The sequence below is a fragment of the Oncorhynchus mykiss genome, chromosome 16 (genome assembly GCF_057628025.1).
Source record: "Oncorhynchus mykiss isolate SJ-2025 chromosome 16, ASM5762802v1, whole genome shotgun sequence".
NCBI classification, from domain to species: domain Eukaryota; kingdom Metazoa; phylum Chordata; class Actinopteri; order Salmoniformes; family Salmonidae; genus Oncorhynchus; species Oncorhynchus mykiss.
Window position 1 is genome coordinate 25,112,292 of NC_143037.1, and position 135,200 is coordinate 25,247,491.

At 42.0% G+C, this 135,200-nt stretch overlaps 3 protein-coding genes and 1 pseudogene across 3 annotated transcripts; 1 reads left to right on the forward strand and 3 right to left on the reverse strand.

The window, feature by feature from the left end:
• Positions 1-448: 448 nt before the first annotated feature.
• gucy2g (guanylate cyclase 2g) lies at positions 449-68,915 on the forward strand. Its single transcript, XM_090201685.1, has 22 exons — positions 449-747; positions 3,257-3,602; positions 24,533-24,881; positions 33,649-33,773; positions 39,434-39,616; positions 43,726-43,870; positions 44,555-44,690; positions 44,856-44,959; positions 46,734-46,900; positions 47,064-47,207; positions 47,546-47,629; positions 49,632-49,736; positions 50,836-50,907; positions 51,003-51,171; positions 51,557-51,712; positions 51,943-52,120; positions 58,349-58,489; positions 58,708-58,900; positions 61,743-61,917; positions 64,408-64,506; positions 65,220-65,311; positions 68,793-68,915. The coding sequence occupies exons 1-22, from the start codon at positions 449-451 to the stop codon at positions 68,913-68,915; spliced, it is 3,585 nt and encodes a 1,194-aa protein (XP_090057811.1).
• Positions 68,916-71,351: 2,436 nt separating this feature from the next.
• On the reverse strand, positions 71,352-88,602 carry tectb (tectorin beta). The gene is made up of 9 exons (XM_090202389.1): positions 87,588-88,602; positions 87,283-87,434; positions 87,102-87,174; positions 86,707-86,810; positions 78,178-78,261; positions 77,841-78,003; positions 73,968-74,046; positions 73,621-73,653; positions 71,352-73,319 (listed from the first exon to the last, which is right to left on the reverse strand). The coding sequence occupies exons 1-9, from the start codon at positions 88,071-88,073 to the stop codon at positions 73,246-73,248; spliced, it is 1,248 nt and encodes a 415-aa protein (XP_090058515.1). The 5' UTR covers positions 88,074-88,602; the 3' UTR covers positions 71,352-73,245.
• A 3,663-nt stretch (positions 88,603-92,265) lies between these two features.
• LOC149976617 (uncharacterized) lies at positions 92,266-94,406 on the reverse strand (annotated as a pseudogene).
• A 5,057-nt stretch (positions 94,407-99,463) lies between these two features.
• Positions 99,464-101,904, reverse strand: LOC110492860 (dickkopf-related protein 3-like). The gene is made up of 4 exons (XM_021567335.3): positions 101,629-101,904; positions 100,432-100,606; positions 99,895-100,096; positions 99,464-99,561 (listed from the first exon to the last, which is right to left on the reverse strand). Exons 1-4 carry the CDS (start codon positions 101,791-101,793, stop codon positions 99,501-99,503), a joined length of 603 nt encoding a protein of 200 aa, XP_021423010.3. The 5' UTR covers positions 101,794-101,904; the 3' UTR covers positions 99,464-99,500.
• Positions 101,905-135,200: the final 33,296 nt, after the last annotated feature.

Here is a 135,200-nt window from a genome sequence, read left to right on the forward strand (position 1 = left end):
GATCATTGGGGTGCCCTTTAAACGCATCACCATGGACATAGTACCACCTCTCTAGCTGGGTGGGAATCCCGAACTAGATCCTGAAAGACCAAGATACGGAGTTCATGTCCCGTCTAATGAAAGATTTGTGTGCTGTCCTGCAAATCAAACAGACCTGGACCTCCGTCTTTCACCCGCAGACAGATGGGCTCCTCGAGCGCTTAAATAAAATGCTCAAACAAATGCTGCAGTCATCGAGCAGGACGGGAAGAACTGGGACCAGCTACCCCACCAAATGTTCTTGATCCGAGAAGTACCCCAGTTCTCCACAAGTTTTTCCCCTTTTGAACTTGAACCCAGCCCAGAAGCAAACGCTCAGGGAGCTTGTCGATCGGAACACGGCGTTGTTCTCTGAGATACTAGGCCGCACGACCCTCATTGAACACAACGTCCGCATCTGGCACGGGAAATGGTACGAAAGTGGCCATATCTGATTCCCGAGGCCCGAAGGAAGGCTGTGAAGCAGGAAGTGGAGGCTATGCTGAGGATGGGGGTCGTCGAAGAGTCCCACAGCACATGGTGCAGGCCTATCATGTTGCGGCCCAAACCGGACGGTAACCTGCGCTTCTGTAATGATTACTGGCGTGTGAACGACATCAGCTTGTTCGACGCCTACCCAATGCCGAGGATGGACGAGCTCATTGACCGATTGGGAAAGGCCTGCTACATCAGTACCCTCGACCTGACAAAAGGAAATTGGCAGGTACCGTAGGCAGCCTCCTACCGGGAGAAGACTGTTTTTCACACTGGACGGATTAACCATAGAGTACTAGCAATACAAACTGATTGTCATAGCTTGTTAAAGTTATAACTAGCCATGCGAAATGGCATTCTGAGAAAACATCACTAACGTTACACACAGTTCATACACGCTGATCGCCGTTTCATCCCCATCACTGTCCTCAGAAGACTCTGCAATGTCTTCTTCAATAAACATATTTTTACCTAAATCAGGGATTTCCTCATCGTCTGATTCATTTTTCAGAGTCAGAGAGAGTCAGCATGGCATGATCGTCCTCCAGAAAGTAGTTCATCACAACTTTTTCCCACTGAAATTTGTCGATAGCGCCTGATAAATTCAGGGCAGAAATGTTATTGAGAGCAGCAGGAACATATTTGCTGTTCTCCATGATTAACGTTATATCTTTTTTTTTTAAATGCAGTAGAAAGGATTATGTATGAATAACGAGCAGCTAATTTTATAGACACAAGATGCTACACCGCAGACCAATCTGAAACTCATCTCTAAGCATGTCCAGCCCACTCATTATCTCAGTCAATCATGGCTAGCAGCACAGTTCCAGTCTTTTCCTTTGGCTAAACCAACTAGACTCATAAATTAACAACTTTATTCATATTTACAGATGGCATAAAAGTTTGTTATTATGGCACATGAAAATAGTAAAAATAAAGAAAAACCCTTGAATGAATAGGTGTGTCCAAACTTTTGACAAGTACTGTATGTACAGTATAAGTGTGTAAATATGTGTATCTATGTATGTGTATCTACTAAAACTGTTTCAAGTTTTGAGGGAGCGTGCAATTGGTATGCTGACTGGAGGAATATCCACCAGGGCTGCTGCCAGATAATTGTATGTTAATTTCTCTACCATAAGCTGCCTCCAAAGTCATTTTAGAGAATTTGGCAGTACATCCAACAGGCCTCACAACTGCAGACCATGTGTAACCGTGCGAGCCTAGGACCTCCACATCCAGCTTCTTCTGAGACCAACCGAAGTCAGAAAAGCTAATTTGCGTAAGCTACGGAAAACAAACACAATTGGATTTTATCGATGGCAATTTGAATTCACAGAGATACTGTGACAAGATCCTGAGGCCAATTGTTGTGCCCTTCATCCGCCGCCATCACCTCATTTTCAGCATGATATTGGATGGCCCCATGTTGCAAGGATCTGTACACAATTCCTGGAAGCTGAAAATGTCCCAGTTCTTCCATGGCCTGCACACTCACCAGACATGTCCCCCATTGAGTGTGTTTGGGATGCCATTGATCAACGTCTACGACAGCGTGTTTCAGTTCCTGCCAATATCCAGCAACTTCACACAGCCATTGAAGAGGAGTGGGACAACATTCCACAGGCCACAATTAACAGCCTGATCAACTCTATGCAAAGGGGATGTGTTGCGCTGCATGAGGCAAATGGAGGTCACACCAGATACTGACTGGTTTTCTGATCCACGCCCCTACCTTTTTTTTAAGGTACAGTATCTGTGACCAACAGATGCATATCTGTATTCCCAGTCATGTGAAATCCATAGATTAGGGCTTACACTCTTCGAGAAAAAGGTGCTATCTAGGAGAACTCTTTGTAACTCAGTAAAATCTTTTAAATTGTTGCATGTTGCGTTTATATTTCTGTTCAGTGTATATTACCAGGGCCTGTATTCATAAAGCGTCTCAGAGTGTGAGTATAGGCAATCAATGTGGGAAAGCAGTTTGTTTTTAAAAACGTTTGGTAACAACAATTCCTATGAATACCCTCCCCATAATGCATAGTAAAAGTATTTCTAAACCCTTATCTGCTTTCCATAATGCGTTATAATGCATAACATAGGCCCTAAACGGCTTATTAACGGCTTATTGATGTCTATAACTACATTATGTACACTATGCATGCTGCATACAGTTGTAAGAGTTACTATGTATTTAGCAATGTGGACTTACTGTAATTTCACCCTATACAGGTTTACACGACACATGCCTATGTAACTACCAGTTATTATAGGGATACTTATTGTAGTACAACCTGACATGACTGCAATGTTGTTTTGTGTGTAACCAACAATGGGAGAAAATTTTTAAAAATGTAACCTACTGTGCAACCTCAGTTTTCCATCATTCATTGAAAGGTCAGGAAGGAAAGGAAATGGGAGGAGAAAACAATTATGGCTAGAAGCATTTTGCACACTGAGATGTTTAATTTATATGAAATAAAAAGTAAAAAAAATGTGGCTGCTCATTAGGATATAAACAACATGTCAAAGTGTGTACATTGAATGCTAACCACTCCCTCTTCACAGGTACTCTGAGAGGGTTCAATCATTATTCCCCCTGTGAAGGTAGAGGAGCAATGACAGAGGAGCGTCAGGGGTATTTAAACCTCTCACCATACAAGAGAGCATACTCTGCTTGTCCTAGAAGGACTAGGAGGATGACAGGGAGAATGCACACCCTTTTGCCTTTACCTCTCTGCAGCATGAGCCATAGCTCCCTGTATTTGTCTCTGCTGCTACTGCTCATAGCTACTACCCCAGTTCTCTGCAATGGCATGAATGGGACCAACTCTTACCGGCTACTGATTGGCTTCCAGGCTCCCTGGAACGTGTCCTATCCCTTCAGTGCCCGCCGGTTAGGCTCCGCAATACAGATTGCTGTGGAAAAGGTCAATAGCAACCCATCATTTCTGGGGAACTACAGCCTGGATTTTGTTTATGTGGACTCGGAGTGCGACGCCAAGGTTTCCATAAGAGCCTTCATTCAGCAGGTGTGGAAAGAAAACGTGTCGGCGGTCTTTGGTCCGGCTTGTCCCGAGGAGGCGGAGGTACAATTCAAATCAATTCAGTGCAGTTTAATAAATGTTATTTCATTTCAATGTACATTTTTTTTTTTTATAATTTGACTATTTTATGAATTTGAATGCATATTTAGAGCTTACGTATGCAAATTGGTAACACTTTGCTATTTCAGATTAATTTACAATTTACTATTATATAATATTACTATGTAGCGGACCATAGATATAATAAGTGAAAACTTTTACATGCAGATATACAATAAGATAGATCCTTATGCTGGCCAAATAAAACAAAAAAATACTGTTTAAAGGGACATTTAAATCAAAGTTTGTTTAAAATGTTCCGACCTCAATTCTGGTTTTATATTGAGATAAGTCCACAGCCTAGGTCATTGTGTGTGTTGTGTATATCCAGTTACCCTAAATGACTGGAAAGGATAAGCACCACATCTCTTAGATCGTATTAGGTGCTTTCTTCCCGCAATCATTTAAGGTCGACTCATTTCAACGAATCGACACAATCGATGGTGTGAGACGTGGTTTAATCTTGGAATGTAGGCTATTTTTGAGGGGGAGGGGGAGGAATTGTGGAATTAATTTGAGATAATGATTACCACTATAGTAAATGTATTTTCACACCAAGCCTGATGCGTTTTCTCCCCACCTTTCAGAAATATTCACACATCAACAAACTAACCGTTGCTGCTGTGCTCATTCTCCTTCCTTTTAGAAGGCAGTGTCAATGTAATATGTTGTTCAACGTGGCTAGAGAGGACGCTGTAATGATAGATTACTTATCTATGTTACTGAGTATATTGCAAAATGGAAATCATGACAGGAGCATTTGCTTTAGTTGCGTCCCATTTAGGATGAGACGAAATGCAAAACTGACACCTGTCGTCATTCCTTGCACATAAACTGTTGTTTTTACAACAACTTATTGGCAGCCAGATACCTGTACGTTATCGTACAAAAATACGCAGTATATTACCATACAGTATTTTACAGTATCCAATACTGTTACTGTTATTAATTTACGGTACAACTAATTATACCTTAAGTCTTTTTACTACCAAATACTCCCACTGTAATCTATTGTATGGTACTAACACTGTTACTGTACTCTATTGTACATACTAATACAGTTACTGTAATATATTATATGGTACAAACAGTTACTGTTATCTCTTGTATGGTACTAACACAGTTACTGTCATCTATTGTACATTACGACTGTAGTCTATTTACAGTAACATATCAATTACTTTGAGGAAAAGATGCCTTGAGTCAATCACAGAAGACAAGAGTCCCGATCCTCTGTACAAAGAACAAGAAGGGCTCCAGAGTGCGATCATTTCGTCCGGTCAAACAGTAGCATTAATATCCTGATTCCTGCATGAAAGTGTCTGCCCTGCCCTGAGCCTGTTTCTCACTGAGCCCTACGAGAGGGAGAGAAGGAGAGGGAGAGAAGAATGCACAACATTTCAAAACGCAATCGCGGGAAAGACACATTTTTAGCCAATGTGATATTTGTACACAAAAATATGTATGCAAATGAATCTCTACTGAACAAAATAAATATTTTGAGAGTAAAATGTAGCACATAGCCTCATTATCAACCCAAATTCATGACAATCACTGATTTAGGTAGCACATCAAAATATCTTGATCATGCTTGGACATGTTGGATGAAACTTATTTCTTGAAGCATACCATCTCAGTAGCACTGTGAATAACGATTAGTTGTTTTTTTTAAACTGAAAATGTAAAGTGCACCCAGGGGAAAAGTTAGCCTGAACACGAGTCTGGACACTGACCCCTAAAAATAATAGTGAATGATAGCCATCAATCAATATACAGAAAGAGAGAGAAACAAGAGTGTGTATGAGGTGTGTGTGTGTGAGAGAAAGGGTATATTACTAGAAACATTTCAAGTTTACCAGCAAACTACTGGAAATTTGGTGTCTTTCAAGGATTTTATGTAATCTATAACAAGACAACTAGTGGCCCTTTGGGTACTTTAGATTATCACAGGTGTCTGTAATCATCTCTAGCCCTCTGTGTGGTCTTATCACAGGTAAAATACACGGAGTAAACCAAACATTAGGAACACTATATTAGGAACACCAAACATTAGGAACACAACTCAGTATTGAGTTGCAAGGCAGACCCCCATTTTGCTCTCAGAACAGCCTCAATTTGCCGGCGCATAGACTCCACATGGATGCTGGCCCATGTTGACTCCAATGCTTCCCACAGTTGTGTCAAGTTGACTGTCCTTTGGGTGGTGGACCAATCTTGATACACACGGGAAATTGATGAGTGTGAATAACCCAGCAGCATTGCAGTTCTTGACTCAAACCATTATCCCTAGTACATACAGTGGGGCAAAAAAGTATTTAGTCAGCCACCAATTGTGCAAGTTCTCCCACTTAAAAAGATGAGAGAGGCCTGTAATTTTCATCATAGGTACACTTCAACTATGACAGACAAAATGAGAAAAAAAATCCAGAAAATCACATTGTAGGATTCTTTACTAATTTATTTGCAAATTACGGTGGAAAATAAGTATTTATGTAGGTCTACATAGCCTTGGTCTCCGGACCTAACAGAGAGTACAGTCGTCCCCGTGGCGGAGTGGTGCCTTGGAGAAGGTCAATCCCGCAGTCATAGGGTCAGTGCGGTGGAAGCGAAGTGGCCCGGGCCTTACTGAACACCTCCCGGAGGTCCTGGTGTTCCGCTTTGATAGCAGAGAGGTCCGGAGCAACTTCCGAGCCCCCAGAAAGACGTCCCGGGGCAGGCTGCGTCCCGGGCTCCATCCCATGATGGCACCAGCAGTCCAGTCTATGATGGGATTGTGTCGCTGGAGCCAAGACAATCTCCATACCATGGGAACCTGAGGAGACTTAATGAGCGGCAATTGGACCGTCTGTGTTTCTCTGACACACAAAGGTTGATGGGATGGTATTGTGGGTGACCCGGCCTATAGAGCGCCCGTCCAGTGCTCTAACGTCCATGGGAATGGAGAGGAGCCGAGTGGGGATGCCCAGCTCGGACACCAGGATAGTGTCCATAAAGCTCTCATTGACCCCAGAGTCGATGAGTGCCCAGAGAGATTTTGATTGGTTCCCCCACAGCAAAATTACATGAAAAGGGGTGTGAATAAGGGGAGAGGAAAAGTTCTCCATATGGCCCACCAGAGTACTCGCTCCTACCGGTGAGCCTGGTCTTTTAGTGGACAGGTGGAGACGAAATGACTAGTAGTCCTGCAATACAGGCAACTGTGAAGCCTGTATAACCGTTCGGCTGGAGACAGCCAAGCTCTGCCTAGTTGCATTGGCTCGGGAAGAGGTGAATCGGCAGACTTCATAGACTCTCGGGGGAGCTTGGGTAGCCTCGGGTTCTCTCAGCAACAGAGCCGTCTGGGACTTCCGGCATGCCTCGGAGGCGAGGTGGAAACCTTGGGCGGGAAATCTCCTCTCCTTCCTTCGTTCCTGTAGTCGCCCATCAATCCGAATGGTAAAGTCGATGAGCGAGTCGAGATCCATTGGTAGTTCCTGGGCTGCGTCCTTTACTTCCTCCAAAACTCTGTGCAGGAACATGTGAAATAGCGCTTCCGGGTTCTAAGCACTCTCAGCTGCCGACGTGCGGCAATCCACGGCATAGTCTGCCACACTGAGCGAGTCTTGCCGAAGCTAGAGTAACTTCCGGGCAGCCTCTCTTCCGGACAATGGAGCATCAAAACTTTATTTGTCACCGCCACAAACTCCTCCAGACTGATGCATACTGTTGTTCCCATACTGCCGTGGCCAGGCGAGAGCCCTCCCCGACATTAGTGTGATGAGGTACGCTATCTTAGAGCGGTTCGAGGGGAAGGAGGAGGGCAACCGCTCGATGATGAGGGAACACAGAGAGAAACGCCCAACAGGTGCCCGACTCTCCATCGAAGCGTTCCGGGGAGGTAAGCGGGGTGGCCGGGGAGGCGGTAATGCTGCCTAACAGACAACCACGGAATTGCTGTTCAATGCTCGGTCATGGAGTATGGTCAAGGTCTGGAACCCTTCCATAATACCACGAAGCAACTCCTCGTGCCTTCCAATGGTGGCTCCTTAGGAGGAGATGGCGTTGCGGAGCTTGTCCGAGTCTGCTGGGTCAGTCATGGCAAGTTCATACTATCACGTTTTAGGGAAGTCCAAGATACAGACGGTATCGAAGTAACAAACATTTGTTACTAGAACAGGGGGCAGGCAAAACGACAGGTCAAGGGCAGGCAGAGGTCGGTAATCCAGTGTGATGTGACAAGGTACAGAATGTCAGGCAGGCTCAGGGTCAGGGCAGGCAGAATGGTTAAAACTGGGAAAACTAGAAAACAGGAACTAGAAACAGACAAGTGCAAGGGGAAAATGCTGGTAGGCTTGACGAACAAAATGAAATGGCAACAGAAAAACAGAGAACACAGGAATAAATACTCTGGGGGATAATGGGGAAGATGGGCGACTCAAGTAAAAGTGAGTCACAGTAAAATACTACTTGAGTAAAAGTCTAAAAGTATTTGTTTTTAAATATACTTAAGTATCAAAAGTGAACGCAAAAGTACAAATAATTCCATATTCCTTACGTATATTAAGCAAACCAGATGGCACCATCCAACACATAGATATAATTTACAAACAAAGCGTGTGTATTTAGTGAGTCCGTCAGATCAGCGGCAGTAGGGATGACCAGGGATGTTCTTTTGATAAGCGCGTGAATTGGACCCTTTTCCTGTCCTGCTAAGCATTAAAAATGTAACAAGTACTTTTGTTTGTCAGGGAAAATGTATGGAGTAAAAAGTACATTATTTTCATTAGGTATGTAGTGAAGTAAAAGTTGCCATGATAACAAAGCAATTTTAATAAAAAACAAAAAACATGATACCTTATTTACATAAGTATTCAGACCCTTTGCTATGAGACTCGAAATTGAGCTCAGGTACAACCTCTTTCCATTGATCATTCTTGAGATGTTTTTACAACTTCATTGGAGTCCATCTGTGGTAAAATGAATTGATTGGACATGATTTGGAAAGGCACACACCTGTCTATATAAGGTCCCACAGTTGACAGTGCATATCAGAGCAAAAACCAAGCCATGAGGTTGAAGGTATTGTCCCTGGAGCTACAAGACAGGATTGTGTCGTAGGCACAGATCTGGGGAAGGGTACCAAAAATGTTCCGCAGCATTGAAGGTCCCCAAGAACACAGTGTCCTCCAGGATCGAGGCAAAGATAAACGGATCAAAGTACAGAGAGTTCCTTGATGAAAACCTGCTCCAAAGCACTCAGGACCTCAGACGGGGGCGAAGGTTCACCTTCCAACAGTACAACGACCCTAAGCACAGCCAAGACCATGCAGGAGTGGCTTTGGGACAAGTCTCTGAATGTCTTTGAGTGGCCCAGCCAGAGCCCGGACTTGAACCCGATCGAACATCTCTGGAGAAACCTGAAAATAGCTATGATGCGATGCTCCCCATCCAACCTGATAGAGCTTGAGAGGATCTGCAGAGAAGAATGGGAGAAACTCCCCAAATACCGGTGTGCCAAGCTTGTAGCGTCATACCCAAGAAAGGCCATAGCTTTTTGAGTTCTTCTAAGCTCGGTGAAGGGCTTCCTGTTATTGCGCAGTGCTGCTGTGCATACCTGCTGCTCAGACCACTGCACCATCGCAGTTCACTCTGCTGTGCACACGTGATCTTCATGAGCTCCTCCACTCTTTGGTCCGCACCTTTGGGGCGCCTCTCGTGAAAAGATATTGCCCATCTCCATCCTCTTCCATGGTGTCAGACGTCTCGTCATCTGGCAAATCTTCAGGCTGCCAGTTAATGCAGCCATACTGTAGCTGTCCTTTTAGGCACAATTTGAAGGTTTGGGCTAGATTTCTTTAGTGTTAGTGCGCTTTTTTCTTTGGAGACGGGCAACCATATTAGTTCTGTTTTTCTTCTCTACTCATTTATTTCTTTGCATAAACAAAACCAATTCCCCCTCTTCTGTTTTGTCCTGAAAGCTGTCAGGGTGCTTTTGTATAATTGCCTTGGTAACTACTGCACACTGGTTGCGTGTAGGGTTCAAGCAAACCTTTTGGATTCCATTTACAGTAACTCTAATCATGTGTAGTCTATCTTGCTTCTCTGGTCTTTACCCATTGTTATCCTGTCCCACGGGACATTGAAACTGTCCACCAACCAGACAGCAGCCTTGGGGAATAGATTGTGCCTAAGGCTGTCTGAGACAGCAGGGGATTACACACGGGGAGTTGGCTGCTGGCTTTCTTGAGCACCATTATCTAGAAAATAAGGGAAGTAGTAACAGGTCATAAAATATGAGGGAGCAACTTCACAGGCTGTTTGTACCCCTCTGGTCTGGGCACAGACTTCCAAAGTATTAAGTCCCAGACTATCAGGTTCCAGAGTTCAGCCTATTCACACATATAGTAGTGCACACAAATATTTGTGTACAACGGCAGTATTTGCTACTCTGACTTATTTATTTTACTTCTATCGCAAGCCTTTCCCTTGAAGGCATGGATCATTTAACTACAGTGAATTGGTGAGCTAATGTTTTTGATGTCCTCCTCTTAACCAAATACAGACCTTGTGGCTCTTCCACACAAACTTTAGTTAGTTAATTTAATAAAGTCTGCAGTGACTACTCCAGTTTTGGCAGCACTCTCTGTATGGCCTTTTCAACAGTCTCCATTTCACCATGATATTTGTGCGTCTAACTTTCTCACTCATCATTATTCACTCATCATTCAGGACTATCTGTAATCATGGTAGCTTCCACATTAATATAGAAATGTTCAGAAACATATTCTATTCTTAGTTACAATAAAAGTGACTCCAAAATGACACAATGCATTATTTGCTATTCATTTCTATTGTGCACAAAATGATCTAAAACACATCCAAAACAAACAGCAAATGTGCAACAAGTTTGTAGAGTCACAAGCTTGATGTAATCATTGGGTGCTAGGAATATGGGACCAAATACTACACTTTTGACTACTTTAATACACATTTTGTACCAATACTTTTGGTCCCCTAAAATGGGGAGACCATGTACAAAAAGTGCTGTAATTTAAAAAATACAAATATTGATATTGTTATTCTGTTTCAGTAGATTCTCTTTTGATAAGTCATTCATGATTTGTCTGATATCATTGTCTGAAGTGTTCGGTTTAGTCACTTTTTATAGTGCATGCCATACCATCATTATTTATTGGAACTCCTATATTATTGTTTGAATGGTGGTGGCCGATAACAGCATTTTTAGCTAAGATTGAAATGATTATTCAAATATTCCTCATTGTCAAAGGAAACAAATGTGTCTTTTATCTCTACACCTGCACCCTCACAACTGTGCTTAGGCATGGTCTCAGTGTGATGCGGATTACTGCTACCTGTGGGCCTACCTCTATCCCCATAGTCAGGGTGCTCCACCAATTATTTATGTTTTCTGCACAAATGTGATGTGAAAGATGACTTCGGACAACTGTTTAATAGACATTGTATTTTTTGTCAGATCCCTGATATGCCATTTCAGTGCTGGCAAAACATTGAAGAAGTTGGGAGATATGAAAGTACACCCATCAAGTTGACATGTCAGATTCACATCCTCCATTTTTTCTCTATTTTGTGTTGTCATTGTTAGCTTGTGGTATTAAAACTTCAGTTTTAAGTTCCTCGGTGTACACGTCACAGACAAACTGAATTGGTCCTCCCACACAGACAGCATCGTGAAGAAGGCGCAGCAGCGCCTCTTCAACCTCAGGAGGCTGAAGAAATTCGGCTTGTCACCAAAAGCACTCACAAACTTCTACAGATGCACAATCGAGAGCATCCTGTCGGGCTGTATCACCGCCTGGTACGGCAACTGCTCCGCCCACAACCGTAAGGCTCTCCAGAGGGTAGTGAGGTCTGCACAACGCATCACCGGGGGCAAACTACCTGCCCTCCAGGACACCTACACCACCCGATGTCACAGGAAGGCCATAAAGATCATCAAGGACAACAACCACCCGAGCCACTGCCTGTTCACCCCGCTATCATCCAGAAGGCGAGGTCAGTACAGGTGCATCAAAGCAGGGACCGAGAGACTGAAAAACAGCTTCTCTCTCAAGGCCATCAGACTGTTAAACAGCCACCACTAACATTGAGTGGCTGCTGCCAACACACTGACTCAACTCCAGCCACTTTAATAATGGGAATTGATGGGAAATGATGTAAAATATATCACTAGCCACTTTAAACAATGCTACCTAATATAATGTTTACATACCATACATTATTCATCTCATATGTATATGTATATACTGTACTCTATATCATCTACTGCATCTTTATGTAATACATGTATCACTAGCCACTTTAACTATGCCACTTTGTTTACATACTCATCTCATATGTATATACTGCACTCAATACCATCTACTGTATCTTGCCTATGCCGCTCTGTACCATCACTCATTCATATATCTTTATGTACATATTCTTTATCCCCTTACACTTGTGTGTCTATAAGGTAGTAGTTTTGGAAATGTTAGCTAGATTACTTGTTGGTTATTACTGCATTGTCGGAACTAGAAGCACAAGCATTTCGCTACACTCGCATTAACATCTGCTAACCATGTGTATGTGACAAATACAATTTGATTTGATTTGATTTGACACACATGGGTTTTAAAGAGGCAACGTTTTTAAAAGTGCAGAGGCTCTCAGACACCCCACAGACAAATATTTGTGTTTCTTCACATGCTTTATAAATGCCGGGGTAGAGTCTGTGGGGAAACCACACTGTTTGCACATCTGCAAAATTGTGGCGAGGCAAGGAGGCTGAAGACGTACGTATTTTCCAGACGTTGAAATCAGGCACATTTTTGGTTCTGAATGAAAGTTTGAAAGTAGACGTCTATGTTTGGGCCAAATCAAGGCTGGTCCAGACTGGACAAAATCTGAACCAAACATAGACAACTATGATTTGTTCAGATTTGGTCCGGATCAAACCAAAATAACACATATAGAATCATGTAGTAACCAAAAAAGTGTTAAACAAATCAAAATATATTTTATATTTGAGATTCTTCAATGTAGCCACCCTTTGCCCTGACTCTTGGCATTCTCTCAACCAGCTTCATGCTTCATGAGGTAGTCACCTGGAATGCATTTCAATTAACAGGTGTGCCTTGTTAAAATTTAATTTGTGGAATTTCATTCCTTTTTAATGTGTTTGAGCCAATCAGTTGTGTTGTGACAAGGTAGGGATGGTAAACAGAAAATAGCCGTATTTGGTAAAAGACCAAGTCCATATTATGGCAAAAACAGCTCAAATAAGCAAAGAGAGACAACAGTAGACCGGTGGAAATCTGTCCTTTGGTCTGATGAGTCCTAATTGGAGATTTCTTGTTCCAACCACCGTGTTTTTGTGAGACTCAGAGTAGGTGAACGGATGATCTCTGCATGTGTGGGGGTGCTTTGCTGTGAGACTGTCAGTGATTTATTTCGAATTCAAGGCACACCAGTATGGCTACCACAGCATTTTGCAGCGATACACCATCACATCTGGTTTATGCTTAATGGGAGTATCATTTGTTTTTCAACATGACAATGACCCAAAACATACCTCCAGGCTGTGTAAGGGTTATTTGACCAAGAAGGAGAGTGATGGAGTGCTGCATCAGATTACCTGGCCTCCACAAACACCTGACCTAAACCCAATTGAGAAGTTTTGGGATGAGTTGGACCACAGAGTGAAGGAAAAGCAACCAACAAGTGCTCAGCATATGTGGGAACTCCTTCAAGACTGTTGGAAACGCATTCCAGGTGAAGCTGAATGAGAGAATGCCAAGAGTGTGCAAAACTGTCATCAACGCAAAGGGTGGCTACTTTGACAAATCTAAAATGTATTTTGATTTGTTTAATACTTTTTTGGATACTTCATGATTCCATATGTGTTATTTCATAGTTTTGATGTCTTCACTATTATTCTACAATGTATAAAATAGTCAAAATAAATACAAACTTTTCTCTTTTCTGCATTCTTGAGTAAGGCAGCTCCAAAATGCAGGTGTTTCAGCCTAGCTCAGTGCTTTCTGTGGTGGTGGGACAGCCAGCAGAAAATACAGAGCTTAGGGGTTGATAATGTTCTCTAGTTGCGTCGTGATTGACTCAATGTTCTGTCACTCATGAGGACCCTAGATTACCACAAAATCTATGGGGAGAGCTAGAAAATTAAAGCCCCTTGGGTGCTGCCATAGATTTACATTCGATTTACATGTCTACTGTAGCTTTGATTGGACTGATCATATCAACATTATACTTTCAAAATCTTAGCTAGCAAGCTAGACATGCAGTCATCATCATGAATCAAGTCGACAATTTACTGGTAAATCCTTTTCAAATCTTGTCATATGAAGAGAAATTAAACTTAAAACATATCGGTGCTCAAAGGGCATTGGACAGAAACATTAAAATCGCAAATTCAACAATCAGCGGCTAACTGAAAGCTTTGCAAAGCAATCACTAGCTTACTATTCAGTGGAGAGGGTGTGTGGTTCAGATCTGGGTTTAAGGCTCTCATTTCCAAGGTTAAAAGGATAAACATTCACATGCAACACACCATGGGCCAGAAAAGGTTGAATACATTGGCCATGCTGTCAATCCAGCATGACTTCTGCCGTGTTAAAAACAACTGGAAACTCGGAACTGGGAAATCTCAGACTTGAGTGAATTCAAGAAAACTGGAAACTCTGGGGGGAAAAAAACAAGATCCAACTGGGAAAATACATTTTGAACGATCATCCAACTTGGAACTCCAAGTCGGGAACTCGGGCCTCTTTCTAGAGCTCCGACCTGAAGATCACATGATTATACTTCATTTTTTTTAAAGTTCCCAGTTATCTTGAAAGCACCATAAATCCGGAGAATGTCAGACTTTGATGACAAAGTTTGATGACAAAATTTGCCCCCAAGAAAGACTGCCACACCACCTTCCTGTTCAAGTGAGCACAGCAAAACAAGGTGAGTCCAAAAATGTATTGTATGTTCCTGCATAAATGATGTAATATGCCAGGGAGATATACGTTCAAAAGTTTGGGGTCACATAGAAATTTCCTTGTTGTTGAAAGAAAAGCTATTTTTGTTTGTCCATTAAAATAACATCAAATTGATCAGAAATACAGTGTAGACATTGTTAATCTTGTAAATGACTATTGTACCTGGAAATGGCAGATTTTTTATGAAATATCTATATAGGCGTACAGAGGGCCGTCCCCAGGTGGTGAGGGTAGGCAACAACACATCCGCCATGTTGACCCTCAACATGAGGACCCCTCCAGAGGTGTATGCTTAGTCCCCTCCTGTACTCCCTGTTCACCCACAACTGCGTGGCCGCACATGACTGCAACACCATCATTAAGTTTGCTGATGATACAATGGTGATAGCCCTGATCACCGACGAAGATGATACAGCATATAGGGAGGAGATCAGAGATCTGGCAGTTTGGTGCCAGGAGAACAACGTCTCCCTCAACGTCAGCAAAACATAGGAGCTGATCATGGACTGCAGGAAAAGGCGGGCCGAACAGGCCCCCATTAACATCGATAGGGCTGTAGTTGGTCGAGCGTTTCAAGTTTCAAGATCACCAACGATCTATAATGGTCCAAACTCACCAAGACAGTCGTGAAGAGGGCACGACAACACCTTTTCCCACTCAGGAGACTGAAAAGATTTGGCATGGGTCCCCAGATCCTCAAAGTTCTACAGCTGCACCATCGAGAGCATCCTGACCGGATGCCACCTTTTATAACCACCTTTCAGCTGGACTTGCACTCGTGTTTGGATTTGTTTACCAAACGCCCTAACAAAAGGAGCTATTTGGACATAAATTATTAACTTTATCGAACAAATCAAACAGTTATTGTGGAACTGGGATTCCTGGGAGTGCATTCTGATGAAGATCATCAAAGGTAAGTGAATATTCATAATGTTATTTCTGACTTCTGTTGACTGCACAATATGGCGGATATCTTTTTGGCTTGTTTGGTCTCTGAGCGCCGTACTCAGATTATTGCATGGTATGCTTTTTCCGTAAAGTTTTTTTAAAATCTGACAAAGCGGTTGCATTCATAAGGAGAAGTTTATCTAAAGTTCCATGTATAATAGTTGTATCTTTTATCAATGTTTATTATGAGTATTTCTGTAAATTGATGTGGCTCTCTGCAGAATCACCGCATGTTTTGGAACTACTGAACATAACACGCCAATGTAAAATTAGATTTTTGGATATAATATGCACTTTATCGAAAAAACATGTATTGTGTAACATGAAGTCCTATGAGTGTCATCTGATGAAGATCATCAAAGGTTAGTGATGAATTTGATCTATATTTCTGTTTTTTGTGACTCCTCTCTTTGGTTGGAAAAATGGCTGTGTTTTTCTGTGACTTGGTGGGGACCTAACATAATCGTTTGAGGTGCTTTCGCTGTAAAGCCTTTTTGAAATCAGACACTGTGGCTGGATTAACGAGAATTTTATCTTTAAAATGGTGTAAAATACTTGTATGCTTGAGTAATTTTGATTATGTGATTTTTGTTGTTTTGAATTTGGCGCCCTGCACTTTCATTGGCTGTTGGCGGGGTGGGACGCTACCTTCCCGAATATCCCAGAGAGGTTAAATAGGTCAACATTCACAATGCCGCAGGGCCAGATGGATTACCAGGACATGTACTCAAAGTATGAGTACAAGCATGTTTCAAGCAGACCACCATAGTCCCTGTGCCCAAGTATGTGAAGGTAACCTGCTTCAGTGATTATCGCCCCGTAGCACTCACATCAGTAGCCTGAAGTGCTTTGAAAGGCTGGTCATAGCTCACATCAACAGCATCCTCCCTGATACCCTAGACCCACTCCAAATCACATACTGCCCCAACAGATCCACAGATGACACAATCTCAATCGCACTCCACACTGCCCTTTCCCACCTGGACAAAAGTAACACCTATGTGAGAATGCTGTTCATTGACTACAGCTCAGCATTCAATACCATAGTGCCAACGAAGCTCATCACTAAGCTAAGGACCCTGGGACTAAACACCTCCTTCTGCAACTGGATACTGACGGGCCGCCCTCAGGTGGTAAGGGTTGCCACGCTGATCCTCAACACTGGAGCCCCTTATGAATGTGTACTTAGTCCCCTACTGTACTCCCTGTTCACCCACGACTGCGTGGTCAAACACAACTTCAACACCATCATTAAGTTTGCTGACGACACAACAGTGGTAGGCCTGACCACCAACAATGATGAGACAGCCTATAGGGAGGAGATCAGAGACCTGGCAGTGTGGTTCCAGGACAACAACCTCTCCCTCAATGTGAGCAAGACAAAGGAACTGATCATGGACTGCAGGAAAAGGCGGGCCGAACAGGCCCCCATTAACATCGATAGGGCTGTAGTTGGTCGAGCGTTTTAAGTTTCAAGATCACCAACAAACTATAATGGTCCAAACACACCAAGACAGTCATGAAGAGGGCACGACAACACCTTTTCCCGCTCAGGAGACTGAAAAGATTTGGCATGGGTCCCCAGATCCTCAAAGTTCTACAGCTGCACCATCGAGGGCATCCTGACCGGTTGTGTCACCGCAACCCCCTTTGTATAGCCTCGTAATTGTTATTTTATTGTTTTACTTTTTATTATTTTTTACTTTAGTTTGTTTGGTAAATATTTTCTTAACTCTTCTTGAACTACACTGTTGGTTAAGGGCTTGTAAGTAAGCATTTCACGGTAAGGTGTATACACTTGTTGTATTCAGTGCATGTGACAAATAAAGTTGGATTTGATTTGATTCAAGAAACCAACAAAAAAAAACGCAGACTTAGTCCGGCTTCGACCCTTGGTATCACATGAACACAAATAAGACATGACAAAATGTGTAGAATTGCAGGAAATGACCTTTAATCTGCAACATTTTCTCTCTGCCCCATGGCAAAAAGTGTAGAATTGCAGGAAATGAGCATTAAAAACGGTAAAATGTTCACCCTTCCAAAAACAGGGGTGTATAGTTTGGGATCACATGGGTTGCGTGGTGATGGTTTGTTACTATGCCAATAAACAACATTATCCATTCGAACCTTTGCCACCTAGGAAATTTGTGTGACTGGACCTTCTCAAATATTACTTGAGTACCCCTCGCCTTTATGTACGGTGTTTATTTATGTGAATTTCACACTATTTTGTGGAAACAGCTAAATATATCCAGATAGGATTTTATTAACCTGAATGCCTCCTAGAGCAGGACTTTGTATCTGTTACAAATCTAAATCAAATCAAACTTTATTCACAAATGTGACCCTTTCCTGGCGGGCCATGGCGTTTCCCGTCAGCTCTGGGCATGTAGAACGGAGATGGCCAAGACCTCCGCCATAGAGGAAGCTACCTTCGCACATTTGGCTGTCACTTTCCAATGGACTCAAACGTATGTGACCTCGCTGCATGGAATCCTCCATGCTGGGCTCGGTGGACTTGCGGTGCTCAGGAAACTGGAATGCTGGAGTGGTGTCAAAAGAGAGCTGTCTCACCCGTTCCCAGATGAGGTTGCCATCCTGATTTCCAGCGTTTTCAGGGACTCGAGGTCTTCTCACAGTTCCCAAGTGGCCAGTTCATCTTTGATGGAGTTAGACAGACCCTAGTGGAAAGCGGTAACCAGTTCTTCCGTATTCCACCCACTTTCGGCGGCAAGGGTGCAGAACTCAATGGTGAAGTCAGCTACTGGTCTAGCTTCTCGTACGCCGACTGTGTGGTCGAAGACGCATCGCAGCTCGGCAGTGACGGCTACTATGGATCTGCAAGATGGTGGCTGCTGTTCCCACACCGCTGTTGCCCACACTAGGACCTTACCCGAGAGTAGAGAGATTATGTAGGCGATCATGGCCCGATCGGTGTTGAACGAGAAGGACTGTAGCTCGAACACCAGAGAACACTGAGTGATGAACCACTTGCTTCCTCCCGGTTGGCCGTCATACCGCTTGGGGGCTGGTATCTTGGGTTCCCGCACTGGATGATGAGACCTGGGCATTGGCTCCTCCTGGGTTGGGGGCGTGCCGTGGTCGGAGGGACTCGGCAAGTTCCCGAAGAGTCCTGGGGATTTGGGAGTGCTTTTCTTGCTGCCGTCCTAACAGTGGGCTACCACATTCTGGACCTGGGTGATCTCTTCTGGGTCCATGTTGTGGCAGAAGCTTGCTGTGACATGGTAAGGTTGGACCCAGGTACAGAGAAGAGACCAGACGAGGAATCAGCGGGGAAGGATAAACATAATACTTTACTGAGATACGGTAGCCGCAGGATCACAGTATACTTGAAAAAACAGCAAAGACTAAGTCTAGAAAACTAATTCAGGAAACGAATGCACACAGCTAAAAATTCAAGCTTCTGCAAAGGACCAGAGAAAACACACCTCTTTAACAGGGACACAATCATGAAATAAGACACACCTGAGGTCTCTGCTGCCCTCTGGTGCCAGGAGGAACCATGACAAAAGTTAATGAGTAAAAATGTGGTTATCAAGTCACATAATAAGTTCCATTGACTTACTCTGTGTGAAATAATCATGTTTAACATGACTTTTTAATGACTACCTCATCTCTGTATCCCCCACATACAATTATCTGTAAATTCCCTCAGTCGAGCAGTACATTTAAAACACAGATTCAACCACAAAGACAAGGGACGTTTTCCAATGCCTCCCAAAGAAAGGCACCCAGTGGTAGATTGGCAAAAATAATCAAAGCAGACATTGAATATCCGTTTGAGCATGGTGAAGTTATTAATTACACGTTGGCTGGTGTATTTATACACCCAGTCTCTACAAAGATACAGCCGTCTTTCATAACTGAGTTGCTAGAGCGGAAGGATACTGCTCAGGGATTTCACTATGAGGCGAATGGTGACTTTAAAACTGTTACAGAGTTTAATGGCTGTGATTGGTTATTATTGGGGAGTAATTGTAATCCTAAGTGACAGAGTGAAAAGAAGGAAGCCGGTACAGAATACAAATATTCGAAAACATGCATCCTGCTCACAACAAGGCACTAAAGTAATACTGCAAAAAATATGGCAAAGCAAATATGTTTTTGTCCTGAAAACAAAATGTTATGTTTGGGGCAAATCCAATACAACACATTACTGAGTACCACTCTCCATATTTTCAAGCATAGTGGTGGCTGTATCATATTATGGGTATGCTTTAATGGAATAATTAAGGAGTTTTTCAGAATAAAAAAGAAAATGAATGGAGCTAAGCACAGGCAAAATCCTAGAGGAAACCATGGCTCAGTCTGATTTCCCACAGACCACTGGGAGATAAATTCACCTTGCAGCAGAACAATAACCTACAACTTAAGGCCAAGTCTACACTGGAGTTGCTTACCAAGAAGACAGTGATGTTCCTGAGTGGCAGAGTTACAGTTTTGACTTAAAATCTACTTGAAAATATATGTCAAGACCTGAAAATGATTGTTTAGCTATGATCAACAACAAATTTAACAGAGTTTGAAGAATTTTGAAAATAATAAAAGGTCAAATGTTGAACAATCCAGGTGTGGAACGCTCTTAGAGACTTACCCAGAAATACTCAGCTGTAATCGCTGCCAAAGTTGCTTCTACAAAGTGTTAACTCAGGGGTGAATACTTATGTAAATTAGATATTTTTGTCTAAAAACATGTTTTCACTTTGTCATTATAGGGTATTGTGCGTAATATATTTAATCAATGTTGTATTCAGGCTGTAACACAACACAATGTGGAATAAGTCAGAGGGTATGAATAGTTTCGGAAGGCACTGTAGTTAGAATCTATCTACAGTCTGGAATAGGGAACCTTTGCTATGTAGTTGGCCAGTTATTTACTTAAGCTTGCTAGCTAGCTAGCGCATAATCTCTTTGGAGAGTAGAATTTGGCTGGCTAACGTTAGCTAGAGCTAGCTATTGTCCGAGAAATCAAGACGGATGGACACCATCATATCAAGCTGCTTCAACTTGTGATATGAAGGTGAGAGCTTTCCCATTTCCGCCCTAGCTGTTGTTAGCTAGCCAGGACAATAACAGCAACAATTGCAGTAGCTTTTCTTTTTTGCTCGAAAATAATAGCTTGTCTTCTTTGCTTGCACATTTTTCTTTACCCCTTTCTGCAAATGGTAGCTAATGGCTAGCTATTGTTCATCTTATTCAATGTCTACAAAGTCAATGATTTGCACTGCAGTTAGTCACTACAGTTTGTCACTACAGTAACTAGCTAGACAATGATGTAGCTATATCTAATGTAGCTATAATTGAACATCACGCCTCACGGTACAGATATAGGAGATAGCCAAGTCCCCCTTTATGTCACCCTATCCAACAGCATGCCACTCACGGGTAGGTTTACACACGAAGAGGGGAATACAGTGAAATATGGAAAGGTTTATGGAAACAAGGTGTACCTCAAATATTTCAAGAAGTAGTGGAAGAGGTGGTTTAGCTTAACAGCACCTACATGTATGCAAAAATGCCCTCTGTGTCAGCCCTGACACCCACCATCCATCAGCAGCTGAAGCCACTGCAGGTGCCCGTGGCAATGCCTGCCGACTGGCATCATGGTCTCTCTCTCTCTCTCATATACTGCAGGAGGCAGAGAAGATAAATAAGGTGGCATATCTTCCAGAACGGTGCTGTGAATGACGACAGACAACAAAAGATCTCAGTGACCCAAGTCAGCTGGCCACCACTCACACACAACGCTGCACTTAAATGGTTCTAGATCCCCAGGGTGAGACAAATATAGGCCAGTCAGCACCGGATGTCTGTGGACATTGAAATGAAGGCCGGCTGGGCTCAGGTCAAATCTTAACCAAACATAGACGTCTATGTTTGGACAAATCAAGCCCTGTACTGACCAGACCAAATCTGAAACAATTATACACGTCTTTGTTCGGCCCAAATAATCTGGTCCGGACCGGACGTCTGTGGACGTTGAAATCAAGACCGGACCAAGTCTGATCCAAATATAGGCATCTATGATTGAATCAGATTTGGTCCGGTCCGGAGTGGCCTTGATGTGGCTAAAACAAAGACATCTATGATTGGTTCAGATTTGATCAGGTCCGAACCGTCCAGAATCTGTTTTTTGGACCTAACTTGCTTGCCACTTTTTCCATGTGGTTTCTTCCTTCACAGAGCAGAACAAAAATCAACCCAAAAATATCGCCGGTCTGGACAGGACAAAAAAAATACAAAAATAATCTGTCGGACTGCCAGATGGTGAAGCGTGATTCATCACTCCAGCGAACAAGTTTCCACTGCTTCAGAGTCCAATGGCAGCGAGCTTTACACCACTCCAGCCTACGCTTGGCATTGTTCATTGTAATCCTAGGCTTGTGTGCGGCTGCTTGGCCATGGAACTCTTTTCATAAACAGTTATTGGAACTCGGGTACTGTTTGGAACTCGGTACTGAGTGATGCAACCGAGGACATTCCCAAAGGCACTTCAATCTTTTGTCTTGCCCATTCACCCTCGGAATGGTACACATACACAATCCATGTCACAATCGTCTCAAGGCTTTAAAATCCTTCTTTAACCTGTCTCCTACCTTCCTCTACACGGAGTGAAGTAGATTTAACAAGTGACATCAATAAGTAATCATAGCTCTCACCTGGATTCGCCTATGTCATGGAAAGAGCAGTTATTCTTAATGTTTTGTATACTCAGTGTATACGTAGATATCTTTGTTAGAAATAATAATATATTTCCCTTGATGGAGGGATGCTGAATGTAAAAAAAATCTCAATTTACCCCACTCTCTCCTACAGTTTCTAATAAGGAAGTGAATTTCAAAATGTCAGATCAAATCTGAAAACTGTCCCATACATATCTAAATTTAACCCAACCCAGCATTTAACCCAACCCCTCTGAATCAGAGAGGTGCTGCCTTAATCGTCATTCACGTCTTCAGGCGCCCAGGGAACAGTGGGTTAACTGCCTTGCTCAGGAGCAGAACAACAGATTTTTACCTTGTCAGCTTGGGGATTCGATCCAGCAACCTTTCAGTTCCTGGCCCAATGCTCTAACTGCTAGGCTACCTGCAAAACAGACACCTTTAGTCTACCACATTCCATAGTTGCTTCATGCACCATTACTATCCTGTAAAATCAAACGAATTTGCTGCATAGGATATGCTGCAAAGGATACCCATAGTATAATGGATTAAATATATGTATCAATCATAATGTTATCAACATTTTCTTCAGTCGTGCCAAGATATTGCATCGGGAGGGGATGGGGGGGGGGGTTAATTCAGGCTAAGTGTCCTGCGTTTTACATGTAGCTCCTATGTGCTTGGTTTACTTTTAACAATGGAAACTATTCATTTGTATGATGTACCTGTCAGAGCCATTTTGTTATTGTACGGAAAATGTATAGAAGAAATGTTGGTTGATATATGAATGTTTATAGAATGTATAGAAACTGTTTAGAAAACGCTTATTGTGTACAGAACTGCAGACGGATATATCGGTCCACTAATACAGGACTATTAAAGGCTCGGTGTACTACTTATGTGAACAACCATTTTGATTGTCATTTTTTCATTCAGATTTTTCAGGGGGTGCTGCAACAACCCTTCCCGTGGCTATGCTCATAGATAGAACCTAACCATTCCATACAGTATATGCATAATATAATACTACAGTTCACAGTCAAAAATGATTCCTGGAGTGTGTTTATTTTTGCAGCAGACTAAATATTTACCAAAGACATTCTAAATCTATGGCCTTTTATATTTTTCTTTGTAATATGTATAACGGCACAATCATGTTTTATCATTCTGGCATGGACACATCAAATATTTTTCATGTAGGAAGAACTCCGGTAGGTTCAGGCTTGAATTTTGGGTTTATGTGTGTTTTGTAGTAATATTTAAAAATCTTTGAATTAAAATGCACATTAGAGATTGCTGTCCATTACAGTAAGTCTACCATAGATAGTAGCCTAATGTGATTTGTCTGCTGAACATTGTGTTGGTAACTTTTTTTCTCATGCATTCCGGTACCTCTGAACCCCCAGGTCAACCCCTCTAGTGCTCACTTTGTGTTCCTGCACCTCCAAATCCACTCCCCACTCAGACCACTCCCAAAAAGTCCACGCAAAATTCTTACTTGAGAAATTGTTCTTTGCTAAGAAGCTACTTTTGTTTCTTTTTGACCATTTGATTTTGCGATAAAATGGTTGCATTGGACTTGAATAGCACTGAATAGGCCTATAGTTTGGTCACTTATTTTGAGGAATTTTTAAAACTAATGTTTGAGGACAAGACGTACCCTTGTTTGTTGAGTCTTTGGCAATGAACTGGCTGGGAAGTTTGAATGGCCAGAGTGTGTAGCTCTGGTGTAGGACAAATGTGATCATATAGGCTGGTGGTGATGCATTGGTACAGTACATTGCAGTACTGATGCATTATAAATGTAGCCTACATGAGAAACAGAGAAATTCATGAATTCAACAATGGACCTGTTGGTGACAGAACACTTGTCCCAGAAAACACTTTCTAATGGTCAAACCAAGGTATGCAAGTATATGGGTAAACTTGGCTAGGTTGGAATAAATTATATAGGAAAACCTGCAAAACTGTGAATTTTAAACCGGGGGAAAAATGCACATCCCTCCCCTGTGCCGAAAAGAAAAACACGCAACCCTCCACAAAGTAAAAAAACATGTTGCACCCCCCTACACTATTTTGGACCCCCCCTTCCCCCCAGTAATTATCGAACAGTCCCTAATGACTATGTATTCACTTTTGGAGGCACTGTAGTATCCTTTAAAATGTATACATTTTGCACGGGCAACCATGAACAATGTTTATGAATATAATAATAATTTTACTCTTTGTTTTACAGGTCACCGGTCTTATTGCATCTACTTGGAACATCCCGATGTTTGGCTTTGTCGGACAATCCTCCAAGATGGACAACACTGCCATTTACGATACCTACATCAAAGTTGTGCCCCCCCTTAAAAGAAGTGGAGAGGTCTTAGTTAGGACACTGCAATATTTTGGGTGGGACCATGTGGCTCTGATTGGAGGGGGGCTAGATTCAAACACTTGGGACAAAGTTGATGCTTTATGGAAGTCTGTCGAGGATCAGCTCAGAGCTCAACTCACCGTAACAGCAAGTGTTAAGTTTGACACCAGCAACATGGAACTTGTCCACAGGAATGTCAAGTACATCTCGACAGTGGCAAGAGGTAAGCAAACAAATGTTCCTCCCCTATTACTTCAGTTACTTCAGTTAATCAGTTATATAGTGCTGTAGTGTCTTTTAATGTGGTAAGTGGGTTTGTATTGCAGATGGCCTGATGAACTATGCTTGCATGATGAGTAACCTTGCTATAGACCTGAAGACTTGCATTATCTCCCTATTCTATTACATAGGCATCGATTGAAGCTCAATGTTAAATTCAGATCTCCCTGCCATCATATTTAAGCCAACATGACGCCAATCTCAATCAAAATTAGCAAATCAACTTGATTGGAGGTACACAATACACTCTCACCTCTCGTCATGAGCCATCCATCCATTACCAAGAACCGTATACTGGATTTTTAACAGGGCCGTTAAGCATTCCATGCTGACCACACTGCGCGCATCGCGTGAGCGAGCTTTGCAAAATAAATGTACACATACATGTTATTCAATTATTGCACCTACACTTCTCGCGTGCGTCAGCAAGCGTCTGCGTAGCCGGGTGCTAAAATAGATCTTGGTTCTATTTGTGATGCTCAATGCGCTGCAAGTCTTGCCTCTCAAATCTTCTCATTGGTTTTTAGGAGCATATACCCCACATGGGTGATTGAAATATGAACTGCGGTCCACTCTCCAGTCGGTTGTGGTAATGCACCGTAAAGTTGGTTGCCAACCACCATATAAAGTCCAAAGAAGAAAAAGAAGCCTGAAGGAAGGAGGAGAGAAACAAATTCGGTTTACCATTTTATCTGTGGATTAATTGTTGGGTAAAATAACAAACCAATATTTATATCCCAAGACAAATGAGCTAGCAACAGCAAGCTAGCTAGCTAAATTGCCATAAATGCTTTTCGGCCTGTCCTCAAATTAATATAATTGGTTCAGAGTTAATTTTGATATTTTAACCCGTCATGATCACGTCAGGTGTGGGGGGACAGAATCAACATACGCGCGAGCGGTGTGGTCAGCATGTTAGGGTTCTCAGACAACTTTGTGCCCAGAATTAATTCAATGTTTAGGCATTGGATGAGAACGAGACTACAGCGTCCATAAAGTGACCATTAGACTTGCGGACCTTTTGGACCGAATACGTTTGTAGGGGCAACAGATTTGATTAAATGTATAATTTATTGCTCTTACTTGCTCATTTCTGTTCATTAAGAACCAACGATGTGCTACCTTTTGTAGCATTTCTGACAATGCTAACATATTTTTTAGCCGAAGCCGAGAGTTCTAACACCGGGTCGGTTGCTCAGCAACAACACAGCTGCTTTCACCAGGCTGCCAGTCATAAGAAGTGTATGCGAACAAACCTAGGCTACTGTAGATAGCTAGCTATATGGTTGTATTCAAGCTGAGGTAAATCAATAAATGCAAACAGATATTTTGATTAGCTAGGAAGCTAGTTAACGTTAGCTAATGTTAGCAAAGACTTGTATAGCTAAACCAGCCTGTCATTTCCAATGGCAACAAAGTAGTCATAGTGGGCAGAACAAGCAAGGAGGTGGGCAGAGCCAAGCACGATTAAAAAAAATAAAAACTTTTGCAAAGGGTAAAGTCTACAAAACTTTGTCCACTCTGTTCATAAAAAAAATCCTCATCAATCTACACACAATACCCCATAATGACGTTGCAAAAACAGGTTTTTAGACATTTTTGCAAAAAAAATTACAAACAAAAAATGAAATATCACATCTACATAAGTATTCAGACCCTTTACTCAGTACATCGTTAAAGCACCTTTGGCAGCGATTACAGCCTGGAGTGTTCTTGGGTAAAACACTATAAGCTTGGCACACCTGTATTTGGGGAGTCTCAAGCTCTGTCAGTTTGGATGGGAGTGTTGCTGCACAGCTATTTTCAGGTCTCTCCAGAGATGTTAGATCGGGTTCAAGTCTGGGCTCTGGCTGGGCCACTCAAGGACATTCAGAGACTTGAAGCCACTCCTGAGTTGTCTTGCCTGTGTGTGTAGGTTCGTTGTCCTGTTGGAAGGTGAATCTTCACCCCATTCTGAAGTTCTGATTGCTCTGGAGCAGGTTTTCATCGAGGATCCCTCTGTACTTTACTCCGTTCATCTTTCCCTCGATCCTGACTAGTCTCCCAGTCGCTGCCTCTGAAAGACATCCCCACAGGATGATGTTGCTTCCACCATGCTTCACTTTAGGGATGGTGCCAGGTTTCCTCCAGATGCTTGGCATTTAGGCAAAAGAGTTCAATCTTGGGTTCATCAGACCAGAGAATCTTCTTTCTCATCGTCAGAGTCATTTAGGTGCCTCTTGGCAAACTCCAAGCGGGCTGTCATGTGCATTTTACTGAGGAGTGGCTTCCGTCTGGCCACTCTACCGTAAAGGTCTGATTTGTGAAGTGCTGCCGAGATGGTTGTCCTTCTGAAAGTTTCTCCCATTTCCACAGGGGAACTCTGGAGCCATCCCTGACCAAGGCCCTTCTCCCCCGATTGCTCAGTTTGGCCGCAAGGCCAGCTATAGGAAGCGTCTTTGTGGTTCCAAACTTCTTCCACTTAAGAATGATGGAGGCCACTGTGTTATTGGGGACCTTCAATGCTATCTATATTTTTTGCTGGTTACAATCCTGTCTCGGAGCTCGAACAAATCCTTCAACCTCATGGCTTGGTTTTTGCTCTGACATGCACTGACAACTGTGGGACCTTATATAGACAGGAGTGTGTCTTTCCAGATCATGTCCAAACAATTTCAATTACCACAGGTGGACTCCAATAAAGAAACATCTCAGGATAATCAATGGAAACAGGATGCACCTGAGTATTACTTATGTAATAAGGTATTTCTGTTTTGTTTTAAAAACATTTACAAACATTTCTAAAAACCTGTTTTCGCTTAGTTATTAAAGGGTATTGTGTGTAAATTGACAAGGAAAACATTTTATTCAATCAATTTTAGAATAAGGCTGTAACATAACAAAATATGGAAAAGTCAAGGGGTCTGAATACTCTCTGAATGCACTGTACATGTACTTATCTGGAGTGCCTGAGGGTGGCGCTGTTACCCTGCCTCAGTGTGCTAATATATTACGTGGTGTCATGTTAAAAAGTAATACAAAGGAAAGCTCAACATTACAAAACATGGAACAAATGAGACCACCATCTACTCTGAACCTAGAGGGAAATTGGAGTGTGGATGCAGAAATTCAACCTTTATATCATCGCCAGTGGCATCACAGAGAAATCCGAAAAAGTGAAATGTGCCACATTCCTGCACGTAGCCGGAGAAGATGCAATCAATCTATTCAATTTTGACAGTGATGTAGATGACTTGGATGTATTAAAAGAGCGTTTCCGAATGTGCTGTGAGCCCCAAAATTTTTTTGACATACCTGAGGCATATCTTTTTTTACGAGAGTACAAGGACAGAGTCAATTGATGCTTGTGTCACTGATCTAAAAAAATTAAGCAAAATACTATGTTTTAACAACATACCGAGTCACTGATACAGGACAGAATTGTGTGTGGAATCACAAATGACCAAGTGCGAGGCAGATTACTCAGAGAACCAGATCTCCTGCCAGCTAGAGCAATAGACATTTGCCGTGCTAGTGAAGTGAGCCAGAGACATTTGAGAATGCTTCATGAGTAAGTCGAGCTTCACAAGTTGCATTAGCGAAAGAAAACACAGAAATGGCGAAGACAAAGACTGTGCACAGCTAGTAAAAGAGAGATCACAGGGAGAATGCTCACGTTGTGGATACAAACATGAACCAAAAAAGTGTCCAGCATATGGTCAGATATGCGAAGTATGTTACAGGAAAAAATCCTTGTGCCAAAAAGTGCTCCTCAAGCACACACACGGGCAGAAAACCAGAGGATTCACAGCATAGACAGGGGGATAACAGCAGGAAATGAGGACATGTTCATTGGGACAATTAAAGTGAAACAGAGTGAAGTGCAATGTGTAGCTCAGCTAGTGAATGTCAATGAGAAAAATACTGAGAAAGAGCAGTGGACAGAAACACTGAGAAAAAACAACCAGAATCGTACTGTTAAGCTATGTACGGGAGCTGACTGTAACATCTTATCTCATCTGTGAGAGACTTGAAAACGCTGAAAGTGAAATTCTGTGTCGATTCCATGCAAAAATCCAACTGTAAGCGTGTGACGTATTCTGGCCACCAGAGGCTCTGATACCATAGGATCAGACTGCCAGGGAGAAGCTGTGGCCACTTATACAAAAGGCACGACAAGAGGGAAAAAAGGCTGGGTTCAAGGGCCCACACACGTTCATCAAAAGAAGAAAGATTACTGGTTAACGCTGATGACATGAACCACACTTGAACTGTGAGTACTGCCAAGAGTACATTTACTGTGGTGCCACGAGTAAATTTACCGCCCGAACTACAATTAAGGAACACTTGCCAACCAAAAAAAGGAAAAAAAGAGATTTGTTATACTGTTAACCACCGCTACCTCAACTGAGCGTAGTTTTCCGTCGAAGTAGCGCTCTCAAGGTTTACTGTTTTTCTTTATTGTTCACATTACTACATCTGTTGTCTAGTTTGTGTCTCTTTCTTTTTTTAATGCAGGAGTTTGTTTTCGACTCACTCAATATCGTTAGCCTGAATGCTTGGGGTTGGAGAGGTCCTGCAAAAAGGAAAGCCTTATTTTGATATTGTAAACGCAGTAACACAGATTTGATCCTTCTTCAGGAAACCCATTCATGTGAAAGTGACTTGACATTTTGGAAGTCACAATGGGGAGACATGGCCTATTTCAGTCATGGATCAAACCATTCTCCTGGTGTTTTGATGCTTATCCACAAGTTTAAAGGCGACATTCTAAAATCCACATCTTCAAAGGATGGGAGATGGGTCACAGTAATTGTTAAACTTGACAATTCTACTTTCATCATCTGTAATGTGTATAGACATAAGTCACATGCTCCAAATAAGACCCTTTTTGCCAAATTTACCAGAAAATTACAGGATTGATGCAACAAATACTCAAAGGTTTCTATCAGGGAATTTTAACGAAACACCTGATGACTCTACTGATCGTTTTCCACCTAGAATGAGTCAAAGCTCTCCGAATCATCACAACATTATGCAAGGATCTCTCTGTTGATGATGCCTGGCGTTATTTCAATCCACATGCAAAGGGTTACAGTTGAAGTCAGAAGTTTAAATACACCTTAGCCAAATACATTTAAACTCAGTTTTTCACAATTCTTGACATTTAATCCAAGTAAAAATTCCCTGTCTGAGGTCACTTATGATCACCACTTTATTTTAAGAATGTGAAATGTCAGAATAATAGTATAGAGAATGATTTATTTAAGCTTTTATTGCTTTCATCACATTCCCATTGGGACAGAAGTTTACATACACTCAACTTGTATTTGGTAGCATTGCCTTTAAATTGTTTAACTTGGGTCAAACGTTTCAGGTAGCCTTCCACAAGCTTCCCACAATAAGTTGGGTGCATTTTGACCCATTCCTCCTGACAGAGCTGGTGTAACTGAGTCAGGTTTGTAGGCCTCCTTGCTTGCACACACTTTTTCAGTTCTGTCCACAAACGTTCTATAGGATTGAGGTTGGGCTTTGTGATACCTTGACTTTGTGATACCTTGACTTTTCAATACCTTGACTTTGTTGTCCTTAAGTCATTTTGCCACAACTTTGGGAGTATGCTTGGGGTCCTTGTCCATTTGGAAGACCCATTTGCAACCAAGCTTTAACTTCCTGACTGATGTCTTGAGATGTTGCTTCAATATATCCACATAATTTTCCTCCTCATGATGCCATCTATTTTGTGAAGTGCACCAGTCACTCCTGCATCAAAGCATCCCCACAACATGATGCTGCCACCCCCGTGCTTCACGGTTGGGATGGTGTTCTTCGGCTTGCAAGCATCTCTCTTTTTCCTCCAAACATAATGATGGTCATAATGGCCAAACAGTTCTATTTTTGTTTTCATCAGACCAGAGGACATTTCTCCAAAAAGTTTGATCTTTGTCCCCGTGTGCAATTGCAAACCGTAGTCTGGCTTTTCTATGGTGGTTTTGGAGCAGTTGCTTCTTCCTTGCTGAGCGGCCTTTCAGGTTATGTCGATATATAACTTGTTTTTACTGTGGAAATAGATACTTTTGTACCTGTTTCCTCCAGGATCTTCACAAGGTCCTATGCTGTTGTTCTGGGATTGATTTGTACTTTCCGCACCAAAGTACGTTCATCTCTAGGAGACAGAACGCGTCTCCTTCATGAGCGGTATGACGGCCGCGTGGTCCCATGGTGTTTATATTTGCGTACTATTGTTTGTACAGATGAACATGGTACTTTCAGGCGTTTGGAAATTTCTCCCAAGGATGAACCAGACTTGTGGAGTTCCACAATTTTTTTTCTGAGGTCTTGGCTAATTTGTTTTGATTTTCCCATGATGTTAAGCAAAGAGGCACTGAGTTTGAAGGTAGGCCTTGAAATACATGCACAGGTACACCTCCAATTGACTCAAATGACGTCATTTAGCCTATCAGAAGCTTCTAAAGACATGACATAATTTTCTGGATTTTTCCAAGCTGTTAAAAGCCACAGTCAACTTAGTTAATGTAAACTTCTGACCCACTGGAATTGTGATACAGTGAATTATAAGCAGAGGTCGAACAAAGTCATTGTTTTACAATTCACAAGTAAGTCACAAGTCTTAGCACTCATGTCCCAAGACTCGGACTTGCCTGTCTTGACAAGTTTCAAGTCAAGACCGTCAAGTATCAAGTCAAGTCTCAAGTCCTAAACTTTGAGTTTCAAGTCCTAAACAAGTCATAATGTGCTTTTCACCAAATGTAATACCATTTCATATTTTTAACAACAGTAATTGTTAATATATTACATTTACGCAAATCATTACTGCTTTTAAATTATATCTATATATTTAGTACTTTCCAAATAAATGTTATATTTCCATGGAAATACATAGGTAGCCATGAGAAAGACCACCCCTCTCCCAACAGTGATCAACTATCAAGGATGGCTATGGGGCGTAATCAGGCGATGTAGGCTTGTACACATTCGCCCAACCTTAACACACACACACACACACACACTTTCTCTCTGTGTGGTTACAGTAGGCTAACCAGTTGTTGCTCAATCTTGGGTGCAATGATCACGTTCCCTCACTGACTGACTGTGTGGAGGCTCATTGATTTAACGTTACGTTAGCCTACATGATACACTAGTAAAGTAATAAAATGTATCTGTCGGCTATATTAGCCACGACTTACTGTTCTTTGCGCAGCTTCAAATGTCGAACAAAGTTGGAAATTGTTGCGCCTCCGTCTGTAATTTTCTTCCCGCATGTTTTGCAAGTTGCAATCCGTTTTTTGTTGATACAGCGTCGTCTTTATATCCGAAAATAATAATTGTGGATATCATCTTTCCAAGGGCTCCATCTGAATTCACCCGCCGACATTCCTCTGCACTGCCACGCACAACTTTTTCTCAGCTGGCACAATTTGATTGGCTGCTGTCCAATTTGATTGGCTGCTGTCAAACTGTCATCCGTTAAATGAAGAGGATGTGCTGCACACTTTTTAAAATTGCATAATCTTTTATATTTGGGAAGGGAAAGGTATCAAGTCAGGTCGAGTCATAAGGCTCAAGTCCAAGTCAAGTCACAAGTCATTGGTGGTAAAGTCAAAGTCGAGTCTGACTCGAGTCCACACCTCTGATTATAAGTGAAATAATCTATCTGTAATCAATTGTTGGAAAAATTACTTGTGTCACACACAGTAGATGTCCTAACCAACTTGCCAAAACTATAGTTTGCCAAAACTATAGTAACAAGAAATTTGTGGTGGTTGAAAAACGAGTTTTAATGACTCCAACCTGAGTGTATGTAAACTTCCAACTTCAACTGTATACCCGGACCAACAAAACTATGTAACAAAAATCTAGAATAGATTTATTTCTACCTTTTTGTTGCAATTTGGTATACTGTATGTTAATGATATATTTCAATACATTTGTAAAAATCTCTAAAAACATGTTTTCAATTTGTAATGGGGTATTGTGTGTAAATGGGTGAGGAAAAAATCTGTTTATTCCATTTTGAATTCATGCTATAACACAACAAACTTAAATAATTCAAGGGGTATGAATACTTTCTGAATACACTGTAAATAGTTCATGTTGATTTTTTGTGTATATTCCAGGAGCTTGCTTAATTGTCTTTACTCCATGTTGGTTGAAATTGGTTTCTGGTTTTTCGCTTCCCTCTGGAAAAACAGCTGTTAATATCAAGAAGATTTGAATCCCAAGCAACCTGCCTACACATCATTTGAAAGACAGTACCAACATAGATACTTTAGTAGCCAAAAGCTGTGTGCTGGAAAACCTTGGTAGATCATGGGTGGAATAGGCGTTGCGTGAGTTTGCTTTCTTTTTCGGCTTCAGACCAATGCCTACTTCACACAAAACTTTGTTTTTTGTTTTTAATTCGCTCTATGCACTGAAAATAATCAAGCACAGCTAAAGCAATTGAAAGTATTGACCTGACATAATTTTACTCAGGTCTATTCATTTTGCGAGACGAAGCTCCTACACCAACCAGTTGTGGGCCGGTTTCCCAGAAACAGATTAATATTAGTCCTGAACTAAAAAGCATTCTGAATGCATTCTGAATTCTGAATGAATTTCATTAAAAGCACCATTGAGTCCAGGACTAGGTTTTATCTGTCAAGGAAACTGGCCAAAAATGCTTACTGAAACCTAAGTTACCGAAACCATAATTCCCCATCTTCTCCTAGTGATTGTGGTGATGACCAACGCTGAGGATGCAATTAACCTTTTAATGGAGGCGGAGAGGCAAGACCTAATGGCTGGAGAGTATGTTTTTTTCCTTCTGCAGCATTTTGAGGTCAGTGGCAATTTGGTGAGTAAGCCTTTCTTAATTCAAGTTTCAAGTTGTTAATGTCACGTCCACAAATATAGTGCAATGCCTTTCTTGCAAGCTCCAAACCCAACAGTGCATTAATCAAAATCAATGTAGCATTAAAAATAACGTAAGGTAGAACAAAAACACACAACAAATAAAAAAGAAGAAGAACACGAGAAAGTAAGAAGCTATATACAGGGTCAGTTCCAACACCATATTTGCAATGTGCATGGAGTGATTGAACTAGATACATGTATGTATAAGGGTAAGGTGACTAGGCATCGGGATATATGATAAACAGAGAAGCAGCAGCATAAATTATGATTGTATGCGAGTGTGTGTACGTGTGTGTAGAGTTGGTATAAATGTGTGTGCATGTTATTATGTGTGTGTGTTGGAGTGTCATTGTGCGTGAGTGTGTAGCTTGATGCCACAGTTAGGGTTAGCTAAAGTTAGGGTTAATTAAAATATTCTAAGTTGTAGTGTGTCTACAGTGTACCTATAAAAGGTTAGTTTTGGCTGCTCCAGATCATGTCATCAGAAGAAAAACTCCTGGACCTTGAGGCTGAGGATTTTCTGAAACGTGCTCTGTATTATTGTCAATGTTTACACCCTATGTATAGATTTAGGATCAGCAATCAGAATCTCCTCCCCCAATCCTAACCTTAAAAACTTCTTAGGGCTTAGGCCTCTTTTTTTCTCCACCTCCCGTGCCCTAAGTAAACTGCCTGTTCGTCAGGCCCTGAAGCCAGGAAATGCACATACAGTGCCTTGCGAAAGTATTCGGCCCCCTTAAACTTTGCGACCTTTTGCCACATTTCAGGCTTCAAACATAAAGATATAAAACTGTATTTTTTTGTGAAGAATCAACAACAAGTGGGACACAATCATGAAGTGGAACGACATTTATTGGATATTTTTTAACAAATCAAAAACTGAAAAATTGGGCATGCAAAATTATTCAGCCCCTTTACTTTCAGTGCAGCAAACTCTCTCCAGAAGTTCAGTGAGGATCTCTGAATGATCCAATGTTGACCTAAATGACTAATGATGATAAATACAATCCACCTGTGTGTAATCAAGTCTCCGTGTAAATGCACCTGCACTGTGATAGTCTCAGAGGTCCGTTAAAAGCGCAGAGAGCATCATGAAGAACAAGGAACACACCAGGCAGGTCCGAGATACTGTTGTGAAGAAGTTTAAAGCCGGATTTGGATACAAAAAGATTTCCCAAGCTTTAAACATCCCAAGGAGCACTGTGCAAGCGATAATATTGAAATGGAAGGAGTATCAGACCACTGCAAATCTACCAAGACCTGGTCGTCCCTCTAACCTTTCAGCTCATACAAGGAGAAGACTGATCAGAGATGCAGCCAAGAGGCCCATGGTCACTCTGGATGAACTGCAGAGATCTACAGCTGAGGTGGGAGACTCTGTCCATAGGACAACAATCAGTCGTATATTGCACAAATCTGGCCTTTATGGAAGAGTGGCAAGAAGAAAGCCATTTCTTAAAGATATCCATAAAAAGTGTTGTTTAAAGTTTGCCACAAGCCACCTGGGAGACACACCAAACATGTGGAAGAAGGTGCTCTGGTCAGATGAAACCAAAATGTAACTTTTTGGCAACAATTCAAAACGTTATGTTTGGCGTAAAAGCAACACAGCTGAACACACCATCCCCACTGTCAAACATGGTGGTGGCAGCATCATGGTTTGGGCCTGCTTTTCTTCAGCAGGGACAGGGAAGATGGTTAAAATTGATGGGAAGATGGATGGAGCCAAATACAGGACCATTCTGGAAGAAAACCTGATGGAGTCTGCAAAAGACCTGAGACTGGGACGGAGATTTGTCTTCCAACAAGACAATCATCCAAAACATAAAGCAAAATCTACAATGGAATGGTTCAAAAATAAACATATCCAGGTGTTAGAATGGCCAAGTCAAAGTCCAGACCTGAATCCAATCGAGAATCTGTGGAAAGAACTGAAAACTGCTGTTCACAAATGCTCTCCATCCAACCTCACTGAGCTCGAGCTGTTTTGCAAGGAGGAATGGGAAAACATTTCAGTCTCTCGATGTGCAAAACTGATAGAGACATACCCCAAGCGACTTACAGCTGTAATCGCAGCAAAAGGTGGCGCTACAAAGTATTAACTTAAGGGGGCTGAATAATTTTGCACGCCCAATTGTTCAGTTTTTGATTTGTTAAAAAAGTTTGAAATATCCAATAAATGTCGTTCCACTTCATGATTGTGTCCCACTTGTTGTTGATTCTTCACAAAAAAAATATGACAAAAGACAGTTCACAGAATTGTAAATTTAAACTAATGTAGCCTATTGATTAATTGCTCAATTTAGCTAACGTTAGATAGCTAATCCAGAGATTCGTACCTCTCGTCCAGATCATCAAGGCCCTGGTGAGTGATGTGAAGCTTGAGACAGGCATGTGTAGTTCTGTATGATAGCCACATTAGCAGCTAATTAGTAATTTGTTTTGGGGGCTAAATATATTGATAAAAGTCAACTTGTCTGAAAGAGATTTACACAGTTATCAAAATGTCACACCAGGGTGAGTCTACACAAAACACAGCCCTTATTTGAAGTGTTTGAATGAATGGTGGAAAAACGATTGGAATAATTTCCGTCAAAACAGAAGTTTGTCCTTGTAACTGTCACGCCCTGACCTTAGTTATCTTTGTTTTCTTTGTTATTTTGGTTTGGTCAGGGTGTGACAATGGGTGGTCTGTTGTGTTTTACCCTGTCTAGGGTTTTTGTTTGTTTATGGGGTTGTTTTCTAGTCTAGGTGTTTTGTATGTCTATGGTTGCCTAGATTGGTTCTCAATTAGAGGCAGCTGTTTATTGTTGTCTCTGATTGGGAACCATATTTAGGCAGCCATATTCCTTGGGTAATTCGTGGGTGATTGTCGATGTTTAGTTACCTGTGTAGGCACTATTATTATAGCTTCACGTTCGTTTTGTTGTTTTTGTAAGTTTGTTTAAGTTTCTTCGTTTCATTAAAGAAGATGTATTGTCATCACGCTGTGCCTTTGTCTCATCGCTATAACGAACGTGACAGTAACCAGCTAGAAAAACCTAGCACTTCATATAATAGGGGAAGTGCATTCTAAATGCAATCAGTGTTTTAAATATTAAACAGGGTTAAATATCGGGGTTATGATCGATGATAGCACTATAAACTGAACAAAAATATGGAAGCAACATGCAGCGATTTCAAAGATTTTACTGAGTTACAGTTCATAGAAGGAAATCATTCAATTTTAATACATTCATTAGGCCCTAATCTATGGATTTCACATGACTGGGAAGGGGCGAAGCCAGGTGGGCCTAGGAGGGCATAGGCCAATCCAGAATGAGTTTTTCCCCACAAAAGGGCTTTATTACAGACAGAAATACTCCTCAGCCCCCCCCCTCCCCCCCCCCCCCCCTGGAAATGGAGGTCCTGGGCTGGCGTGGTTGCACCTGGTCAGTGGTTGTGAGGCCGGTCCAATGTACTGCCAATTCTCTAAAACAATGTTGGACGTGGCTTATAGTAGAGAAAGGAATTAAATTCTCTAGCAACAGCTCTGTTGGTAATTCCTGCAGTCAGCATGCCAATTGCCTGCTCTCTCAAAACTTGAGAAATCTGTGGCATTGTGTTGTGTGACAAAACTGCTAATTTTAGAGTGGCCTTTTATTGTCGCCAACACAAGGTGCACCTGTGTAATGACCATGCTGTTTAATCAGCTTCTTGATATGCCACACCTGTCAGGTGGATGGATTGTCTTGGCAAATGAGAAATGCTCACTAACAGGGATGTAAACACATTTGTGCAAAAACATATAGAAAAAAATATGTATATATATACAGTTGAAGTCGGAAATTTAGATACACATAGGTTGGAGTAATTAAAACTTGTTTTTCAACCACTCCACACATTTCTTGTTAACAAACTATAGTTTTGGCAAGTCGGTTAGGACATATACTTTGTGCAAGACACAAGTAATTTTCCCAACAATTGTTGACAGAACGATTATTTCACTTATAATTCACTGTATCACAATTCCAGTGGGCCAGAAGTTCACATACACTAAGTTGACTGTGCCTTTAAACAGCATGGAAAATTCCAGAAAATGATGTCATGGCTTTAGAAGCTTCTGATTGGCTATTTGATGTCATTTGAGTCAATTGGAGGTGTACCTGTGGATGTATTTCAAGACCAACCTTCAAACTCAGTGACTCTTTGCTTGACATCATGGGAAAATCAAAAGAAATCAGCCAAGACCTCAGAAAAAAAATGTAGACATCCACAAGTCTGGTTCATCCTTGGGAGCAATTTCCAAACGCCTGAAAGTACCACGTTCATCTGTACAAACAATAGTACGCAAGTATAAACACCATGGGACCATGCTGCCGTCATACCTCTCAGGATGGAGACGCGTTCTCTCCTGGAGATGAAAGTACTTTGGTGCAAAAAGTGCAAATCAATGCCAGAACAACAGCGAAAGACCTTGTGAAGATGCTGGAGGAAACAAGTACAAAAGTATCTATATCCACAGTAAAAATGAGTCCTATATCGACATATCCTGAAAGGCCGCTCAGCAAGGAAGAAGCCACTGCTCCAAATCCGCCATAAAAAAGCCATTCTACGATTTGCAACTGCACATGGGGACAAAGATCGTACTTTTTGGAGAAATGTCCTCTGGTCTGATGACTCAAAAATAGAACTGTTTAGCCTTAATGACCATTGTTATGTTTGGAGGAAAAAGGGGAGACTTGCAAGCCGAAGAACACCATCCCAACCGTGAAGCACGGGGTGGCAGCATCATGGTGTTGGGGTGCTTTGCTGCAGGAGTGACTGGTGCACTTCACAAAATAGATGGCATCATGAGGCGGGAAAATGGTGTGGATATATAGAAGAAACATCTCAAGACATCAGTCAGGAAGTTAAAGCTTGGTTGCAAATGGGTCTTCCAAATGGACAATGACCCCAAGCATATTTCCAAAGATGTGGCAAAATGGCTTAAGGACAACAAAGTCAATGTATTGGAGTGGCCATCACAATACCCTGATCTCAGTCCTATAGAACATTTGTGGACAGAACTGAAAAAGTGTGTGTGAGCAAGAAGGCCTACAAACCTGACTCAGTTACACCAGCTCTGTCAGGAGGAATGGAACCAAATTCACCCAAATTATTGTGGGAAGCTTGTGGAAGGCTACGTGAAACGTTTCACCCGAGTTAAAACAATATAAAGGCAATACTTCCAAATACTAATTTAGTGTATGTAAACTTCTGACCCACTGGGAATGTGATGAAAGCAAAAAAAGCTGAAATAAATAATTCTCTCTACTTTTATTCTGACATTTCACATTCTTAAAATAAAGTGGTGATCGTAACTTTTTGCTAGGATTAAATGTCAGGAATTGTGAAAAACTGAGTTGAAATGTATTTGGCTAAGGTGTATGTAAACTTCCCGACTTCAACTGTATGTGTCGTTTGGTGTACGTCTCATACCGATAACCAGCTAAGTACTGGCTTTACTTTACTCAAATTTGAGAGGTACGATAAACAAGAGCAGAGGACAGGGGAACAACGTTTTACACTGGAATGCAGCCATAAAAACTAATCTTTGTCCACCACTTTTGGTTTGAACAGGACAACCTGTGGAAATATGCCATGAACAACAGGAAAGACCTGGCGACCATGAGGGCCTTCGACATGGCCTTTGTCATTGGTCAGAAGTCCAACGAGGGTTACGACTACTACGACTTCTTTGAGCAAGTCTATGAGAGGCTGAAGACGCACCCTTTTCACAGCAAACTTACATCAGAAAAAGAGGTGAGAGAAAAGAGGTTCTCAATGTTACCAGTTTTTTTGCATAATCCATCATAATGGGTGCATTAGAGCGAATCACTTTTGTCAAATCGCCTTTCAACGTGTATTGCATTATGAAGCGTTGGTGTCAGTTGGGTATGGCAGTCTTAATACCCTAGCTTAAGGCCAATAATGTTAAAGTAGGCTACAAAAAAGTAGACTAAAATCATTCCAATCCTGAATCAAATGTAAAGGCTGTTTAGAGTTTTATTGGGCTGGCTTTAGGACCATGCGAAACATCGCTCGGAGAGAAACCTCCTTTCTCTCAAGTTAAGAAGGCAGAGAGCAGAGACAGTGACAGACAGTTTGCTTTGCCATTCAGCCATTTAGCTAATGCACCGATTGCTTTGAATTTGATGTCGGCATTTGAAACATTCACGGCCAGTTGTATAAAAATAGTTGAAAAGATAATAACACGAGGAATAAATACACAATGAGTAACGATAACTTGGCTATATACACGGGGTACCAGTACAGAGTCGATGCAGCAGGATGAGGTAATTGAGGTAGGTATGGACATATAGGTGGGGGTAAAGTGACTAGGCAACAGGATAGATAATGAGCAGTAACAGCAGTGTATGTGATGAGTCAAATGGGGTCAATGCAGATTGTCCGGATAGCTATTAGGTTAACTATTTAGCAGTTATTTATTTATTCAGAAGTTATTTAACAGTTATTAACTATTTACAGTGCATTCGAAAACTATTCAGACCCCTTTTAACTTTATCCACACTTTTATTACATTACAGCCTTATTCTAAAATGTATAGCATTTTTTCCCCCCTCATCAATCTACATACAATACCCCATAATGACAAAGCAAAAACAGGTTTGTAGAAATTTTTGCAAATTGATTAAAAAAAATACAAAACTGAAATATCACATTTACATAGGTATTCAGACCCATTACTCAGTACTTTGTTGAAGCACCTTTGGAAGTGATTACAGCCTCAAGTCTTCTTGGGTATGATGCTACAAGCTTGGCACAACTGTATTTGGAGAGTTTCTCCCATTCCTCTCTGCAGATCCTCTCAAGCTTTGTCAGGTTCGATGGGGAGTGTCGCAGCATAGCTATTTTCAGGTTTCTCCAGAATTGTTCAATCGGGTTCAAGTCCGGGCTCTGGCTGGGTCACTCAAGGATATTCAGAGATTTGTCCCGAAGCCACTTCTGCATTGTCTTGGCTTAGTGCTTATGGTCGTTGTCCTGTTGGAAGGTGAACCTTCGTCCTAGTCTGATGTCCTGAGTGCTCTCGAGCAGGTTTTCATCAAGGATCTCTCTATACTTTGTTCCGGTCATCTTTCCCTCAATCCTGACTAGTCTCCCAGTCCCTGCTGCTGAAAAAACATCCCCACAACATGATGCTGCCACCACCATGCTTCACTTTAGGAATGTTTCCAGGTTTCCTCCAGACGTGGCGCTTGGCATTCAGGCCAAAGAGTCCAATCTTGGTTTCATCAGACCAAAGAATCTTGTTTCCCATGGTCTGAGAGTCCTTTAGGTGCCTTTTGGCAAACTCCAAGCAGGCTGTCATGTGCCTTTTAGTGAGCAGTGACTTCTCTCTGGCCACTCTACCATAAAGGCCTGATTGGTGGAGTCTTACAGATACGGTTATAATTCTGGAAGGTTCTCTCATCTCCACAGAGGAGCTCTTGAACTCTGTCAGAGTGACCATCGGGTTCTTAGTCACCTCCCTGACCAAGGCCCTTCTCCCCCGATTTCTCAGTTTGGCCTGGGGGCCAGCTCTAGGAAGAGTCTTGACGGTTCCAAACTTCTTCCATTAAGAATGATGGAGGCCACTGTGTTCTTGGGGCTTTCAATGCTGTAGAAATGTTTTGGTACCCTTCCCCTGATCTGTGCCTCAACACAATCCTTACTCAGAGCTCTACTTACAATTCCTTTGTTCTCATGGCTTGGTTTTTACTCCGACATGCACTGTCAACTGTGGAACCTTATATAGACAGGTGTGTGCCTTTCCAAATCATGTCCAATCAATTGAATGTACCACAGGTGGTACATTCAAGTTCTAGAAACATCTCAAGAAAGATCAACGGAAACAGGATGCGCCTGAGCTAAATTTCAAGTCTCATAGCAAATGTTATGAATATTTATGTAAATAAGGTATTTCTGTTTTATTTTTAATACATTTGCAAAAATGTCTATAAACCTGTTTTTGCTTTGTCATTATGGAGTATTGTGTGTAAATTGATGAGGATATATTTTTTAATCCCTTTTAGAATAAGGCTGTAACATAAGAAATTGTGGAAGAAGTAAAGGGGTCTGCATACTTTCCGAATGCACTGTATCATTGGATCAGTTCCACTGGAAAGGTTTTTGGGGGCACTAATTTCCTGCTCCAGGCTAGATGGACGTCATATTGTACAATTTGTTTCTCTCCCTTTCGTAGGTCTAGATTAGATGGTTGCCTTCAAGATGAGGTAGCTTCCAGTCATATAAAATATATCCAGTTTCCAGTCATATAAAATGTAGTAGAATTGCATGAAATGTATTTATAAAAGGCCTGCTCTATGTCATTAAGTGCTCAGGCATGCATTGTTCAGAACAGTGTTTTGCTAACAATGATTTGAGTTATATTATTAGCCTAAATTATGACTATGCAATCTACTCATCACATTAGGAATAGTAGCTTATATTACATTAGTTTGAAAGTGCGATGATAGATGCATGCAATCCTTTATTATAAAGGTGAAATTTCATGGTGAAAAACAGCTTTAAACTGACGCACCGGTTATGGATGTCAGCATTTGAAGTCGCCCTTGTTGTGACTTGCATGTATTAGGCATCTATTTCACATTGCACTGCATGCACCGTTCAAAAGTAAATTAGTCAATTTATGATGAGGTTCAGTAGTTGTTAACATTGTATGTGCCGTTCCACATATATTTAAACCTTTTGTTTTTGGGTGATAATTAAAGGCTGGGGTCAATTTTTTCATTTTTTTCCTGTTTTCCAAATAGCACTTTTGAGTTTTTATATTGTGTAAAAATGCAGTAAATGAGCTTCAACTTTCAACCCCCACGCACCCCACTTTGCCATAGTTGAGCTGAACTGACGCCACTGTTATGGGGATAAAAATGGTCCCCAAAAAATGTCAAACTTTACAAAATGTGATCAAAGGTTATGAAGATTTGACTACAGTCGACTGCAACTTTCTGCAGTTGCTCTTCACAAACTTCATCCCGCAGCCATCACCTGCATTGTGGCAGGCTCTATTGTAAACCAATCATTAGAGAGTTTTTGTTTGACTCACAGGAACATGACAGAAGACATGACTGGAACAGGAACCAACTTTGCCAAGATTTATAGCATGCTACAGTGGATATTCAAATGAAAGTGATATTTTTGTCTCTCTCTCACTAACTGATTGTACAATGTACACACACACATATTTCAGTTTGTGAGTGTGTGATATGGGGTTAAAAACATTTTATTTAAACATTATAAAGAACAACTTTGATAAACAATGGAAACACTGCCATGTTGATCTGAGCCTTGCTGTTGGAAAACCACATTAGTGTCTGACTTCACTCCTCGACTTTCTTCGACAGTCAGTTGCATTAGTGTTACCACTCAAAAGCACCTAGTATCTTTAAGGTAACACTTTACTTGATGAGTACCTACATAAGGACTTCCTAACACATGCATACCTCATACATATCACATACATGAGCATTTTAACAATATTCATTAGCAGTTTTTCAACTTAAGTTGATTTTTCGTTTTGTCTTGCAGATGTTGACAATAAGCATTGCATCACATCTCTCAACTAGTAAATTAGGACAGTTGAAGACAGGGTTTTTTACTAAAAACCTTTCAGATCAACATTACATTCACGTGTGGTAAGATCACTTTAGAACAGTCTCAACTTTGACGCCCAAAACCATGCCCCCATTAACCCCTTGTAGCTTGGCAGAAAGTAACTCTGTATTGTATTGTATGTATTGCTTATGAATGGGCTGTGAATGCTTTATGAAGTCCCTTCAAGCAAGTCTTACCCTTTCCATTGAGATCTAGTAAAAGCATGAGATTCTGCTGTGGGTGATGTTGTGTTCCAGGTTAGCCCTTACTCTGCCTACTTGCACGATGCAGTCCTGCTTTACGCCATGGGACTGAAGGAAGTCCTCAAAGATGGCAAAGACCCCCATGACGGCAGTGAACTGCTCCAGAGACTGAAGAACAAGAACAACATCCACTTCTATGGTAGCTTCAATTCAGCTTCAATTCATTCACGGCTAGACAGAAAAAACTCCAGCACATTTATGTCTAGACTCTGGAATGTTCATTGTCCCTGTCAAATAAATTAAACCTATTACAATGCAGTGACATTCAGAAATCCAAGCCCTGAGCAGCTGTCTACACTCAAGTCTATGGGAAAGCATGATAATGGTGGCCAGGTAGCTTAGCAGTTAAGCTTGTTGGGCCAGTAACCGAAAGGTTGCTGGTTTGAATCCCTAAGCTGACAAGGGAATACATCTTTCAATGTGCCCCTGAGCAATGCACTTAAGCCTAATTGCTCCTGTAAGTCACTCTGGAGAAGAGCATATGCTAAATTGTATTATTTCATCCATTCATTTAAATGAATTTACCTGTTCACAGATTTTTTTCTGTTGAGAAGCAGCTGCCATTGTCAATAATAAAACTAGCTGAAACGAGCCACCTACAATTCCCCACGTGGCAGCTGCTTGTCATTATTCCAAGCTGGCCATCCAGAATCAAAGCAACACACTGCCTTCTGCCCCATTGAAGCGTGTGCATTGTTTTTCGTGACGTTGTCAGCTAACCCATTTACAGAGTATTAATAATTGGTGTTGCACTGCTATGGAGGATTTATAAAAGAGTGTAATGTAAGCATAATCGTTGTATGTGGGGACCTGTGTATTACAGGAGCCTCTGGACTGGTCCACTTTGATGAGGAGGGTGAGAGGAACTTGGACTACTCCATTTTTGATCTGCAGCATACTGATGACAGCACCACATTTGTGCCCATCCTTCATTTTGACAGCCACACCAAATCTATCAGGTGACACAATGTAGAAGTTCATTTCAAATATATTGCCATTTTACTGTGTAATTTTTTTGTAAATACCTGGCCATTTCTGTATCGTACAAATAATTGGGCCCGCCATGAATATCGGATAGTAGGTTTATAGAATACATGTTGTGTTGTCATGTTGTTCCTTTGCAGACCAACCCCAAAGTTTGTATCTGTGATCTGGCCAAAGGGAAAGCCTCCGACTGATAACCCTGACTGTGGCTTTGACAACAAGCTTTGTCAATGGCTCTCCAATGGTAATTCCCAATATCACCATGCAACAATAATCTACACTAGTGGCATCCCACCCTACAGGCGGTAAATCATTGGATCTGATTATTAAAATTCAATGCAGTTCACTCTGAGGACTGCATCCATAGAAATACTATTTATACACTGTCAATTTGCTGTCTATGGTTATTTTGCTCATTGCTCACTGTCAGTTGCTCACTTTTCACATTATGTATACAGAAAAATAATTTGTTTGCAAATGCAACTTGGGACATGTAAATAATTATTAAGCTACTCATTTTGAATCTACCAGTGGCAAGTTTTGTTTACAAAAATGACTGACCCTTTACTAAAGAAATAGGATGACTATTGTGATGCACAGTAAAATCAGTTACTGGCCTGCCCTACATCATAGAAGGCCCTTCACCATATAAATATAATTACAATAGTGATACAAAATTGCCATCGTAATTTGGAATGTTCAGTCACTGAGCATTGTGGGTAATGTAGTCATTCTACAATTTCCTAATTGGCCTACAAATGCATACATCATATGCACGGTTACCCATGGCAAAAACTGGGAAAATAAACAAAAATCCAAAAGACAGCAGAATATAGAGTGGCCAGTGACACACTTTTTTTTTGCCTAAAATTAAGAATATCTGTGCCAAAAAAATTGTCGTAGAAGATCATATAGATCGTATTAAAAAATGTAATGTCATAAACCTTCAAAGTTCCAGAATGGGGTGCAAATGGCAGACATATTGGTCAGGGGGAAATCCAAATCAGTCTAATTGGAATGAATGGCAGTAAGACACATCAGAAATTGTGTAATATAATTATTATCAAGCTATAATATTATCATATAATTATAAATACAGTTTATACAGGTTTTATAAAAAAAATCTGTATAAATAGCCTCAAAAATAAATGTAAACAGACCATATTATTTATTTATTATCCTCTAAAATGTAAATATTATAATTACCAACATAGAAACTAATTGTACACAGTTTCTTACCTTAATGTTGTCATCCTGATCTCAAAAGCAGAGCTGTCAAAGTTGTGAGAAACCTTTCAGGTCCAGTGGAGGCGAGGCACTTCCTCCTGGTGGCGGCATTCACTTTCAGTCACGGTGCTAAACCTCACAATTTGGTCAAGCCTACCAATGACACATTGGCAACAGTCGTTACTATGTAAATTCAAGATGGTGCTACCCATACCTCTAATAAACCATTGTTCAAGCTCAAAATGTTAAAAATAGAGATGTTTCTATGTAAAAATGCACGTTTAATATTAGTGGATTGAATACATATATTTTCTTAGCGATACCTCCTAAAGTGTTTCCATTTCACTATAACAGTATTATAATATACATATGCTCATTTTAATGTATATATACATAGCTGTACATTGTGGTCTTGCTGTTAAAGGGACATTACACTCCATAATCAAAGATGATCAAATGTTTTTAAATCTACAAAAATATTCTAACATCAAAATGAATCCACGTCCCATCCCTTTGATTCTGTGTATCAATCCAGCTATATGCCTCAATCTGAAATGAATGGAAAAGATCTGCGCAGAATAAAATCAGGACATTTTATGGTGCTTATGTGGTGCTTATGTTTTACATGTATTTAAGATAGAAACATAAGTGTGTCTACACACCAGATGACCTGGGACGTGGTAGTATCTCAACATTAGTCTACAATTGATGTCTGAAAATATCTGGAAACTTTTATGTTGAATTGTCCCTTAAATGGTCACTTTAAAGCTAACCCTGGACATTTTAAACAGATATATCCCTGGTGATCTTGCTGGTGGTGTCCCCTCTCATCGGTGTGTCAGCCCTGGTCTTCATTGGCCTCCTTATGCTGCAGAAGTTCCGGCTGCAGACCAGGCTGGACGGCTCCTGCTGGTGTATCATCAACTACAATGAGATCACTATTATCAAAGAGCCTAAAGTATGAGCCAATTCAAAAATGGACATGTCTGAGATTCCTCTCATCTAAAACATTGCGTATCAATGGAAACCAAAGGGAAAGGGAAAGGGGATACCTAGTCACTTGTCTAACTGAATGTATTCAAAGTATGTATGTAACTAACAAAAATATGGTTAACGTCTAGGGAGTGCCGGCCCTATCTATGAGCACGACAGCCAGTAAGACTGGAAGTAGAGGCTCCTATCAGACCATCCTCTCCTCCACTAGCTACGGACTGAGAGACAATGCGGGGAAAGAGCACATCTACTCCACTATAGGTCTTTTTCAGGTATACATAGACAGAATACAATCAATATACTCTACAGCAGGATGACTCTGCTGGTTAAATTAACATACTGTTCCACAGCCATGTCATAAATGACATAGATGTTAGCATGAAAGCCGTTAGGAATGTTGAAGCACAACTCATGTTTTGAACTGTTTATCATGTCAGGTGTTATGAATGCATAATGTATGCCCCTTTCAAAGAAAGTGTTACCCATAAAGGCCCCTACCTGCAACTGATACAATCTAATAGATTAGAATAGAATGGATGTTTTAACTGCCTCTGTGTGCCTGCCAATGTGTTACTGACACTGTGTTACTACCTACCTCTATTTTGTTCAGGGAAATCAAGTGGCCATCAAATACATGCAGAATCAATCTGTCAGCGATATCAGGAAGCCGTCCATCATCGCAGAGTTCAACATGGTAAAGTTGGGTTTCACTAGGCTGAAGCCCTTTTGTGGCATTTTCAAACGACACAACATTACATTTTTAGTACAATGCCTTTTTAACTTCTAACCATTTCTAAAGTATAAATCCAACAAACACATGGTTAGTACATTTAGAAAGGTAAGAACTGAGCTTTTGAATGGTCAGCTTATGTAAAAAAAAAAAATATATATATATATATATATATTGTGTGTGTATATATATATATATATATATATATATATATATATATATATATATATATATATATATACTGTATATTTTGGGGCAGACCAGGGGGTTTGATCAAGACTTTTACACAGATCAGACACGGACAGAGTTGGATTAGCTCGGTTTCAAGGGTGTTTATTTAAAAAACAAACACAAACAAAATAATTATCTGTGATACCGTCTTCTGGGCTCTGGACTTTCCTCTCCTGGGGCTTGACGTTCCCCCATCGAACCCTAGTTTGCATTTCTTTGAGTTCGCTGTCAACCCGGCTTGCCTGAGCGCATCCAGCACTGCCTGTGGATGATGATATCATCCAAATAGGCCGCTGCGTACTGTTGGTGGGGTCGAAGTACTTTGTCCATCAGGTGCTGGAATGTGGGTGGGGCTCCGTGGAGACGAATGGGAGCACCCGGTACCAATATGGCCTCTTTTATACCGTTTCCCCGGGACGGCTGATATGGCCTCTTGTACCATTTCCCTGGGCCAGATACGGATGTGGTGTTCAATGAGGGTTGTGCAGCCTTGCTTCTCAAAGAACACCGCCATGTTCGGATCGATGAGCTCCCTGAGCACTTGCTTTTGGGTCCTCATTGTTCGGGACCACCACTGCTATCGTTGGCGTCTTGGGTCCCGACCATAACACAGCCAAGGCTGTCCTATGGTGCCACTTCTTCAACAGGTTCACATGGTGAATCTGTTGGGGTTTCTGTCTCCCTGGCTGCCGTGCGCGGTAATTGACGGGTCCCACTTTCTCTATCACCTCGTACGGCCCGCTCCATGTTGCCAGGAACTTGCTTTCGGCCGTCGGGATTAAGCCCAACACCTTGACTCCCACCTGGAATTCTCGGGGCTGGGTTCCCCGATTGTAGACCTGGGTTTGGGCGTGTTGGGCCTTCTCCATATGTTCCCTTACCACTGGCCATAGGGCTGTCATCCGCTCCTTCATCGTATCCACGTGTTCTACCATGCTGCGTAAGGGGGTCGGTTGGGCTTCCCACATCTCCTTGGTGAGGTCCAGTAGGCCGCATGGCCTCCTCCCGTAGATGAGTTTGAAAGGGGAAAATCGGTGGAGGACTGGGATATTTCTCAGATACAGAACATTAGGTGAGATTGTAGCTGGTCCTAGTTCTTCTCGTCCTCCTCGATGACCTTCCACAGGACATTGACCCAACTCACCTCCAGGCTGTGTAAGGGCTATTTGACCAAGGAGAGTGATGGAGTGCTGCATGAAATGACCTATATTTTGATTTGTTTAACACTTTTTTGATTACTATTTGATTCCATGTGTGTTATTTCATAGTTTTGATGTCTTCACTATTATTCTACAATGTAGAAATTTGTAAAAATAAGGAAAAGCCCTTGAATGAGTAGGTGTATCCAAACTTTTGACTGGTACTGTATGTATATATATATATATATATATATATATATATATATATATATATATATATATATATATATATATATATATATATATATATATATATATATATATATATATATATATATATATATATATATATATATATATAATATTTACATAATTTATTTATTATTTACATAATTGATTTACAATATTGAGTCCAAAACAATTGCTGGGAGTTGAAGTTTGTATGCTTATGATTATTCCGTTTTTTTTTTTTAATTGCACAATGAATTCAATAAAAAAAAGGTAATCTTAATATTTATTAATAACTCATTATTATTGAAAAGCCCATTTGTAAGTAGTTTTGTAAATAATGCTCTGTACTCCCTTTTATAAAACAGTTGAGAGAGATGAAGCATGAAAACTTGGTGCAGTTCTTTGGGGTTTGCATTGACCCTCCAAAGGTCTGTATGGTCATGCAGTACTGCAAGAAAGGCAGCCTGAAGGTAACAGCAAAGGACAGTGATGGTCCGGATTGAAATGACAACAACTTGAATTAATGAGGCCACCATAAACTATTTATAAGTCCTTCGTAGATGCTTTACAACTGAGTTATAAACAAATTCACACTATATAAACTCTGTTACAACAATGTATATAGAATGCTATTTGTCAAACATCTGTGAATGCCATATAAACAGTTCATGAAGGCTTCATAAAGTTTTTAACCCATCCCTTATGTTCGGGGTCAATTTGACTCATTCTTTACAGTTTTTATCACTGACATACTTAATCTACTCTCCTAGGTATGAGTCTCAAACTTGTAAAACGCGTAATGTACACACAATAAAACCCTACCCGGTACAAGAAAAGTGACATCCATGATGTTCTGTGTCAATTTGACCCGGAATTTGACCGTGAGCTTGGTCTATATATCTCTTGAACGTTATGTCCTAGAAACAAGCTGCTATCTGCACAGGAATGATGCAACCATGCTGATCACAGTATTTTTCCCCTATGACGCTCAATTGCTGAGCAACAAAGATCTGAAGTCAATTTGACCCGCAATTTGACCATTTTCTAACTCTTGAGGCTGAGCAACACTGATCTGAGCAACAAAACTGAGTTTTGACAAATCATGATTATACGATCTTACGGATTTATGACTATTTACATGCATCAAACATTTGGGTCTAAATTTAGAAAGGTTGGAGCTATCAACCCATGGGAAAAAAATCTGAAAGGTGACATTCTCAGCAACATTTAGATAAGGGGAACTGTACTTACCGTACCTTTTTGGGTTCACTGTACCGAATCAAACTGACCCAGAACATAACTTGTGTATAGCCGAATCGAACCTAAGAGAAGGGTTCAAGTTGATGTTCATTTAAAGTGGTACCACTGCTGCTTTTCTTGTATCACTCTGTATGAGGTATCATATTATGTGGTGCGTTGTGTTTAGTAAAAAATGAAAGTTCAGGTAGTACTTTCTCATTTATCTCTGTTTCCCAAAAAACTCTCCCTAATGGACACGACTCAGATGTCAATCATGGGGTTGTAAAGGATTGCTACAAAATGTACCATTTTTGTTGTTTGTGACTGCAGGATGTTCTGAAATGCACTGACATTGAGCTGGATTGGATGTTTAAACTGTCCTTTGCATACGATATTGTTAATGTGAGTAGCAAAATCCCTTTAAACTGGTACGTCCTTTATGTGAACAGGGCTAGACTTTTTCCCGGTTTAGTTTGACACTGTTGATTTACTTGCAGGGGATGGAGTACATCCACAAGAGTAGCCTGAAGTCCCATGGCAACTTGAAACCCAGCACGTGTCTGGTGGACAGCAGACTTCAGGTCAAACTCTCTGGCTTTGGACTGTGGGAGTTCAAATACGGCACTAAACACAAAGTCATCCCTCTGGAAAATCCCAGATTTGAAGGTTAATAGTTCAATTGATCATGGGAGTAGAACTGAGTAGTTTGATGTAATCACTATTCAGGCCAGTGTTTGGAGATGTTTATGAGGCCTTCCTTTATAAGACCTTTATAGATGCTTCAGAAATAGTATTACTTTGCTTAAAATAATTTGTGAAGCATCTATGTAGGGATTATGAAGACTAATGAACGCCCTATGATGCCTTTATATCAATTGTTGTTTGTGGGACCTTAAATGGACATAAATTATATCAATGTTATATTAAACGTCATGAAATCCATTATGAATGTTGAGACAGAGCTCATGAATGTGTTTATCAATGTATGCCCCTCTCAAGTAAAGTCTTACCACAAGTCGAATTAACCACAGTTTGATGCCACTTTGTCCAGAGATGTACTGGACGGCTCCAGAACTTCTGAGGCAAGACCAGCTCACGTTCAATGGCACACCCAAGGGGGACATCTACAGCTTTGCAATGATTATGCGTGAGCTGATCTATAGCTCAGAGGTGGGTCCATACAACGATATCCAGCTGGAGCCAAAAGGTGCGTTGTTAATTCATTCTAGAAGGTCCTCGAAAACACCACAAATAATCCATCCTTTGTGAGGAAAATAATTATTTAAAGTGGTAAAACGTTGGATTTGAGCTACCTGAAGTAGATCTAAGAATGTGTGAAATCTACATCAAGTCCATTAGATACTGGGAAATGGTAGTTTTGTTGTACTTGGTATCACGTTGTGTAGAAAGTGTTTGTGTCTCATTGGTTTTCTCCAGAGATTATCAAGCAATTGCGGGTCCCTCTCTTAGGGGAGCCCCTCAGGCCGACTGTGTGCCCCCAGATGTGCAACGAGGGGCTGGTCGACCTTCTCAAGGCCTGCTGGAGTGAGAACCCTGACTACAGACCCCCTTTTGGCTCCATCAGAATAAAGCTGAAGGAGATCAGCCCAGAAAGGTCTGTCGTGGAGAGACCAGCCCAGACTGGGACAGACTTGCCCAGACAGGAAGATACCAACATGTTGAATGCACCGAGCTGCCTGTCTAAACTACTGGCACACAGCTCGGACACCCATACATACCCCACAAGACATGCCACGAGGTCTCTTCACAGTCCCGAAGTCCAGAACAGACTATGGGAGGCACACAGTACTACATAGAGCCATGACTACATGGAACTATACTCCACATCAAGTAACTGATGCAAGCAGTAAAATTTGATTTAAAAAAACAGATAAAAAAAATACCTTATGGAACAGTGGGGACTGTGAAGCAACACAAACATTGGCACAGACACACGCACACACACACACACACACACACACACGCACACACACACACACACACACACACACACACACACACACACACACACACACACACACACACACACACACACACACACACACACACTATAGATACACACAGCTTTAGTACTGTAGATATGTGGTCGTGGTGGAGTAGGGGCCTGAAGGCACACAGTGTGTTGTGAAATCTGTGAATGTATTGTAAAGTTTTTGCCTTAATTTCGCTGGACTCCAGGAAGAGTAGCTGCTGCTTTGGCAGCAGCTAATGGGGATCCATAATAAATACAAACCTAGACAGGAGACCTGCCAGCCCAGACAGGTAGAGACCAACCTAGACAGGAACGAACCAGCCCAGGCAACCCAGACATTTCTTATATGGTGGGCTGGTATGTACAAAACAATCTTCTTGAGTTCCAGAAGGTTCCATGTTGTAGCTGAAAGGTTTGTCTGCCTGGTTGAGTGATTATCCTCTAAGGGCCAGACAAATTGGTATTCAGCTTATGTCCTCTCAGTGATCTCTTTACCCAGACACAATCTCCAACTTGAAGTGAGGGATCCTCCTTGACATTGTTACTTTTGTTGTAGTTCTTATTTTGAGCATCCTGATATTTATGTACCTCTGTCATTAGCTTTGGAATTGCGGGCCATTATCAGTCACTTGAACTTGAGGCATTTTTGTGTGAACAGATCTTAAAGTCAATTGATCACAGTTGCTGTGGTCACATTGCTTGTGGCTATGACTTCAGGCCTTTTACTGTACAGGTCTGTCACAACAATCAGGTATTTCTGGTGAGCTAGAGCTGCTTGTAGTTCTCCGAAGATATCTACTTGAATATTTTCCCAAGGTTCCTCAGGTCATGGTATTGGTTGTAGTGGTGGTTTCTCTGGTCTGAGCAATTCTTCACTCAGTGCGCATGGCACACAGTTTTTCAAAAAGTTGGTGACGTCGTCCATCTTTGACCAATATACTTTTCTGCAAAGGAACTGCTTTGTCTTTCTTGTTGCTGGGTGTCCTTCATGTGCTCCGGTGAGCACATTCTCTAGGTGGACCTTTCCATCCTTTTTGCATCTAGGGTAGCACTTAACTTAGTACAGGATCTTGTAGCGCCTCTTGAGTGCCTTTCAAGTGTGATGGCTGCTTGTAACTTCTCAATGAAGGTATGTTGACAGTAACCCCCCCCCCCCCCCCCCCCACCCCCACCCCCTGGGTGAGCCTGACAAGCCGGCCGAGGCATAGAAGCCCGACGAGCTGGCTGAGGCGTGGGAGCCTGACGATCCGGCTGAAGCATGAAACCTGACGATTCCTCTGAGGCGTGGGAGCCTGATGAGCCGGCTGAGGCATGATGGGGCATGGGAGCCTGCCGAGCAAACCGAGGCAAGGAAACCTCACGAGCCAGCTAAGGCGTGGAAGCCTGACTAGTCAGCTGAGGCACCCCCGGTTCCATCGGCGGCGGCATCCGGACCCAACGTCACCACCAAAAACAAAAACACGAACTCCCTGATGCTTCAAATAGGGGTGTCAGTATTCTGTAACGACAGACGCTGGAGACGAGAAGCAAGTACAGGGAGTGAACATTTAATAAAACAAGAACAGCATCTGGACAGCGTGAACAAAACGACATTATGACAATAATGCTGACACGGGGAACCAACCGAGGAACAGACAGATATAGCGGGGCAATCAACAAAGTGAAGGAGTCCATGTGAGTCCAATGAGCGCTGATGCGCATAATGATGGTGACAGGTGTGCGTAATGAAAGGCACGCTGGCCTCCTCGAGCGCCAGAGAGGGCGAGCGGGAGCAGGCGTGACACATGGGCTACTGAAGCATTGCAGGTAATGAACCTAATTCGACCTGGGTGGAAGTAAGCCAGAACAGGCGGTTCTGCTATTATAGGCACCTTGTCTCACTTTCTTTCTTTCTCTCGGAGGACCTGAGCCCTAGGACCATGCCTCAGGACTACCTGGCATGATGTCTCCTTGCTGTCCCCAGTCCACCTGGCAGTGCTGCTGCTCCAGTTTCAACTGTTCTGCCTGCGGCTATGGAACCCTGACCTGTTCACCGGACGTGCTACCTGTCCCAGACCTGCTGTTTTCAACTCTCTAGAGACAGCAGGAGCGGTATAGATACTCTTAATGATTGGCTATGAAAAGCCAACTGACATTTACTCCTGAAGTGCTGACTTGCTGCACCCTCGACAACTACTGTGATTATTATTATTTGACCATGCTGGTCATTTATGAACATTTGAACATCTTGGCAATGTTCTGTTATAATCTCCACCCGGCACAGCCAGAAGAGGACTGGCCAGCCCTCATAGCCTGGTTCCTCTCTAGGTTTCTTCCTAGGTTTTGACCTTTCTAGGGAGTTTTTCCTAGCCACCGTGCTTCTACACTTGCATTGCTTGCTGTTTTGGGTTTTAGGCTGGGTTTCTGTACAGCACTTTGAGATATCAGCTGATGAAAGAAGGGCTATATAAATACATTTGATTTGATTTGTCATACGCCCCTCCCCTTAAATCTCAGCTTCTTTAGTAGCTGAGCACAGGACTTGGGTACCAAGGCTCAGACAGCCTGTGAACCAGGGCCCAGCATTGATTGCCAATGGGGTTGGAGATGATTTGTTCAGGGGAAATGGGCACAATGTTTGTAGAGTAGATGGGGACCAAGAGGCAATCCATGATCAGAGAAGGGCTTTACCCTCTGCCTAACAGCAGGAACCAGGTTAGGCGAACCAGAGCTCACCTGTGACGACGTGGGGATTTTAGCACAAGACTCCACCAGGGCACAGAGAGAGGAACTTGGGGAATCATTAGTCAGCACTGGCGACTCAGGGGAGATGGAAACCTCCACCTCTAAGACAGGACGGCCTTCTTTAAGACCCAGCAGTACAGTAGGACCCTCCAGTGGGCCCTGGGCATCGAAAAGTAGGCACTCCTCTTTTGGGACAGGAACAGTCACAGGAGTAGGGCTGTTACGGTGACCGTATTACCGCCACACTGGCGGTCGCGAGTCATGACGGCAGTCAAATTCTACATTACCTTTTAGTCATGGTAGCTAGGCTTCCCCAAGCGCTGATGTTGCTGATGGTCATTAGTAGCCTACCAATCTTGCTAACTTCCTTGTACTGCCTGGGACTCAGCACTCTATTGTCCCTCTAATCACTCTGACATAAATGCAAATGTAATGAAAAATCTAATAAAACAGGAGGATCCCATCAGCTTTCTACAGGCTAGGACTACTATAATTATTTCTCAACTTTCCTAATATTAAGCACATTGCTTTTCTTTACCACAGGAGTATAAACCCATCTGGCTGGCATGAAAATGGACCACTGGGAAAAGTGTCCTCCATTCGCTATTTAAGTGCATACTGTAGATTACTTTTTTTCCCCCACTGCCTTGTTTCGAGACAGGTGCATGATATTGGTCCCTTCTAAATCAAAACAAATGTCACACATCTATTATTTAGTATGTCTGAAGACGAGATTAAATCAAGAACCGTCTGATGGGTGAAAATATTAGCTAATCACTAATTGTGAATTATGCCAAGCTTGTGTGTAATAAGGCAAGAAACAGCACGCCTTTTTTGGCGACATTTTCTAATCATAGTCTCACCTCATGTGAAGGCCTATAAGGTTTGTATCAATAACGTCTTAAAATTAAGCACATGAATCCAGTTTACAACGGGTGTAGAGCCTAATTGGCATACATATGCAGCGCTTGAGTTTCAACTTTGTGGAAGATCATTTTCATCCTAAACATGGTCGATCGATATTTAGCCTGACGAAAAGTAAATGTGGACGGAATTGAGCTATCCGAGAGAGCCATGTGAGTGAGAGGTGCTTCGGAGAAATCAGCCTGGAGAAGGAATTATAATTATTTAATTCAGCCCGAGGGTACAACGGCCACTGGCCGCAAAAGGGATGGATTTTTTTAAGGGGCATTGCGGCCACACAAGGGGGATGCTGTCGGGATATTCAAGGCATTAGCAAGTGCGTGTCAAATTATGAATGAGAGATGAAAGGATGTGCAGCCTGTGCAAATAACAATGCAGAGCTCATGCCTTTCATAGGACTACATTTTCAAATCATTATTGGAGTCGCATCATGCACACTTAAATTGTATTAAAGATACAAACGTTGGGCTATATGTTTTGATCACAACTAAAGTTGCATAAATAACTCTATATCAAGCATATAGGAAGACCTGTTTCTTTGTTAACAGCTCAACACAGAATAGCCGCATGTGCGCACTCACTCAGAAATCTTTTGGAGAAAACATCCTTTCTACAGTATTTTATTCAGCTACGTTCAATTGTAATCTTCATACTACAAAATGATATCAAATAATGCCGCGGAATTCTAAGCAAATCTTGTCTGCTAAATGAACTAGTGTAGCCCACAGACATATGGCATAGCCAGACCAGGGCCTAACATCAGGACAAAGAGTATGCTATTCTGTTCTTCTGAAATAGACTACATTTTCTTCATGTCATGTTTCCTCAGACCTATCTAAAATACATAATGGATTGATTGTGATGGTGTAGGCTATGGATTTATTATACTTTAAAAACAAATGTAGATGTTCCAAAAGTCTGCATCAGGGGCTTGTAGGCTATGTATGGAAGCCAGGAGACGCTAAAGGTGTTTATGTTAAGTAAAGATCAATTACCGTGAGAAGGCAGTTATTTGCTTGACAATCACCAGGCTGACTACATTTAATGACTGCCACAGCCCTAGACAAGAGAAAGCGTTTGAAGCTCCCTCTCAGCTGGAAGAGTAGGGGACACCAAACCCTCAGAAGAAGGTGTCTCCTCGATGGTGTTAGGTTCTTATTATCAGAGTAAGAACTCAACGGACACTATGAAAGCTTAAACCAAGTTTATTCGCCCATTTGGTCAAAACAGCTGCATCAGACTAAAGACATATTCACACAAGCGCTGACCTGTAAACCCTTTCTCCTATGCTGAGTCTCCTCCTACACATCTCAACAGCCAATGCATCTCTGTTGCTAGACAGAACCTTAGTGATAGCAGCACTTCCTCACTTCATCTGACCTGACCTCTGCCCCAAAGTGCTCGCTCCTCCCCAACTCGCGGCTGTCATGTTGACTCGTACCAGACGGTGTCTTTCCTTCTCCCAGAGGATCCCTGATGGCTAACAATAACATATCCTGACATAATGTAAATGTTATAAATCATCCTCTCTCCCTCAGTGAAAGGAATAAGTATATTTCATGATTTCATAAGTCAAGAAATCAGAACTCAGCCGCCGGTCTGAAACGCCAGGAACTGGGGTGGCCCACTTACAATCCGATGTGCAAGCAGGTGGCGCCACCTCCTAAAAATTCCAGGAGAAACAACTGCACTTGGTGGTACTCCTCACATGGCAAATCAGTAGGGTAGGACTTACACCAACCCGGCCGTGATGAATGGCAGGACTGAGTAACTCAATGATGACAGCTGTAGCGTCGATGGTGTCTTCCTCCCCTAGCAGCCACTCCCACCAGGCCTCAGCCAATTCACATTACAATGGCCATACTTAACTCATTAATGCAAACAAAGGTTGTAATTAGCATAAACATTAACATTCAGATAGTCACTCCTTAACTCAGGCAAATGTCAGAAGGGCTGGTCCATTTTTTGCTTAGTGGGCCTGTCTGACTTGTTGTTTTTGTTGCACAAAATTATAATTATCTGGCTAATAATGGGGCCTCAATGAATAAAATGGGCTGGTGTGTTAGCAATGCAAGAGGCGGTTTTTGGTCCCAGGCATCCCTTGCCTAAGCTAATGATGTTTTCACTATGATTATTGTTTTCCTCACCTCACGCAATATCAGTCTATACCGTGTATCGACTCATCTATTTTATACTTCTCAGTCATGCGAATATCCTGGACAACATGGTGAACAAGTTGGAGAGCTATGCCAACCACCTGGAGGAGGTGGTTGAAGAGAGAACCAAACAGCTTACAGTAGAGAAGACCCGGTCGGACAAGCTTCTCTCCAGTATGTTACCAAGGTAACACAGACCTTGTACCAACAAGCATTTGGATTATGTCAAAATAAACGTTCCAAGATAATTACGCTACAAATATTGAGATTTACAAGATATTATTTTTGCAAAATTCTGTGCTGTTTTGTGGACAGAAACTTTTGTGGACAGAACATTGGTGTAACATACCCTGTATGTACTGTATATTTAACCCACTCCATTGACTTCCCTGGCTTGACTAACAGGTACATAGCGGACCATCTGATGGCTGGGAAGTCGGTGGAGCCTCAGGGTTATGACATGGTGACAATCTTTTTCTCGGACATCGTTGGCTTCACCACCATGTGCTCCATTAGCTCCGCCCTGGAGGTGGTCACCGTCCTCAATGACCTCTACAGTCTCTTTGATGAGATCATCAAGCTCTACGATGTCTACAAGGTACATTATACCTGTACCATCATTTTAAAGTGTTAGACAGACCCCACTTCACCTTAAGTGACACCATTAACTCACGTAGTTATTAGGGCATGGTCAAACTTTATTGAAGGTTACCTACATAATGCATAAGCAGGAAATACGCATTTTAATAAGTAACTTATGAAATGCTGATGTAGGCTATTGTTTATGAATACATTATGGGTTCTGCATGTGCCTACTGTATGTGACTTTCCCCCCAAAAATTGTGTTACCGCCTGAATTTAAAATTGATTCAATTTAGAATTCTGTCACTGGTCTACACACAATACAACATAGTGTCAAAGTGGAATAATGTCTTGAGTCAAAAAGTATTCAACCCCATTGTTATGGGAAGCCTAAATGAGTTCAGTAGTAAAAATGTGCTAAACAAGTTGCATAATACGTTGCCTGGACTCACTCTGTGTGCAAAAATAGTGTTTAACATGATTTTTCAATGACTACCTCGTCTCTTTACCCCACACATACAATTATCTGCAATTTAACCTTTATTTAACTAGGCAAGTCAGTTAAGAACAAATTCTTATTTACAATGACGGCCTACCCCACCAAACCCTAACGACTCTGGGCCAATTGTGCTCCACCCCATGGTTCTCCCAATCATGGCCTGTTGTGATGCAGCCTGGTATCGAACCAGTGTCTGTAGTGACGCCTCTAGCACTGAGATGCAGTGCCTCAAACCGCTGCACCACTCAAGAGCACCCAGTAAGGTGTGGTGGTAATTCTAACCAAGTGAGAGAGACTTTGTTATTTATTCAAACAATCAATCTTTATTTTATTATCAATTAAGAATTGCAATAATGAAGCTGGTCAACGACCACCCATCGGTAATTGTTGAGAGCCCAACAAGAATATTTGAGTTACAGCTCTTTATAGAAAAGTATATATTTCTGAATGTTCATGACAAACAACAGATGTGTATAATTATACAAAGGTACATTATGCTATCAAGCAACAGACAGCGAGATTTACATTGTGCCAGGTTTCTGTCTCTAGGTCATTTACTGCTCGTTTACACAGGGTTATATTCTCCTTAACACACAGATACAAATCATTCAATGGAATGCAGGCTGTAGGTTCTATCACCAAGCCACCATAAATCAATTGCTAGCGCCAAGCCCCAGAGGCCTAACGAAGTCCCACAGACAAAGATGAGAGAGTACTGAGAAACCTTATTTGATGCATCAACAGAATTAAACATAATCTTGTAATTTTGGATGGTGTATCAATACAGCTAATCACATCAAAGATACAGGCGTCCTTTCTAACTCTGTTGCCGGAGAGAAAGGTAACCGCTCAGGGATTATGAGGCCAATGATTATGAGGCCAATGGTGACTTTAAAACAGTTACAGAGTTTATTGGCTGTGATAGGAGAAAACTGAGGATGGACCAACAACATTGCAGTTACTCCACAATAGTAACCTAATTGACATAGTGAAAAGAAGGAAGCATCCTGTGTGCAAAAACATGCATCCGTGCATCCTCTGTGCAACAAGGCACAAAAGTAATACTGCAAAAAATGTTGCAAAGCAATTTATTTTTTGTCCTGAATACAAAGTGTTATGTTTTGGCCAAATCCAATACAACACATTACATATTACCACTCATCACATTTTCAAGCATAGTGGTGGCAGCATCATGTTAATGAAAATCTATGGTAAGACTTGAAAATGGTTGTCTAGCAATGATCAACAACCAATTTGAAAGAGCTTAAAGAATTTTGAAAATTATAATTGGCAAATGTTGCACAATCCAGGTGTGGAATTGTAATCGGGTCAACTGTTATCGGGTCAATCTCATAATATATATATTTTTTAAAGTCAATAACAAAAAAAATGGTCTCATAATTTCATAATTATGTTTTTGGATCAAATATTAAGCATTTTACAAACTTTTTTACAAAATGTAAAGTTCAACAAATTAATAAACAAATCAATATTTCCAATACATGTTTTTTACATTGCTCCCCTAATAAAAATGTCTGAGTTAAACATAACACTGAAAATGTGAATATATCATAAAATGATCAGACTTTTTCCCAATTTGAGCTCTTTCGCTGTTTCAGTAATGAGAAGGCCAAGTGAGGTAAAGGGGGTGTTTGAGAATTAAAACCTCATTCTGAAGACATATAAGTGAATAAATTGACTTAATTTGTGCTCATCTAAGTAATACTCCTGTAGATAATTGGCTGGGGTAGGCCATCAATGTAAAATAAGAATTTTCTCTTAATTGACTTGCCTAGTTAAATAAAGGTTAAATAAATAATAATAATGCATAATACTGTGTTTTATTCAAATATGTTTGTTTTTTCTAATGATTTTTTTAAATAAAATGACCCAAGAATTTAATCCAGATGCATTTCGGTAATGAGAATTTGTGTTAAAAATGTTTAAAATTCTGGTGAAATTTTTAAATGGATTTAAAATAAGACGTTTTCCCAAAAACTAAAGATCTTAGTCCTCAGAATTATAGTTGATTTTTGCAGACGCATCAGGGTTTTATTACACAATTTGCTACAGACATTTTAAAACTAGTTTCATGAGAATCACCCAATATCTGCCAAAAGTGATTCTAACATGTATTTCTTCCACTTTGACATTACAAAATATTTATTGGAGATCATTGACAGAAACGGACAATTAAATACATTATAATCCCACTTTGAACACAACGAAATGTGTAAAAAGTCAAGGGGTGTGAATACTTTCTGAAGGCACTGTACAGTAGGTAGCCTTGTAAGATTTACAGTGTATATTGTAAAATGTACGGTGTATATTGTGGCCATTTATGTGTATGGTGTATCAGGTGGAGACTATAGGGGATGCGTACATGGTAGCTAGTGGGCTACCCATCAGTAATGGCATGAACCACGCATCTGAGATTTCTACAATGGCTCTTCACTTCCTGTGTGCCATCAAGCTCTTCAAGATTCGTCACTTGCCCAATCAGAGCTTGTCTCTCCGCATCGGGATCAACTCAGGTCAGTACGTACAAACAATCTGTCAAATCGATTATCCAGACAGCGGCTGTCAGCCATGAAGTAACGAATCCTAACTCGAGATCTGTGTGTATAATTTAAAGGGTGACTGCATTTCCTGATTTGGCACAAAAACAGTGTCTACCTATGTGAAAACAGCACGTTTCTATGATCTGTGGTTAAAAAGATAAGGTCAAAGGAATTGGTCAAATGGTCAAGGTCAAATGGTCATAAGGTCAAATTACATTAAAAATGTATGAGTTTCTAGCCCAAGGAAAGGTATTTTATTGCTCCCCACATCACCTTGAATCTCATAGTGTTTAAAAATCACAGTTAACTCAAAGATTTTTCTACGAAACATAGAAATGCGCCATTTTCACAGATTTTTACACTGGTTTGTGCTGGAGATAATGGAAATGATGTTGAAATGTAATGGAGTTGCCCATGAAGAAATGCTAGCAGCCATGACGGTTGGCAAACGAGAGTTGTCTTGGGGGTGTGGAATAATGTGGAAGTTTCTTGGGTGTTTTTTTGCCATTCAATCACAAAACAAGAAAGCCAGTAGTGAGTACGGCGAGGTAAACTAAGCTAGCTTCGCTATGGAGAGAACAAAGTTTTGAAGTTGAGGACTTCTCTCCCCCTGATTGACTTACCATCTCAAAATGGTCAGCTAATTCCGTTCTATGTGTAGGCTAAAGCCTGCACTGACCTTGTGTTTAGCCAAGCTGACAACAGCTAGCTAGCATAGCTTCGTTATAGCTGCAGCTGTCCATCCTATCTAGCTGATATTTCATTGCTAAATCAGTTATAGCAAGATAACAAGAGCCTGTGTCGAATGTGTTTTATAAGACACTCGTTCTATAACACCTTGCTAGTTTCAACATTTCATCATATCATGTAAATAAATACATGTTACTGTGGAAACTGTATCAACTGTGAGTTGTATGCCTGGTCTTGAGTCATATCAGTTGTCCTACAACACAATATGCTATAACTGGCTAGTTTTGTCTATTGTCATCTCTCCTTATGTCTGCTGTAAGGTCTTTCCCAGGGGACATATCTCAGAACTACTGATATCCCTACAACAGGTGTAGGCTACATGTGGACATTGCTCAAACGTCGCCCAGCTTGAGTGTAGATACATTTATCAACAACAACAAAAATCGATGTGTGTTCATGTTACAAAGACAAAACATGTTATGCTGTAAATATCATATTGATGTGCATATAAAGATAGTACGCCTACACCTATCTAGCAAATAAAAATAAGTTGTGTGTAGAGTACAACTTCAGCTGTCTATCCAGAACTAGAATTTGGCAGTCTAACCACACACTGACATGCACCCCACTGGGCACAGACTTTAGTTCAACGTCTAGATTTGATTTACATTTGGATGAGTTGTCAACTAGCGTGAATTCAACGTGAAATCAACCAAAAATGTCACAATGTAGTTATTTAATCCAGCAGGCAGAATTCAATAACTACAGGCAGATGTGAGATGCAGGAGGAAGGCACTTATGAAGAAATTCTAAACTAAGGTCTCCATTCAATCCGTATCGCGGAAATTCACCGTTACAACGTGATTGAAATTTAAAGGCAACGTTCCCGTATTAGCAGAGTCTGCATTCACGGTAAATGCTGCATATGTCGCCTCAATCGGAAACCATCTATACTTTGTAGCGCGCAATCTGTAATGCTTCAGCGATACAGATTGACTAGAGTGTGTTCATAACTTTCAAGTGTAACAGTTCCATGTAGAATAACCCATACATCACATTATACTGTAGAAGCGTGTCTTCTGCTAATATAACAAAGTGAAAGTATCATACCTTCATGTATGGTGTCCCGTATAAGACTTGATTTCCCTGACATGTTTGACAATAGTGGTTAGGTGAATTCCAGGACAGATAGTATTTTGACCATGGACCAGATCAAATGCCAATGGGCTACAGTTAGCAGTTGTTAGCAAGGTAGCTAACTAACGTGAGCTATGCACATCTTCCTCTGACCTGCTACATCACATTACATGTTAGCTTGATGTATTTAGCTAGCTACAGTATCATTCCCCTTTCATCTGTGGTATCATAGCTAGCTAGCATGGCTCGCTAGCATTGTCAAATAATGTTGCACAATCAAAAGTAGCTACTAGCAATCGCGTATCATTTGCAAAAGTGGGCATGCAAATAATCCATACCCAACCCGCCAGTAAGTCGTGACAAACTCACTTACAAAAATCAGTTTTGGACGAGAATTACTTTATGACCAAAATCATCCTATTTACACTTTGTAGTCCATTTTGACACTATAATTAATGTTTCGGATTCATATCTATGCCACATAGGCCGTTTAAAACCAGAGAAGTTGGTTCTAAGGGGCAGTTAACTTTTAACTTGGACTGTTGCAGGAATCACACATTGATGTCAATGGGACATTTGTGCCAAAAATCTGCAAGTTACTGATGTGTGTGTGTGTGTGCCTGTGCACGTGTGCAGGTCCAGTGGTTGCTGGAGTGGTGGGCACAACCATGCCTCGCTACTGTCTGTTTGGTGACACAGTGAACACTGCTTCCAGGATGGAGAGCAACAGCCTGCGTGAGTTCCATACACCTGCTCCTGAAACCTAATGGAAAGCTATTGATGTCAATTCAAGTGATACTATATAATTTTAAAAATATGTATTTATTTATTTCACCTTTATTTAACCAGGTAGGCTAGTTGAGAACAAGTTCTCATTTGCAACTGAGATACCAAGATAAAGCAAAGCAGTTTGACACATACAATCAATAATACAGCAGGAAAATCTATATAAAGCATGTGCAAATGACGTAGGATAAGAGAGGTAAGGCAATAAATACGCCATGGTGGCAAAGTATAGCAAATAAACACTGGAATAGTAGGATGTGCAGAGGATGAATGTGCAAGTTGAGATACTGGGGTGCAAAGGAGCAAGATAAATAAATAAATACAGTATGGGGATGAGGTAGATTGGATGGGATATTTACAGATGAGCTATGTACAGGTGCAGTGATCATCTTAACCACATTATATTGTGTTTCATTTTGGTGTCTCTGGACTATGTTCAAATTCATAGTTGCCTAACAGGGATCAAATTGAATTGAATGTAATTGAATTTCCTCAAACATAGTTTGTGTGTGTGAATAGTGTTGTTTCATCCCAACTCCACTTAGCTGTAGCTCCAGTTTATACTATTGTGCATTCTCCATACATTGGTAGTGATCTTGTTGTATTAGCTACATTACAATAGTTTTTCCCTCCTATTGATTTGATCTGTATATATTCCACAGCCCTGAAAATCCACATATCCCAGAGCACAGCTGAGATCCTCACTCAGATAGGCTCCTTTGAGCTGGAGGAGAGAGGAGACATTGAGATAAAGGTGAACATTTGACCGTTCTGTTTTGTCTCGTGGGTTTCATAACCACGCTTTATAACAATGAAATAATGATGACGGGAATTAGTTCAACCATTTATCTGAACGTGCTCATCTCAACACATATTACTCATGATGCTCTGCTTATACAACTATGGTAAGTGCAAATGGTACAACCTTAATACACAACAACTACATGAACTGTAGGGAGAATCTGTTCTAAAAGTCCAAGCTTCTAGGTTCACGCCACTTGTAGGGTAACAGTGGTCAAACTGACTCCCAACAACAATGTCACACATTTGTGTGGGTGCGGTTGAGTCAGTGTCCTGAGGTCGTAACTGTGAACTCCTAGGTATTCAACCAATGATTGGAAGAATGCACATTTGTCCTTACAAACTCCCAGTCCATAGTCATTCAATCTCTGTGAGGTCACATCCAAGTTCTGGAGATGGTCATTTTCATTCTTTCCAGTCACGAGGATGTCATCCAGGTAGCATTGCACTCCTGACAATCCACTCAAGAGCTCGTCCATCGCCCTTTGGAACAACGTTGCACACTTGTGATTCCAAACGGTAAACAGCAGTACCTGAAGAGCCTCTTGTGTGTTATGACGGTCAGCAGCTCCTTTGACTTTGTCATCCATGTGCACCTTCAAGTAGGCTTGGCTGAGGTGGACTTTGCTGAACTTTTGACCCCCAGCTAAACCCACAAAAGGGTTGTTGATGTGTTATAGCAGATGCTGATCTGTGGACAACACAAGGTTAACTGTGACTTTAAAGTCTCCACATATCCTGATTCTACCATCCTTCTTAATTAAGGACTGGTATTATGGGTGTCGCCAATTCACTCACGCTGACTGACTGGCATCGACTTTTGCTCTGATAGCGTACGGTATGCTTTCAGAAACTTTGGTTTGCTGTCTGGCTTAATGCTAAGTTTCACTGTAATATATTTAATGTTGCGCAGCACTCCATTAAAGACTTATCCATGTTTCTATAAGATGGAGGGTAGGCTTGTGTCTCCGCGTGTCATTGTACGCCAGTCCAGTGGGATTTTCTCCAGCCACGAACATCCCGGTAGTGACGGATAGTCTCTTTTCACGACGTAGTGGCAGCTTTTCAGTATGTCCGTTTAACTGAAGTGTGACGCCAGTGATGCTTATCACGGCGACAGCTTCACCTGTGTAAGTCTTTAACACGATGTGTGCTGGCTGAAGTGAAACGTATTTCAGTGTCTTTTTTGTAGACTGTGCCTGACACGAGCTACAGCTGCCCCTGTGTCAATCTCCATACGCACCGGCTGCCCCTCTAGCAAGGGAGAGACATAGTAGCCGTGCGGCCCCCCCCAGCAACGGTCAGTATATTCAGTGGGACTTCCTTGTCTGATGAGTCACTCACCTCAGTGTTCTCCAGATCAATAGTGTGAACTTGTCTCTTTCTTTTGTTGGAATGTCTCTTTCTTGTATTCCGTCTTTGATGTTTTCTCTGAGTTCTTTTTGTTGCCCTTTTTACCACAAGCTAGGCAATCCATGTCCTTACACCAGCATGTAGACACCTGATTTCCCCGAAGCATGTACCTTGATTTCCCTGTCTCTGCTTTTTTTAGTTGAAACTCTGTGCACTTTTCCCAATGAACTCAACTGCTGAGCCTCTTTAGCAGCTAGTTCCCTGGACACTCTGACTTCAATAGCCTTTGCCAAGGTCAGGTTACTTTCAATCAATAGTCTCTTTTGTGTAGCTTCACTGCGTATCCCACATACTAGTCTGTCTCTAATGGTGTAATTTAGAACATAATTAAACTCACAGTGCTCTGATAGGTTTAGGCTCCACAGAAGAAATCAGGAAGAGGGAGAATCGGGGAGAATGTTTGCTGCTGCATTAAATACACTTTCAGCAATAACGAGTGGTTTTGGCGAAAAGTGGCCTTTCAGTATTTCCACAACATCCCAATATGTCTTATTACCTGGCCTGTCTGGCTGTAGCAGGCTGCGTATTAAATGAAATTGGCCCCATTACACCAAACAATGTAGGTACAATTTTTGTCCTCATCAGTAGCTAGGTTCCCATCCAATTGGCGACAGATTTTTATGCGAATATTCTAGAATATGCATAAAGAAAATATATACATTTTCCCACCAGTGGTACTGTATGTTTCCGCCAAATGGACTTGTTGCAGATATACATTTGTGAGTGATGACGTTTTCATGTAAAGTTTTGTGCTAAATAGCAAATGTGCCTACTCTGGTCTTGCCACCTGCGCTCTAGCCAACAGCTGGCAGATACAGTGTGGGTAAGCTGTGCGGGTTGTGTAGTCTACACGACGAGATTATTATTGACATTTTGTATTTGTCAAATGGCAGTCAAGCATCGATCATCATGTCACCAGAACAAGACCCTCAACATTTATTGGAAAGCAGCATCAAGCTCATCACCTTGCACTTTCACCACCAATGAAGTTCATCATAACTTATTTCATCTGTAGCCTAATAAACTGTATGGTTTCCTGAGTCATAGTGGGAGGACCACACACCATATCATCGCGAGATTCCACATTGACTTCGATATGATGGTTATTATATTAATATTTGAAGAAAGGCATTTCCACCGACATTTCCCGCATGATTCATTTTACAGACACAAAAAATCCCACCATGTCAAACAAACAAATGATCTGCCGGCATTTATAAAATTACACCGAAACATCACAGCTGTCATGATTTGTTTTCATATGATTTGACTTTACTCACATAAAAACTGTGGATGGAAACGTGGTTAGTGTCATTTGCAAGAACAAAATATTTAAACCGTTCTGCATACGAGTTCCACTGCTCAATAGTTTCATCAAACTGTCCAATGTAACAACCAATTCCAGCCATTTTTCTTTTCTCATTAGCCACTTGATTGTCACTCACGTCAATATTGTCCTCAACCACAGCAATGTTTCCCTCACTCACATGATCTTCATTCACTTCACTCACTGACGTTATATCATCAAGTTCCTTCCGTTTAGCAGTTTTTATTTCCAAAGTTCGTCTTCACAGTTTAATAAAAGTCCTTTCCTTTACTAACTGTATATTTATTCCTCCTTTTTTAAATCACGTTTTCTGCTGGCCACGACGATGCTAACTCTTTTTCTAGGTAGCTAGCAATACACTGTGCTAACATTAGCCTAGACTTTACCACAGAAAATAACAGTTTTAAACTTGTAAACCCAACTTCTTCTAGACAGAATAGTAAACGTAGGTTCAAACTTACTCTTCGCAAATCTTTTGTTATGTCTCGTTTTATAACCAGGTCTTTGTAACAATTCAATAATGATAAGCAGGAGACGGGAATAAGTTGGCATAAGTATAATTAATGCTTATTTGACTTATGAATTGATTATAAATGTGTTATGTCCTTATGTAGGTACCCTTCAAATACAGTGTTACCTCAATGTAATGTGTGTGAGTGACACAAACTCTGTGTATATCCATCCATGCCATAAGGGAAAGGGCTGTCAGAAGACCTTCTGGCTGTTGGGTAAAGAAGGCTTCAACCCTCCTCTACCAGTCCACACCTCTCCCCCAGCTTCATGTCTCAAACCACCAACTGAGGTACTTGCAAGTTGATTCCTCTGCTTGCTTTTCAACAGAATACACGCCTCTGCAGGTCTCTAAAGTGGACCAATTTATTTTGCACCTGGTTTTAATTTGGGAAATTTGGTGAAAATCCAATATTTAGTTTTTGTTGATAATTGTTGTAACGATTAGGCTTCGCTGTACTATTGTTACCCAAGCACAGATTTGTTTGCGTCATACTTGCACCATTAATACAATGAAAACCGCTTGTTGCTAACCCAAACAGTTCAAAAGATCTGACGCATATTAGCGGCACAATTCTTTTTTAAAGAATTCTGTCACTGATTGGAGGGGGGCACATTTTATAAATCATGTTCTAAAACTACTTGCAGTCCTCATTTGTTTCACACCTTGTTCAGTCATATTTGTCACCTCACTAGCTAGCTAGTTAACAACCTGGTAACTTTACCAGTATATCCAGAATGAAAGGAAAAGGGATAGCTTCTTCAGGAGATCAATGATCAAAGCAATGAATGAATGACCGATAACTTGTGTAGTCGTCACAAACTTGACACTCTTAAAGATGCAGTGTACAATTTTCAATGTAATGCATTGCAATTGGAAAATAGTTCATTTACACAATCGACAACCAATGACAGGTACTGCACCCCCCCCCCCGAGTTCTTTAATAATTTGTTATTCTTATCTGCTACTTCTTGTTTCCTTTTTGGGGGGGTATTTTCTTAAAACTGTATTGTTTGTTAAGGGCTTGTAAGTAAGCATTTCACTGTAAGGTGTTACCCCCCCTGTTGTATTTGGCGCATGTGACAAATAACATTTGATTTGATTTACATAGTAGTTTCTAGGGCACAACATGTGCTTCAGAAGTAGCTATAATTCATAGAGCCTAAATCTCAATCAATTTAAGATATCGTATTTTCTGGTGCTCATAAATGTTATTTTGTGCTCCTAACTTTTTACATTTGGGAGCACTAGTGCTTTTAGGTTAATAACCTAAAACACATGGCCAAATATACACTGGAGTTGCTTACCAAGATGACATTGAATTTTCCTGGCCTACTTAGTTTTGACTTAAATCAACTTGAAAATCTATTTCAAGACTTGAAAATGGCTGTCTAGCAATGATCAACAACCAACTTGACAGAGCTTGAAGAATTTTTAAAAGAATAATGTGCAAATGTTCTACAATTATAGACTTACCCAGAAAGACACACAGCTGTAATCGATGCCAAAGGTGATTCTAACATGTATTCAGGGTGTTGAATACTTATGTAATTAAGAGATTATTGTTTTATTTTCCATGATTTGTGTTCCAAATTTTTTCACCCATTTTGACATCCGAGTATTTTGTGTAGATCATTGACAAGAAAATGACAATTAAATACATTTTGTCTGACCTTGTAACTAAACTAAATGTGGAAAAAGTCCAGGGGTGTGAATCCTTTCTGAAGGCAGTGTAGCTGTTATTGGCAGAGAGGTTTGGAACTCTCGTTGTTATTTACCACATGGTGATGTCACCATGGGAAGCCAAAACTCCCGTCCTGCAAACCTGCTGATTAGAAGGTCCTGTGTAGATTGTATTTTCAACCAGCAACTATCAGGAAATAACACGGATCAAATTTCCTCACCCTTTTTCAGTATTAGTTTCATCAGCTGTTGTACAATATGATACAAAACACAGAAAAAATATCATTTTTACTGCACTGTGCCTTTAAGTCCATGTTTATGGCAACTTATCTCCGGTCTGAAAAGGTCCCTAGTGACGACACATGATGATTATAGGAAATGTTATGGTAACACCTTTCTTGAGTAAATGTAGATGTTTGATGTGAGCCAAATTAAATAAGCATATGGTGATAATCCTGGGGTGTGTTCAATGATGTGAATTTGAAATGTAATGAATAGAGCTAACATGATTTCCGATAAAGATGTTCTACACAATACAGTTGATATCTAAATGCTCTGTAACATTACATCCTTCTAAACAGAGCCCTGGTCATTTCTTTGTTAGGTCAAACCAGCAACATCCAAAGACCAAGAGAGCAAAGCCAGGGGAAGAGGACAGAGAACTCTGACCACTTTCACATGACCAAGGCACGCACACTGACTGCAGGGAGAGGATGACCTACAGGCGAACTCAGGCCACACTGAAAGTCTTTCTTTTTTTTGCCAACATGGTTGTTAATGGCAGCTATTTTTCTAGTAATGATCTTGTTTAGTACATTAATACAAAGATGAATTAGTCATCACATTACTGGTTTCTGGATTTGTTCACATGAAAACGGGTCATTTCTTAGCAGAATAATTTATTTGCAGAAAGGGCATTTTACATGTTTTGTTGTCACATGCCTTTGTTATACGAGGTTTGAATGGAATGTAGTTACACGTAAATGAATGTATGTGGAGATGTGTACTTTTTGTCAACAAGGTTAGAATTAATTTAATATATAAAATAGACTAATGGGGAACAATTATTGTACTTTTTATTATTTTGAAACAGGATACTTGTACTGCAGGTTACATTAAACATTTATATTGTTAGAATTGTAAAAGTATGTACTGATAACTAGAAGCGATGAGAACATGGGTGGATGTTCTGTAATGTCACTGTGAATGTACTGCACAGTTTGTAAAGCTTAATACAGTATGGAATGTGTACGTACACTCCCTGAGACCTGATGAGCATGTGTGCATGTATGTTTCTTTGTTTCCACGTGTGATAGCACTTAAATACACTACCGGTCAAAAGTTTTAGAACACCTACTCATTCAAGGGTATTTCTTTATTTTTACTATTTTCAACATTGTAGAATGATAGTGAAGGCATCAACACCATGGAATAACACATATGGAATCAAGTAGTAACCAAATTAGTGTGAAACAAATCAAAAATCTATTTCATATTTGAGATTCTTCAAAAAGACACCACTCTTGGCATTCTCTCAAGCAGATTCATGAGGTAGTCACCTGGAATGCATTTCAGTTAACAGGTGTGCATTCTTAAAAGTTAATTTGTGTAATTTCTTTCCTTAATGCATTTGAGCCAATCAGTTGTGTTGTGACAAGGTAGGGGGGTATACAGTAGTATACAGCCCTATTTGGTAAAAGACCAAATACACATTATGGCAAGAACTGCTCAAAAAAGCAAAGAGAAGTGACAGTCCATCATTACTTTAAGTTATGAAGGTCAGTCATTTCAAGAATTTTGAAAGTTTCTTCAAGTGCAGTCGCAAAAACCATCAAGCGCTATGATGAAACTGGCTCTCATGAGGATTGGCACAGTTAAGGTAAGACTCAGAGTTACCTCTACTGCAGAGGGTAAGTTAATTAGAGTTACCAGCCTCAGAAATTGAAGCCCAAATAAATGCTTCACACAGTTCAAGTCACAGACACATCTCAAAATCGTGAATCGGGCCTTCATAGTCGAATTACTGCAAAGAAACCACTACTAAAGAACACCAATGAGAAGAGACTTGTCTGGGCCAAGAAATACGAGAAATTTACATTAGACCAGTGGAAATTTGTTGTTTGGTCTGGAGTCCAAATTGGCGATTTTTGGTTCAACCGCCGTGTCTTTGTGAGTCGCGGTGTGGGTGAACAAATGATCTCCGCCTGTGTATTTCCCACCATAAGGAATGGGGGAGTTATCATGGTGTAAGGGTGCTTTGCTGGTGACACTGATTTATTTAGAATTCAAGGCACACTTAACCAGCATGGCTACCACAGCATTCTGCAGTGATACGCCATCCCATCTGGTTTGGGCTTAGGGGGACTATCATTTGTTTTTCAACAGGACAATGACCCATCACACCTCCAGGCTGTGTAAGGGCTATTTTACCAAGAAGGAGAGTGATGGATTGCTACATCAGATGACCTGGCCTCCACAATCCCCCGACCTCAACCAAATTGAGATTGTTTGGGATGAGTCGGACCGCAGACTGAAGGAAAAGCAGCCAACAAGTGCTCTGCATATGTGGGAACGCCTTCAAGACTGTTGGGAAAGCATTCCAGGTGAAGCTGGTTGATAGAATGCCAAGAGCGTGCAAAGCTGTTATCAAGGCAAAGGGTGGCTATTGGAGAATCTCATATATAAAATATATTTTGATTTGTTTAACACTTGTTTGGTTACTACATGATTCCATATGTGTTATTACATAGTTTTGATGTCTTTTCTATTATTCTACAATGTAGAAAATAGTACAAATAAAGAAAACCCTTGAATGAGTAGGTGTTTCCAAACTTTAGACCGGTTGTGTATATTCTTGTCAGTATATGTGTCCAGCATGCCTATATAGTTTCACATCCTCTCCAAAAGTGTAGTAGTTTGTCCACACATACAGATTCTAATGCATTTATATATTCTACATTTTGGGTAGATTCACACAACCCAACAGTGTGTTTACCAGAACTATACACAGGATACATAGAGACGTGCCTGGGAGAAACAGGAAAGAGACAGGGTATAAACAGGAAATAGATAAGAGAAACACAAATTGGAGGACATCATTAATGGACTTACAATACAGTACAATAGTACTAATTGGTGATATAATAAAAAAGGGTACGGAGCCATTTTTCAAGCATAAATGTACTGTATCAGCATACTTCCTATTTCGGAGTCAGCAGCAGCATTAAAAACACAACATTAACTCAGTGGTTACATGTCAACTGATTAAAAATAGGCCATATAGATTTGTATTGTAATTATGCCATGTGATCAGCTCTTAGATAATTACCTGTGATGTGTTCATTATTGGAAGATTCATTAGCTGTGGGTAACAGTGAGACATAATAGAAAGGCAGACAGCAAATTATGATGGAAGTCAAACGTTACACCATACATCACAAGCAAGACCTTGGCACCTTGCTGGTGTTAAAAACATTGAAAAAATTGTATTAATTTATTAACTGATTTTCAATTATTAAAAAATAAAAAGGTGAAACAAAGACAAAAAGGAGCCTCTAATGCTATGTTACATTATATTGCATGTTTTGACTATACCACCCCTTAGTTGTTACATAGGCAAAAGGGAACCACAGGTGATTGGTCAGGAAATGTTACATCAAGATGAAAAAGACATACCTTTAAGGTGGAACTCTGTGGTGAGGATACCGCCACTTGGCTCTGCTTCAGAAGGGAGGCTTCTGGCAGTGCACGGGCCCTTAAAAAGATTAGAAGATAGTGTTTAATGACCTCTTTGCTGATCAGAGCTGTATACAACCAACTCCTGATAAATGTGTGTTGTGAATGCACTAAACTGGAATATGCAGATAAGTAAAAAGTATGCATTTTAATAGGACAGTGAGTAGAAAGCATTGCACTTAAGCAGTTTTTAGGTGCAATGACAGAGTTTGCATTTATGGGTCATTCTATAAATTAAGGGGCCAACGTCAGCGTCAACATTTCAAAATTGTTGGATATTCATTTAAATATGATTTTCTTGCAGCTTCACATGTGTAGTTACAGGAATAATAGTCTAGATAAGCACAATGATGCCATAACTGGGGACATTGTTAGTACCCATGAGGTCAAAGGCTATTTATCGGGGGTTTGGGGTTAAGGTTAGAATTAGTGTTAGGGTTAGAATTACATTAAGGGTTGGGTTAGTTTTAGGGTTCATGTTAGGCTTTTGGGTTAGGGTAAGTGTACTGGTTAGGGTTAGGTTTAGCGGTTAGGGAAAATAGGATTTTGAATGGGACTGAATTGTGTGTCCCCACAAGGTTAGCTGTACAAGCCTGTCTGTGTGTGTGTAGTGTGAGTGAGTCTGTATCTGAAAACTAACCATCAAATTCTTGCTTCCTCTGTCTTTTTCCAATACTCCTTGCCTCTCCTTGAAAGTGCATTGGAGCCCGAGGGGAGGAACCTTTAGTTCACAATGTACTTTGAGAGGGAGGTGAGGAATGGAGGGAACAAGGGAAGAATCTCAATTGCATTTCCTTGATTCCTCACATACTCTCTCCTCGCCTCCTTCTCAAAACCCATTAGATAAGAAGTTGAGGGGAGGGGCCTCTGACCTTCTCATCCAATGGATTTTGAGAAGGAGATGAGGAGCGAGGATGCAATGAATCATGCAATTGAGATTCTCAAGGACAAAGGATGCAAGTAGTTGACAGCTGTTCATATTTTTAGGCCGTGTTAGACTGACTGAGAGACTGAGCTACCCCTAGCCCCTCAACATCTGCTTTGTACAACTGTCTGGAAGAGGTTAAGTCTTGGCTGCAGAACAACTCCAATTCATCAGCAGCAAGACAGAGGCAATGATTGTAGGCACACCCAGCAGATCACCAACTCATCTGCCCTGCTATCAATGGCCACATCATTCCCCTCTCCTCAGTCATCACCAACCTTGGCGTTAAATTCGACCCTGCACTCTCCTTCAATGCCCACGTTAGTCACTTCTGTAAAACAATCTTCACCTGAAGTACATCTCCCGCCTAAGACCCTCTCTCAGCGCTTCTGATGCAGAAAAGTTTATCCATGCATTCGTCTTCTCCAGAATTGATTATGGGAATGCAGTACTTGGGGGGAAACTACCTGCAAACTCAATTAATACATTATAGCTCATTAAAAAAACAGTGCTGCAAGGATTCTGTCAAACAAAAAAGTCTGCCAACATCACCCCTATCCTTGTTGACCTCCATTGGAAACCTGTCCCTCAAATAATTGTCTAAATAGCATTGGACCTGCGTCCCAGTCAGATCTACTCTCCTCCTATGAACCTCCATGCACCCTTTTTTAAATATATATATTTTTTAGTTCACCTTTATTTGACCAGGTAAGCTAGTTGAGAACAAGTTCTCATTTACATCTGCGAACTGGCCAAGATAAAGCAAAGCAGTGCGACACAAACAACACAGAGTTACACATGGAATAAACAAGTGTACAGTCAATAACACAATAGTTGAGGGTGAAGCCACGCCAAACGGCTTCATGCACCTAGGACCCATCTCCAAACTATGGGTGGTCTTTTCTCCCCATGCACCATGGCTTTGGAACTCCCTTCCTGACAATCTCAGGGCTCAGACTATTTGTTTTAATGCACTTTTAGTTTATTCATGTACAGTATCATGAAAGGCGCTTTACAAATGTAATACATTATTATTAATACTGCACAGATTCTCGACACTTGTGGAGATCTGAGAGGGCTTGATGGGTGGTGACATGGTCAGCTCTCCATCTAACTCTGATAGGCTTGGCGGAATTTTTGCGGTATTGCTTACACCTGTCCGATCCTCTCAGTGTTTAGGGGTAGGGGCTCAGGGTTGTTTCTGGACAGGACCCCACAACCCTTTGGGTGTGTGGTGGATCAACAGTACAACACTTGTGGCATTGTTTGGATGTTTCATTCCATTGCTATACAGATTTGCACCGGTGTAAGCTGGACACACCTATGTCACTATTATGTGTGTATTTCAGGAAATGACTTCCTGAAGTCCTAAGCAGCTGATTGGTCCGCCCCATTGATGATTGGAGCTCTGCCATGCCCTCTTGTCAGAATATACAGCTGTTTTCAACTACCGACTCCTTATGCAGCTTTAAAAGCCAGTGTTCCGTTATTAGGAGGAGAGAGCTTCTTGGTATGTCCTGTGTTTTGTTGTTGGGCTTTCTGAATTTTTGTGAAGTATTTTGTAACCGGTCCTGCTGATGTTTGTGTATGCAGTAGGACTGTGTTTTTGATTTGTGAAATTGTTCACTTTAACTTTAAGTTTGTATTATTCTGTTTCATTTGTTCCTGGAGGGGAAGGGCAAGGCACATTGGGAGTGCTTAGACAAGAGGCCTGCGGGCACACATACTCGTAGTATGTACTATGTCTATGCACACTAGGTAAGACCTGGGTGGACCATCCCCTGTTTTTGGTTAGTGCACCCGTTGGTGCTAGTTAGGTAAGTTGTGGGTGGGTAAGTAAGGTAGGAGAGGGGGCTCTTTAACTAACTTTTTTTTTGCTTCCGTCCAGCCCATTTTCCCCAAATGACCGTGTGAAGGAAATAAATTCCCTGTAAACGGTAATATATTCTGCCTCGTCATCCTTACCGGCATCTGCAGTCACCTACCGCTTTCACTCCACGGGGAGTTGAGTGTAGCAGGGTGTTGCGTTCCCTCAAAGAGCCGTGTGTAACTTTTATATGCAGAAAATTGAAAAATAAGACATCTTACCTCAGGAATCTTGACCTAATTTTGCCTATGATATAGACCGCCTAACATAGACACAAATGTTCTGTCAATCCTCGAGATCCACATTAATTCTCTCACTTCGGCTGTTGTTCAAAACATGTGCAGTATCACACAAGCTCTTTATCACTTGACTGTCATTCATAAAATCCTTTCCTGAATCAACTGGTATTGTGCAATAATGTCCCCACACAACTAAACAGCTAGACAACTACTATGTGTGATTATTGAAGAACCCCCTTAATGACAGTATAGATTTTTTTTTTTTATTAGTCATGTTAAAGGTACTCGTTCTGTTAAAAGCATTACATTTTGAAATTGCGTAATTATTTGGAATATGTGTGCCCATGAAAACTGAGTCCAACAGCAATATCCAGGAATTTTACATTATCAAGTTCAATGTGTAATTTAATTCTTAAATGATTAGTATATGATATAACAACAAACAGTATCATAAATGCAAGGAAAGAAAGTTCATGTTTTGTCAAATGATATTTGCCAAATCTGTGAAGACGCCAAGCAGGAGAAAGGTTTTGATTCAACTCATGAATTAAATTTAATGTATCCATGTTCCCCCTTTACATCTTAATGCATTCAAATGAATTTGTTTAGCTAATTATTATTGACTTTGTAACAGCTCTAAACAGTTGTCCACAACAAGAAATGCTTACTGGTACCCTAGTTTATAGAAAGACCCTTACCCAGTATCGACTTCCTGGCGACTACGCTTATTTATCACAAATGTCCCATGTCACATATGTAGGATGGTAAAATGTCATACTTACTGGCTGACATGATAGTTTTTCTCCGTCACAAACCCCAACCTCGCAGTGAAGCCAAACAGTGGACACCTTCTCCTGGCGCTGGAAGCGGAATGAGTTGAACTTGAACATGGAGCGGCTGTCTTTGGCGTTCTCGAAAATGGTCACAGTTTTGTCATACGAGCAGCTGTGAATGAGAGACCTCAATTGATTGAATGTTTGATCAAATGTTTGGAAAATATAGGAACAACTGTATCAACTGTACGAAAGTTCAATGCAATTCAGTATGAATTTGTTTATTCCACAAAGTTGGGTTTTGATCGGCAAGCAGTGCGAATTAGGTTGGTTACCACTGAAATACCTGTTGATGATGAGATTCCACCTCTTCTTGTCTATTGAGTAAGGAGTGGGTGTCGCCCAGCAGTTGCTTATCACCACTTTGAATCTGGGGGAGCAAAGAATGTTGGACAATTATATTCAAGAAAGGGGGATCCGGGGGCACCTCCCCTAGTTTTGTGTTTTGAATTATCATCCCCTTATTTCTATCCAGAGAAGTGATCTCTTTAAGGGTGAATGGATGTTGCATGATACAAATACAGTGCTTTCAGACGTTATTCACACTCCTTGACTTTTTCCACATTTTGTTGTGTTACAGACTGAATTTAAAATGGATTACATCATTGGCCTACACACAATACCCCATAATGTCAACGTGGAATTATGTTTAGAACTTTTTACAAATCAATTAAAATGTGAAAAGCGAAGATGAAGGAAACCGCTCAGAGATATCACCATGAGGCCAATTGTCACGTTGTATAAAGGAATGGAGGCAGGCGCAGGAATACCTAATAGGGGGTTTTAATACTCCACCCAAAAATACAACATGCCATGAAAGCCACGGGGACAAAGCCCAAAACAAACACGTATACAAAACACGTATGTAACCCAAACAAAAGAGCGAGGTTAAACCGCAAATACACGGGACAAATACACAGGACGAGACCTGGAATAACGAGTACACAACACATGCAGCTTGGAAGCCGCTACAACAGCACAGGACCAACGGGCGTGGTTACAATAACCGACAAAACAATGGTGAACAGAGGGCACATATACAACTACTAATCAGGGGGAATGGGAAGCAGGTGTGCATAATGAAACAAGTTCAGCGATGCCTAGAGGCCCGTGAGGTAGACCTCCGGAGCTGGTTCACGGAATGAGCAGCAGTAGCGGGGGAATCCTTGACACCAGTGGTGACTTTAATACAGTTACAGAGTTTACTGAGTGTGATAGGATAAAACAACTACATTGTAGTTACTCCACAATACTAACATAATTGACGGAGTATAAAGGAGGAATTCTGTACAGAATAAAAATATTCATTAACAAGCATCCTGTTTGCAACAAGCCACTAAAGTAATACTGCAAAACATGTGTCCAAGAAATTTACTTTTTTGTCCTGAATACAAAGTGTTGTTTGTGGAAAAATACAATACTATAAGGGCACAGGGCGAGACCCAGATGCAGACACAGGAGGCAGATGGTTTGAGTCTCTGATATTTATTAGTATCCAAGGGTAATGGTCGTGGACAGGCAAAATATCATAACAAGGTCAGAGTCCAGGAGGTACATAGTGACAGGAAGGCGCTAGGGCAGGCATTATGGTCAGGCAGGTGGGTTCAGAGTCAAGGCAGGCTTGGGTCAATACCAGGAGGACTAGCAAAAAACAGAGAAAAGGAAAAAGCAGGAGCACGGAGTAACACACTGGTTGACTTGACAAAACAAGACCAACTGGCACAGACAGAATACACAAGTATAAAAACCCAGGGGACAATGGGGAAGATGGGTGACACCTGGAGGGGGTAGAGAGAAGCACAAGGATAGGTGAAACAGATCAGGGTGTGACAGCAGTGGAACGATGGACTCTAGAGATGGGGAAAGGGCCGATGAAACAGGGGGAAAGTTTGCGGGATTCCACCCGAAGGGGCAGGTCCCGTGTGGATAGCCATACCCTCTGCCCAATGCGATAGCGAGGGGCTGGAGTCCGGCAGCGGACCGCTTGTCGACGATACCTGGAGTTGGTCTTGAGAAGCGCCACCCAGGCTCTTCTCCAGGTACGCCGACAGCGGTGGATGAACATCTGGGCCAAGGGTATGTTGACTTCTTGCTCTTATTCTGGGAAGAGCGAAGGCTGATACCCCATGGAGCACTCAAAAGGTGAAAGTCCCGTGGTCGAACAGGGAAGAGTGTTCCGGGTATACTCCACCCAGACCATTTGTCGGCTCCAGGTAGTGGGGTTGGTTGAGATGAGGCATCTTGATGTTGTTTCCAGGTCTTGGTTTGCTCGCTCCGACTGGCCATTGGATTGGGAATGGAATCCGGAGGACAGGCTGGCCGACAACCCAATAAGGGTGCAGGGTTCCATAACTGAGATGAGAAATGAGGACCCCGGTTGGAGACCATGTCTACTGGGAGTCCGTGGAACCTGATGACGTGCTGCACCATGAGCTGGGCCGTCTCTTTGGCAGAGAGTGGTTCGGGGAGAGGGATGAAATGGGCGGCATTGGAAAACAGATCCACTACCATCAGATGGGTCTTATTCTGAGCACAAACGGTGCACGCAACGACGAAGGCAAAAGCGTCAGGAACCATTGTGAGCCACCAGAGATGTTGTCGGAGAGAGGCCAGGGTTCGACGGGAACCCAGATGACAGGTAAGCCTGGAGGAATGAGCCCATTCCAGGACTGAACTGGGGATGAACAACCGGTTAGCCGGGCCCCCTCCAGGGGCAGGCTGGGAATGTTGTGCCTTGCAGTCCAGGGTCTCAATGCCCCAGCACACAGCAGCTGCAAGCACATGAGGTAGGGAGGATGGTCTCTGAGCCAGAGGATGTGGCAGCGGGACTGTACCGGTGAGAGAGGGTGTCAGGTTTAATATTCTTGGACCCTGGACGATAGGAAATGGTGAAGTTGAACCTGGTGAATAACAGAGCCCACCGGGCCTGCCTGGAGTTAAGGCACTTGGCTGTGCGGAGATATTAGAAACTCTTGTGGTTGGTCCAAACCAAAAACGGATGTTCTGCTCCCTCCAGCCAGTGTCTCCACTCCTCCAGTGCCATCTTGACCGGCAGGAGTTCTCGGTTACCCACGTCGTAGTTTCTTTCTGCAGAGTTGAGACGATGGGACATGAAGGCACAGGGATGGTCCTGGACGGATCTCTGGGATAGGATAGCCCCCACTCCAACATCAGAAGCATCGACCTCAACCACAAACTGACAGGACAGGCCCGGATGGACGAGGATGGGGCTGTAGTGAACCGATGCTTCAGGTCCACAAAGGCTCTGTCAACCGCTGGGGACCATGTGAACATTACCTTTGAAGAGGTGAGTGCCCGATAGGGGGCCACAAGGGTGCTGTAGCCTCGAATGAATCTCTGGTAGGAATTGGCAAACCCCAGGAAACGTTGTAGCTGCACCCTGGACGTAGGTTGGGGCCATTCCACTACTGCTTTCACCTTTTCCGGGTCCATCTGGACATTTCCTTCTGCGATGACCGAGGAGAGGAGTGGTAGGGGGTAACGATTATTGATCATTATGTCATTAAGGCCCCGGTAGTTGTCCTTCTTTTCCACAAAGAAAAACCCTGCGCCGGCAGGGGATGCAGAAGGACGGATGCCTCCAGCAGCCAGAGAGTCCTCAATATACTCCTCCATGGCCTGGGTTTCCAGGCCTGATAGGGAATATAGCCGACCACGAGGCGGTGTGGTTCCTGGGAGAAGGTCAATGGCAGAATCATAGGGACGATGCAGTAGTTTGTACCTTTCCGAAGACCTCCAGGAGGTCATGGTGCTCTGCGGGGACAGAAGAGAAATCCGTGGCTTGACTTAAGCCCTGAGGAGGCCGTCTCGGGGAAGGCTGCGCTGCTTTGAGGCAATCGCAGAACGGCTCCAACCCAGGATTGAACTTGTGGTCCAGTCAATAACAGGGTTGTGTTTTTGGAGCCAAGAAAATTCCAACACAGCAGGAACATGGGGGGACTCAATGAGGAGAACACGGTACAGACAACTGTTGGAACTTAGCCTATGTGAAGGTTCCCTAGGCGATAATCAAGCTCTGCCCAGTTGCATAGGTTCCAGTGTATCTGACTCACCCGTTGCCGATGATTCTCGAGGGAATTCAGGTGGCTTCAGGTCTTCTCGGAAATACAGCCTTTGTGGACTTCCGGATTCCTTCGGATATGTACGAGCAGCAGCGGATGAACAAGTGTGTCCAAGACCAGCACTGATTGTAGGCAAGTTACTGGGTGGTTGGGAGGTCTCAGAGGCGGCAGGCTGCCTATGAGCTAACTCACTGATTTGCTCCGTAATAGCCTTGAACCCTTGGTCGTGGGGTTCTGTCAGGGAACGAAAACCTTCCAAAAGCTCCAGCAGTAGCTCCTCATGCCTCGCAATGGTGGCTACCTGCAGGGAGACAGCGTGGCGGAGCTGGTCCAAGTCTGCTGGGTCTGTCATGGCCAGTTCGTACTATAAGGGCACAGGGCGAGACACAGATGCAGACATGGGAGGCAGATGGTTCGAGTCTCTGATATTTATTAGTATCCAAGGGGCAGGCAATATAATGTTCATGGACAGGCAAAATATCATAACAAGGTCCGAGTCCAGGAGGTAAATAGTGACAGGCAGGCTCTAGGTCAGGGCAGGCAGTATGGTCAGGCAGGCAGTTTCAGAGTCAAGGTGGGCTAGGGTCAAAACCGGGAGTACTAGAAAAAAACAGAGAAAAGGAAAAAAGCAGGAGCACGGAGTAACACGAAGGTTGACTTGACAAAACAAGACGAACTGGCACAGACAGACAGAAAACACAGGTATAAATACCCAGGGGATAACGGGGAAGATAGGTGGAGACAAGCACAAGGACAGGTGAAACAGATCAGGGTGTGACACAATACAACACATTACCTCACTCCATATTTTCAAGCATAGTGGTGGCTGCATCATGTTATGGGTATGCTTGTAATTGATACAAACTGGGGAGTTTTTCAGGATAAAAAAGAAACAGAATGGATCTAAGCACAGGCAAAATCATAGAGGAAAACCTGATTCAGTCTGCTTTCCACCAGACACTGGAAGAAGAATTCACCTTTCAGCAGGACAATAACCTAAATCACAAGGCCAAATATACAGTATACTGGAGTTGCTTACCAAGACAACATTGAATGTTCCTGAGTGGCCTGGTTACAGTTTTGACTTAAATCGACTTGAAAATCTATGGCAGGACTTGAAAATGTCTGTCTAACAATTTTCAAAACAAGCAATTTGACAAAGCTTGGAGAATTTTTTAAATAATAATTTGCAATTATTGTACAGTCCAGGTGTGCAAAGCTCTTAGAGACTTACCCATAAAGACTCACAGCTGTAATCACTGCCAAAGATGATTATAGCATGTATTGACTCAGTGGTGTGAATCCCTATGTAAATCAGATACTATATTTCTGTATTTAATTTTCAATAAATTTTCCAACATTTCTAAAAACATATTTTAATGTTGTCATTATGGGGAATTGTGTGTAAGTGTGTGTAAATGGGTGAGAGAAAATTTATAAATTTAATAAATTTTGCATTCTGGCTGTAACACAACAAAATGTGGAATCAGTTAAGGGGTGTGAAAACTTTCTAAAGGCACTGTTTGTCTCCAACATCTACAGTTGAAGTCAGACGTTTACATACACTTACGTTGGAGTCATTAAAACTTGTTTTATAACCACTCCACAAATGTCTTGTTAACAAACTATAGTTTTGGCAGGTCAGTTAGGACATCTACTTTATGCATGACACGAGTCATTTTTCCAAAAATTGTTTACAGACAGATTATTTAACTCATAATTCACTGTATCACAATTCCAGTGGGTCAGAAGTTTACATACACTAAGTTGACGGTGCCTTTAAACGGCTTGGAAAATTCCAGAAAATGACGTCATTGCTTTAGAAGTTTCTGATATGCTAATTTACATAATTTGAGTCAATTGGAGGTGTACCTGTGGATGTATTTCAAGGCCTACCTTGAAACTCAGTGCCTCCTTGCTTGACATCATGGGAAAATCAAAAGAAATCAGTCAATACCTCAGATTTTTTTTTTGTAGAACTCCACAAGTCTGATTCATCCTTGGGAGCAATTTCCAAATGCCTGAAGGTACCACGTTCATCTGTACAAACAATAGCACTCAAGTATTAACACCATGGGACCACACATCTGTCATACCGCTCAGGAAGGAGACGAGCTCTGTCACCTAGAGATGAAAGTACTTCGGTGGGAAAAGTGCAAATCAATCCCAGAACAACAGCAAAGGACCTTGTGAAGATGCTGGTGGAAACAGGTACAAAAGTAACTATATCCACAGTAAAATTAGTCCTATATCGACATAACCTGAAAGGCCGCAATGCAAGGAAGAAGCCACTGCTCCATACTTTTTGAAAAAATGTCCTCTGGTCTGATGAAACAAAAATAGAACTGTTTGGCCATTATGACCATCGTTATGTTTGGAGGAAATAAGGGGAGGCTTGCAAGCCGAAGAACACCATCCCAACCGTGAAGCACGGGGGTGGCAGTATTATGTTGTGGGGGTGCTTTGCTGCAGGAGGGACTGGTGCACTTCACAAAATAGATGGCAACATCTCAAGACATCAGTCAGGAAGTTAAAGCTTGGTTGCAAATGGGTCTTCCAAATGGACAATGACCCCAAGCATACTTCCAAAGTTGTGGCAAAATGGCTTAAGGACAACAAAGTCAAGGTATTGGAGTGGCCATCACAAAGCCCTGACCTCAATCCAATAGAAAATTTGTTGGCAGAACTGAAAAAGCGTGTGCGAGCAAGGAGGCCTACAAACCTGACTCAGTTACACCAGTTCTGTCAGGAGGAATGGGCCAAAATTCACCCAACTTATTATGGGAAGCTTGTGGAAGGCTCCCCGATACGTTTGACCCAAGTTAAACAATTTAAAGGCAATGCTACCAAATACTAATTGAGTGTATGTAAACGTCTGACCCACTGGGAATGTGATAAAGGAAATAATAATCTGAAATAAATCATTCTCTCTACTATTATTCTGACATTTCACATTCTTAAAATAAAGTGGTGATCCTAACTGACCTAAAACAGGGAATTTGGTACTAGGATTAAATGTCAGGAATTGTGAAAAACTGAGTTTAAATGTATTTGGCTAAGGTGTATGTAAACCTCCGACTTCAACTGTATTCCCCCCCCCCCCCCCCCACTTTCACATATTGTCGTATTTGGTCACGTGTTTTTGCTTTATGCAGGGCGAGGAATATCTATACTGAACAAATATATAAACGCAACATGCATAGTGTTGGTCCCGTGAGCTGAAATAAAAGATCCCAGAATTGTTCCATATGCAAAAAAAGCTTATTTCTCTCCAATTTTGTGCACACATTTGATTACATCCTTGTTAGTGAGCATTTCTCTTTTTCCAAGATAATCCATCCACCTGACAGGTGTGGCATATCAAGAAGCTGATGAAACAGCATGATCATTACAGAGGTGCACCTTGTGCTGGGGACAATAAAAGGCCACTCTAAAATGTACTGTTTTGTGCACTAGAGCTGTTGCCAGAGAATTTCATGTTAATTTCTATACCATAAGTCGCCTCCAACATTGTTGTAGAGAATTTGGCAGTACCTCCAACCGGCCTCACAACTGCGCACCACATGTAACCACTCCAGCTCAGGACCTCTGTATCTGGCTTCTTCACCTGTGGGATCATCTGAGACCAGCCATCCCAGACAGGTAATGGAACTGAGGAGTATTTCTCTCTGTAATAAAGCCCTTCTGTGCAGAAAAACTCAATCTGATTGGCTGGGCCTGGCTCCCGCATTGGGTGGGCCTATTCCTTCCCAGGCCCCCCATGGCTGCCCAGTCATTTGAAATCCATAGATTAGGGCCTAATTAATTTATTTAAATTGACTCATTTCCTTATATGAACTGTAAATTGTTGCATAATGCTTTCATATTTTTGTTCAGTATAAATAAACATTTGCTAAATATATATACAGTCGGAAGTTTATATACAACTCAGCAAAATACATTTAAAGTCAGTTTTTCCACAATTCCTGACATTTAATCCAAGTAAAAATTAGTTAGGATCACTTTATTTTCAGGTTATGTCGATATAGGACTCGTTTTACTGGGAATATAGATACTTCTGTACCTGTTTCCTCCAGCATCTTCACAAGGTCCTTTGGTGTTTTCGCACCAAACTTTGTTCATCTCTAGGAGACAGAACGTGTCTCCTTCCTGAGCGGTATGACGGCTGCGTGGTCTCATGGTGTTAATACTTGAGTGCTATTGTTTATACAGATGAACGTGGTACATTCAGGCATTTGGAAATTTCTCACAAGGATGAACCAGACTTGTGGAGGTAAACCATTTTTTTTCTGAGGTCTTGGCTGATTTCTTCTGATTTCCCATAATGTCAAGCAAAGAGGCACTGAGTTTCAAGGTAGGCCTTGAAATACATCCAAAGGTACACCTCCAAATGACTCAAATTGTGTCAATTAGCATATCAGAAGCTTCTAAAGCCATGACATCATTTTCTGGAATATTCCAAGCTGTTTAAAGGCACAGTCAACTTAGTGTATGTAAACTTCTGACCCACTGGAATTGTGATACAGTGAATTCTAAGTGAAATAATCTGTCTTTAAACATTTTTTTTTTAATTACCTGTGTCATGCACAAAGTAGATGTCCTAACCGACTTGCCAAAACTATAGTTTGTTAACAAGAAATTTGTGGAGTGGTTGAAAAGCGAGTTTTAATGACTCCAACCTAAGTTTATGTAAACTTCCGACTTCAACTGTATATACTGTATATTTTGAGTACCTGTTGCTGAGTCCTTTGGCTTCCATCCCAATGAACACTTCAGAGCCAATCTCTGATGTGTCAATCACATAGGGGGCGTCTTTGGCATACAGGAACTTGGAATTCTAAAGACATGAACACAGGTCAGTCAGTTATATTTATATTCACATTAAGTTGACTTTTACGACTTGAGTGATCCTTACAAGTAATGGACAAATTATTATCTCCGTAATATTACAAAACTAATGTTAGCATTACGTTTTACACTCAGCAGCTAAGAACCTGTTTCGCGGGGCCAGACTAAGCCTATTCCTGGACTAAAAAGCATGCTTTATGGATAATCTCCATTTAATGTCCAAGACTAGGCTTAATCTGTGTCCGGGAAGTTGATGAGAACCTAAACCTGAGGTACTCACCGTGAACACGTTCATAGACAACTGTGAACTAAAAGTGCCTAAACTCCCGTTGTTGACAAAAACTGTAGCCACTCTGGAAGAAGCAAAGGGTTTAGTAAAAACGCTGAAAGTCATTGGGTTAGAATGCAAACGCTTTCCAGAAGGTACCGGCGGTGACCTAAATGCCAGGATCGGTGCTTACCTTTGGCTGAAGACGGCGTTGTTGACCAAGTAGGCGGCCCGGTACGTGCAGCTGAATGTGTAGTTGACCGGCTGGTTTCTGACTGTTAGTGAAGTGTCATTGGACACAATAGAGTTGTAGAAGACATACTTGGGGTCTTTACCACCAATATACTGGGAAAAAATAGCAGACACGCCAAAGAATGAGGATGGGTTGTTGATTCTTTAGGCCTATCGCTTTTGCATTTAGCTGGAATACCTTGCTCAGACCTGCAACTCTTCATGTCTCAGGCAAGCTTACCCCCTCCATTAAAAGTACTTTCTCACCTCGGCGTGAGTGCCACAGTACGAGTTGTTTTTGGGCGTCAGGTCAGGGATGGTGAAGCGAAAGTACCCTGGGCTGTTGACACCGCTGTAACACAGCCCCCCTAGGGACAGCTGGCCGATCTCCCAGCCGTAGGGACACTCCGGGACGTTAGCAATGATGGCATTGGGGAAACACGACACCATCACATAGTCTGATAAACAACAAGCACAAAGAAAAGACGATCTCAGAGGATGCTGATAGAACCTGTCCCATAGTGTCATAGGGATAGCGATTCCACTCTCTTTAAGGGAAATATACTCACCTGCTTTCTGGGGGGCACAAGTCCACACTACCGGCAGTAGAAGTAGTAGAGCGCTTACAGCAGCCATTGTCAAAGGCTGAAAATAAATATCAGAGATAAATTGTAACACATTGATATGATAATTAAAAATGTAAATCGTATGATCTCCCCATATATAATGAGGTTTATTTGAGCTTGTACACATGCATGCACAGCTAAAAGCTGAATTTCAGTGTTCAAACAGAAAGGAAAGAAAAATAAGAAGAGGGACTGCAGATGAAGCATCGTTGGTCTCTGAGCGGAAGGGGGAGGATCACAATAGCAGCCAGGGGAGTCAGATCCCAAGCCATAGTTTTGTTTAATCATGGTTTAATAACCAGCCACTCCTTCACAAACACTGCACAGTCACAGACAGACATGACCAGTACATAGTTCTAGTATTAATTGGCATGAGCTGATAACGTCCGTTCCCGTCAGGATTTCTACATGGTCTAAAAATGCTCTCAGGGAGATGTCGAATGTTTAAAAAAAAAAAAAAAAACTATTTAAGAGACTTAAAAATGGAATGAAATGACAACACGTTAGGTAAGGCCTAAATAAGGTTAAACCTAAGTGAACCATCTCTTTAACCTTACCATAGAAGATTCATGAAGGGTAGGCGGCTAGTTCTAGTCTGGCTAGGTTTCCGTCAGAGGGTCTTCGTGGTCTGTATAGACTGACTGGGAACTATAGCCACCACTGACAGCTAGACAGCCAAGAGGATGGATTTTATACTTTTACCGGTAAGAGGAACCCCCCCCACACACCCCCCACCGCTCACCTCTCCTCTATCTCAAGTCCCCTACTTGGCAGCGCCAAATTGGTAGCCCTATTGTGGAGCTACTCACAAAAGCTCTCTGTGAAGTAAACGACATTGACTTTCAAATGACTAACTTCTCAGGGGATCACTGCAGCACACTCAACATTGCGTCTTTAACATTCCTTTCATGTCTTACTCTACTCTGATACTTCTAAGTTGTATTCGATAATCAAGGGTTGAGCATGACTATGTTGCGTCCCGAGACATATTTGAATCAGTATTGTGTTGATTCTAAGCATGCTCTCAGCTTAAAGATTCTATGCAAGTTAGATGCTCTGAAAGGGAGAGGTTCCCTCACTCGCTCGCGCGCGCACGCACGCACGCACGCACACACACACACACACACACACACACACACACACACACACACACACAGTCTTCCTAGCTCTTTGTAGATCACCTAGCATGTTTTTCGCGACTGGAAGTGTGGGATGCCAACCTTACATAACATGATGGAATCTGGGGGCTTCTCATTGTTAGCATGGCTAAAGAGCTGTAACTCTACCTGTCCCCTGACCCTTCCTCTGATTTGTATCTTCCATCAATCCCCCTCCAAGAATTCCCCAATGCTCTATTCTGATGCTAATGCTAACGCTATGCAGCCAGCTATGCCTCTTCAATAGCACTGTAATGTTTCCCAAACTGGTATATGAATGACAGGAGTGTCTCGATCTGCTCCTATCATTTTACACTTGATTGGTGGAAATGGCCTATTCTGTCAGACCAGACGATAGTTGTTCAGAATAGGATTTTTAATTGATGTAGCGTTTCATTACCATGGGTAAAAGGGACATTAATCTATCACGTAGTCATCTCATTTCAAGTCCACAATGCAAGCCATCGGTTGTGTGGATCTAGCTATGTCTTGATCCCACATTATATATAACATATGCCATTTTAGCAGACCCTTTTATCCAAAGCATACATTTTTTTTTTACAAATGAGTGACCCAGGAATTGAACCCACCATGCTGGTGTTGTAAGCACTGTGCTCTATCAACTGAGCCATACAGGACCTTTACCAATTAGTCATTAGACTGCTTTTGAAGTATTACAACATTTGACAAACTTAGTGTTATGACCAGGGTTGGGATAATTCTACGAATTCCATTTGAATTAAATTCCCTCTCACTCTAAATTCCATTCAATTCAATTCAAATTGCAGGTCAGTCATGTTAGGTCAATTCCAATAATTCAATTCCCAATTCAATATTATCCTCAACAATTTCACAAATTCAAATTCAATTACCTCCACCTTTCAGGCTGATCGTGTCACTGTTCAGACAGCCTAGCTGGAAATATAGAAATTCAAGTTGAAATTATTTCAAACAAATCATGTTTTATACAAAATGCATTAATTCCATTAACTGGGAAATGCATAAATATTGAATTCCAATATCATTCAATTTCAAATATTAAATGTTTTTACAAATCCAATGCAATTCCAATTCTAACAGTCTAATGTCAATAAAAATGTCATAACTTGAAGATTGTGGTAATAAAAAATGTATTCAACGTCAAGAATTGAATTGGAAAGTCAAACCCTGTAAGGAGCATGATATGGGCTGCATGGTATGGGCTGCATGGTATGGGCTGCATGGTATGGACTGCATGGTATGGGCTGCATGGTATGGGCTGCATGGTATGGGCCATCATAATAGCTGACTAAATATGAATGGAGAGAGGGGTCAATTAGGACACTTTCCCCCAGTCCCTCTGTCCTCATACATACAAGAAAGGGACACCAGACCAGGGACAAAAGCTGCCTCTATCTCATTGTATCCCACTGGGCTCTGTGAAACCCTATATCTCTGAATGATGTGAAATGTCTGTGAAACAAAGTCTCCCATCTCATCTCCACTTTGGAACACTCATTGGTAGTGTGTCTTGTCTTATCAGAGCCTCCATCACAGTTCAGGGACATCCATACATGCCTGTTTGCAGTGTTGTGCCGCTTAGATGGTGTTCTGTTCCCGATACCTTTTAAAGATTCCTCAAATAATGACGATGTCATTATCGTGTGGCGGTCCCTGCTTTTCTCGTGTTTGGTTCAATGAAAGGTAGCGATCACTATCAGTCTGTTCGAGTCGGTGACTTGACAGGAATGCTGAAAGGTCTGTACTTTGACATTCTCATGTATACAGTGTGTACAGTATGTTCCATTAAATCTATGTTCACCTAAAATGAACATTATTTGCATGGTCTAAGATAAATGGGTCCATTCCAGAGTCAAAGGTAATTCAGGTCTGTATGGGGAACACACATTGTGAAGAGGCAATTTTCAAACATTTAATTTTAGGACATGGTTGTCTTCCTGAAACATTCCAGTCAAGTTCAGAACACCCGTGGTTTGTTCGTTCTGCAGCCTTTGCTTTGCTTTCACGTTTGTCAATTACTCTATCGCCATTCGGCTTTTACTTTAAAAACCGCGCTAGTTAAAATCACAAACATACTGTACAAAACACACAGAAAACAAAAAAGGGACACAGGAAGTGTGTGTCTTGCAGGCATGTGGACATTTTGTTTCATTCTTCTACTAAGCACAAACTGTAATGTGCTCTCACCAAACAAGCTGCTATGTTAGCTCTGCACTAAGGATCCGCTTGGAACATTAGGGCCGTGCTCCACTGCTCAGGCATTGGATTGCATCAACCAATGGGTGAACTTCTGCCAGTTCATGCTGGGTTCATAGACGAAAAAAGTGTCCCAGCTGTCTCAGTGTCACTGCTCGCGTCGCTGAAATGGCCGCACCCTGCAAAGCGCTGTCGTAGCTCTCCACTGCCTGGCTCAAGCAGCAACACTGCTCTACAAACTCCAGCTCAGAGTGTTATGCTTGTTAATGCCCTCTACACGGGAGGTGTGAATTGTAGGAAATTACCACGTGCCATGTGCTAAGGTAGCAGTCATTAGCCATAGCCATTAGCCCAACAAAGAGAGCATGTTTCAAAGTTCAGGTATACTAGTTTTCAGGTATACTTATTTAACATTTTTACATTTGAGTTATTTAGCAGATGCTCTTATCCAGAGTGACTTACAGTTAGTTCATTCATCTTAAGATAACTAGTTGGGACAACCATATATCACAGTCAGAGTAATTGTCCTCATTAAAGTAGCTATCAGAAAAGCTATAAGCAAAGTCAGAGCTAGTAAGGGCTAAAATAGTCAAGTGCGAGTGTTTTTCTTTGCGGGGGGATTATTTAAGATACTCTTAGGGTTTCAGATGTTTTTCGGAAGATGGCAGGAAAGCTGGTTCCACCACTAGGGTACCAGGAAAGAGAAGAGCTTGGACTGGGCTGAGTGGGAGCTGCCCTCCCATAAGGGGTGGGAGGACTAAGTGACCAGAGGCGGCAGAACCGAGTACTCGGGTTGGGGTATAGAGTTTGAGCAGAGCTTGAAGTTAGGGAGGGGCAGTTCCTCTTGCTGCTCCGTAGGCAAGTACCATGGTCTTGCAGTGGATGCGATCTTCAACTTGAAGCCAGTGGAGTGTGTGGGGAGAACGACAAGGTGTTGTATAGAGAATGACAGGCTGTTGTCCAGGGTCACACCAAGGTTCTTTGAACTCTGGAAGGGGGACACCGTGGAGTTGTCAACTGTGATGGAGAGGTCTTGGAGTGGGCAGGCCTTCCCCGGGAGGAAGAGCAGCTCTGTCTTGTTGAGGTTGGGCTTGAGGCGGTGTGCCGACATCCAAGCTGAGATATCTGCTGGTGACGCAGAAATTCGTGGAGAAAGAGAAAGTAGTGTCATCCGCATAGCAATGAAAGGAGAGACAACGTGAGGATGTGATGGAGCCGAGTGACTTGGTGTATAGAGAGAAGAGGGGACAGATAGAACTGAGCCCTGGGGAACACTAGTAGTGAGAGTACGTGACACAAAGAAGAGCAGTCTTGGTTGAGTGACCAGTCTTGAAGCCTGACTGGTTAGGGTCAAGAAGATCGTTCTGAGAGAGATAGCCAGAGAGTTGGTCAGAGAAAAAATTTAATAAAGAAGTGATACCGTTCTTTGACACATATTTCATCAGCACCCGTCATGAATCTTCTTTTCTTCCTGAGTCCAACCTCATCCAACCCTCTGATATATTGCTGGAAATACCAGAAATGTTGAATCTCTGCTTGATTTTGTGGGGATGCCTGCAGTAACTTCAAAACTGTTCTAGCCGTCAGATTTTGCTCTGCATAAATATTCTCAATAGCCTCTTTCCTCTGGAAAGTTTGTGACAGCACTTCTCTTGCAGCATCCAACATATTATCAAGAGCATACTTTGGCTTCTGAATTAGTTATTTATGTGCTACCTGTAAAGCACAGCTCTTGGGTTAGGTACTGTACACCCCCCCCCCCCCCCCCATGCTGTGCAGGAGATCGATCAACTTGTCTTGATCTTCGATCTTTAGATCCTCTTTAAGGGCTTTAACAACAAGATCTCTCTCAGAATGACTTAAATATTGTAGGAAGGAATCAAACAAGTGCTCAGTAGACACTAAATGCTCTCCAAAAATGAGTGCCTCAGTAAAGGCAGATGCAAGTCGGTTAGCGAAATAGCCATTACCTTTCAATCCCTTTGCCAGTACTCTGCCGATAGATTGCCATTTATCTTCTTGCCATCTCAGGATGAGGGACGGGACTCATATCCTCGCCATCAGCCACAACGTCAAAAAATTCAGACCCAAAAATTCAGACTCCCCAAAAAATCCAGAGTTAACATCCCTTGAAACACCTTGTGCATGATCTCCTTTCTCATCAACCAAGTGGAACTTTACAAGGAGATCGACAATTTCGGGATTTTTTAATAGCGAAATGATCTCTATAAGTAGATTGACTCGTATGTATTTTTATTGTGGCATAATCTCTGTTGCCTGGAGGGGTTGTGGCGTGACCTCTGACATCTGGAGGGGTTGTCGAGTGACTTCTGACATCTGGGGGGCTTGTAGCATGACCTCTGTTTTCTGGAAAAGTTGTGGCGTGACCTATGACGTCCGGAGGGGTTTTGGCATGCCTTCTTAAGTCTGGAGAGGTTGTGGCGTGACTTCTGTCTTCTGCAGGGCATGTGACGTGACATCTGTTGTCTGGAGAAGGATCAAGTGTAAAAGCAATCAGGTGGCAAGGTGTAAATACCAGTGTGTTATCCACAGGTGTGGTGCAAACTGTATCTCTGATATGTCTGATAGGTCTGAGAGACAGCTAACATCAATCCCTTCAGTGTTGGTTAAAGTGACAGCAACTGTAACTCATTTTACATTATGAACAATTTCCTGTTTCAGCTCCTTGGTGATAAGGTAACATCTCAACACCTTACATTTCTTATATTCCCACTGTGGGAAAAACTGTTATTTTGCTTGACACAAAAGTTCCTTTTTCCTGAAAGTTTTTGGTACATTGATAACTCTGGTAACCCCAAAACACAGTTTCCCAACTTTGTTTCCCCTCGTGTATCCACCTTAATTCAATTGTTCTTGGGTTTCCTTCAGTAAGCTAGTTGCTTCTCAAGTAAGCTAGTTGCTCCTCAAGCCCTTGAACTTTTGGAATGCGGCTCTACAGTGTCCTCTGATGCTGTGGGTTCTTTAGCCCCTTTAGATCAAAAAGGACAGTTCTTTGCATCTCTCACTGTGGACTCAATCCAAAAACGTCTTGTGGCAATCCTGTCCCCATAGTTCGACAGATGAACTGACAAAGCACTGTCCTCCATCTCCTCAAGTTTGTTGTGTCTATCTGCAGAGACAGAAAGGTAGGGAAATACTGTCGTTTGCTGGTTGAATAATTATAATCATGATTTCTATCTGATGATACGTCTGAGTCACGAGACCTATTCTGATACGCACTCTAGCTACACTCCTAACTCCAAACTTAACCCCAACATCCTTATGGTTTGTCTTACAATGCTGTCAGATAAAGCAAGATTGATAATGATTCCAATAAACACTACAACATGGGCTGCAAACGTGAGCTCTGATAACTGAAAGTACTGTGTTCATTTGGGAACAGGAGAAGGGACAGGAGGGAAAATACCTCATAGTCAGGGCTTTTCTTTTGAAAAACCTTTTCTGTACTCTATTCTTGCATGACTTTGGACCTTTGACGTTTGGATGGGTTGTGGCGTGAAGGTTGTTCCTTGCCAGTGTCTGCTTTCCCACTTTGTGAAAATGACACTATGAAAATGGCTAGTCTTAAAATATACAGTAGCCTAACTTTAAGGAATAAGATTCAACAATGTTTGACAGAGCTCCAGAGTTCCTCTCTGGAGATAAGAGAACTTTCCAGAAGGACAAACATTTCTGCAGCACTCTACCAATCAGGCTTTTATGGAAGATTGGCCAGACGGAAGCCACTCCTCAGTAAAAGGCACATGACAGCCCTCTTGTGGTTTGCAAAGAGGCACCTAAATAACTCAGATCATGAGAAACAAGATGGCCTGGTCTAATGAAACTAAGATTGAACTCTTTGGCTTGAATGCCAAGCGTCACATCTGGAGGAAACCTGGCACCATCCCAACGGTGAAGCATGGTGGTGGCAGCATCATGCTGTGGGGATGTTTTTCAGCAGCATGGACTGGGAGACTAGTCAGGATCGAGGGAAATATGAATGTAGAAAAGTACAGAGAGATCCTTGATGAAAATGTGCTTCAGAGCACTCAGGACCTCAGACTGGGGTGAAGGTTCACCTTCCAACAGGACAATGACCCTAAGCACACAGCCAAGACAACGCAGGAGTGAGTGGCTTCGGTATAAGTGTCTGAATGTCCTTGAGTGGCCCAGCCACAGCCCGGATTTGAACCCCATTGAAAAATACAGCATTTGTGCTCCATTAGTTGCAATCAGCGGTAGACACAATAATTGCTGCTACAGTGCCTTGCAAAAGTATTCATCCCCCTTGGCGTTTTTCCTATTTTGTTGCATTACAACCTATAATTTAAACAGATTTTTATTTGGATTTCATGTAATGGACATACACAAAATAGTCCAAATTGGTGAAATGAAATGATAAAAATAACTTAAAAAAATTTTAAGTTTAAAAAATAAAAAATAATAATTGAAAAGCATGCATATGTATTCACCCCCTTGCTATGAAGCACCTAAAGAAGATATGGTGCAACTAATAACCAGAAGTCACATAATTAGTTAAATAAAGTCCACCTGCGTGCAATCTAAGTGTCACATATACACCTGTTCTGAAAGGCCCCTGAGTCTGCAACACCACTAAGCAAGGGGCACCAACAAGCAAGAGGCACCATGAAGACCAAGGAGCTCTCCAAACAGGTCAGGGACAAAGTTGTGGAGAAGTACAGATCAGGGTTGGGTTATAAAAAAATATCAGAAACTTTGAACATTCCACGGAGCACCATTAAATCCATTATTAAAACATTGGAAGAATATGGCACCACAACAAACCTGCCAAGAGAGGGCCACCCACCAAAACTCACTGACCAGGCAAGAAGGGCATTAATCAGAGAGGCAACAAAGAGACCAAAGATAACCCTGAAGGAGCTGCAAAGGTCCACAGTGGATATTGGAGTATCTGTCCATAGGACCACTTTAAGCCATACACTCCACAGAGCTTGGCTTTATGGAAGAGTGGCCAGAAATAAGATATTGCGTAAAGAAAAAAATAAGCAAACACATTTGGTGTTCGCCAAAAGCCATGTGGGAGTCTCCCCAAACATATGGAAGAAGGTACTCTGGTTCATGGAGACTAAAATGTTTTGGCCATCATAGAAAATGCCTGGCGCAAACCCAACACGTCTCATCAACCTCTCATCAAAGAACACCATCCCCACAGTGAAACATTTAAATGTCTTGGAATGGCCTAATCAAAGCCCAGACCTCAATCCAATTGAGAATCTGTGGTATGACTTAAAGATTGTGGTACACCAGCGGAACCCATCCAACTTGAAGGAGCTGGAGCAGTTTGCCTTGAAGAATGGACAAAAATCCCAGTGGCTAGATGTGCCAAGCTTATAGAGACATACTACAAGAGACTTGCAGCTGTAATTGCTGCAAAAGGTGACTATTTTGGGGGTGAGTAGTTATGCACGCTCAAGTTTGCAGTTTTTTTGTCTTGTTTCTTGTTTGTTTCACAATAACAAAATATGTTGCATCTTCAAAGTGGTAGGCATGTTGTATAAATCAAATGATACAACCCCCCCCCAAAAAATATATTTTAATTCCAGGTTGAAAGGCAACAAAATAGGAAAAATGCCAAGGGGGGTGAATACTTTCGCAAGCCACTGTATAATCTACATTCAAATGCCTTGGCTAAAGTGCGTGCATTGAATAAAATAAGAATATGTTTAATAGGGAGACCATAGAGAAGTATGATTCATACATCTAACCCTGTCTAGAACGTTAAAGGGTTCTTCGGCTGTCCCCATAGGAGAACACTTTGAATAACCCTTTTGGTTCCAGGTAGACATAAACCATTGAAAAACACTACATCCAGATGACAGTTATGCTACATTGTGTCTTTCTTGAGGTTGCACGGTCACAACACACTTTCTGTTCAGAGGCTGCCAACGAACAGCAAGCAGTACGTCAGTCTACAACTTCGACAATTAACAAGCTCAAACAAATTTGGCAAAACAAATACTGTAGATCACAAACCCGGGACCGGCAATGAGCGCACTTTTCTCCCTCACTGACTGTTGCAATAATCCAAGATTAAGTGCATTTCCCCCTTTCGGGTGGCTAATGAACACACCCTGGCTTTACTGACTTTTCCCCCTGGATTTATGGCCTGCCTTTATACATGAATGACTAACGGTACCGTGAAGAAGAGGCATGCAAAATCTCCCAAATTCACATGTCTGAATTTGCATGATTGCATCATGGCCATGCAGGTCTTGTTCAGTTATGATATGTTGTTTGGCTACTTAATAGTTTGTTATAGGCCCTATTGGCATTGGGCTTTAGCCTATTGAAATGTTTGGCTATAGCCTAATATAGTGTTCTTTATCGTAATAATGATATATTTCTCTTAAGAACAATATGTTTTATTTGTAATGATGATATATTTATTGCAATAATGATATTTTATTGTATTATAGAGATCATGGATTATTTCATTATAATTATATATTTTATTATTTCATAATAATGTGATCTTATCTTATAATAATTATATACAAATATATATATATATATATATATATATATATATATATATATATATATATATATATCTATATATATTATGAGTGGCAGCAATACTCCACTATAATTTTGTTATCAAAGCTTGAGTTGGCAGGCCAGGCAATATTGGCAGGCCAGGCATAAATCCATTATCCTGTGATAATGTATTAGTCCTACTGCCCATTCCTAGAGAACTGTTTTTATTAGGTTAATGCTACATTTTTTAAGAGATGTTTTTAACTTTTTTTTATCTGAGTGGTAGAGCTCAGCTTGCTTTTTAATCACTTTGAAAGTGATCTTGACTCAGAAAAGGTTGGTGACCATTGCTGTCGACCAAGGGTCTCCAACAGGCCGATCGCAAACTCCCAGGAGCTCGCAGCCCACCTATGAGTGGCTCGCCAAACACGCAAACTGTCATAAACAAATCTCACAAGTCTCCGACACTGTGTGCTCCCAGCTTCTATCCAATCAAAATAACATTGACATTATCGCACCCCTGTTAAGTGACAATTGGCTTAAAAAGCCAAACGTAACACAATATCTGCCATTACATTTCCAGCAATATCGCCCCTGTCTGTGTGGCGTGCCATCTATCATTTTGTGTAGCCAGTTGGATGGCAGACAGAAAGACTACCTGGCAGAATTATAGTGTGATTATTTGTGTCAATCAGTATGCCTCAGGAAGTAGGGGTGCTGCAGCATCCTCTGAAAAATCTGAATAAAACCATAAAAAAAAAAATGAAAATGGAAACAAAGTGTGCACTGGGCCTTTACTAGTCCTGTATTAGCAGACTGATATATAAACACATCAATGACCTGGGGAAGAGTTGCAGGGGAGATGAGAAGAAAAGAGTATGCCTATTTGAAAGCTAGAAGAAAAATAGTAGGTCGGGACATGTTCTTTTTTTTTTTAAAGTAGAAAAGGCTGGAGAACCCTGCTCTAGACCATTACTTTACTTACATTTGCTCTCCACTAGAAAGCGGCAAAGTCTCTCTTTGACTCTGTCTGTCCTTATCTGTTGTCAGACCCGTGTTGATGACCCTCAGTCATCCATTTAACTGTACCACTAACAACATACACATATCTCAATGCTAGACGCAGTGAACTTTACAAAGGACACAATAGAAATATAAACCTCCCAAATGAGCCCATTGTGATGTGAGTATTAAAAGCAGCCAACGATCATCATAGGCTGCTTATGACCTCTACATAATGGCATCGTAGCAGGTTGTGAAAGATTATGTCTTGTCAACTTTAATGGATATGTGTAGTCTGATGGTGTCCTAATATGGATAGTGTAAATGTAAGAGCTGTGTAGTGTGACAATCAGAGAAAAAGAAAACAAATCACCCATACAAAATAACAGCTTTTATTTTAGCGCTTATTTCGCCAGATGACGTTGTCTGACATGACCAGATGGCGCGAATTTGATTTTAATAACGATTTACTTTGTCAAGAAAACCGTGATGGTAATTGGCCTCGCTAAACAGTGCATTTGTTAAAATATACAAAATGGCAACAAATGTAAAAAAAAAAATTTTTAAACGTTTTTAAAAAGACAGCCTATTTGTTGATATTTACATTATAGTACATACAGTCATATCGGTATACACACGATACTGACATAATAAATAACTGGTTAATTGATCAGTGTTCATCAAGGCTTTGGGGCTTGACAGGTCCAACTTGTAGTGTCAGGGTGGTAGAAAAACTCCTTCCTGGAGAAACAAGGAAAAATGTGGTCAGAATCTGTCTAACATCATGCCATAAACGACACAGATCATGGGTTGTAATTATTACTGTATGACCATCGATGTTGCAATGATTTAGATAGTCCTCTGCTGCACAGGAGGCTACTGAGGGGCGAACAGTTCATACTAATGGCTGGAACGAAGCAAATGGAATGGCATCAAACACCTGGGAATCATGTGTTTGATGTATTTGATATCATTCCACAGCAGTCATTTACCACAAGCCCATTCTCCCCAATGAAGGTACCAGCAACCTCCTGTGCTCTGCTGCCATTCTTAAGTCTTTTATTGTGTACTCACTCTCTCCATTTGGGCTCAACAGCGCCACGACACAGCAGGCCTTCATCACATGGGCAGATCTGGTTGATGCTGAACGCTAGGCCGCCTTCGGGAACGAAGCAGCTCTCATCTCGCAGCAGACGCCGCTTGCACAACTGCTCACCGTGATGACGGGCACAGCACATAGACTCGCCGCAGTCCCTGTCTACTTTACACCTAGCACCTAGACAAGACAGAGCCAAACAGTGAATCATTTCATGAAAGTGAATAATAATTAAATGAATGAATTAGTTAATGAAGGCATGAATCATACAAATCACTACTTGATCAATTAGTCCGTAAGCATCCTGTCACCCTGTGGTCATCATGAAACATTTCTCTCTTGTATTATTATTTGAAATGTGGACAGGTGCCAGCACTCAGTATAGCAAAAAAAAAAAAGTAGCACAACAGTTTTTTTTTATTTTTATCACCATGAGGTACATTTACTTAAATAAACTGTACTGTGTCCACCACAAATGTTCAAGTGAGTCGCAATGCCCTTGTCACTTAGCCTACCCTCTTGTCCCTCAGAAATGCGCCGGTGGCACTTCCCAAACATGCAGCTGAGTCCTCGGACACACTGGGCATCTCTCCTGCAGTACTGGCCCTCCCCACGGAGAGGAAAACACAGGCCAAAGTGACGGTCACAGGAGAAGCTTCGACCACAGGCGCGGTCATGGTCACACACACCCTGAAAAACAAAGCAAGAGCTTAGAAACTGTGATAATGATGACACACACCCATAAGCAAATCATTGCATTCACATCTGGTATAACATATACTCTCTTGAAGCAAATATTAAAGTAATGGTAGTTGTCATGTTTTATGGGAAATAAAGTGAAAATAAGTTGTGTTATTAAAGACTGAGCGAGATGTCGTTGCAATGGGCCCAATACAAGATCGCTCTCACAGAGTAACTGCATGTGCGCTTCCCGCGGATAAAAAAAAAAGTGTTAGTATTGGGAGCAAAACAGCGGAGAAGTTTAGCCTAAGGCTTCAATGCTCTTAGATGTTACGGAAATTGACCCGATTATCGTGTTCACTTCATGCACGCAACTTCATTGTGCTGAGTCTACATTTAGGTTTGCTTAACTGGATTTGAGCTAGTTGAAACCAATGAATGAAAACCAAGAAAGGAAACCAAGGAAGATCAATGGTGATACACTGAGAACCATCTAAGTAAATAAAACCATTCAGAGTGTTGCTGCCCATTTACTGCTGCTGTGATTGAGAGCCATTATCAGTCGAAGATTGGTGCTCTAAGGTCCTAATTTTTTCGAACCACTTCCAACACAATACAAACAGAGAAAGCTACTGGAATAGAGTAGCGCCGTCACTAACATGCTAATGTGCCATTTACAACTCTGGAGTATTGACAATGGTTCAGCTATTACTGAATACATCCAGCCTTTATGCTTGACTAAGCTACTTCCCGAATCTTGAAATGTGTGTGGTTTTTATCTGGACAAACAGATAGAGACAATGTGTCGTTGACTTTTAGCAAATTGCATTCTTCGACCAGATTGACCATGTGAAAATGCTACAAAAGCAGATACACATGTGTGTCAATTCAAGCTCAGGTAAAATAGCAAGAGATTACCACTTCATTAATTAGGAAATTCAAAAACATTTCAGAACTCCTTCAGTAGGACAAAACCTGTTTAAGCAAACAAGATGCTTTCAAACACAATAAAATGATGATCTGAGTCTTACCGAGGATCCTTTGGTGTTGACTGGAGGGGTGTTCTCCATGAGAGCCATGGGTCCTTTCTTGGGGGGACTGTGGGGCATGTTGAGCATCCAGGCCCAGATACGGCCCTGGGCCAAGGGCATACACAGCCAGAGAGACAGGAGCAACAGAATCTTGGTTGACATCATCTCCACAAAACGTGCAATTAGGTAGGAAAAGAGAGAACGAGAGAGGAAGAGAGAAAAAAAATGAGCTTGTCCGAATGGAGTTGAAGAGGTATTGAGACGGAGAGAGAAGAGAGTTTCCAAAACGGAGGGTATCAGCCTATATAGATGTCCTGTGTGTACAGTCTAGGCAGGAGGGTTTGATATCAAGCTTCTCTTGTGCCCCATGGCTTATAAAGGCTCTGGAGGCCCCTCTCTCTCCCCCCTGCTATGCTGTTTGTTCAAGCCACAATGTGGGAGGAGACAATTAGTGGTTAATGGCTTAACTAAATTGACTGAGACACCCCATACAACCAGAAAAGGATGGCAGAATTATCAGCTGCGGAGGCAGAAAGGGGGAGAGTAGGGGTGTTGGTCCAGGGGTGGGGTAATGGGCTTGATGGATTGACAACATTGACAACAGGGGCCACACAATGGAGCAAGACAGGCACCTTCAAGGCTTATCTCACTCAGACAAACAAGGTGGGGAGTGTGAAGACAAAAGCAGACAGAAACGACATGTCACAGATTCATGGCCTGGGTCATTGAGTGGCAGCCCCACAGGGCCAACGCAGTTGACCCTAACTAGTGGCCCTCTGTGCTGGACAAGGGCCCCACACTGGGAGTAATTTGCTTCAGTGCACACTGCAGACGACCTCCAGATCTCATTAAACGTAATTATCATCAGGGAGGTTGGAATACAAACTCTGGCAGGACGGCTCGCTTTCTCAAGCTGCCATTTAATAGATGTTGGTCCTCTTGTGTCTTCCTCCCAACTTTTTACACATTTCCAGAGTTAGGACACTTAATAATACTAATTTGGTTATTGTATATGATCAAACTTCAAAATAATATTGTTGATTCAAATTATCCCCCCCAAAATAAGCAACTGACAAACAAAGATTAAAAAAAAGAGGTCTCCCGATGAAGACCAAAGAGTAGAGATGTTGTGTTACAAAAGGACACGGTTTTGTCTACTACTAATTGCCTTAAAGATGATAGGCAGTTGTGGTTGCCTTGCATGACAGAGGCAAAACTCTCATGTATAATAACCACAAATGTCAAAATCATCAAAAAATATTTTCTAATACTTGTTTTGTTTCAATAGCTCAACCAAGCACACCTTAAATGACTTCTAGGTATTCAACATAAACAAAATATATTTCACCCAGATCTGATAAAAACTTTTTTTGTCGCTCGGGAGAGCCATGACATTGAAGTATGACCTACTTGATTCACTATCTCTTAGCAATTCTGGGCAGCTAAAGATGTTGTGTGTCCAACCTTAAGCCCTCTGTTTGGAAAAAAGACTGACATTTAATATATGTGTATTTTGAATTTATAAAAGTATTTTCTTTGTCTGTTTACAACCTTTTTTCTCCCCATCTTACAGATTCCCTTTCTTGACTTTTGATGCAGCAATCTTCAGACCAAAGTAAGTCTAATTTACAATGTGCTTTGCAGCATGGCTACCTGGAGTGAGTTGTTGTCTGTTTCTTTAACATCTGGTCTTTTTCGGGGGTTTTTTCTTCAGTTTTATGCTAGGGCCCAACTCTGGTTACCTAAGCTAACAGATGCGGATGTTGCTGACTATATTATCTGCTCTGTGGGTGACAGTATCAATCTATGTGTTACTCACATATCTGTCACAACTTTAATTACGTATTTGGACAGACTGGAATACAGAGTTTGGCAAAAAACTTGACTGTAACATGATTACCATACCCTTTACAGCATAGAGCAGAGATTTTCCTTTCACCCTGACTCCCCTTACTCTCCCTGTCCCGCTCTTTCTTTCCCTACCCTCCTGTCTTTCCCCATCATTCCATCTTCTAGAGGCAGTGCAGTCGATCTCGCCTCATCTGTTCTGGTTTTGGAGGTGGCAGTTAATGAGGGACACTCAGCATGCCTGTGTTTGGCCGTTTAGCACTAAATGGATAACATCACTAAATCCCCAGCCGTTGGTGCACCAGAGCTTACTGCCTGGCCCCAGAGGCCCGGGAGGAGCCTTTATGTAGAGCTCTAACTCCCACCTCATTTAGGGAGTCAATTATACTGAACAAAAATACACTGAACAAAAATATAAACGCAACATGTAAAAGTACTGGTCCCATGTTTCATGAGCTGAAATAAAAGATCCCAGAAATGTTCCATACTCACAAAAAGCTTATTTCTCTCACATTTTGTGTACAAATGTAATTGCATGTCTCATGTTTCAGCATGATAATGCACGGCCCCATGTCGCTATTCCTGGAAGCTGAAAATGTCCCAGTTCTTTCATGGCCTGCATACTCAGCAGACGTGTCACCCATCAAGCATGTTTGGGATGCTCTGGATCGACATGTACACCAATATGCAGCAACTTCACACAGCCATTGAAGAGGAGTGGGACAACATTCCACAGGCCACAAACAACAGCCTGATCAATTTGATACGAAGGAGATGCTGCATGTGGCAAATGGTGGTCACACCAGATACTGAATGGTTTTTGGATCCACACCCCTACTTTAAAAAGTTATCTGACTAACATATGCATATTTGTATTCTCAGTCATGTGAAATCCATAGATCAGGGCCTAATGAATGTATTTCAATTGACTATTTCAGTCTATTTCATAGACTACCATTGCACTGTTGTCTCTCTTCAAACTTTCCTTGTCAATTCATTTGATAGACTAGGCCAACGTTGTTTAAGCTTCATCCTAGGCCTAATGCAGCTTTTTGATAGCCTACAGCCAGGATTTGAAGGTGGGCCTACACTCTAAAGGGGTTGTCTTGAATTTGACAGTATCTTCCAGGCAACATGTAAAGCAGGTTGGCTGCTAGAAGTAAATTGTTTACACATTACAGAATTTAAATGAATATTTGGTATTTTATATCACTTGCACTTCTAGAGGCTTTAACAAAGGCTTCCAAACTGGCAGCAACTACAGGACAAAACAGACCAGGACAAGGCAAAATGCTCAACAATTCAAGGTTTAAGACTTGCCGCCACTCCAATATGTCCCCTATACACTTTACATTTCATGGGGCACTATAACCACCAGGAGTTAAATTAGTCACACTCATTGGTGCAATAGCCTCTTACAAGATATGCCTCAAATATGTTAATGAGCCAGAAACAACAATACCACAAGTGGTCAAAAGGTTTCTGGAGCTCCAAAGATATGATACTATGAGGTGGATTTACAGTAACATTCGAAATACAGCAATTTTCACACAATGCACCATCATTTACAGCACAGTAACATGTTTCAGAACTTTTTGGTGTTGATAGTACCAAAAATGACCTTATAAATTACAGTTTTCCGTTACTGTGTAGGATTTAAATACGATTCTGGGAAAGGAGAAATGTGATTTGCTTATGTGTCTTGAGTTGTTCCGGTGGCTTTGATTGACAGGTCCTTTAATGTGTGTGTGTGTGTGGGGGGGGGGGGGGGGGGGGGGGACTCAGATAGAAAGAAGGACTGGTAAAACTGAAATGAGCATAACAAAAAGTGTCATGATGATCAGCATATGTGTGAGGGTTAGGAATGACGACAGATGCCAGTTTTGTGTTTCCTCTCTCATTAAATGGGATGCAACTGAAGAAAAGGTTGTTCCTTTCATAATTGAATCATCTTAGAATATTTTCAGTAGCTTAAGCTATATGTTTTCATTCTCTTTATGGCGTAGCCAACTCTCTAGCCACTTTAAACAACTCATTGCCAGTGCCACTGCCTTCTCGGAAGCAAAGAGAATGACCACGGAAGCAGGCACTTGTGACATTATGCGAATATTAAAAAGTGGGGGAAAAACACATCGGACTTGGTGTGAATGGTTTTGCGCTTCGAAATCAGAATTCAGATTTTATTTTTAAACAACCCAGTTGGTGGGAAAAGGCCTTTACTTGATTTCTCATCCTTGGTGGTTACCAGGTTTGTCATTACCCTCCAAACATTAAACAATGTTATTATAATACTGTTGTTGTAGGTTTATTGTAACACTTGTATAATATTGTATGACTTTTTATTTATTGTTGACAGAAATCTGTAAATGGTTCAGTTGGCAAGTTGAAAAATAACCCCCCCCCCCCCCCACTGGGAACGCATTGGTTGAATCCATGTTGTTTCCACGTCAATTTCAATTAAATCACGCTGAACCAACGTGGAATACGCGTTGAATTAACATCTGTGCCCAGTGGGCGACTCTTGAAAAGTGGACTGCGTACAATCAGTCAAATGTGAACACAGTTCGAGACACCTTGTCAGTTTGGTGACATGTAGAAATCCATTTTTATTTGATTTGTCCCATGCACCGAATACAACGGGTGTGGACTTTACTGTGAAATGCTCACTTAGGAGCCCTTCCCTACGACGCAGAGTAAAACAATGAATAATAGTAACACAAAAGGGATACAATATATACAAGAATTAAGCTATATACAGGGAGTACCAGTAACAGATCAATGTGCAGGGGTACGAGGTATTTTAGGTAGATATGTACATGAAGGCAGGGTAAAGTGACTAGACATCAGAATAGATCATAATACGAGTAAGAATAAAGGACAGAGTCTCAGCAGCATGTGTTGAGTGTGAAAGTGTGTGTATGTGTGTGTTTCGTGCGTATGTAGTGGTTGATAACCAATTGCAAATAACTTTAGCGAAACAATTCACTTATTTACAGTTAGTTACTGTGGCTGCTGCGTCAGTCTTTGCTCCAAACATAATGCCGCCTCCCACAAATGTATGTTGTCTCCACTTACAAACACCGAAATAAAAATGTCAAAAATGTTTTCATTTTGATGTTTGCAACAGCTCTACTTTCCAAGCATTTGGGCTGCAAGACTTATAGCCTATAGACACATTTTCATTTGAGATCTTGTTTATTTCTTTATGTTGCAGCCTTTCTCTATGTAGCTCATATCTGAAAGTGTTTTCGGTCTCTGCTTCTGGCAGTCAAGCATTTATCAAAACACAATGGCGCAGCCTCCCTCTATCCCTTCTCTTCCTCTCTCACTATATCTATCTCTATATCTCTCTACCTCTAATGAGTTGGTCATATCTGTCAATATTTGGAAAGGTCTGGGCCTGATCTTATCAGTGGGCTGTTTTGCACACAAACAAGGGCGCCTCAACAATGGAATTACTAGCCTTACTACGACTCCCACTCCCCTCCTCTATCACGTCTCTCCACGCACACAAATCTGATATAGCCACCCTCACCAGCTATAGTATGTATACACTCAGGCCCACACACACATACACACGCAGGCATGCACGCACGCACGCACGCACGCACGCAGGCACACACACACACACACACACACACACACACACACACACACACACACACACACACACACACACACACACCTGTTGAGTTATTCCCAATCTCCAGCCAGATAACTGTCTCCAAACATTCTCAGCGTCATCTCCCCCCACCTTTCTCCTCCCTCCCCAGCGTTAATGACCATGTTAATGGGGTTCGTAATGAACGTGGTTGCTGTCACAATCAACACTGGGGTCGCACTCCCAATTAGGCAATAACAAATAGAGCCAGGCAGGGTGATTTGTCCATTGTAATGTACCTTGACCCCTGGGGGGAGAACTAAATGGCAAGGGCATGTGTGTATTCAGCATTGAAATGAATGGTAAATCATGTATTGTGTCATTTTGGAGTCACTTTTATTGTAATTAAGAATAGAATATGTTTCTAAACACTTCTACATTAATGTGGATGCTACCATGACTGCGGATAGTTCCTGAATAAATAGTGAATAATGATGAGTGAGAAAGTTACAGACGTTCAAATATCATACACCCAAGACATGCTAACCTCTCACCATTGCAATAACAGGGGAGGATAGCCTTTTTTGGGGGGGACTATCTGTAATCACGGTAGTATCCACATGGATGTATTAGTGTTTAGAAACATATTCTATTCTTATTTACAATAAAAGTGACTCCAAAAGTTCACAAAACAATTTTTACCATTAATTTCGATTGGACACAAAATAATCTGAAACACAACCAAAACAAACAGCAAATGCATTCAACAAGTTTGTAGATTCACAAGCTTGATGTAATCATTGCGTGCTAGGAATATGGGACCAAATACTAAACCTTTCAGTAATTTAATACACATATAAAATAGGGGGACTATGTACAAAAAGTATTGTAATTTCTAAAAGGTTCACCCGAAATGGGTGAAAATACCCTTTTGGAGCTCACAATATACAGTACCAGTCAAAGGTTCGGACACACCTAGTAATTCAAGGGTTTTTCTTTATTTTTTAAAACTATTTTCTACATTGTAGAAAAATAGTGAAGACATCAAAACTATGAAATAACATATGAAATCATGTAGTAACCAAAAAAGTGTTAAACAAATCAAAATGTATTTTGTATTTGAGATTCTTCAAAGTAGCCACCCTTTTCCTTGATGACAGCTTTGCACACGCTTGGCATTCTCTCAACCAGCTTCATGAGGTAGTCACCTGGAAAGCATTTTAAGTAACAGGTGTGTCTTGTTAAAAGTGAATTTGTGGAATATCTTTCCTTCTTAATGTGTTTGAGTTCAGAAGATATTTGGTAAAAGACCAAGTCCATATTATGGCAAGAACTGCTCAAATAAACAAAGATAAATAACAGTCCATCATTACTTTAAGACATGAAGTCAATGCGGAACATTTCAAGAACTTTGAAAGTTTATTCAAGTGCAGTCGCAAAAACCATCAAGCCCTATGATGAAACTGGCTCTCATGAGGACCGCCACAGGAAAGGAAGACCCAGAGTTACCTCTGCTATAGAGGATAAGTTCATTAGAGTTGACTGCACCTCAGATTACAGCCCAAATAAATGCATCACAGAGTTCAAGTAACAGACACATCTCAACATCAACTGTTCAGAGGAGACTGTGTGAATCAGAAGAAGATACTTGCTTGGGCCAAGAAACATGAGCAATGGACATGAGACCGGTGGAAATCTGTCCTTTGGTCTGACGAGTCCAAATTTGAGATTTTTGGTTCAAACCGCCGTGTCTTTGTGCGAAGCAGAGTAGGAGAACGGATGATCTCCGCATGTGTGGTTCCCACCATGTAGCATGGACGAGGATGTGTGATGGTGTGGGGGTGCTTTGCTGGTGACACTATCAGTAAATTATTTAGAATTCAAGGCACACTTAACCAGCATGGCTACAGGAGCATTCTGCTGCGGTCTGGTTTGCGCTTTGTGGGACAAACATTTGTTTTTCAACAGGACAATGACACAACACACCTCCAGGCTGTGTAAGGGCTATTTGACCAAGAAGGAGAGTGATGGAGTTATGCAACAGATGACCTGGCCTCCACAATCACCCAACCTCAACTCGATTGAGATGGTTTGGGATGAGTTGGACAGCAGAGTGAAAAGCATGATTCTGTATGTGTTATTTCATAGTTTTGATGGCCTCACTATTATTCTTCAATGTATAAACTAGTCAAAATAAAGAAAAACCCTTGAATGAGTAGGTGTGTCCAAACTTTTGACTGGTACTGTATATATATATATATATATTTATATATTTATTGTTTATACTGTATGTATGTCTTGGGATTAATATATTATTTATTTGTATGTGTTGGGCTTTGGCCAAGATGATACTTTACAAAGTCATTATATTGGTCCAGTCGATAATTCTATACTGTAACTTCTAATAGCAACTGTATCCACCGGCGAATTGGGAGAGAGTCGGGTGAATAAAATCTAAGAGCCAACATCTTTTTGCGTCAGTGCTGCCTGCCAGTAGTCATCGCCTCTGATTGATTGAGATTCAAGGAGCTTTTATCGTTAAGTAACATAGTGGGTGCAATGCATTAAATATGCACTTCAGCATGAATTTTGTAACTTTGTCCCAGAAGCATTTAAATGCATGGCACTTCCACATTAGAATGAAGGAATGTGCATACCTGATTTAGGGGACACAGTGAACAGTTGGGAGTTGGGGACAATTTCATCGTAAAACTTTTTCTTGGTGTTATATCCAGTCTGTAAACAAACTTAAGGTCATATTTTTCCATATTCTGTTCCAGTTACATGGTTGTTCAGGCCCCTTTTTTCTCAATTTCCGCCTGAATGACGCGCCAAAAGTAAACTGCCTGTTGCTAAGGCGCTGAAGCCAGGATATGAATATAATTGATACCATTAGAAAGAAAACACTTTGACGTTTGTAGAAGAAAGGAGAAAATCCAAAGAAAAAACCATCCTCTTAGAAAGGCAAGTTGGAAATTAGCTCCCTATGCAATTCATATGGCTTCCACAGGGTGTCAGCAGTCTATGTTCAAGGTTTTAAGCTTGTAGCTTCAAAAATGAATAAGAAATATCAGTTTTAGTACAGGGACACAGTCTTGGAAATTCGTGTTTGCGCGCGCCATTAAGACAGTACGCACCTACTAAAATCGGTTTCCTATTGAACATACTTCTTTTCGTAAGAAATATCATAGTTTGATTTCATTTTAGGGTATCTGAGGAGTAAATAGGAATGTATTTTGTCTTGTTGAAATAAAGTTTAGGGGTAGATTTTTGGATTCCTTTCTCTGCAAATCGAACGAGTGGATTACTCAAATCGATGGTGCCAACTAAACAGACTTTAGCGGGACGCCTATCCCTAATTAATGCCTAGCTCAGAAGACAAGCTTTCCAGGAATCGTTTATATATTATAGATATCAGTCCTTTCTGGAGACCAAATCATGTATTTATAAATCCCATCATTGTATGGTTTGGTAGTTGAATATTCCAAGGTACTCCATAGGCCAGCATAGATTACGTAAATTGTAAATATAAAAAAAAGGTAATGTCTGGTAATGTCCTGTGTGGCACAGTTGGTAGGGTATGACTGTCAGAATGTCAGTGGCATGGGGTGTGATAAGAAAATGGTTACTCTCACTTCTCTAAGTCCCTCTGGATAAGAGTGTCTGCTAAATTGCTGTATTTCTACCTTTGAAATGTTCTCAAACCTATACTGGCAAGAGTATGGATTTCACTTTTGGACCATTGGGGGATGCAGAAGTCTGCCCTCTAGATCACAATGCATCATTGTAAAATTATATTGGTGATTCCCCTTGCATTTTATTGTTTTTGGTTTCAGTTTGGACTTGCCTTCACCTACTCAACATGGCATCTTATTGGCTGGTTTGCGTGGCTTGCTTATAAGGGAGGATTTTTCAGTTAGAATTGTCCCAGTTAACAAGCACCAAACCAGCGGTAAATTGTTGGTTGCAAAGCACTGTACGTCAAAGTGATTTTTATACTCCCAAGTGATGATTTGAATGTAAAATTTATATAAATTTGTTTGCAAATGTTATTCGAACATCACACATAAGATGCAGCGTTTTTGTGCATATTTGTTGTGCCTTTTGTTGTAGAGAATTCCAGCTAATGCTAGCTAGTAACTTACTGTGTCTGGTGGGGGGATTGTATATTTTTACAGTGTGTGTGTGCAACCGATGTGAAATGACTAGCTAGTTAGCGGTGGTGTGCGCTAATAGCGTTTCAATCGGTGAAGTCACTCACTCTGAGACCTTGAAGTAGTGGTTCCCCTTGCTCTGCAAGGGCTGTGGCTTTTGTGGAGCGATGAGTAACGATGCTTCGTGGGTGTCAGTTGTCGGTGTGCAGAGGGTCCCTGGTTCGAGCCCGGCGAGGGGATGGACTAAAGTTATACTGTTACATTGGTGCCGTGACCCGGATGACTGGTTTCTGCGGAAAAGGAGAAGGTCAAAAGAGGGGTGAGTGTAACCGATGTGAAATGTTGGTGTGCAGAGGGTCCCTGGTTTGAGCCCGGGTAGGGGCGAGGGGATGGACCAATTTTATACTGTTACACGTGAGTACAGAGTTGGATGGTGAGCCGTGCATTGCATGACGTGCAATTTTGTGCTGTTTTGTGCTGAATAAATCTCCATGGCTGGTGCTACAAGTTGGAGTTTACGTCGATGATTGATTGTACACAACGCAAGAAGAGTACTGTTACAGTGGTGCCGTGACCGCTCTTCTGGATCGGATCATCCTTCGCTGGTTTTCCATCTCAGAACTTCGCTGTGGTTGCCGTTCGAGAATCAGTTAAGATGTTGCTTGTGCAGTTTATGGCGATATCGCATTTCACCACAAGAGGGAGCTACGGCAACATTTTATTTTTTATTACTGAAATTTATGATTTCTCTGAGACTTTCTATACTGTTTGGGACTTTAACTTCACAGATGTACTATATAACTTTTGTGTTACTTGTTTATTTGCAATTCTAACGTATATCTGATATAACTAGTGTGATTTTTACCAGTGTACTAGATATAGGTTAGTGTGTTTTAGTGTGTTGATTTCCCATTAGTAAGATGGAACGTGTTGGGAGAGGCAGGGGTTTCCTGACATTTAATCTGTCACCATCTGTTGGTAGGGGTTCAGCCAAAATTCCAGTTGCTTCTACACCTATGCCTAAACTGGAGGGTTTTGAGTTCTGATGATAGCTTCCCCATGGAAACGCCCAAGGATGTGAATGAAAGAGGTTTGCCAAATATAAGGAGTGGGGAGGTCTCCATGGATTTCATAACAGACATGGTACAGGCTATTTTGTAAATGACATCGCCAAAGTCGAGGATCGGTAGGATGGTCAGTTTTTACGAGGGCATGTTTGGCACCATGAGTGAAGGATGCTTTGTTGCGAAATAGGAAGCCAATTCTGGATTTAACTTTGGATTGGAGATGTTTGATGTGAGTCTGGAAGGAGAGTTTACGGTCTAACCAGACACCTAGGTATTTGTAGTTGTCCACAAGTCACTTGTCCACAAGTCAGAACCGTCCAGAGTAGTGATGCTGGACGGAAGGGCAGGTGCATGCAGCGATCGGTTGAAGAGCATGCATTTAGTTTTACTTGTATTTAAGAGCAGTTGGAGGCCACGTAAGGAGAGTTGTATGGCAATGAAGCTCGTCTGGAGGGTTATTAACACAGTGTCCAAAGAAGGGCCAGAAGTATAAAGAATGGTGTCGTCTGCGTAGAGGTGGATCAGAGACTCACCAGCAGCAAGAGCGACATCATTGATGTATACAGAAAAGAGAGTAGGCCCAAGAATTGAACCCTGTGGCACCCCCGTAGAGACAGCCAGAGGCCCGGACAACAGGCCCTCCGATTTGACACACTGAAATCTATCAGAGAAGTAGTTGGTGAGCCAGGCGAGGCAATCATTTGAGAAACAAAGGCTATTGAGTCTGCCGATGAGGATGTGGTGATTGACAGAGTCGAAAGCCTTGGCCAGGTCAATGAATACGGTTGCACAGTATTGTTTCTTATCGATGGCGGTTAAGATATCGTTTAGGACCTTGAGCGTGGCTGAGGTGCACCCATGACCAGCTCTGAAACCAGATTGCATAGCGGAGAAGGTGCGGTGGGATTCGAAATGGTCGGTAATCTGTTTGTTGACTTGGCTTTCGAAGACCTTAGAAAGGCAGGGTAGGATAGATATAGGTCTGTAACAGTTTGGGTCAAGAGTGTCCCACCCTTTGAAGAGGGGGATGACTGCAGCTGCTTTCCAATCTTTGGGAATCTCAGACGACACGAAAGAGAGGATGAACAGGCTAGTAATAGGGGTTGCAACAATTTCAGCAGATCATTTTAGAAAGAAAGGGTCCAGATTGTCTAGCCCGGCTGATTTGTAGGGGCCCAGATTTTGCCGCTCTTTCAGAACATCAGCTGACTGCATTTGGGAGAAGGAGAAATGGGGAAGGCTTGGGCGAGTTGTTGTGGGGGGGTACTGTGCAGTTGACCGGGGTAGGGGTAGCCAGGAGGAAAGCATGGCCAGACGTAGAAAAATGCTTATTGAAATTTACAATTACAGTGGATTTATCGGTGGTGACAGAGTTTCCTATCCTCGGTGCAGTGGGCAGCTGGGAGGAGGTGTTCTTATTCTCCATGGACTTTAGTGTCCCAGAACTATTTTGAGTTTGTGTTGCAGGAAGCAAATTTCTGCTTGAAAAAGCTAGCCTTGGCTTTTCTAACTGCCTGTGTATATTGGTTTCGAACTTCCCTGAAAAGTTGCATATCACGGGGGCTTTTCGATGCTAATACAGAACGCCATAAGATGTTTCTGTGTTGGTTAAGGGCAGTCAGGTCTGGAGAGAACCAAGGGCTATATCTGTTCCTGGTTCTACATTTCTTCAATGGGAAATGCTTTTTTAAATAGCCAGGCATCCTCTACTGACGGGATGAGGTCAATATCCTTCCAGGATACCCGGGCCAGGTCGATTAGAAAGGCCTGCTCGCTAAAGGGTTTCAGGGAGCGTTTGACAGTGATGAGTGGAGGTCGATTGACCGCTGACCCAGTGATCGCTGAGATCTTGGTTGAAAACAGCAGAGGTGTATTTAGAAGGCAAGTTGGTTAGAATGATATCTATGAGGGTGCCCGTGTTTACGGCTTTGGGGTGGTACTTGGTAGGTTCATTGATAATTTGTGTGAGATTGAGGGCGTCAAGCTTAGATTGTAGGATGGCTGGGGTGTTAACTGCTTTGATATAGGGGGCGCTCTTTTAATTTTTGGATAAAAAAAACTTCCTGTTTTAAGCGCGATATTTTGTCACGAAAAGATGCTCGACTATGCATATAATTGACAGCTTTGGAAAGAAAACACTCTGACGTTTCCAAATCTGCAAAGATATTATCTGTGAGTGCCACAGAACTGATGCTACAGGCGAAACCAAGATGAAATTTCTAACCGGAAATGCCCCAGATTTTGAAGGCGCTGTTTTCCAATGTCTCCTTATACGGCTGTGAATGCGCCAGGAATGAGCTTACACTTTCTGTCGTTTCCCCAACGTGTCTGCAGCATTGTGACGTATTTGTAGGCATATCATTGGAAGATGGACCATAAGAGACTACATTTACCAGGTGGCCGCTTGGTGTCCTCCGTTGCAATTATTGCGTAATCTCCACCTGCGTGTATTTTTCCATTTTCTTCAGAGGAGAAACCCAACTGCCAGGAATGACTTATCATCGAATAGATATGTGAAAAACACCTTGAGGATTGATTCTAAACAACGTTTGCCATGTTTCTGTCGATATTATGGAGTTAATTTGGAAAAAAGTTTGGCGTTGTAATGACTGAATTTTTTTTATTTTTATCTTAGCCAAACGTGATGAACAAAATGGAACGATTTCTCCTACACAAATAATATCTTTGGAAAAACTGAACATTTGCTATCTAACTGAGAGTCTCCTCATTGAAAACATCCGAAGTTCTTCGAAGGTAAATTATTTTATTTGAATGCTTTTCTTGTTTTTGTGAAAATGTTGCCTGCTGAATGCTAGGCTTAATGCTATGCTAGCTATCAATGCTCTTACACAAATGCTTGTGTAGCTATGGTTGAAAAGCATATTTTGAAAATCTGAGATGACAGTGTTGTTAACAAAAGGCTAAGCTTGTGAGCCAATATATTTATTTCATTTCATTTGCGATTTTCATGAATAGTTAACGTTGCGTTATGGTAATGAGCTTGAGGCTATGATTACGCTCCCGGATACGCTAGAGGTTAAGCGTGTTCCAGTTTAGGTCACCTAGCAGCACGAGCTCTGAAGATAGATGGGGGGCAAACAGTTCACATATGGTGTCCAGAGCACAGTTGGGGGCAGACGGTGGTCTATAGCAGGCGGCAACGGTGAGGTGAGAGACTTGTTTTTTGAGAGGTGGATTTTTAAGTAGAAGTTCAAATTGTTTAGGTACAGAGCTGGATAGTAGGACAGAACTCTGCAGGCTATCTCTGCAGTAGATTGCAACACCACCCCCTTTGGCCGCTCTATCTTGTCTGAAAATGTTGTAGTTAGGGATGGAGATTTCAGAGTGTTTGGTGTTCTTCCTACGCCAGGATTCAGACACGGCTAGAACATCCGGGTTGGCAGAGTGTGTTAAAGCAGTGAATAAAACAAGCTTAGGGAGGAGGCTTCTAATGTTAACATGCATGAAACCAAGGCTATTACGCTTACAGAAGTCATCAAAAGAGAGCGCCAGGGGAATAGGATTGGAGCTAGGCACTGCTGGGCCTGGATTCACCTCTACGTCACCAGAGGAACAGAGGAGGAATAGGATAAGGGTACGGCTAAAAGCTATGAGAATTGGTCGTCTAGGACATCCGCAAGAGAGAGTAAAAGGAGGTTTCTGGGGGAGATAAAATAGCTTCAAGGGATAATGTACAGCCAAAGGTATGGTAGGATGTGAATACAGTAGAGGCAAACCTAGGCATTGAGTGATGATGAGAGAGATATTGTCTCTAGAAACATCATTGAAACCAGGTGATGTCATCGCATGTGTGGGTGGTGTAACTGAAAGGTTGGATAAGGTATAATGAGCAGGGCTAGAGGCTCTACAGTGAAATAAGCCAATAAACACTAACACAAGCCAATGTGCTTTTGGTTTTAGTTTGGTCTTGCTCAACATGGCATCTTATTGGCTGGTTTGCGTGGCTTGCTTACGAGGGAGGATGTTTCAGTTAGAATCGTTCCAGTGAACAAGCACCAAACCAGCAGTAAGTTGTTGGCTGCAATGCACTGTACGTCAAAAGTGATTTTTATACTCCCAAGTGATGATTTGTATGTACAATTTATATACATTTGTTTGCAAATGTTATTCGAACATCACACATAAAATTCAGCATTTTTTTGTACATATTTGTTGTGAATTTTGTTGTAGAGAATTCAATCTAATGCTAGCTAGTAACTTACTGTGTCTGGTGAGGGGGGTTGTATATTTTGTACAGTGCGTGAGTGCAGAGTTGGATGGTGAGCTGTGCATTGCATGACATGCAATTTTGTGCTGTTTTTATCAGGTACTGTCACGATCGTCGTAAGAAGCAGACCAAAATGCAGGGTGGTATGTGATCTTGATGATAATTTAATAAAAGAAAGAACTGAACACTGAATACAAACTATACAAAACAATAAACGAATAACGAACGTGACGCTATAATGAGAACTGTGCTGACACAAGCAACTAACATAGACAATCACCCACAAAGTACCCACAGAATATGGCTGCCTAAATATGGTTCCCAATCAGAGACAACGATAGACAGCTGCCTCTAATTGAGAACCAATCTAGGCAACCATAGACATACAATTTACCTAGAAAGGAAACAGCCCTATAAACATACAAAACCTCTAGACAAGAAAAAACACATACATCACCCATGTCACGCCCTGACCTAACCAAAATAACCAGGAAAACAAAGAATACTAAGGTCAGGGTCTGACAGGTACAATGTTAACTCTTCTGCTCAGAACTCACTTCGTTACTCCTCCACGGGGCGAACTCCTTTCCAGTGCGTCCTGGGACACCAGCCGGCCCTGGCTCCGTGGACTCTGAGCCAGACAGAGAGGTCCCGACATGCAGAGGAGGTGTGGCACGCCACCCACTTGAGGCTCCAGCACGCTGTCCACCATCAGAAGGACGAGGTGGACTGCCACCGCAGTGAGGCGCCCCATGTTCCATCCTGGTGACTACATCTGGCTCTCCGTTAGGAACCTCCCACTCCGCCTGCCTGCCCTGCCGGAAGCTGAGCCCACGGTTTGTGGGGCCCTTCAAGGGTTGATGAGGTAACTTACCGTTTACAACTCCCCACCAACTACCGGATCTCACCCTTTTTTCATGTTTCCCTCCTCAGGCCGGTGGTTCCTGGTCCCCTTGCTGATGCGACACCCCTCCACCTCCCCTGGACAACAATGGGTCCCCTGCCTACGCTGTCAGGCCCCTTCAGTACCTGGTGGACTGGAAGTACAGCTCAGAGGAGTGCTGTTAGGTTCCGGCGGCCGACATCATGGACCCCAACATTGTCCGGGATTTCCATCTCCGCCATCCGGCCCGCTCCTTGCCCTCGGGCCATCCTCCTGGCCGGCGTTACGCTTCGGGGCCGGGGGGCTATCAATATAACACCACATTCCGGACGGTCGAGGAACAGGGTCATCTACTCCTCTCTCTGGCTCTCGACTAACCACTGGGCCTGGCAATCCGCATAATGCACACCTGGACTTCATCATTGTCTTGATTACTTCCTCTTTATTTAGCCCTCAGTAGCCTCAGTCTTCAGACAGTATATATGGCTACTTGCTAAAATATCAAGACAGCTGGAACGTTTTAATTCCACAAGAGAATCGTTTAGTTTTTTAAACATAATTGTTATCTTTAGAATTGATAAGCCCATGGATGTAAAATGAAAAGCAGGACCCACAGGAAGCAGGAACCACAGGGAAACCAATCAATCAAATGTATTTATAAAGCCCTTTTTACATCAGCCGATGTCACAAAGTGCCCACCCATTGGTCGCTACCCACCCAGAAGACCCTCTCTATAAACCGTTCCCCCTTCCCCCAGGGACAGACCATTTATAATGAGTTTCTGGAGAGTGAATGTGTACTTCAGTGTAGAGTGTAGCAATGAAAGAGTCTTTCGTTAATTATTTTCTATATTATATAAAAACATATGAGTAACACTTGACTTACAGCCAACCAGTATAAAGCTTTATTAGCCTACTTGTTACATGCGTGTATGAGCCTCAATAATGTCTTATTATAAAGCTTATAATATGTTATTGTATATCTCTCTATGTATGACATTTAGGACTCAAGGTGTGTGCTATTTAATCAGGATAATTTTGAGATGATCATAAAACATTATAAGGGTGTCATAGCTGCTTATGACAAGTCTTATAATGGATCATTGCCGCATCATAATGTTCTCTCAAGGGGAAAGCTGATTTATTTGTCCCTAGATAGGCCTGATGATTATTTTGACAATAGGTAAATTATTTTGAGAGAGTGAAGACAAAAGAATGTTACATTCTTCAAGGCATAGGTTCTCCTTCACTGCAGCCGACGTGAGGAAAACATTTAAACGTGTTAACCCTTGCAAGGCTGCAGGCCCAGACGGCATCCCCAGCCGCGTCCTCAGAGCATGCGCAGACCAGCTGGCTGGTGTGTTACGGACATATTCAGTCAATCCTTATCCCAGTCTGCTGTTCCACATGCTTCAAGAGGGCCGCCATTGTCCCTGTTCCCAAGAAAGCTAAGGTAACTAAGCTAAGCTAAGGTGACTACCGCCCCGTAGCACTCACTTCCGTCATCATGAAGTGCTTTGAGAGACTAGTCAAGGACCATTTCACCTCCACCCTACCTGACACCCTAGACCCACTCCAATTTGCTTACCGCCCCAATAGGTCCACAGACGACGCAAGCGCAACCATACTGCACACTGCCCTAACCCATCTGGAGAAGACGAATACCTATGTGAGAATGCTGTTCATCAAACTACAGCTCAGCATTTAACACCATTGTACCCTCCAAACTCATCATCAAGCTCGAGACCCTGGGTCCCGACCCCGCCCTGTGCAACTGAGAACTGGACTTCCGGACGAGCCGCCACCAGGTGGTGAGGGTAGGTAACAACATCTCCACCCCGCTCATCCTCAGCACTGGGGCCCCACAAGGGTGCGTTCTGAGCTCTCTCCAGTACTCCCTGTTCACCCACGATTGCGTGGCCATGCACACCTTCAACTCAATCATCAAGTTTGCAGACGACACTACTGTGGTAGGCTAGATTACTAACAACGACGAGACAGCCTACAGAGTGTGGTGTCAGGAAAATAACCTCACACTCAACGTCAACAAAACAAAGGAGATGATCGGGGACTTCAGGAAACAGCAGAGGGAGCACCCCCCTATCCACATCGACGGGACAGTAGTGGAGAGGGTAGTAAGTTTTAAGTTCCTCGGGCTACACATCACGGACAAACTGAATTGGTCCACCCACACTGACAGCGTGGTGAAGAAGGCGCAGCAGCGCCTCTTCAACCTCAGGAGGCTGAAGAAATTTGGCTTGTCACCAAAAGCACTCACAAACTTTTACAGATGTACAATCGAGAGCATCCTGTCGGGCTGTATCACTGCCTGGTACAGCAACTGCTCCACCCACAACCGTGAGGCTCTCCAGAGGGTAGTGAGGTCTGCACAACGCATCACCGGGGGCAAACTACCTGCCCTCCAGGTCACCTGCACCACTCGATGTCACAGGAAGGCCAAAAAGATCATCAAGGACCACAACCACCCGAGCCACTGCCTGTTCACCCCGCTATCATCCAGAAGGCGAGGTCAGTACAGGTGCATCAAAGCAGGGACCGAGAGACTGAAAAACAGCTTCTATCTCAAGGCCATCAGACTGTTAAACAGCCACCACTAACATTGAGTGGCTGCTGCCAACACCCTGACTCAACTCCAGCCACTTTAATAATGGAAAAGTTTATCACTAGCCACTTTAAACAATGCCACTTAATATAATGTTTACATACCCTACATTACTCATCTCATATGTATATACTGCACCCTATACCATCTACTGCATCTTGCTATCTTTATGTAATACATGTATCACTAGCCACTTTAATAAACAATGCCACTTTTATGTTTACATACCCTACATTACTTATCTCATATGTATATACTGTACTCTATACCATCTACTGCATCTTGCCTATGTCGTTCTGTACCATCACTCATTCATATATTTTTATGTACATATTCTTCATCCCTTTACACTTGTGTGTATAAGGTAATAGTTGTGTAATTGTTAGGTTAGATTACTCGTTGGTTATTAATGCATTGTCGGATCTAGAAGCGCAAGCATTTCGCTATACTCGCATTAACATCTGCTAACCATGTGTATGTGACAAATAAAAAATAAATAAATAAATAAAGGTTGCAGGACTCAGTTTAACAACATCTTGCAAATGTCCTCGAACACCAACAGCTGGTTGCAGAGCAGGGAACACAGTCAAATGGGCTTAGCTGTTTTGGCTTAGGATATAAATACTTTGCTGGTGAATCTGAATAACTCACATCAACAAGGGCTATCCAATATTCTCTCCAGATATTATGGGCAGAAAGTATTTTTTTTAAATACATTTGTGTTAAACCATTAATGTCCAAGGCAGAATTCCTTCTGTAGTGCATTTGCTTATTGTACTAAATGTAGTTCATGGACATTAGTTAATACATGATGAGTTTAGTTGCTGTCAAGCACCTAATGTTTTACACAATTATGGGGTTGTGATAATGAGTTCACCAAATGATGTGTTGATGGTGGCAGTAAGAATGATAGCTTTCTAGGAGTTCCATACTAACTGACTGTATGACGATAAAGCTGTCAACAGTCTTCAGCCATTAACAGGTGAAAATATTACTGACATGACTATGAGTAGCATAGCAAAGTTTCAGACCAAATCAGAAGAAATGTGCTAACCACCCTAGACTGTCTACAGCTGCGCAACATGTTTCCTTTGTAAACACTAAATAGACTTGGGCTGATGTGCTGGTAAACTGTCTGGTGTGTTGTAGTCATGTCTGGGCCTTCTGCTCTCTACACAGATGCCGATTCATAAGCATTCACAGAAGGCTATACTTAGTGGCAAACCTGGATTCAAATATGATTTGCTTTCTTAAAATACTTTATATGCGCTTGATTGAACTAACCTAATGAAATGGAACTAATGGAATAGTCCCAAAAGTGCAAACAATACCCATCTGGCACTTAATGCAGGCTCAATCAAACACTCAATGCATTTGAAATAAATACTATTTGAACCAAAGTGTGCATTTTGTGTGCTATGTAGAACCTTTTGCATAGAACCCTCTACAAATGGTTCTTCCTAGAACCCTTTGATCGTCTAAAGGTTCTTCCTAGAACCCAAAGCTTTTTACTATCATTCTTTATGTCATTTATCTTTGTTTCATAGTGTAGTTTATTTTTTATTATTATTCAGTTTAGTCACGTAATTTCGTAATTTGCAGTACATTTGCCAATCGGCTGTGCAGCCAGACTTATTTGCCATTCCTTTTGCCTCATCCCTATCAACCATACCATTTCTCTATTCCTCATCAAGCCACGAGAATTTAACTGTTTTTACAGTCATTTTCATAATGGGTGCATGCTTATTAGTAACGGGGATTCCATAAATGTGTCAAGTGCAACGTCTGTTTGCACCTCATTACACACCACGGACCAACAAATATTATTTACATCAACAACATAGGAATCATAAACTTTGTAAGACCTCTTATACACTATATTAGTCCCAGCATTTGGAACTTGTTAATCCTAGATTTAGTGGAGGTTTAGGGTTTTGTGAATGATTTTTCCCAAACACAATGCTTTTAGTTTTGAAATAGTTAGGACTAACTTATTCCTTGCCACTCATTCTAAAACTAACTGCACGTTTTTGTAAAGTGTTGCAGTCATTTCAGTCGCTATAGTAGCTGACGTGTATACTGTTGAGTAATCTGCATACATACTGTAGACACACTCACTTTACTCAAAGCCAGTAGCATGTCGTTAGTAAATAATTTTAAAAGTAAGGGGCCGAGACGGGTGCTCTGGGGAATTCCTGCTTCTACCTGGATTATGTTGGAGAGGCTTCCATTAAAGAACACTGTTCTGTTTGACAGGTTACTCTTTATCCACAATATAGCAGGGGGTGTAAAGCCATAAAACATACATTTTTCCAGCAGCAGACTATGATCAATAATGTTAAAAGCCGCACTGTAGTCTAACTAAACATCCCCACAATCTTTCTATCATCAATTTCTCTCAGCCAATCATCAATTTGAGAAAGTGCTGTGCTTGTAAAATAAATAACATTGTTGAGTATCCTTCCCTATAAGCGTGCTGAAAGTGTGTTGTCAATTTGTTTACTGTAAAATAGCATTGATCTGGTCAAACATAGTTTTTTCAAAAACTTCACTAAGTGTTGCAATGATGGCATCGCTGTGAGAGAGAGTGTTTTCTGGTTTGTCCAAGCAACTTTGAGGGTTAGGTGGTTATCAGTCTAATAGTGGCTATCAATGTAGCAAGAAACGAAATAAAACTTGTTTTCGCTACATATGGCAAGTTTAGAGTTCGTTTTTGAAGAACACGACAGAACACGACAGAAAGGCAACAGAAGACGGAATATCCAAGCTTCACAGAAGTCAGCAGGCATGTAGCTACGACAAGAGCCAGAGCAGCATTGATACACAAGATGCAGCGAGCTCAAGCAAGAGAAAGAACAAGACAGATCAGGACGAGATCCTTGCAACCTCTTATTTTAGATATTTTTTTTGTATGTATTTAGTATTTTCTTATTTATTTGTTAGACATGTTTGATGTAGGAATGTAAGTTGTTGATAATTTTGTAGGAAAAAAGACAGGAGTATTTCTGTCTGTAATAAAGCCCTTTTGTAGTGAAAAAACAAATTCTGATTGGCTGGGCTTGGCTACCACGTGGGTGGGCCTGGCTCCCAACTGTGTGAGCCTATGCCCTCCCAGGCCAAACCACAGTTGCGCCCCTGCCCAGTCATCTGAAATCCATAGATTAGGGCCTAATTTATGTATTTAAATGAACTGATTTCCTTATACAGTGGGGAGAACAAGTATTTGATACACTGCCAATTTTCCTACTTACAAAGCATGTAGAGGTCTGTCATTTTTATCATAGGTACACTTCAACTGTGAGAGACAGAATCTAAAACAAAAATCCAGAAAATCACATTGTATGATTTTTAAGTAATTCATTTGCAGTTTATTGCATGGCATAAGTATTTGATACATCAGAAAAGCAGAACTTAATATTTGGTACAAAAACCTTTGTTTGCAATTACAGAGATCATACGTTTCCTGTAGTTCTTGACCAGGTTTGCACACACTGCAGCAGGGATTTTTGTAACGGTTTTCTGTATGAGAAGGAGAGTCGGACCAAAATGCAGCGTGTAGATTGCGATCCATGTTTTAATGAACAAAACGTAAAACACGAATCAATACAAACACTACAAAATAAAGAACGTGATGAACGTAACGAAAACCTAAACAGCCTATCTGGTGAAAACACATAGACAGGAACAATCACCCACCACAAACTCAAAGAATATGGCTGCCTAAATATGGTTCCCAATCAGAGACAACGATAAACACCTGCCTCTGATTGAGAACCACTTCAGACAGCCATAGACTTAGCTAGAACACCCCACTAGCTACAATCCCCACACATACACACCACATACAAAAACCCATGCCACACCCTGGCCTGACCAAATAAATAAAGATAAACACAAAATACTTTGACCAGGGTGTGACAGAACCCCCCCCCTAAGGTGCGGACTCCCGAACGCACCTCAAAACAATAGGGAGGGTCCGGGTGGGCGTCTGTCCATGGTGGCGGCTCCGGCGCGGGACGTGGACCCCACTCAATCAAAGTCTTAGTCCTTTCTCCTCGCGTCCCTGGATAGTCCACCCTCGCCGCCGACCATGGCCTAGTAGTCCTCACCCAGAACCCCACTGGACTGAGGAGCAGATCGGGACTGAGGGGCAGCTCGGGACTGAGGGGCAGCTCGGGACTGAGGGGAAGCTCAGGAGTGAGAGGAAGCTCAGGAGTGAGAGGAAGCTCAGGCAGGTTGATGAATCTACCTGGCTGGCTGGTGGTTTCGGCAGATCCTGGCTGACTGGCAGATCCTGGCTGACTGGCAGATCTGGAAGAGTCTGGTCGACTGGCAGATCTGGAAGAGTCTGGTCGACTGGCAGATCTGGAAGAGTCTGGTCGACTGGCAGATCTGGAAGAGTCTGGTCGACTGGCAGATCTGGGAGAGTCTGGTCGACTGGCAGATCTGGGAGAGTCTGGTCGACTGGCAGATCTGGGAGAGTCTGGTCGACTGGCAGATCTGGGAGAGTCTGGTCGACTGGCAGATCTGGGAGAGTCTGGTCGACTGGCAGATCTGGGAGAGTCTGGTCGACTGGCAGATCTGGGAGAGTCTGGTCGACTGGCAGATCTGGAAGAGTCTGGTCGACTGGCAGATCTGGAAGAGTCTGGTCGACTGGCAGATCTGGCTGCTCCATGCTGACTGGCTGCTCCATGATGACTGGCAGCTCTGGCTGCTCCATGCTGACTGGCTGCTCCATGCTGACTGGCAGCTCTGGCTGCTCCATGCTGACTGGCTGCTCCATGCTGACTGACAGCTCTGGCTGCTCCATGCTGACTGGCTGCTCCATGCTGACTGGCAGCTCTGGCTGCTCCATGCTGACTGGCAGCTCTGGCTGCTCCATGCTGACTGGCTGCTCCATGCTGACTGGCTGCTCCATGCTGACTGGCGGCCCTGGCTGCTCCATGCTGACTGGCGGCCCTGGCTGCTCCATGCTGACTGGCGGCCCTGGCTGCTCCATGCTGACTGGCGGCCCTGGCTGCTCCATGCTGACTGGCGGCCCTGGCTGCTCCATGCTAACTGGCAGCTCTGGCAGCTCCTTGCAGACTGGCAGCTCTGGCGGCTCCTTGCAGACTGGCAGCTCTATGCTAACTGGCAGCTCTATGCTAACTGGCAGCTCTATGCTAACTGGCAGCTCTATGCTAACTGGCAGCTCTATGCTAACTGGCAACTCTGAACAGGCGGGAGACTCCGGCAGCGCTGTAGAGAAGGAAGGCTCTAACAGCGCTAAACAGGCGGGAGACTCCGACAGCGCTGGAGAGGAGGAGGGCTCCGACAGCGCTGGACAGGCGAGGCGCACTATAGGCCTGATGCGTGGTGCTGGCACTGGTGGTACTGGGCCGAGGACACGCACAGGAAGCCTGGTGCGGGGAGCTGCTACCGGAGGGCTGGGGTGTGGAGGTGGTACTGGAAAAACCGGACCGTGCAGGCGCACTGGAGCTCTTGAGCACCGAGCCTGCCCAACCTTACCTGGTTGAATGCTCACGGTTGCCCTGCCAGTGCGGTGAGGTGGAATAGCCCGCACTGGACTATGCAGGCGAACCGGAGACACCGAGCGCAAGGCTGGTGCCATGTAAACCGGCCCAAGGAGACGCACTGGGGACCAGCTGCGTAGAGCCGGCTTCATGGCATTAGGCTCGACGCTCAATCTAGCCCGGCAGACACGCGGAGCTGGAATATACCGCACCGGGCTATGCACCCGCACTGGAGACACCGTGCGCACCACTGCATAACACGGTGCCTGTCCGGTCTCTCTAGCCACCCGGTAAGCACAGGGAGTCTGCCCAGGTCTCCTACCTGGCGTAGCCATACTCCCTGTTAGCCCCCCCCCAAGAAATTTTTGGGGTTGCCTCTCAGGCTTCCATCCGCGTCGCCGTGCTGCCTTCTCATACCAGCGCCTCTCTGCTTTCACCGCCTCCATTCTACGGTAACCTTCCTCGCACTGCTCCAGCGAATCCCAGGCAGGCTCCGGCACTCTCCCTGGGTCGGCCGCCCACCTGTCGATCTCCTCCCAAGTAGTATACTCCATACTGTACTCCTCCTTGGGCTGTTCCTGTTGTTTCTTCTCCCGCTGCACCTTAGTGCGGCTACACTCCCCTGGTTTAGCCCAGGGTCCTCTCCCGTCGAGGATTTCCTCCCATGTCCAGAAATCCTTATTGCGCTTCTCCTCGCGCTGCTCCTGCCTGTTGACACGCTGCTTGGTCCTTTTGTGGTGGGTGATTCTGTAACGGTTTTCTGTATGAGAAGGAGAGTCGGACCAAAATGCAGCGTGTAGATTGCGATCCATGTTTTAATGAACAAAACGTAAAACACGAATCAATACAAACACTACAAAATAAAGAACGTGATGAACGTAACGAAAACCTAAACAGCCTATCTGGTGAAAACACATAGACAGGAACAATCACCCACCACAAACTCAAAGAATATGGCTGCCTAAATATGGTTCCCAATCAGAGACAACGATAAACACCTGCCTCTGATTGAGAACCACTTCAGACAGCCATAGACTTAGCTAGAACACCCCACTAGCTACAATCCCCACACATACACACCACATACAAAAACCCATGCCACACCCTGGCCTGACCAAATAAATAAAGATAAACACAAAATACTTTGACCAGGGTGTGACAATTTTGGCCCACTCCTCCATACAGACCTTCTCCAGATCCTTCTGGTTTTGGGGCTGTCGCTGGGCAATACGGACTTTCAGCTCCCTACAAAGATTTTCTATTGGGTTCAGGTCTGGAGACTGGCTATGCCACTCCAGGACCTTGAGATGCTTCTTACGGAGCCACTCCTTAGTTGCCCTGGCTGTGTGTTTCGGGTCGTTGTCATGCTGGAAGACCCATCTTCAATGCTCTTACTGAGGGAAGGAGGTTGGCCAAGATCGCGCGATAAATGGCCACGTCCATCCTCCCCTCAATACGGTGCAGTCGTCCTGTCCCCTTTGTAGAAAAGCATCCCCAAAGAATGAGGTTTCCACCTCCATGCTTCAAGGTTGGGATGGTGTTCTTGGGGTTGTACTCATTCTTCTTCTTCCTCCAAACACGGCAAGTGGAGTTTAGACCAAAAAGCTCTATTTTTGTCTCATCAGACCACATGACCTTCTCCCATTCCTCCTCTGGATCATCCAGATGGTCATTGGCAAACTTCAGATGGGCCTGGACATGCGCTGGCTTGAGCAGGGGGACCTTGCATGCGCTGCAGGATTTTAATCCATGACGGCGTAGTGTGTTACTAATGGTTTTCTTTGAGACTGTGGTCCCCGCTCTCTTCAGGTCATTGACCAGGTCCTGCCGTGTAGTTCTGGGCTGATCCCTCACCTTCCTCATGATCATTGATGCCCCACGAGGTGAGATCTTGCATGGAGCCCCAGACCGAGGGTGATTGACCGTCATCTTGAACTTCTTCCATTTTCTAATAACTCCGCCAACAGTTGTTGCCTTCTCACCAAGTTGCTTGCCTATTCTCCTGTAGCCCATCCCAGCCTTGTGGAGGCCTACAATTGTATCCCTGATGTTGGAGGTTAGAGTCTGTTTGATTGAGTGTGTGGACAGGTGTCTTTTATACAGGTAATGAGTTCAAACAGGTGCAGTTAATACAGGTAATGAGTGGAGAACAGGAGGGCTTCTTAAAGAAAAACTAACAGGTCTGTCAGAGCCGGAATTCTTACTGGTTGGTAGGTGATCAAATACTTATGTCATGCAATAAAATGCAAATTAATTACTTAAAAATCATACAATGTGATTTTCTGGATTTTTGTTTTAGATTCCGTCTCTCACAGTTGAAGTGTGCCTATGATAAAAATGACAGACAAACTTCAGTTAGTGCTAAATACGGCTGCTAGAATCCTGACTAGAACCAAAAAATGTGTCAAGGCAAGGGCTGATTTCAAGGTTTTACTGCTAACCTACAAAGCATTACATGGGCTTGCTCCTACCTATCTCTCTGATTTGGTCCTGCCGTACATACCTACACGTACGCTACGGTCACAAGACGCAGGCCTCCTAATTGTCCCTGGAATTTTTAAGCAAACAGCTGGAGGCAGGGCTTTCTCCTATAGAGCTCCATTTTTATGGAATGGTCTGCCTACCCATGTAAGAAACGCAAACTCGGTCTCAACCTTTAAGTCTTTACTGAAGACTCATCTCTTCAGTGGGTCATATGATTGAGTGTAGTCTGGCCCAGGAGTGGGAAGTTGAACGGAAAGGCTCTGGAGCAACGAACCGCCCTTGCTGTCTCTGCCTGGCCGGTTCCCCTCTTTCCACTGGGATTCTCTGCCTCTAACCCTATTACAGGGGCTGAGTCACTGGATTACTGGGGCTCTTTCATACCGTCCCTGGGAGGGGTGCGTCACTTGAGTGTTTTGAGTCACTGATGTGATCTTCCTGTCTGGGTTGCTGCCCCCCCCTTGGGTTGTGCCGTGGCGGAGATCTTTGTGGGCAATACTCGGCCTTGTCTCAGAATGGTAAGTTGGTGGTTGAAGATATCCCTCTAGTGGTGTGGGGGCTGTGCTTTGGCAAAGTGGGTGGGGTTATATCCTTCCTGTTTGGCCCTGTCCGGGGGTGTCCTCGGATGGGGCAACAGTGTCTCCTGACCCCTCCTGTCTCAGCCTCCAGTATTTATGCTGCAGTAGTTTATGTGTCGGGGGGCTAGGGTCAGTTTGTTATATCTGGAGTACTTCTCCTGTCCTATTTGGTGTCCTGTGTGAATTTAAGTGTGCTCTCTCTAATTCTCTCTTTCTCTCTTTCTTTCTCTCTCTCGGAGGACCTGAGCCATAGGACCATGCCTCAGGAGTACCTGACATGATGACTCCTTGCTGTCCCCAGTCCACCTGGCCGTGCTGCTGCTCCAGTTTCAACTGTTCTGCCTTATTATTATTGGACCATGCTGGTCATTTATGAACATTTGAACATCTTGGCCATGTTCTGTTATAATCTCCACCCGGCACAGCCAGAAGAGGACTGGCCACCCCACATAGCCTGGTTCCTCTCTAGGTTTCTTCCTAGGTTTTGGCCTTTCTAGGGAGTTTTTCCTAGCCACCGTGCTTCTACACCTGCATTGCTTGCTGTTTGGGGTTTTAGGCTGGGTTTCTGTACAGCACTTTGAGATATCAGCTGATGTATGAAGGGCTATATAAATACATTTGATTTGATTTGAAAAAATGTCTACCTACAAAATTCCACTTCGACATTATGGCGTATTGTGTGTAGATGAGTGACACAAAATGTCAATTAAATACATTTTCAATTCAGGCTGTAACTCAACAAAATGTGGAAAAGGTAAAGGGGTGTGAAAACGTTCTGAAGGCTCTGTAGTTATCTTTGTTAGCTTTACAGGAAGAACATAAACATGTAATTGTTAGACACTTACCCAATTCACCCTGTGATGGAAACCGTAGGTCATTTTACAACTTGCAACGTCTTTGAAGGTGTCTTTACCACTGGCCAGACACATGGTCTTTGTCAATATTTTTTTTTTGCTTGCTTTGTAGAAATCTCTCTGTGGTTGGGTGTTACTGTGAAGAGACCTGTATGAGGTCATTCGTTTCCAGGGTTTGACCATGCTATGGTTTTAAAGGAGGGAGGTGGGATGTCGTGTTGTCAATTAGTGTTTGTCATGTCAACCTTTTTTCATTTTCAACATCTATCAAAGCAACACGTAGGGTAAAATTGACTTTTGAACGGACTGCTTTTACATTGTGTAGGCTACTGTACTGTGTGTTGTGCTATCTGTGTTGACCATTACGTAAATCCTGTCTCTTGTATCAGTTTGGACATCCTGTATCTTGTATCAGTTTGGACATCCTGTATCTTGTATCAGTTTGGACATCCTGTCTCTTGTATCAGTTTGGACATCCTGTATCTTTTATCAGTCATCACCACACAAGAAGTCCCTTCACTTGAGAAACAGGATTCTGACATCAATCTGGGGCCACAGGAAAGCATCTAGCAGGCCTTATGTGGCTCCCGGGCCTTGAATATAAGACCCCTGCTCTAAGTAATGCTGTGCCAACTCTCTCAACTCCTCTTCAGATCGACCTTCTGTATTTTCTATTGCAATGGTGTTGGAGTATTTAGAGTGATCACATTTCTTGGTGATACATTTTTTTATTGTCATTTCCCATTTTAATTAAACAAATCTAAAATGTATATCCCCCACCCACCCCTAGCAAAAACGGATCTGCACAGCAGCACAGATCGGAAAGACTTAACAAGAAAAAAGGCTGCAATGTCACAGCGAGGCGCACATTCAGCAAATTCCAACCTCTTCTTACCCTTACTACATACCTACATTGAACTGTTTCGTAATCTTGTTCCGCCTTTCTTTTTCTTTCTCTTTAATCGTTGTTCTCTTTTTTTTTCTGCTAAGTAGTCAGATGTTCAGATTGGATTTCTGGTGTTGCTGAAATCACGTTCTCTCGAACCTGTCTCCAATTGGAACGAGGGAGAGGAGTGTGATTCCTGCTGTAATAGGAAACAGCCCTATCTATCTGGTGCCAGGTATAAGAGAAAGAGAAAAAAAGAGGGGAAAAAATGAAGAGAGGATCTGGAGCAAGGGTCAGCGTGGCCACTGCTCACCTAGAAAGAATGAGGTCATTTGGGTGAGCCATGTTGCTGTCGCACACACAGACACACACGCACGCACACACACACAGCAGCCATGAATACACGCTGATACAGTACGTATCAGGGTTGGGCCTCATAAATTCCAATTCAATTCTTGAATTTGAATTGAAGTAGCGAACAGGATATATAATTGTCATTCAATGAAATTCAAATGCTTCTTCTATTCTATATTAGGTGTAGTTTATACAAATACACATATTGTACATAAAACATCATTCATGATGTTATACTGTGGGCATACATATCAATTATTGTTGAAACAATTGATTTTCAGAACAAACCCTTAAATTGAATGCTCAAGGAAAACAATCTGTATTCCTCGTTATTATATTGCAGTAATCACTTAAATTTAGTTCAATATAGGGAAAATACTACATTTCTCAGAATGCATTAGTTTAACCCTCAAGTTGACTCTGAGGCCTTTAAAAAGAAGCCAAACAAATGATATGGTTGGTGGAAATATAATTGGCTATTCTGAGAGAAAAGTGTTACATTCTTTGGTTTCTGATGGTGACCTGACAGATTCAACGAAACTCTCATGTTCTATGACTGAGTGGAATTTCTTTGAGTTGCACTGAATGAAATTCAACTTCCTGTCACTCAAATTCAAAGTCAAATTATACATCCTGTGGGGTGTGGCCAATTCAAATTTCAACTCATGAGTTGAATAGGAGTCAATTCCAAAATTCCCAATTGAGCCCAACCCTAGCCTTAATGCAGTTCTTTCTGGACGTCATGACAATCTTTACACATAGTTTTTATTTTGCCTTTATTTAACTAGGCAAGTCAGTTAAGAAAAAAAAATGTATTTACAATGACGACCTAGGAACAATGGAACAGCCTTGTTCAGGGGTAGAACGACAGATTTTTACCTTGTCAGCTCAGGGATTCGATCTTGCAACCATTTCAGGTTACTAGTCCGACACTCTAACCACTAGGCTAGCTGCTGCCCAGAGTGACTTGAGTCATAAAGTAGCGTCATATACACAGAAGAGGCAGCATTATTGAATAATTCCAATGAAAAACAAACAAGTAATTCATAGTTTATTACTGTGTAACATCTGGTCATTACTGTACCGTAAAATTTGTTACAGAAAACTGGTTTTGTTCTTCGGTAACATATTTTACGGCACAGTAATGACCAGATGGAATTACATATTCATTACACAGTAATAAGCTATGAATTGCTTGTTTGTTTACTTGGACATTTGAAAAACCGTTGCATTTTATCATTTTATCTCAAATCAAATATATGAAAATTACAAGGGCATCCAAATGAGCAGAAACCAGTGTCGATCACATTCCCTTGGTCCTATTTTATGCTATGCTATGGTGTAAGGCTTAAGCTATAAAGGATATCAGGATATCAGGTTATATCAGGTAGTAAAAGATGTCAAGTGGTAATTGTATTGATAAAGAGACCATTACGTTATCTTCAGGAGTCGTAGGTTCAAATCCCACTTCTGACACACGAAGGAGACGGGTCATCATTATACTAGCTTTAGTAAAACTAATACAGATGTGAGTAACGGGCAAAATAGCCAGGCTAAGTAATGTGGATTTGGGCCTGAGAGCACTGCTCACAAAACTCACCAAGGGGGAAAACAGTCTACGACGGAGGGGAAAAGAACCACAAGGCTGTCCAAACTCACCCCAAAATCGTTAAAACATTTTTATCGTCTTGTTCGACCTATAAAAAGGGGCTATAACTTTTCCCCATGCTCTGAAGTCATTGTGCGTCTGCTTAAAAGCTGGGAAAAGAAATTATTCATAACTTTGTGAAATCCCCCCATTTCTGTGTTTCACTAACCCAATGAACGCAATATAGGTTTTAGGTTATGTCCACCCATCCCCCCTCTCACCGTTTTATCCTAGCACATTACTCTTTCTCTCCGTCACCACTATTATATCATACTGTCGGCCCAAATCCCCTATTGTACAACCCTCTATTGCAGGTATTCCCGAACTGGGGTACGCGTACCCTTGCCGTTGGGGGTACGCCAAAGAATACATTTTTTTATTTTTTTATTTTTTATCTTCACATTTTGAAACAGTACATTTATATTTTCCAACGGGGCTATACATTTGGGTGAGGTTTTTTTCTCACCTGAGTAGCCTTGTTGCACTGCCAAAAATAAAATGAAACCATCTAGTGTTCAGCGAAATAACAACACAATGTCAAATACAGGTAGCCTAGTCAAATAATTAACATCCAATCACATTAACCGTTACTCTCTCACGGGAAACCTTCACTCTTGCGCAGACATTTAGAAATGAAACATGACCATTTGAAAAATAAATCATGGGAGTTTTTTCAGTGAGAATAAGGACAACTTTCAAATAGTAAGACATGTATAACAGCAACAGATACCATTAATAAGAAGGGGCTAGAAGAGTCTTCTATAGTGAGCTACCAAGTAGCTAGGACAGGCAAGCCCATATTATTGTGGAGGACTTCATTCTTCCTGCTGCCGCGGATATGGCTGGGACAATGCTGGGAGAAAAGGCCAAAAACTATACAGACAATGACTTCATCAAACAACACTGTTTCACGATGCATCAGTGACATGGCAGGAGATGTTTTGAAACAGTTACAGCTTCGCATACAAGCCTGTGAATTATATGCGTTACAGCTGGATGAGTCAACAGACGTGGCGGGTCTGGCACAGCTCCTGGTATACACCCGTTACATTTATGGGGGGGGGGTTCAATTAAGGAAGACATCCTCTTCTGCAAACCACTGGACACCAGGACAACAAGAGAGGATAGTTTTAAAGTACTGGACAGCTTTGTGACATCAAATGGACTTTGGTGGTCAAAATGTGTTGGTATCTGTATTGATGGGGCAAAAGCCATGACTGGGAGACATAGTGGAGTGGTAACACGAGTGCAAGCAGTTGCTCCCGATGCCACTTGGGTACACTGCAGCATCCACCGAGAGAGAGGCTCTTTTTGGACACTATAGTGAAAATGGTTAACTTTGTTAAAGCAAGGTCCCTGAACTCTCATGTATTTTCTGCACTATGCAATGATATGGGCAGCAACCATGTAACCCTTTTACAACATACAGAAGTGTGCTGGTTATCAAGGGGCAAAGTATGACATTTTTTTTTTTTTTAATTGAGAGATGAGCTTAAAGTTTTCTCTTACTGACCATAATTTTCACTTGTCTGACCGCTTGCATGATGACGAGTTTCTCACACGACTGGCCTATCTGGGTGATGTTTTTTCTCGCCTGAATGATCTGAATCTAGGATTGCAGGGATTCTCCGCAACTATATTAATTGTGCTGGACAAAATTGAGGCTATGATTAAGAAGTTGGAGCTCTTCTCTGTCTGCATTAACAAGGACAACACACAGGTCTTTCCATCATTGTATGATTATTTTGTGTGCAAATGAACTCACGCTTACGGACAATGTCAAATGTGATATAGCGAAGCACCTGAGTGAGCTGGGTGCACAATTACGCAGGTACTTTCCCGAAACGCACAAACAACTGGATTCGTTATCCCTTTCATGCCCTGCCTCCAGTCCACTTACCGATATGTGAACAAGAGAGCCTCATCGAAATTGCAACAAGCGGTACTGTGAAAATGTATTTTAATCAGAAGCCACTGCCAGATTTATGGATAGGGCTGCGTTCAGAGTTTCTTGCATTGGTAAAATCGCGCTGTTAAGACACTGATGCCCTTTGCAACCACGTAGCAATGTGAGAGTGGATTCTCGGCCCTCGCTAGCATGAAAACTAAGTACAGGCGCAGACTGTGTGTGTAAAATGATTTAAGACTGAGATTCTCTCCAATACAAACAAACATTGCAGAGTGATGTGCATCCTTTCAGGCACACCCTACTCATTAACCTGTGGTGAGTTATTCACCATTTTTTTATGAACAAATAAGGTTTTATATGTAAGATGGCTAAATAAAGAGCAAAATGATAGATTATTATTATATTATTATTTGTGCCCTGGTCCTATAAGAGCTCTTTGTCACTTCCCATGAGTCGAGTTGTGACAAAAACTCACACTCATTCTTATGTTTAATAAATGTATCGTATAGTGTGTGTGTGTGTGGCAGGCTTACAATGATGGCAAAAAACAACATTTGAGAGTGCACTGAAACTGGTGCTAGAGGGTTGAATGTTTGAAGGGGTACGGGACTATAAAAAGTTTGGGAAGCACTGCTCTATTTCAATTAAGCTGTATCCATGACTTGTCAAACAACCTCCTTGTCCCTGCACACCCCAGCCTCCTCAACCTTCAGATAAGCCCTGTTATGGAGAGGTCTCTCTCTCTCTCTCTCTCTCTCTCTCTCTCTCTCTCTCTCTCTCTCTCTCTCTCTCTCTCTCTCTCTCTCTCTCTCTCTCTCTCTCTCTCTCTCTCTCTCTCTCTCTCTCTCTCTCTCTCTCTCTCTCTCTCTCTCTCTCTCTCTCTGCCTGTCAGAGGTGGACGCCCATAATTTAGACCAGCAGCATGGCAGCAATGCATCCTGGGGGA

Coding starts and splice junctions, on each gene's coding strand:
- gucy2g (XM_090201685.1), top strand. CDS start 449: ATGGTACGAAAGTGGCCATATCTGATTCCCGAGGCCCGAAGGAAGGCT. Junction 39,617..43,725: donor AACTTACATCAGAAAAAGAG/GTGAGAGAAAAG, acceptor GTTGTGTTCCAG/GTTAGCCCTTACTCTGCCTA. Junction 64,507..65,219: donor GATGGAGAGCAACAGCCTGC/GTGAGTTCCATA, acceptor TATATTCCACAG/CCCTGAAAATCCACATATCC.
- tectb (XM_090202389.1), bottom strand. CDS start 88,073: ATGTGTACAAGCTCAAATAAACCTCATTATATATGGGGAGATCATACG. Junction 87,175..87,282: donor AACGCCGTCTTCAGCCAAAG/GTAAGCACCGAT, acceptor TGCTTCTTCCAG/AGTGGCTACAGTTTTTGTCA. Junction 73,320..73,620: donor CAATAATGAACACATCACAG/GTAATTATCTAA, acceptor TGTTTCTCCCAG/GCACGTCTCTATGTATCCTG.
- LOC110492860 (XM_021567335.3), bottom strand. CDS start 101,793: ATGATGTCAACCAAGATTCTGTTGCTCCTGTCTCTCTGGCTGTGTATG. Junction 100,097..100,431: donor CATTTCTGAGGGACAAGAGG/GTAGGCTAAGTG, acceptor TGTCTTGTCTAG/GTGCTAGGTGTAAAGTAGAC. Junction 99,562..99,894: donor GTTGAGCCCAAATGGAGAGA/GTGAGTACACAA, acceptor TTGTTTCTCCAG/GAAGGAGTTTTTCTACCACC.